At 34.8% G+C, this 119,990-nt stretch overlaps 7 protein-coding genes and 1 pseudogene across 16 annotated transcripts; 3 read left to right on the top strand and 5 right to left on the bottom strand.

Moving 5' to 3' along the window:
* Positions 1–1,298: 1,298 nt before the first annotated feature.
* LOC132283912 (putative disease resistance protein RGA3) lies at positions 1,299–7,176 on the bottom strand. Of its 4 annotated transcripts, none has more exons than XM_059785950.1 (3): positions 3,559–7,176; positions 2,486–2,548; positions 1,299–2,388 (listed from the first exon to the last, which is right to left on the bottom strand). In XM_059785950.1, exon 1 carries the CDS (start codon positions 7,113–7,115, stop codon positions 4,749–4,751), a length of 2,367 nt encoding a protein of 788 aa, XP_059641933.1. In that variant the 5' UTR covers positions 7,116–7,176; the 3' UTR covers positions 1,299–2,388; positions 2,486–2,548; positions 3,559–4,748. The 4 variants fall into 4 exon arrangements, with proteins under 4 accessions (XP_059641933.1, XP_059641934.1, XP_059641935.1 ...); XM_059785951.1 differs by having other exon boundaries at positions 1,299–2,405; XM_059785952.1 differs by lacking the exon at positions 2,486–2,548.
* LOC132281399 (disease resistance protein RGA2-like) lies at positions 3,546–4,667 on the bottom strand. Its single transcript, XM_059783108.1, has one exon. It carries the CDS (start codon positions 4,665–4,667, stop codon positions 3,546–3,548), a length of 1,122 nt encoding a protein of 373 aa, XP_059639091.1.
* A 2,171-nt stretch (positions 7,177–9,347) lies between the features above and the next one.
* Positions 9,348–12,702, bottom strand: LOC132286934 (protein FAR1-RELATED SEQUENCE 5-like). Of its 3 annotated transcripts, XR_009472893.1 has the most exons (4): positions 12,471–12,702; positions 10,584–11,966; positions 9,609–9,704; positions 9,348–9,498 (listed from the first exon to the last, which is right to left on the bottom strand). XR_009472893.1 is itself a non-coding variant. In XM_059789372.1 (2 exons), the coding sequence occupies exon 2, from the start codon at positions 11,701–11,703 to the stop codon at positions 10,714–10,716; it is 990 nt and encodes a 329-aa protein (XP_059645355.1). In that variant the 5' UTR covers positions 11,704–11,966; positions 12,471–12,702; the 3' UTR covers positions 9,722–10,713. The 3 variants fall into 3 exon arrangements, 1 of the variants encoding a protein (XP_059645355.1); XR_009472894.1 differs by having other exon boundaries at positions 10,584–12,702; XM_059789372.1 differs by lacking the exons at positions 9,348–9,498; positions 9,609–9,704 and having other exon boundaries at positions 9,722–11,966.
* A 4,837-nt stretch (positions 12,703–17,539) lies between these two features.
* LOC132284188 (uncharacterized) lies at positions 17,540–22,874 on the top strand. Its single transcript, XM_059786271.1, has 2 exons — positions 17,540–17,886; positions 21,989–22,874. The coding sequence occupies exons 1-2, from the start codon at positions 17,694–17,696 to the stop codon at positions 22,675–22,677; spliced, it is 882 nt and encodes a 293-aa protein (XP_059642254.1). The 5' UTR covers positions 17,540–17,693; the 3' UTR covers positions 22,678–22,874.
* Positions 22,875–24,971: 2,097 nt separating this feature from the next.
* LOC132282617 (putative pentatricopeptide repeat-containing protein At3g15130) lies at positions 24,972–29,369 on the top strand. 2 transcript variants are annotated; one of them, XM_059784354.1, is made up of 3 exons: positions 24,972–28,267; positions 28,477–28,565; positions 28,670–29,369. In XM_059784354.1, exon 1 carries the CDS (start codon positions 25,798–25,800, stop codon positions 27,877–27,879), a length of 2,082 nt encoding a protein of 693 aa, XP_059640337.1. In that variant the 5' UTR covers positions 24,972–25,797; the 3' UTR covers positions 27,880–28,267; positions 28,477–28,565; positions 28,670–29,369. The 2 variants fall into 2 exon arrangements, with proteins under 2 accessions (XP_059640337.1, XP_059640336.1); XM_059784353.1 differs by having other exon boundaries at positions 28,477–29,369.
* Positions 29,370–29,502: 133 nt separating this feature from the next.
* LOC132282619 (serine/threonine-protein kinase AFC3) lies at positions 29,503–38,064 on the bottom strand. Of its 3 annotated transcripts, XM_059784355.1 has the most exons (12): positions 37,681–38,063; positions 37,394–37,517; positions 33,196–33,222; positions 32,959–33,112; positions 32,816–32,864; positions 32,263–32,377; positions 31,994–32,085; positions 31,761–31,908; positions 30,633–30,697; positions 30,453–30,550; positions 30,153–30,258; positions 29,503–29,929 (listed from the first exon to the last, which is right to left on the bottom strand). In XM_059784355.1, exons 1-12 carry the CDS (start codon positions 37,774–37,776, stop codon positions 29,792–29,794), a joined length of 1,212 nt encoding a protein of 403 aa, XP_059640338.1. In that variant the 5' UTR covers positions 37,777–38,063; the 3' UTR covers positions 29,503–29,791. The 3 variants fall into 3 exon arrangements, with proteins under 3 accessions (XP_059640338.1, XP_059640339.1, XP_059640340.1); XM_059784356.1 differs by lacking the exons at positions 31,761–31,908; positions 31,994–32,085 and having other exon boundaries at positions 37,681–38,064; XM_059784357.1 differs by lacking the exon at positions 32,263–32,377 and having other exon boundaries at positions 32,959–33,222; positions 37,394–38,060.
* Positions 38,065–43,379: 5,315 nt separating this feature from the next.
* LOC132281400 (probable inactive leucine-rich repeat receptor-like protein kinase At1g66830) lies at positions 43,380–50,852 on the top strand (annotated as a pseudogene).
* A 125-nt stretch (positions 50,853–50,977) lies between these two features.
* LOC132282637 (protein ANTI-SILENCING 1-like) lies at positions 50,978–103,046 on the bottom strand. 2 transcript variants are annotated; one of them, XM_059784380.1, is made up of 15 exons: positions 102,840–103,046; positions 100,937–101,347; positions 99,134–99,302; positions 97,445–99,020; positions 95,551–95,961; positions 82,866–83,034; positions 81,762–82,747; positions 69,049–69,075; positions 63,203–63,295; positions 54,608–54,686; positions 54,375–54,465; positions 52,260–52,365; positions 51,954–52,070; positions 51,557–51,832; positions 50,978–51,147 (listed from the first exon to the last, which is right to left on the bottom strand). In XM_059784380.1, exons 5-14 carry the CDS (start codon positions 95,902–95,904, stop codon positions 51,782–51,784), a joined length of 2,073 nt encoding a protein of 690 aa, XP_059640363.1. In that variant the 5' UTR covers positions 95,905–95,961; positions 97,445–99,020; positions 99,134–99,302; positions 100,937–101,347; positions 102,840–103,046; the 3' UTR covers positions 50,978–51,147; positions 51,557–51,781. The 2 variants fall into 2 exon arrangements, with proteins under 2 accessions (XP_059640363.1, XP_059640364.1); XM_059784381.1 differs by lacking the exon at positions 97,445–99,020 and having other exon boundaries at positions 102,840–103,044.
* Between the last annotated feature and the right edge of the window lie 16,944 nt (positions 103,047–119,990).

Here is a 119,990-nt window from a genome sequence, read left to right on the forward strand (position 1 = left end):
AAAAAATTGCATTGTGAATGTATGCATAGAAATAATTGTGCTCACATCCTGGTAGGCTTGAACCCACTTTGATGACCCCTTTCCAACAAGAGAGAGACCTTTTGAGCAAAAACACTTTTCTCTATCAGTCCCTGATCCATTCCCTGATCAAGCATGCATGAGAGGTGAGTACCTTACAACAACAACAACAACTAAAAAATGCGTGCACACACTTGAAAAGTAAGTACAATAATTTAACAACTATGTATGTCAGATGACTCAGATGAAAGAAAGAGTTGGAGGATTATTGTACAATAATTTCGCAAAGTTGTTGAGCGCGTCGAGGCCAACGTTTTGATCGGAGCAAAGTGTCGTTTGGCTACCATTTGGGATTTCCAATTTTGGGTATTTTTTAGGTTTTTTCTTCAATTTGAGGTAGGAGTGTTTTAATCCATTATTTCTTTGATTTCTTATGAATTTTCCTCTTTAATTTGACCTTAAGCATGCTAAATTTCAATTATCTTGTCAATTATTATTGTGGTTGTATGTAGTCAAAAGGATGAATGTGTTTTACATGTTAATTGGGTTAGATACATAACTATTTACATTATTGTAAAGAATTAGGCTTAATATTGGCAAATTGTGTCTTGAGATTTCTCAATTACTATGGAAATTGATGTTGTGGTTGTGAAATAAATGTTTGGAATTCTCGATCAAAAATGTGATAATGATGTAGATGGAATGTGTGGAATTTTATTGTTGAATTGGTAATTAGGAGCATGAAGCATTCAAGCATTCATTGGAAATAAAAAAAGGGAAATGTTTTGAAAAATAAATGAAATTATTTTGGGAAAAGTTTTTCAAAAAATGTTTGCGAAAACCGGGTGCCAAGAAGTTGCCTAGTAGTCCGTGGCGTTAGTGTGGTCTAGAGGGGACTAAGGAGAAACCCTAGCGTGGTTGAGCTACCTAGGCCGGATACGACGCCTTGGAATTGCCTTGTGATCGTGGATAGTTAGCCAATCCTCCACTCGTGACGCCTTAGAGTTGCCTTGGGTCGGATTGTACTAACGATTTGAAGGTAAAACGATATTGTTTCTGAAATGGAGAGTGACATTACATGACATGGCATTTCATTGGCATACATTGCACACGTGTTGGTCGGATGACTTGTTTACTTTCTTATTGTTGTCATTGCTCTACTTGTTTCCCGATGCATTATCCCGTTCACTTGTATTCTATTCCTTATGTGGATTCATGGGGTCTTAAGAGGTATGTCTTAGACACTTCCTACTGAGCAGTTGGCTCATCCCATTATATTAAATTTTTTTTTTTTCAGGGCACGAGAAGGAAGTGGCGGATAACGCTCCTCCACAAGTTTTGATAGGTTAGTGGACTGTTTTGACATATTTTGTAGTTATGATCTCATTTTTTTTGTATAAACCTTGGGTTGATACGTATATTATGTATCGACCTTAGAATTGACCATAATGCCCTTAGACGACCTCGGGTTCGGTTAAGGACCCGGTTAGCGATTCGGACCCTGGGGTTCGGGTCATTACAATTTAAAATTTGAGACGGAGTGAGTAACAAATAATAAAGGAAGAGTTTTTTTGGTTAAAAAAAAAAAAAATACGATTCTTAAATTTTATTTTTGAGACTCACAAGAAGAAGAAGAAGAAGACATGGGTCTTTTCTAAATATTAAAAATTTTGTTAGAAAATGAGGTTTTTTTTTTTTTTTTTTTTTTGAATTTTCTTAAGAATTCAGTAGGGCACATTTATAAATATCAAAATTAGTGTATGAAAATACAAATAAAAGAAAATTGCGGTGACTGCAATTGCCCTCACTGGACCTAACTGCAAATATGAAAAAACATTTCTTAGGGAGAGCTATTGGCATTGAAACATTTCAAGCACTACTGCTAAAGATATGGTAGTAAGACAGTAATTTATTGTACAAATAACTCCTTGGATTGAATGAGAACACCTGAAGCAATTAGTTTAGAACATCACCTAAGGAAAAAGGCAAACAAAGAATTCATAGAGTGAAAGTCAATAGTTCAATATAACATACCAACATTTATTTTTCTAACAATTAAGCTTCTTCCTATATATGGACTCAAAGATATATACAAAAGCTACTATATATGTAGTTCATGACCTGGAAATGATCATCTTGAGTGAAAAGATTGAAATGAGAGGATCTTTGTCAATTTGCAATGTGTATGTAATTTGCATATATTTCCAATCCTTAGGCTCATAATTTGCATACTGAACCCCGAAATGGCCGGTGACTGTAGTTTCTCAAACAGCTTCATATCCAAATAATTGTGCTCACATCCTGCTAGGCTTGAACCCAATTTGTTGACCACTTTATAAGATGCTTCTGTTCCTACCAAGCTTCCACAACCTTCAAAAAGCAGGAACCTTTTTTCATTTTTAACGCATAATTAATGACTGAGAAATTACTAAGATTACTTTCCAACAAAAGTGAGAGATAGAGGGACCTCTTTTTAGCAAAGCACTGTTCTCTATAAGTCCCTGATCAAGCATGAAAGGCGAGTACCTTACTGGGAACCGAAAAAATAAATAAATAAATAAAATAATAAAATAATGAAAGGTGAGTACATTATTTTCATAGCTATGCATGTTAGATGAAAAAAAGAGTTGGAGATTTATTGTACTTTCTTCTCCACTTTAGTGTTTTTTAACCTTTTTTTATTAATTTTTTAGTTGTAGATCCTAATTACTTCCTGCGTGTCACAAAATTTATGTCAAATCAAACTGATATAAGAAAAATATTAAAGAATCATAAATGCACAATTATGTATTTGTATCAACAACATACAAAATCAACTGTCAAGTTGAACAAAGAGAAGAGGAAAAAACACGTACAAGAAGCAAGAACAAGATAAACTACTAGCTCGCCAAATATGGAGAAGTTTAACTGAATGATAAAAGGTGACTCCAATCTCTCCTGGCAGTGTTAAAAGGCTTTTGCTGAGGTTATATCATGATTTCAATACTTTTAGAGAATGAAATGAATAATCAGAGCTGATTTAATGAGTGCCTATACATCATTCTATTTACAAGATACACACAAATGAGTGCTGTGTATTAGAAGCCAATACTGTGACAGAATCCAATATTTCCTATCCACTCAAACATGTTGATGATGTCTAAAAGCAATGAAGAATATAGAGTTCCATAAAGCACATAACCCTTTTGGAACTTCATGTTATGGTAGAAAAAATTGTTAGGATACCAGTAAGAGATATCACAGTCAATAATTTTAAAAAGGTGGAGCTCAAAAATTCAATTTAAATTTCTGATTAAATTCAGTTAGAGATCCTAACTATACCATGTGTGTCGTAAACTTAATATCAAATTAAACTGAGATGAAATAAGTGTTGCGGAAACATAGATGTAAATTATATACTTGCATCAACGTTCACATCAAATATTCAGCTGAAATTTGAACAAATTAAGAGAGGAAGGAGGAACAAGATGAAGAGTTGCTTATCAAAAAAAAAAAAAGATGAAGATTTTATGGTGAAAATATAAATATTAAGAAGGATACCTTCTATTAGTTATTTGAACATCGGGGATGTGAGCAATCTTAGGCCAATCTTCACCGGTTTCCTTTTGGCATCTATCATTTAGCTCCTGTGAACAACTTCGGATTATGAGTCGTTGTAATGCGGTGAGCCGACGCATTCCTTCGGGCAGTGACTTCAAACTCGGGCAAGAATAAATATAGAGTTTTTGAAGTGATGTGAGGTTGCCTATCCACTCTGGTAAACTTTCCAAATTTTTAGGAATTTCAATGGATAGAGATTGGAGAGTGGTAACGTGTTGAAGCCCCGCAGGAATAGACTCCAACTTGGGGATTTTGGTGATTTCCAGAGAAGTTAGGTTGCCAAGGCCTTGAAAATGCATGCCATCATCTGACAAATCCAACTCTTGGCAGGACAGGATCTCCAGGGACATGAGGGCGGTGAGATGCCTCATCCCTCTGGACAGAGAGGTTAGTTTTGGACACCCTTCAATCTTTAGTTTTAGTAGAGAAGTGAGAAGTGGGAATGCCTCCTCCGGCAGAGTAACTAGATCCTCAATGTCCCATATATGCAGTTCCTCTAAGTTGGAAAGAGGAACGAGTGAAGAAGATGAGGTTGCAACAGTAGTTGGTGTTTCCTTTGCCATCGTCAGTAACTGCTCTTGTACTACCTTCCCGCCGACTCTCCCAAATTCTAGTTTTACAACAGTTGGTTGCAGAGGCATTGATGTTAGCTGAGGGCAGTCGTAGATCTTTGATTCAACAAGACAAGGAAATGTTGGGTGTGATAATAGCTGCTGCTCTTCTTGATTGTTTGCTGTTGATTGTTTTTCATCTTCTCCTAATTTACTCCTCCACCAACCCTTCAAATTTGGCATTTCCCTGATACAGAGATTTTCCAGTGATGGAAAGAACGTTGCTGTTGTTGTTGTTGGGTCTCTCGAAGAAGATGGAGAAAAAGAGGAGGACTCATCATTAACACCGCCACAACTGTTGTCATCTATGTACTCTACCGATTCTAAGCCAAAGAGAGAGAGGCTTTTGAGACAAGGAAGCTGCTCCAATTTTGGAAGATGTTTCCATCCGTCGCATTTCCATAAAGAAATTTGAACAAGATTCAGGAGGAAGGACATCCAGGTTGGTAATCCCACACCCCGATACCCATGTATTTCAAGCTTTTTCAAATTTGTGTGCGGCCGGAGAGCTTCCAACACCTACTCTAACTCACCATCATCATCATCATAGGCGCCAAAATCAAATATCAAAGACTGAAGGTGTTGTTTCTCTTTCAAGTTTGCTTCCTCTGCTTCTTTTAATCTTGGCCTCCTCTGTAGTTCAATTGATAGCTCCCCCCTTAAATTGTTTAGATCTTTCAATTCACTTAACCTGCTAGATGGACCCACGATGAACCGCTTGAAAGTTCGAAGACAAGTCAGCTCCCCCAGTCCACGCGGCATACTCAATCTATCGCAACCATCAAACTCGAGATGCCTAAGGCTCACCAATTTTCTAATATCTCTTGGCAATTCTTCAAGATCGTAACAACCATCAAGTTTTAGGGTTTGCAAATTTTGCAACTTGGTAATAGAATTTGGCAGAGCATTGATATCTTGATTACCAGATATATCAAGATACCTTAAATGCCGTAGTTTACCTATGCAACTCGGCAGTGTCTTCATTTCCAAACAATGCAGATCCAACACGCGTAACCTTTGAAAGTTGGAAACAATTGTTACATAAACTGAATTATCTTTCCTCCTATATGTGAACAAATTGGTATCAGAGTAAAAGCCTCTGCCTTGAGCCGGAAGAAAGAATGTTCTAATCTTGATATTTCCAAGCAACGGAGCTGGAATTTCCCATTCTGATGAACCATGTATTTTCGAATCAAATGACACGTGACAGGTTCTTGGAGAAACATCTTTTGAGTCCAAATTCATCCTCCAACTCTCACTCGCCGCAACTAAAACTGTCGAACTCTCACTTCCCGCAACTAAAACTGCAAGGTCGTGCATAAGATCATGCAATTTACAACTTATTATATTACCAAGTTTGTCTTTGCTCTCATCTTGAAAAAATGACCTCCTTAATAAATTTCGAAAATACAAATCTCCAACATCTTCCAGATCTTCATTTGCATTTGACAACAGGATAAATCCATGTGCACTCCACAATTGGATCAATTGTTGCTTATCAATTTCATGATCTTTAGGATATAAGCGACAAAATGCAAAGCATTGTTTTAGATACGAGGGAAGGTGATCATAGCTCAACTTTAACATTGGTAGAATAATATTTTCCTCTTGAGCTATTTTTGCCATATCTTTATTTTTAAAATTCAACCACTCATTTTCTGTGTCTTTCGAGTATAATAGGCTTCCTAAAACTCTAATGGCTAGAGGAACTCCTGCACACTTTTTCACAATTTCTTGTCCCATTTCCACTCGACGTGCATTCTGTAACTCGTTCTTTCCTTTAAAAGCCATTTGCTTAAAAAGGGACCAAGACTCTTCCTCGGACAAGCTTTCTAAAACATAAGGTGAATTCGCTCCTGAAGTAGTTGCAACTAATTTACTACGAGTGGTTATTAGAATCTTACTTCCTTTTGCACCACCCTTCAACAGATCTCTCAAGTTTAACCATCGGTCACGATTCTCATTCCAAACATCATCCAACACAAGAAAGTATTTCTTCCCATCAATTATTTCCCTAAGTTTCTTTTGCACCCCATCCATCTGAAGGCCTTCAGTTTTTTCGCCTGTTGCACTCTCTATTATATATTTTGCCACTTGTTCCACACCAAAGTCCTCAGAAACACACACCCACATATTAATTTCAAAATGTTTTTTGACATTTTCATCACTAGATACTAATTGTGCAAGTGCGGTTTTTCCCATCCCCCCGATCCCAACTATTGCAACGACTGACACATTCTCTTGAACCTCGGAGTGCATCAACAATTCTACAATTGCCTTTTTATCATTATCCCTCCCAATAACATTTTCAGCAACCACAAAAGAGTGACTATCCTCCCTCCTATCGATCCGAAGTTGCATATCTATAGGCGGTTCAACACTAAAGTGGAATTTGATCTTAGTTTCAGCAATGGCATCTAGTCTCTCACGAATGGCCTTAACTTTGTGACTCATCTTAAGACGGAAAAACAGCTGGTTTGAGCTTGAGAAGAAAATGAGTACCTTCTTGGCCTTTTTGTTGGAGGTCATCACCTTACGCTGCAAATCTTCTGTTGAGAAGTCATCCAGCAAGTCATCGGCATCATCAACCACTTCTTTGAGCTTTTTGAGCCAAACACTAGCCTGATTGTCTGGGTCGTGCTGCTGTTGCTGGGCATCAAGAAGTACTGCTTTCACCGTGGAAATGGTGTCCTCCAATCTGCGAGACTCTGTTTTGAGACCAAACAGCAATTGGGTCTCTTGGAAAGCAGCAGAGCTCAACTTCTTCACAATTTCAGTCACAATGTTAGAAAGAACTGCGTCCACCATTTTTTTGTGGTTACTGGAGTGATTGAAAAGCAATGCTATTCGAATGGTATGAGGTTGCAGTAAGTGGAAGACTGCCATGACCCATATATATATATATATATAATATGTTGCAGGTCTCTAAATATATGTATATTTTTTTCCCAAAAAACTGTCTCCAGCTGGATACTATTTGAATGGTATGAGTGGAAGACTGCCATGACCCATGTTTAAAAGTGAAAGGGAATTTTTTTTATTTTATTACTATTCCGTCCCTTTTGAATGGTTCATTCTTGATTTTATAACTTTTGAAGGGGACATGTAATTAATGCATTATTCCCTTTTAAAATTATCAAATTATTCTTTTTAATTTAAATATATACAGTTACAAAGTTTGAAATTTTTAAAAAAGATAAAAGACAATGATGAAAATATAAAGAAAAAATACTTTAATTTTTTAAAGAGAACAACTAATTTGGAACATGTAAAAAGAGAAAAATGGACTACTAATGAGGGACGGAGGGAATATTTTTTTTTTCTCCAAAAGTAAACTGAAAGGGAGGTATTTTTTTGTACTTTATTGGTTGTTTGCATGTAGATACGAACATAAAGATTTTGGGCGGGTCCTTTAAATATCTTCTTTATCATGCCAATTAATTTACACAAGAAAAAATGTTAGGAAATTTGTAAATTAATTGCTTCTTCCGTCTTAAAATAAATAATTTTTTTTAAAATAAATTACAAATTAATTATAATACACTAACACAATATATCCAATTTTTATTAAATATTATAAAATATAAAATAATATGTGTACAAAACAATAATTTTTAATTACTCAACATTTTAAAATTACACATTTTAACATGAACAACACGGAGAAGAAATATCATGTGCAATATAAGAATAATTATAGAAACTAACATGATAATTAACACAATAACAACAAATAATTTCATAGAATAATATAGAAAATAACAATAATAATAAAATAAGTAAGGAATAACTAGTTTGAATGATACTTAGAGATGTTAATTGTCTACTATGACTCCAAGATACAAGTCACATATATTCATGATTTTCTTCGAGAACTTCCATAAAAAATTAGATTGTACCGTTCTTGTGTCAAAGTTGTTCCAAATATAACACGTAAAATAAAATGTCAAAAAAGAAAGAGAGATAGAGAGATTTTTAAAAAAATAAGCTCACAACAATCTCACACCCATATCACCATGTATGGATGCATGACCCCTCTATTAAGTTAAACTTTCTCTAAGTTAATCTGAGTTGAATTCATTACAGATTGACACGTGACATTTACAATCATACTTTTTTTATAAACTCAACTTGCAACAATTTTGAGCCACTCCATTAAGATATAGGAATTAAAATAGCATAAAACTATCATAAAGGGTAATAAACTCACATTATATAAAATAATAATAAATTTTTATTAAAATATCATTAATAGTGCCTACATATTTTTAATAAAAATTAAATCACATAATTGAGCGAATTTTAATATTATGCAATAGGTGGAGGAGTTCTCGGGACTTAACAGAGCCACATAGTATATGTTTTTATTTAATTGAATGTAATTCTTAAAATTTTTAGAAAATGTTCTCCATTTTTAAAGCGGCCTCCCTATGCCCATATCGAATTTCATCACAAAACGACAAATGTTTTTTATTTATTTGTTAAACATTTTGTGGTTTTTCGATGTTACTTTGCATGATTTTATGGTATTCACATGACATGGGGCCCTCTTGCCCGCTAAGTCGAAATATGGTGAAAATTAAAGCAATCAGTCTCAAAAAAAGAAAAAAAAAAAAAAAAGAAAAAGAAAAAGAAAAAAAGAAGAAGAAGAAGAAGAAGATATGGGCAAAATAGTCATTTCATAATAGTACATATTTTTATTTTTTACAATAAATTAAAAAGTGAAGATAAATTAGTAATTATGTTCTTCAGTTGGTCGAAATTAACTTTTATGATATTTAAGGAGATATTTTTCTTATTTTTAATAGTTTAAAGGGACAACTTGTTTGCAAAAATAGTTCAGGAATATTATGCAATAATGGGAATTTGAGGGTTTTTTTTATGCTTTTTGGCCAGATAATTCAGATTAAAAATAAAATCACATATAAACCTATTATACTGTGTGTTTATGTAGCAAGTGGGAGACTGCCAGAGTGGACTTCTTTGACATTATTACGCGGGCTTGCTGCAGTTTCCACATTAGACGTGCAATGCCTTGGTCATTTCATTATGCTAGGCCCAGGACATCAGTTTGGGATTCATCTTCCATTACAAAAATAATATTGTACATCAGTTTGGGATTCATCTTCCATTACAAAAATCAAGAGCAAAATGTACTTTTTTTTCATCATAATAGAAAAAGGACAAAATTATCAAGACGAACAGAAAAAATGGTCATATAGCTCTCTTAGGAAGTCCCACAATTTCCATAGTCTCATTTCTCAGACATCTACAAAAATACCAAAGTAATTACAAAACATAAAAGTTAGGATATAAAGGATAATTTAAACATAATTTAAACATTTATTCATGTTTAAAATGAAAGTGAAATGTTCATACCTGATTAAAGTTATCAGAATTGTGACTTGCTTGATTTGGCAAAAAAGGTTGCATTTGTTGAAAGCTTACAAAAGGACTTTTATGATATCCAAAAACCTGTATGGAATATTATAACAAACCTTTTAAATAAATAACAATTATAAGATAACCTCTATATGAATGACTACACATACACCTTGTATTATATCTACCTGATTATGGGAGTTAGATACCATTTGTTGAGAGCAAGAAACCCTTAAATCTTCTCTTACAGATGTTGTTACCCTTTTTTTGGATTTTTCTTTCGCTTCTACAAGCTGCCCTTAATTCTACCATATGTTACCCCTTTTGGCCTCATACGGGGAGGATCTAACACCACATTTTCATCAATTGAGCCATTTACTTTATTTGCAACATCAACTCTATCAGAATTACAACCATCTATCACATTCCTTGATTTAATATTTCTAACTTCTTGTACAATTTGGTCTAGATGGCCATTTGCAACCATAAATATTTCATCATCATATGCACTTAAACTCATAACACTAAAAGCTTTGCACATGAGCTTGTTCAAGAAGATTGTCTTTGACGATGTTGCTGCATTCTGGGATATCTCACCATTTTCATCAATGATAATCACTTCCTTTACACCTTTTGTCCACCTTTTCAAAATATAATCACTTGGAATATTCTGGATGGCATTATGATTCAATATCTTTAAACCATGGCGTCACAACAAGCCCAAAGATTCAAACCTTTTACAATTACACTAAATAGTGAGATTAGAATAGTGAAATTCTATCATATGTTCTCTATTGCAACCCATACCTTTCAAAGTGTAAATGAGAAGTTCCCCAACAGTATCAACATGAATAATTTGTTCACTTAAAGCTTTTAAGAACTCTGCTTGAAACATTTTAAAAATCTTATGTGTATACACTTGAGCTGCATGGAGTAAAGTACAATTATTAGGTATTAGCAAGGGAGGCTTACCTCTAGCACATGTAAAATCATCTGCCACTTCAATTTCACACATTCGACTTTCACTTTCATCATAATGCTGCACAAATTCAGTAAGAGTCATGGACTTGCAAGCAATATGTTGAAAGATATTATTTGTTCTCTAACTTCTTTGTGTTGATAAAATATTGGCCGAGAATGTATCACGACTAAAAACTTGGCACCATTTCTCACAAATGTCATACAATTTACTCAACCATTTATTCCCTACAATGTCATGCTCTTCATTTATCTTTCCCCAAATGGACTCGAATTCTTCTTCTGTTTCACAACCATAAAAGAGCTTTGTCAACTTATCCTTGAACCTTGGATTTGCAAACAAAGTAGAAATAATTTGAGCTGCATTTTTCATGATATGCCATGTGCATAGGCGATGTCGCGTGTTAGGTAACACCTTACGTATAGCATTTGCCATTGCACTATCTTGGTCGGTGAAAATTGTACTAGGAGCCTTATTTCCCATCGCCTCCAGAAATGCTTCAAATAACCATACAAAAGAAGCTGTTGTTTCATTCAATAAAAAAGCGCAATCGAATAATACGTTCTTCCAGTGATGATTTACTCCAACAAAAGGAGCACAAATCATATTGTACTTATTTGTCCGGTAAGTGGTATCAAATATAACAACATCTCCAAAATATTGATAATTCAATTTAGAGGAACCATCTCTCCAAAAAAAACTAGTCATTCGATTTTGATCATCAACTTGAACTGTGTAAAAAAATATTGGATTTTCTGATTGCTTGCACTTGAAATAATTGATGACACTTTGAGCATCTCCTGCTTCTATTGATTTTGATTTTTCAGATTGTAAGAAGTTATGACAATCACGTTCTGTGAACCCAACATGTTGAACTCCACCAACCTCTTTAGACAAGTATGGGTATGCCTTAGTCACTCTTATACCAACTTTTGACATGGAACTCAAGATATTTGCATTAGTACTAGTAATCTTTCTCCCTGACCTCAACAAGTGTCTTTCTTCGGGCTTTGCAAATACATGGTTATGTTCTGAAATAAACTTAAACAATTCCCAAATACCATTTTCTGCATTAAATATAGCACGAGCTTTGCAACCGGTCCTAGTTAGCATTCTTTCATATTTTTTTTCTTCAAAAGGTGGACCATCTTCCTTAAAGCCTTCACATGAACACAAAAAGATACGTTACCGCAAACCACCAGTGCCTTCATACCTCCGAACTTTTCCTTTACGTACACTAAACCCTTTGTTTATAGCATAAGTGTTGTACAGATTGTAAGCTTCTTCCTCACTATATACCAACATTCCAACTTTTAGATCAGAATTATCTTCCCTCTCGTGTATAACATAAGGGTTTTTATCATTGTCAATATGGTCTACATTAAAATTGAACAAAAAAAATTAATATCATAACAATCAAGGAATTAATTATAAGAAATGGGTTTAAACATCATACTAATGTTAAAACACACCAACCTGGAGCCAATCCAACTAAAAAAAATGGCCCCAAAGTTGTGCAATACATCTTTCTAGATAAACAATAGAAACAACAAACAAGTATCTTAATGTGTTTTATGTATGATGATGCTAGTATTAGTGTAAATTTTCAATAATAATTTGTTTGCTTATAGAATGAAGGAATGTACCAAGAAGCTCATGGATGAGATAGGAAAAACAGAGCAGGGACTTATGATGGTTTAGAGAGAAAAAAAAGTTCAACTAGAAAAAATGGCCCCAAAATTGTGCAATACATATTTTCTTTTCTAGATAAACAATAAAAAAAACAAACAAGTATCTTAATGTATTTTATGTATGATGATGCTAGTATTAGTATAAACTTTTTATAATAATTTGTTTGTTTATAGAATAAAGGAATGTACCTGAGAAGCTCATGGATGAAAGAGGAAAAACAGAGCAGGGACTTATGATGGTTTAGAGAGAAAGAAGTTTTGTTTGAAGATGGATTGAAAGCTGATATTTTGATGAAGCAAAAAGCGGGAAAACGAAACCAATGAGAGAGAAAGGCGGGAAAACAAAATCAAGAAAGAGAAATCATTTGTCAAGTTTTTCTTTGCGTGCTGGATTCAAAATGTGGATTGAAAAAAGAGTTTGTTCCTGTTAATTGCTAACCTGACAACTTATTAAAAAAGATGACGTGTTGAATATAAAAATGATTTTATTACAGCTATCTAGAATTAGTCAGTGTAGTTCACCAACTCAACAAATGAGGTGTATGGACTTGGTCCATACAATAATTTCTCCAGGACAGCTGGGCATGGCCTGCATGTAACACTTGTGACCTATTGTAATATATATTCTTTGAATCTGAAAAATAAAAAACTTATAGTTCACCGTACCATTTTAAAATAATAAACAATTAATTATTTAAAAAATTGTAATCTATTTTTTAGTTTTCATATTAATCTAGTATCTTTTGGCGATTAAAGTGTATTATTTTTTAACCTAAAAAAATAATAATAATAAAGTGTATATATCTGTTTTATATATACATCACATTATATATTTGTAAAGACTCTTGAGAGACTTTAAATTATATCTCCCATGTATAATTAGATTGTATATACCTCGTTATATATAAAAGATTGTTTTTAATTCATTATTTTGATAGGCATTTGTTTATTGTTATAATGATTTATCAATTCTCAAAAACGAAAACGAGGAAAGAATTTAAAAAAAAAAAAATTGCAAAGCAATGAAAAAGTGTACAAATATTGCAATTTTTTTGTTCTAAATTTTGGACAAATCAAATTCTTATATTTGAGTACCATAAAATTTACTGTGAACAATAAAATTTATTTGAGTATCATATATATATATATGATACGGTTATGGAAAACTAAATAGATAAATAAATAAAAATTAACGTATTTTATTGAAACAAATAAAAATAGTAATGATGTCTATTTTTAAGTCCGAGTATTAAAATGATCAATAATATTATTTTCTATATTCTTTAGAACAATAAAATAATACTTCAATCTTGGCTACTACAGTAGTGTTCATATTTTTATTTTTACCTTTCTTAAAATAATTGTTCCAATTAAATTTAGTGTCTCTTTGAACTTATAAAGTCGGGGTGTGGGATGTGACCTAAAGTAAACTGAAAGGGAGGTGTTTTTTTTTTTTTTTTTTGTCCTTTATTGGTTGTTTGCTTGCCGATTCGAATAGAAAGATTTTGGCGTGATTGACGGGTCCTTTAAATATCTTCTTTATCATGCCAATAAATTTATCCAAGAATCTAATAAAGAAAATATTTAAAAATTTATAAATTAGTTGCTTCTTCCATTTCAATATAAATTACTTTTTTTAAAAAAAAGATTACAAATTAATTATAATGCACTAATATAATATATCCATTTTTATTAAATATTATAGAATAAAATAATATGTGTACAAAAAAATAATTTTTTAATTACTCAACATTTTAAAATTACACATTTTAACATGAACAACAACATGGAGAAGAAATATCATGTGCAATATAAGAATAATTAAAGAAACTAACATGATAATTAGCACAATGACAACAAATAATTTCATAGAATAATATAGAAAATAACAATAATAATAAAATAAGTGGGAAACAACTTGTTTAAATGATACTTGTAAATGTTAATGGTCCAAGATATAACTCATATATATTTATGATTTTTTTTTTCTAGAACTTCGAAAAAAATTAGATTGTACCATTTTTGTGTCAAGTTGTCCCAAACACAACTTGTAAAATAAAATTTCAAAGAAGAAAGAGAGATTTTTTAAAAAAAAAATAAGCTCACAACAATCTCACACCCATATCACCATGTATACAGTAAACCCTTTTTTATAAACTCAACTTGCAACAATTTTGAGCCATTCCATTAAGATATAGGAATTAAAATAACATAAAACTATCATAAAGTGTAATAAACTCACTTTAGTGGATGTAATTTTGTAAGATTGTCCCCCCCCCCCCCCCCCCCCCCCTAAAATTCTCCTTTTCTAAGAATATTTATCTCTAACTATTTTTATCTTTTATCTTTTCCTTTTTACTTTTTCAAGTGTTTTTGATCCCTTCAAAAAAATTATTTTCCCTTTGTTCAATCAAACCCTAATTTTCATCTTCAAAGTTCTTTCATTTTCATTTTCTTTTTATTTTATTATTCTTCTATTAATTTATTTTTCTACTGTTAATTTTTAAAAAATATATGATGCATGTGTAATAACCTTTATCTTTCTAATTATTTTTCCTCGCATTCTTTAAATTTTATTGCAATTCTATGAAATTCATGTTCATATATCATGTATTTGAAATCTTTTACTATACTTCAATTTTTTGGCTTGTTATTTGCTTGCACTATTTACCATGTTCATTGCACCCCTGAAATATATTACTGATTTCGTCCATGTCTGCACTTAATGTTAATCATCTTAATTTGTGAGACTAGGTCTTGAATATCTGGGACGCATACTAAGTTGTCATTGTTAGAATAATTGTTTAATAGTGATATAATATGCTACATGTCTCTGGATATTTTTTCCTGGATATTTTGTTTTGTTCAATAATGTGGCAATTGGGTCACTACATTAGGCCTCCCTTTTGATTTTTTTATTTTGATTTTTGAGATTACATTTTATTTTCTTACATATTTTATTTTATTTTCTTACATTTTTTTCCACTCACCAATTGAATCTCTTAAATGGCAAAGCCTAGAAGATCACAGCTTCTTCACAATTTCACCCACGATATTAACAAGAACTGCCTCTGCAACTTTTATTTTTTTATTTTTTATTTAAAAAAAAGTGGTTATAGAATGATTGAAAATCAATACCATTTAGAATGGGTATGAATGAGGTTGTAGTAAGTGGAAGACTGTTTTTTGACCAATAAGAAAGGACATATATATATATATATATATATATATATAGAAACATTGAATACAGCCACACTAGTTTTGAAAAACACAATATCTGATAAATGACATATATATATATATATATATTTAGAAACATTGAATAGCCACACTAGTTTTGAAAAACACAATCTCTGATAAATTATTTACCACACACGCAACTCTTATCCATCAACAACAACCACCACCTTCCCCACTCCGGAGAAAAGACTCCGAGAGTCTTTTTGAAAGTTACTTTTGTGACCCACTGGATGGGGAAATTATAGATCCGTGTTTTGATGAGAAGACTCGGTTACAACTTTTTCAAAGTCCTCCGGTCCCAAGAGCTCCAGCTTTGATAATTATAAATATTTATAAAATAAAAAAATTAGAAACATGTTGTAGATATGGGCTCCACTTAAATAAAAAAATTAGAAAAAAATTATAAATCTTATATTACACATATATGGTTGTTTGCGTTTAGAATTTAGATTTGATAGAAAATGTTTTGGCCAGCGCGATTGACTCACAAATCTTTTAAATATCTTCTTATCATGCCAATAAATTTATTCAAGAATCTAATATAAAAAATGTTCTGGAAAAATTGCAAATTAATTATTAGAGCATCTTATAAATTTGAATGGTTGCAATAAGTGGAATACTCCTATGACTTATGTCCTTGGTCATTTATCCAAGTGTGAGACATCTCTAAAGAAACCCTATGAATAAAATCGTAAGAATTTAGAAATCCAAAATTTATTCAGGTCAGTATTAGTTATTAAAACCGCTTTATTAACTTTCCAAAATTACCCTTTTTATCTCTTCAATATAACCGAAGGGATGTGTAAAAATGCCAACATAAAAATAATTATAAAAAGGATGTGTTACAATGGCAATATATAGGTCACATCATGTATGATTTTCTCTAACAATTTATACTAATACTTTCTATAAACTTGAGGCATGCATTCTTTGCGAATCCAAAGTTCCGTATAAATGTATTGGCCTGAAGTCCAATACACTAAGGTAAAGTGTCGCAAAATGGTTTCACAAAGTTATTGATTTTAAAATTAAATTCATTTTCCAAGCCTGAAGTTCGCAAAGCGATTGAAAATTAACACTGAAATATAAACACATTTTGTTAGGGATGTTACCACTGTTTGAGTAGATAGTGTGGGCTGCCATTTTCTGAACTTTATCACAAAAAAACCCATTCCACCAGTTTGCCCTGCCACCAACCTTTGCCTGTTTGGGCCTAGGCATAATTCTAACAGGTTAGGCCCAACCCACTGCCAAAAAAAATTTGGAAGTTAACCCATTTTTTCCTTTGATGTTTCCCTTTTTAAATGGGTTCGCAAAATTTTTGGGTTCAATAAATGGCTCTGGTCCACAAGGATAATGTCAGATATCTTAGGATACTCTAATTATTATTATTTATTTTTTTGGTCAACGGTAAGAAACTCACACTCAAATGTTCTAATTATTTATTTATTTTTTATTATTATTATTATTTTTTTACTTTTGTCTATGAAAAGAACAAAATAGTACTCAACGCCCTTGATTACTTTTTTGTACTTAGAATACTTTATAATTCAGGATACACGTGAAGTTTTTAAAGACGAATCCAAATGTAAAACCAACACTTATGAGTAGGAATTAAAATATACTACTATTTAATTTAATATGCCATCGATTTAGCTGGTAAATAACATTGCAGTGACCATAACCCAAAAAAACATAGGAGGACTATACTATTTCTATTTTGCCCATTTAAGTTAATGAACATATATAAAAGCAACCATTTTTGTTTCTCCAAATTCTAAAATAATCGCCCTCATTCAATATTTCCAAATGACAGCAATGCTTCTATTATTCTCACATTTGAATTCAAACACTCTTTTTAGTTTGAATTTCACTCATTTGTACAAAAATGCCTCAAAATTTCTTCACTAAATTCATATATATATTTCACCAACCATTTTTTTAAAAACAATAAAAAATTATAACAATTGGACACTATTTACATTTTACAATTATAAAAATTATAAATTTGAAGGGCAAAAGAGGAAGAATAAAACACAACGTGAGCGATCCAGAAGAGCGAGCTTGGATCCGTAATTCCATAATCTCCTTCTTCTCGCTCTCTGATGAAGTAATTGCAGAATCTCTCTCTCTCTCTACCTATATTCACTTGAATTATTATATACGGAAAGCATGGCAACGAGTAGCCGAGAGGCGCGACGACGTCGTATCGTGGACAGAGGATCGGACCGTTTAGCTCTTATCACCGGTCGAATCCAAACCCTACCTTCGTCGTCGTCATCATTAGAGCCATATGATTCGGAGACGGCCCCAGGTCCTCCGTTGATCTCTCACGAGCACCATGATCGTGAATCCCTTCTCTCAGGTTATATATCAATTGTTAATATACGCCAATGGATGAATTGTAAATCTTTTCTCTTATTTTGTCTATATATATGTGTGTATATATATTGTATACTTAATCATCAAATTAAGCTTACTATTGATAAATTAATATCTTGATGCTTTGTATGAATTTAGCGATTTAATGAGTTGACATAATGAATTACAAAAAAAAAATGGAGATAGTTGTTTTTCATAGATAAGATTCTTTTACACATGATAAAACATATTTCACTACGATTATTGTTATAATTGGGTTAAGGTACTATTAGAATTACACCGATGCAGAATTGCTTTTTACGAAAAAAAATAATAAATAATAAATAATAAAAATAAAGATTGACACTTTTGCTGAATTGGTTACTAGACGAACACAAGACTTACGTTGTTCGATTGCGTTTTCTTTACCCTTTGTGGATTGTGAAATGTTAATGTCACCAACTCACCAAAGCTATGAATGGATGAACTATCCAAAACTTGTGGAGTAGTTTTGTGTTACTAAGGACTTTGTTGTATCCCAGATATTATCCGTCATTGAAATCATCAACTGATGTTATTCAGGAGTAATCAAAGAACTAAGTATACTGCACTCTTTGAGTTTTAGAATAAACCAAACCCGTACATGTGGCGAGTTAGTCAGGCTTTGGAAGCAAACGTCTCAGGTTTTGAGGCCTAGTAGCTGCATGTGGTTTTCTGGTGATTTTGCATCCATAGGGATTAGCCTATGCTAAAAAATAGGTCAAGACAGCTTGCTGTAACCAATACAAGAATCAAAGTTGAGGGTAAAGAAAGCGTGACGTCAAAAATTATTCAGGATAATCGGCAAGTGTTGACCTTACTCTCCTTGTAAAAAGTTGCGAACTTCCCTTCCTATCCCCAAAGAAGAGAAATCTCTTCTTCCGTAATTTGGATTTTTCATTTAACATATCAGCTCTGAGCTTTAGATATATTTTATATAGGAACCGTTATCAGTCAGCTAGGGTAAGCAATAGCTTTAATTAAGCAAATTTCCCATCATAGCTTTTATTCTCTCAATTTTCTTAACTTGTGAGTAAATCCTTGAATTGCCTACAAATTTTTTTAAACCATTTTTGCAAATTAAAGGAAAAGGAAATAGATGTGTCATTTGGTTTTCAGTAAATTGTCATTATTGAATACCAAGTTAAGAAATTTTTAAATGGTTATTGAAAATTGTTCATGGGAACACAAGAGAGAGGAATGATTGGGCAAAAATCTGCTTTAGAAGACAGAAAACCTTTTATTCTTGAATGTATAATGGTTAAAATTTAAAATCTGACTCTGCTAAAGTGTAAATAGACAAATAATTAACTTTAAAGGAAAACCCCTATTGGTGGAATTCTACTTTGTTTACTGTAATAGCAACAATTAATTTCTTTCACTGAAGGACCATTCTCCCTTCCCATACTGATGAAAGAATATGAAATACGAAAAGGGATTAAAAGTGAAACCTTGTAGTAGTAGGGCTATAATTGGAGATTTAGTATGCCCCAGCAAGAATCCATGTTGTAAATAGGAGCACGGTGTCTTTCTTTTGCTAGACAAATTGTAACTGTTTCTCTGATATACTTGTATCTGGTAAGTCATCAATACTTAGAAGGGAAAGTCACCAATTATTTAGATCTATAAATTATGGTTCAAAAAGTAAATTAAAGCATGACACTGAACAGTTGCTGGGTGATTGCATGCATGTGATTCGCATCTGTGAACAATCAAGCAAACAAGGTGTCAAAGTCTCCATACCAAGATTTTTTATTTCATTCCCATCCAGAAGAGAGCATTACTCTATATGTCTGCTAGCACTTTATGTATTAAACTAGTACATGTTCTTCTCTTCTATGAGTCTTGTGTTGCATAGACTTTTAAAAAATGTCCTCACGTATGGTTGTACATGCATTTAACATGCATATTTAGTGGTTCAATTCTTTTTCCTGAACGGGGATGATTTTAATAAAATTCAAATTTATTATCTAATTTATATAAAGCTACCATATTATGTTCCTTTGGTTATATTACTGATTCAAAAGGAGTGAACATATTTTTTTTCAGAAAATAAAAGAAAATTTTCAAATAATACAAATACATGGCTGTGTCTTCATTTCAAATGATACAAATATAAATCCGATGTCTAAACACATACCCACACCCAACACTTTCACTTGTGTCCATATAACAAAAAACAACTAATATACACTGCTACTTGTTTATGAAGCATGGCATGGAATTATAGATTACAGATACATTACGATGCTAACTCATGAAGACCAAATTTTTTGAAAGAACGGGATACAAAAATCACAAGAATATGGCAATAATATATTTATTGGTATTATGGCATAAACTTGGACTTCTAAGCTTGAGGTCTCAAGCTTGAGTTGCAGAGCAACAACTTGATATAAAGTCATGCCAAAGGTTAGGTTTGTCTCTAGTTTTGTCCTCCTAGCACCTTGACTAGGCGGGGGATACACTGCGTAATGCTATGGCGAAGAATCATTCTCTTTGGATCTGTCATGGTTACTTGGGTTCTAATTGATTATATTAATATAACATTGCGAAAATGAGGCTAATGTTGCAGGGTATTAAGGCAAGGATGATGATGATTGCGAAAAATGAGGCTAATATTGCATTTGCATGAACTTGGGACCAAATGCGATACAACTGCCATCACTATATTTAATTTCTTCTTTTTTTGGATAATGGTCAAGTACTTTCAGCCCTTGTTTATTTTTCTTACAATCATACTCTAATGTTACTCAGTATATGCCGCGTCTCAATGTTCAAGGTGTGTTAAGCACACAACTAGGAGCATTCAACAAGAATCTATTAGAGGTTTGAAAGTCATAAACATTTTTTGACTTATGAACACACCTAGAAAGTAGCATATATGTATTTGGGTAAATCCAAGGAGTGACAGTTTTTTTATATGGATATGATACTAATATAACTCTCTTTTAGATGCATCATGCTACTTAGCTACTGACTACAGACAGACTACGTCTTCTAGAGTTGACTAGGATGGTAGTCTTTCTGAGTCTTTTGTTACTTTTACCATAGATGTCTACAGAGTCTAGCACATAGAGTATGCTTCTTGATCTTCTAGTAGATAAGTTAGATTCTTTCCGAGGATGGCACTCCAAATATCATGTCAAAGAGGTGTATTTTTAGTGTATTTTCTGGTAGTCTAGTAGCGGAAGTTCCTAGTTCTATGTGTGGGCAGTGTTTGTCCATTCTGAAGCATTATAGGACTTTCCTTTTCTAGTCAATCCCTCTCAAACCTTTATCTCTTTCTTACAATTTTACAGACCCTAGAACACCGTATTTTCTTGAGCCTTCAAGCCACGAATTGTTGCAATAATCTGCCCTGAAAACCTCTTGGACTGTCCTACATCAATTTCAACATCACAGATCATAGGAGACTGTTTTCACTTTTCAGGCACCACTATATCAACTTATTTTGGTGCCTAAACTCTTACCATTGAGAACAGAATGGCTTTTTGGCAGATGTTTTTGACTTCTTGGGATCGGGTTACATCTCACTATGGCACAGATATATATTTTTATTTGTTATAATTGTCAAAGCCCGGAGCTGAGATGTTAGGAGTCTACTTCCTAATTTTATTTTTATTTTTTCGTAAACTGCATCGTATATTCTGGATTATTCAGACCATTATATTGCCTCGATTTCACTTCACACGTCATATTGTGGTGGCTAAGTAGTAATTTATGCTCCTACAGGGGTTTTATATTTTGGATATGGAACTTCTCCAAGCTTTAACTGTGCTTCCAACGGTTAAGAACACACCATGTATTCACTTCTGCTGGGATATAACTGTGCATGAAACCATAACATTGTGAGTAGTTAAACAAGTGATGATGTGGCATTTTTTCGAACGTTGGATTTATGCATGTAGATGTTTGGAGAGAAAAAAAGCTTGTATAGAATTTATTTCTTTATCTTTCTTATCTGCTGTCAATTTCAGCTACCGTGCAATGGTTTTCATACTTTTTTATCCATAGTTTTACATTCTAGTTGTCTTTTGTGCTCATGGATGTTGTTGGTGTTTCAGTTTCTCCTCGCGGTGAGGATCAACCCTTTAGTTCTTTGTTGCCAAAGCATGAAACTGGCAGAGAGTCTGCCCAGTTTAAAGCCTCTCACGGTGAAATCAGAGGAGAACAGCTTTTGCGAAAACATGACACAATCAGTGAATCCTCGAGATCTCCAGCTGGGGAAGTTGATGACAGAGTACAACCATCTTTAGTTTCATCAGCAGTACAAATTTCTTCAGTTTCTGCTTCAGACACGGAGCATCGTTTTCAACCGCACATCCATCACCGCAAATTGTTCACCCCGAACCAAATACGTTCTGCCGTCTCAGCTTCAGAGAGTACTCGCATTTATTGTTCACTAGCGGCAGCGATTTTAGTAGTTCTGTCGTACGTTGGATTTCCTGTCCTAGGCAGCTACATGATAAAGAACATCGTACTTCGGAGGCCACTATATCTACTTTTGCTTACCAATATATCAATTGTGCTTGCACGGCTTCTTTTAGAAAATCAAAGAGGGTTTGCAAGGAGTGAGCAAGGAGGAAATAATATTCCTTCGATAGGGGGAAATGGTTTGGCTGAACAGGTAGGCAACGCTTTGGAGTCGGGGTTGGTGTTGCAGAACATCATGGGTGCAGTGTTCATGGATTGCAGTGTCTATGCGATAGTTGTCATATGTGGCCTGTCCCTGGCACAGAAAGTCGGCTGGTAAATTATTCATTTAATTTTTATATATGGTATTAGTTCATAAAGTTGTACGAGTTGGTTGCCCATATTTGGCCAAATCTGCATCTAATGAGACTTTTCTTTAGTTGAGGTATCGACAATTTAAGTATGGTTTAATTTTGTGTACTTTCCTTCACATTTTATACGTTGAATTCAAGTCGGAAGGGATTGGTTCCTGATTCATACTTTTGCACTATGCGCTTCTTTTATGAACCAATTTGGCTTTACGGTTCTATTGGGGATGTAGAAAGAGAAATAATGTTCAAACTCAACTAAAGTTCTCTAGCACTCCATTATTTTTTTTTTTTTTTTTTTTTAAGAAAATGATACAAGTGCTCCTCAAAAGCATTTTTCACACACTACAATTGTTGCAATTATGTTACTTTTTCTTAATTAAAAATCAAGTGAAATGAGAGTAAATTTTGGGGAGTGTATCACTTTCCATTTGTTGGGTAGCAGTTTAAGATATTACCCAAATCTCAACCTGCATTGTGGTTTGATGATGTTTTCAGTTTTCATATTTGGTTTCCCAGAATTTGGAGGTTGAAATTTATATGTTGTCATGTGGATTTATTTGCCCAACTTAGCTATAAATTACGTAGTTCAATTCGGTCCATGTGACCTAAGGTTGTTCCACTGGGTTCGTAATTGGAAAAAATCTCTCCATACTGATATAAGATTGTATACATCTGACCATTTTCAGGCGATTGCGTGAACCTCGTGTACTGAGTTAGCTGGATGGGATGTTTTAAGTTCAACAATATATGAATAAAAAATAAAAAGTGAAACGACATGCAAGAAAGCAACTGTAACATGCATTTCAAGTTAAATTACAACTGAAGAGGGTTGTGGTAAAAATGTCTTCATTTGAATCTTCAAGGTTTGATTAGGTGTTTAAAGTTCATCATCTCTTATAGAGTCAAAGCACCAGGGTTCCTCGTCCGAAAAACTGGGGTTTGGTAAAAGTGATACCACGTCCCTATGGAGGGGACTTGAATCACAAATGAGAAGGTAAATTTGTCACAGGGGACTTGAATCACAAATGAGAAGTAAATTTGTCATGAAAATGGCATCTTTGGCTTGCGGGCGTTTAAAAATTTGATGTTCATGAAAATGGCATCTTTGGCTTGCGGGTGTTTAAAAATTTGATGTTACACATTGGCTATTAAATTAATATTTGTGGTTATGTTTATAAGATCCAATAATTGCATTGTACAAAATAGAACAGAGAAACATAATAGGGTAAAATGGTAAAGTAAAGGTAGGAAAATGATTACAAAATTTAATGAAAAATTTTAAAATATCAATTTTACTCATATTTTTTGAATTTAACCATTTCTTTGATAATCTTATTCAAGTTGATTTTCGAACATATTTGGCTTCCTCCAACATCCTATTAGTCTATAAGTGTATTACTCCAGGAAAATAAATTTAAAATTCAAGCAAATTTAAAATTCAATCAAATTGTTCAAACGAATATCAAAATTATAATTTTAACAGTATAAAAGCAAAAACGGAATCTCATTACAAATTTTAAAATGTCACCAAGGTTAGTAACTTAAGCACATATAATGAAAAACTTCATGATAGTTTTTCATCATATTCATAGTTTCTTCGTGACCAACATAACAATCAGTTATGCAACCTTTCATTGTTAATGAATGCAATATTCGACAACAATTTCTGAACCAAATTGAATATCGTGATGGTCAAAATTTGACAATCTGGAGTCTTAGGTAAAAGTTTCGAAGCAGAGGCTGATAGAAAGAGAAAGGGCAAAAAGAAAAATAATAAATTATGATTGGGTGATGTGACAATAATTAAATTAAGGAGTATAAAATGTAAGAAGCTCTAACTTATTTTTTATTTTTATTTTAAAACAGCTCTAACTTATGGATTACTTGGTACTTGGTAAGAAGTCATTACTCGTAATATAAAAAAATAATGAAAATATATAAATAAATAAAAAGTCATATTCATGTTTTTTATTATTATTTTTTTAAATCTTGGCAATTGGTCATAGGTTAGATTAGATGTTAGTGGGATGGGGAAGAGGAGGGTAGGCGGTTCGAACATCAATTCGTGGAGCATGACATAAAGCACGCCTAAAAGTCATATTCAAATGCATACCGTTTTTGGCAAATTCCATAACAAGGGTACAAATATTTTTTCCAACTAGGCCTAAATTGAATTTTGATCCGAATCTGATTTGATAATTCTGATTAAAATTTTAATTTGATAACCAATGATCGAATCTAATAATCGGTAAGTTAAACAAATCGGATATAAATTTTGATCAATTCGACCCAATAATAAATAATATTTTATATAATATATTAAATATATATTTTCATATTATAAAAATATTTTTATCATTTCTTAAATATCATTAAAAAAGAATAAATGATCTATTTTTTTTTTCTTTTTCTTTTTCTTCATATTTTATTTATCGTGTGTCTTTTATCATTGTTTTTAATTATTATTTTTTATTTTATTTTTGACGTAATTTTTTTTTTTTTTTTTTTTTAAAATACTACACCCTTAGATCAAATCGGATTATCGAATTAATTATTGGATCAAATATTCATTTAAAAACAAATTAAATATAAATTCATTCACAAAAGATCCATTGAATATCCGTCTACTTCCAACCTCTCAGTGTCAAGAAACTTTCATGAGTGAGAGAAATCGTCAATCCATTATAGCAATTTATGGTATGACCATCAATGCCTACAAAGATTGCCAGTTTTGGAGCAATATTTAAGTTAGTCGAACGGAATTGGAGTTATGGGACTTTGAATATCAAAATTATTGTTGCCTTTAAATCCAATGAAAAATGGTCGAATTTCATGACATTTGAAGTTTAATCAATTAAGGTTAAAAAACAAAAATTAAAATTAAAGGTTTAATCAAATAGAATTTGCAGAAAACCCACACTATTTTAGTATCTTTCCAGTCCCACAAGAATTTGATTCCAAAGAGGTTAGAATACTGAGCTTTTGAGGTCATGTTGTTCAGAATAAAGGAAGCCCAAATGATTATTGTGATCAACCCCAAAAGTGGTCACAAGGGTTGAAGGCTGATATTGTGATTTTGATGATATTAAATGCATCAACTCTCAGCTTTATTGATGAGTAAGCGGCAAAGATTCGCGGAGCTCTTGAGGAGTTGCTCGAAGAAATTGTTACTTGATCACGGACTGCAACTACATTCAGCTGTAATGAAAATGGGATTTGGGTCTGACATGATGATAAACAATGATCTTATAGTGATGTATGGAAAATGTGGTAGGATGAGCATGGCTTGTGGTGTGTTTGATAGAATGCTTGAAAGAAATGTTGTTTCTTGGACAGCTTTGATGTGTGGGCACTTACAGCACGGTGATGCCAAGTCGTCGTTATGGCTTCTATACCGGATGGGACATTCAGACGTTAAGCCCAACGAGTACACTTTCTCGACAAATTTTAAAGCATGTGGGTTTTTGGGTGTTCCGGAGAATGGAAGACAGATTCATGGAATGTGTGTTAAAGCTGGATTTGAATGGTTTCCTGTGGTGGGCAATGCTGCCATTGATATGTACTCGAGATGTGGAAGATTAAGTGAGGCGGCTCAGATGTTTGATATAATGCCAGTTAGAAGTCTCATAACTTGGAATGTTATGATAGCAGGATACGCCCTTGAAGGAATGGGTGATAAATCATTATTCTTGTTCAGGAAAATGCAAGAACGAGGAGAAATTCCTGATGAATTTACATTTACTAGCACGTTAAAAGCCTGTAGTGGTCTTGGAGCAATTCGGGAAGGAAATCAAATTCATGCTTTTATGATCACAAGAGGATTTCCATTGTCGGACCGGACAATCCTTGCAGGTGCCCTTGTTGATCTGTATGTGAAATGTGGGAACTCACTTGAAGCGTGGAAAGTGTTTAATCAAGTTGAACATAAGAGTGTCATTTCTTGGACTGCCCTAATTCTTGGTTATGCTCAAGAAGGAATGGTATCTGAGGCCATGGACTTGTTTAGGCAGCTCAGAGAGAGTAGCATTCAAGTTGACGGGTTTGTCCTCTCAAGCATGATTGGTGTATTAGCTGATTTAGCTCTCGCAGAGCAAGGGAAGCAAATGCATTCTTACGCCATTAAAGTTCCATCTGGCTTTGACGTATCTTTAGCCAATTCAATTGTTGATATGTATCTCAAATGTGGGTTAATAGAGGAAGCAGAAAGACTTTTTAGTGAAATGCCAGAGAAAAATGTAGTTTCTTGGACGATTATGATTACCGGGTATGGAAAACATGGTCTTGGCAGAGAAGCAACTCATCTGTTCAAGAAAATGCATTTGGATAATATTGAGCCCGATGGAGTGACTTACCTGGCTGTGCTCTCAGCTTGTAGTCATTCTGGACTCGTCGAAGAAAGTCAAGAATACTTCTCAAGATTGTGCGAGGACCCTCGAATCATTCCTAGAGTTGAGCACTATGCTTGCATGGTCGATCTCCTTGGTCGAGCTGGACGCTTAAAAGAAGCTTGGAATCTTATAAAGAGCATGCCATTAAAACCAAATATAGGGATATGGCAGACATTGCTTAGTGCTTGTAGAGTACATGGAGACTTGGAAATGGGGAGAGAAGTAGGAGAAATACTTTTGAGATTAGATGGTAACAATCCTGTCAATTATGTCATGATGTCGAATATTTATGCAGACGCCGGCTATTGGAAAGACTGTGAAAGACTCAGACATTTGGTGAAGGTAAAGGGGTTAAAGAAAGAAGCAGGACGTAGCTGGGTTGAGATTGACAAGGAGGTCCACTTTTTCTACAATGCCGATAAGGCACACCCACTTACAGATAGAATACATGAAGTTTTGAAGGAAATGGAAAGGAGGATAAAAGAAGAGATGGGATATGCATACGAAGCGAGGTTTGCATTGCACGACGTGGAGGAGGAGTCAAAGGAGGAGAGCTTGAGAGTGCACAGTGAGAAGTTGGCAATCGGGTTAGCATTAGTTTGTGGTGGCCTGGAAAAGGGGGGAAGGCCGATTCGGGTTTTCAAGAACTTGAGAGTTTGTGGGGATTGCCATGAGTTCATCAAGAGTTTGTCCAAGGTTTTGGAGAAAGTTTTTGTGGTAAGGGATGCAAATAGGTTCCACAAGTTTGAGGATGGACTGTGCTCTTGTGGAGATTTTTGGTGATATCGTTTAGGATGGTGGCCTGGCAATTTTGCTGTGCAAGTTTCTTGAATAGAAGACTGAGGCATGCTTTTTGTTCGCGAACTTCAGTTCTCTTTTTTGGCCTCTGTAAAAGAAAATCAGAGGCCGAAATGAAAATTCAGGGGTGCTGCAGCTTTGCTGATGGAGTAGGCTACCTGAAAGAATAAGATATGCAAATATCTAAACTATCTTGCCATACATATTGATCGTAGTAGTTCTGTGGTATATGGCTGGCTTGTCAAGAAGTTTTGCATATTAGCCACTTGCACCATTGTGAGAACAGAAGTTGAACTTCTAATTCTTGTTGGTATATGCTCGATAGATAGTTCAAGATACGAGATATGTACCCGTTAAATTTTACAAAACCCATGTAAGCATTTTCTATGAATACAGCTCATGCCTATAATATATGCAAATATCTAAACCATCTAGCCATACATATTTATCACTCATCTCCATCTTAGTAGTTCTGTGGTATATGGCTGGCACGTCAAGAAGGTTTGCATATTAGTCCCACTTGCGACATTGTGAGAACAGAAGTTGAAATTCTAATTTTTGTCCTTTTTCATTGTTGGTTAGGTTTTTGTTACCATTGGAGAAGGAACCGGGTTCCCCAGAAAAGAGGTCCTGCCTGCTAGAGCAACGAAAATTGCAGCCATCATTGCCCGGTGCAGAAATCTATGTCTCTTTAGTAGCACTTTGCTTTTTTTCTTTTCTTTTCTTTTCTTTTAATTTCTTTTTTAAAAGCTTATGTTATATTATATATTTTCAGATACAAAATTTGCAGAGAAACCAAGTTGAAATTTTCAAGAACAAGCTCCAAAAGGATTGCGAGATTGAAAGCAAAAGTTTGGTACTGCTTATGCACAAGAAAGAGCACAGGATAAGTGAACCAAAAAGGTAGAGAAGATTGGCAGTAATAAGTTGGAGAAGGCCAAAGCTAGAGCGTGTAGAGGAAAAGAGAGAAGAGGGTGCATTGAAGAGAGCCGAAGCTAAGATGGTTTATAGCAATGGAGGAATTAAAATTCCCAGAGTATTGGTTCATTCAAATAATTAATGTCTGATGTTAGGTTTGTATCCACGCTACCCCTCCTAGCCACGTAACGTGTCTTTGGAGGACCATATTCTTGCGAAGCTGGTATGGACACATCCTCTTCCTTGTCTGGTTTGAAGTGGGATTTAGCTTCTCCCCTTGGGAAGAGTTGATAGATGTTGCCTGTTACCTAATGAGTAGCTGGTATGTGCTCTCTTTTATATTGCCTTTGCTAAAACTGCTATGCTTATATGGAAGCTGACTTGGGTAACTACGTTCAAATGATGAAACCGTGTGTGTGAGTGTGTGTGTGTGAGAGAGAGAGAGAGAGGGGTCAGCCTCTATATATATATATATATATATTTTTTTTTGGTCAGCCTCTATATTGTTTACCTAAAATCATTGAAAAATGTTGATTTGGGCAAATACAATAAAGCAATGTAAGCTCTCATTCATATTTTCACACTTGTTCATCAGAGTTCTACCATAAGTAATATTGCCCAACTTTCTAAACCAACTAAAACCAATAGAATGGTTGTGATTTAATAGTTTAGAAAGTCAAATCTATAACATCGTCCAAAATATATTTTTTCTCCTAATTAATTAAATGAATACAACTTAATTGTTTCCAAGCGCTGTAAATCCTATCAGAGCATTATGCAGCCGCTCCATCGAATAATGGTCAATTTAGAATTTCAGAAGCAAAAAAGCAAGACTTGACAACAGGTATGGACATTTCATTAAAGCTCATGTTGTGTGATACATGTGGAAGACCCAAACCCAGTTTGAGCCAGCTATTCAAAAAGCCTAGAGACATTACCAGCAACACGGTAATAAACATATTTTACATGGTGCCTCTCCTCAAGTTGGGTTCTTAAAAAAGGGATGTTCAAGAGCTTGACGGGCAGTTAGACGTTCAGATGGATCAAACTTCAATAAACCATGCAACAAATCTACGAGAGAAGATCTTGAATAATCTACATGTTGCAATACCAAATCCTGCATTACACACATATAGTATTGTTACTCTCAAAATAACAGTGTAAAAATAGAGAAGGGACGTGTGAACGCATATTCTACGACTAGGACGTGTGAACGCATATTCTACGACTAGGACGTGTGAACACATATTCTACGACTAAATCCCATACTAAAAAATAAATGTAAAAGCATAAATTGCAATATCACATAAAGACAGAACAAAGGTTGGAGAAACTAGAACCTTCAGACGGTCTAGCTTCCTCACTGCTCTGATACTCTCCCTGGAAACTGCTCCCTCAGGCCAGTTTAACCGTGACCCTCGCCTGAAATACTTTTCAGCACCCCGACTGCAGATAAGCCAGTAAGGATGGAAACACACAATTACATTTTATGGGAAATATTTAAATTAAATTTCTCAGTTCATTAGTAAATATGATAATTACTTATAGCGAAATCTAACATGAGGCAGCATCTTGTATTTTACAACAATCTACATAGAACAACTAATCAGGCTCCAATTATTTTCAACAAATTCACTTACTTAGCCCCACAAGTCATATGATCTGGCAGAGGGCCTAATACCCTCTCCATCATTGCCAAATGCTCCAAGTTCTCGTGTGTCTGAAATAGTGCATCTCCCTGAAACAAAAATTGGCTTCAAAATGACTAATTGATGTTTCCATAATCTTCCTGGGGGACGAGAGAGACAAGCAGGACTGACCGAGCAAAGTTCAACAAGTATGCAACCAACACTCCATAAATCACATGGAAAACTCCATCCTAGACCTGCAATGAATGTTGTTTGAAGAAAATGAGAACTAGTAGTTGGTACGTAGGACATCAAAGTTCTATCTTCAGACCAACCAATCCATTGATCAAAATAATTTACACTAACATGGAGACAATAGGAGCAGCCAACTGCATCCTAGTAAAACATGAGTATCCTATGTAAATTATAATGAAGGAACTACAAAAATGCAAAAGGAGAGTTCGCCGTCTACTTTACATAGCAGAGGCAGCTTGAAAATGCTAATATCTTTTGAATCTAGTGTCCATATTAACCATATATATATATATATTAAATTTTAAGGCTTAATCGCACTAAAACCCCTTGACTATTGCTTTGTGGCACATAACCCTCTCAATTACTTTTTTGATAGATCACTCCTCATCTATCAAAAGATTTGCATCTGACCCCCTTGCCGCTACATTAGCTGTTAATAAGAAGTTAAATTGACAATAATGACCATATGTAAAAGAAATTTATTTATATTTCAATAATATATCGATTATAAAAGTACACATTGCCCAAATAGTTATGTTGTCATTTAGGATCATCAAGCCGAAGAGCTGTTGCAAAACGACACCATAACGATTTGTACATTTTTGTACTTTAATAAATGATATACAATCATAATGTAAATATATTTATTTTACATGCAGATTATTGTCATTTTAGCTTCTTATTAACGGCAAGGGGGTAAGACCGAAACTATTTTGATAGATGAGGGTTTATATGCCAAAAACACAGTCGAGGGAGGGAGAAAGAAGGGGGAGGGGGGTTATTATTGTTATAGAATTCAGTACTGCAGTTCAGTATTTTTGTTGATTCCATTGCCTCTTCTGTCTTTTCCATTTTTTTTTTTTTTGTCCTTAACATTCTCCCCCAATTAGTTCTCTTATATCAATAACTGGGGCAAAAACAGTAAAGAAGACTAAATGATATGTCTAACAGCCAATTTGGAATTTCTGTAACTACCTAATGTTTGTGGCTAACCTTAGGACACAACTCGCATAGATAAAATGAACAGAATCAATTTGTTTCTGTTTGCCAACAGTAACCAGTTACCTAGAATAACCTCGGGTGCTCTGTAATGCCTTGTGGAAACAATGGCGCTATGATTCTGATTATCAAATGCAGTACTACCAAAATCAATCAGCTTAATGGCACTTGACTTTGGCAAGCACCTGAAATGCGTTTCATCTGTAGAAATCCTCTGTACCATTCCAAAAGTTAATGAATATTATAATTGAGTCTACACCCAATTATAAAATGGTTTCCCAATTTTAAAGGCCAAATACCTTGCAGCCAGGAAGCTTTATAAACTCAGAAGACACAAGAAGTATATTTTCTGGCTTCAGGTCAGTGTGGATTAAGCGTAAATCATGCATATCTGTAAGATATTATGAAGCATAACAATATGTTAAACAAAAATAGACATAATTTCCGAACCACTGCTATACCCCCTGGACAAACAAAACAGGCCAAGAAACAGAACTGGGTGACACGTTAGAAATGGAAAAGAATATTGAATAAGAGAGATAAAAAAGGTCAAGAACAATCCACACACATGCTACAGATTCCAAAAGCTGACGTCCAAATTCCCGAACAAGATCCACAGGAAATGGGTGGTATTTATTTCTCTTTAGAAAATCAAATAAACTTGGTCCAAGCTTCTCAAACACCTGACAACACCATTAAAATGCATGCAAAGGAAGGTTTCCATTAAGTTTCCAGTGTTATGAATGAAGCTCATATGAACAAATTAATTTAAACACCAGAAATGAATCATAGTACTATAAATGTTTACTAAGGTCAAGCTCTTTTAGGTGTTAAAAAACTTCAACATGGAGAGAGTTCAGGTAGTCACTAATAAGGAAAAATATTGGAGAAGAGTACAGTATTTCCAGAAACAATTCTGCTTTATTCCTAGAGGGAGCTGAAATTAAGAGAATCATCAGTCCCGTCTATTATAAATGTCATTAAATAGAAGCACCTACTTTCTATATAATTCAAAATCTAAACGAAATGGTATCATGATTTTCCGATAAGGTAAGCGATAAAAAGAAATTAAATGAAATGACAAGGCAATAAAGTAAAAGAAATTTCATTGGGATACTTACTATACATATATGGTTGCGGTAATCAAACCAATTCCGAATCTGCACACAACTGCACAAAGGTAAAATGAGAAGAGTTAGAAAACATCATATGAATATAAAATAGACCAGAAACGTTCTTTCTTTGTAAACTAATAACGACATACTGAGATTCAATTTTGTCATTCTTAGAAAGATGTTGAAGTACATCAACTTCAATCATTGCTGCATCACGGTATTTGCGAATGCTTCGAACTACTTTGATTGCCACATATTCTCTTGTTTGACGGTCCCAACATTCCAAGACACGGCCAAATGTGCCTACAGTACTAGCAATTTGCTGAGGCAACACAAGAATCACAAAAATACAAAATTTTGTACAAAGCGGGCACTTGACAGCTAACCTTCACCCATCTTGCCGAGTATTTTATCTGCATATTCAAAAGACAAAAAGAGGTTCAACCATAAGGTTTGTAAAATTACCAACAAAACACATCACATAAAAACGTATGGAGAATGATACACTAGCCCTAACAGGCAAGTGTAACAAAAAATTTACAACCAAATTTTTTTTTTCCCAATGAGGTACTAGACATACATTCATGTGCATTGCAGTTCGCCATAGATACCAGTCAAGCGAATAGCTAGTGGTCTATGAATACAAATATAAAGATGCCTATATGCAAGTGTGTGCATATTTTGTGAGTGGTTCTCCCAAGTAGAGATTCTAGGAAGCCGATAACATGCCAAAGAAATAATCATGGCTGATAAACGAATGTATAGAGATCACTGAATAAGATATGAATACCCCAATAATAAACCAAAAGCAAAGCCAATTGATGATAAATGAAGGAAATCAGGCTTGATCTAATAGAAATATGCCAATAGTCGCACTTGTCGAGATGTGTGATTTATGCTAAGTTGGAAACATTACAATTTACACGAGTAAAAGAAAAGACATAAGGTAACATGGGTTGAGAATGTCAAAGAACACAAAATTTCCGAGTCACAAGAAATAATATTCTTCAACCATGTAGAAGGATTTAATACAAATTAGATCTCATCCAAATCAATTCATTAACCCACTAAAAAATTACAAATTCACTTGATAAGTTAACTAGCTATGGAGCAAAATAATATCTTTAAACGAGCCATGTCTTGACTCTTAAAACAGCACTTCAATGCTTTTAGAAACTTGTGGACATGCCCGAATGTGCCCAAAATTCAATAACAATAGTAACAATAATAGCTTATATTGACATACTAAATATGACCAACACATGCATGTGGCCTGCACTTCTAATATAGAGTAAAAAACATATCAAATATTAGATGTTACAATATTTATTAAAAATACATATCAGAGGTTACAATAGGAAAGTAATAGTGGCGATGGCCGATGTAGCAAAAGGTACACGGTTATCCAAATCACAATATGGATCATAGAATTACACGATCCTACAATCCAAACTTACCAAATCGATCTCAATCGTAGGAGAAAACGTAGAAAGGTAGAATCACCATAAGAACGTAATAGGATTGTGTCATAAGATCGTTTAGGATGGTCTTCTTTTCTTTCTTTCTTTTTTTTGATAAGTTAGACGAGGAGTGCGAGCCATAGACAAAAGAACAGCCAAATAGGGCCCCTAAACTCTCAGAATGTCCAAAAAAATCAACTATCTTCTCCAAGGATTTACAATTCCTCCTAAAAACCCAACAAACAAGAGAACTGTGAATAGAAAATTTCAGCAACCCAAAAGGAGCCTCCTTACCGTCAAGGGATCGCCTATTGCATTCTCTCCATAAGCACCACCAAAGACACAAGGGTGCCACCCTCCAATAATCATGGGCTTGGGAACCCACTATACAACATCTCCAAGCCTCAACCAAACCAATCGAGGTCGGAGGCATAACTTAGAGGACCCCGAATAAAGACAAAAGCAGGCCCCAAAGTCCCTAGCAACTGGGCAATGCAGCAAAAGATGATCAACTCTCTCTTCATCCCTCTTACAAATGCAGCACCAGTTGAGAAAATTCGAGAATCTATTTATTTTTATCATCGCTGAATATTTTAAGAAGTGGACTAATTTTAAACATTTCATCAAAAGTTTTGGTGGTTATGACAAATGTAATTGATATTTTATAAATTCTATTTCTTGGTTTGTTCCATTAAAAAATTATGTGCCGCTAAGGTTCTACCGGTAGAGCTACAATAAAAGAATTACTTGTGTGAGCTTGTATATAAATGCATGTTCCATATGTTTGTAATCGATGTGGGACTCACTCAACAGGACCTAAAATAGCAAACCTAAGCCAAACCCCTGGAATATAGTAAAAATGACACAACAGGTTTGGTAGGTTAGATCGTGCTTATGGTTTGTCTTTTTAAAGCAATAAAATCAACCAAGCTAGTGAAACTCAATGTGCGATCGAGCTACTCACTCAATTCGCAAACAACTCAAACTAAAGAATCCGACAAGATTATTAATCAAGCTTAAACATATTTTAAGCACCCATTGATTTTCTGAACCACGCTTAAGTAGCACACTGCTCAACTTATTTTGTTTACAGTCATACTCTATTTTTAATAGGTAATGGAACTTCAATATTGTTTGTATTACAGTCTTATTAAATGATGTATTGGGAAATATTTCAGTACCAAGCATAAGAATTTAGGTTCAAGCTAGAGGGTATTGGCTTTCTGCAAATAACATCAAAGGCTAGGTAGGTATCCGTGTTCAACACTGTGTTGGGCATTGACACTTCATGGACACTCTTAAACAAACACGTGTCATGGCCGTGTCCAAAATTTAAAATTAATTTTTATTATTTCGGACACTTCGCTGGCACATTCCGGACACTCCACCAACACATCCTACACTCTTCGTCTTATATAAGCAAACACATGAAAGTCCTAGAAACATTATTATGAGCATACACCAAAGTGTCCAACCTCTTTTGCTTTAAAAATAAACACATCACGGTACGTAATGAACAAAAACACAATTATAGTGACAATATTGGAGAGTAATCTCATATATAACACTATGTTCTTCTTGATATTCAAATAGCTTCATCATATAACTTATAAACTTTACTATAATTGTCTTAATCAATAGATATATAAATAAAGTTTTATATTTATATAAGTAGTGTCACAGTGTCCGTGTCCTACTTCTTGAGAATCTGACGTGTTGGTGTATTCGTGTCGTATCATATATGTATCTATGTTTCATAGGCCACCCATAAGTAGTACACTATATTTACCTATAAAAGATTTGTGGATTTTCAACTTCCAAGTTGTGCAGTTGTTATTGTAATTGTTTAGATGAATTAATCACTACCTATTGTCCTATATAATACAATTGCATATACAAAAGAGACATCCAAACTGTCATTTACTTGCCTGCCATTTGTAATTAACTAAAACATCTATTATGAACACAAATCAATCTAAACCAGAGTGGCCACATTCAGAAGTATAATAGCATAAAATTCTATACAATCAATCAATCAATTAATATTAATTAATAGATATCTAAATGGGGATAAAGAGTTGGGGAACAAAAGGTACAAACCAGTTGCAGCTCAATTCCTTGCCACTTCCCCTGCACCGGAATTTTGTGGTCTATGACATTCAAGTCTTCAAGCTTAAAGACAATTGGATACTGGATATATCAAATCAATTGATTCGAAAGATCCCAAAGGTTTTAATGAAATTCACATAAAGAACAACTCCATCTCTGGAATTGCTTAGTCTCTTCTTGAACATACATATTTGTAGTTCTTGGGTCTTGGATTTTCAGAATTAGAAATTTGTTTTGAAACTAATTTTTTCCTTCTCATATTATTTTATGAAAATTCAACTATAACTTTTTTAGATGTATCTTTAAAACACCTATTCTTACATATCAACATTACCAAATCATTGAATAATCAGGGATATCGTACTTCAGCAAATCATTGTACAAGATCTCGATAGTTCACAACTCAAACTTGAACTCGTGTCATACTGATCCTTCAGAATCATATTGGATCAAATTGGTCTTTCCCCTTAATATATCAGTGACCTCTAACTAGTCCAATTCAACCCATTTACAGAACTATAACTGATCCCTCCAACTCGTTCAGTTCAACCCATTTACAACCACAAGGTGCAACTCACCAGTAGTAGTGATTAATTAACGTTCTGTTGAGTTAAATTTAGTTATACATGAATGGCTTCCAGATTTCACATTTACATATAATATGAATGTAGGTATATGTTTACAGCTTTAAAATATAATACCAACAATGGATGTTGCAAAAGTACAAATAAAGATTTAAAACAAATATATATATATATATAGATATATATATAAAGGGTGTTACAAAATCAATATGATAATACAATAACCCAAACTTCAAGCATTTTACAGTAATTAATAGGAATTTCGATGAAAAACACGGACATCTTCGACTCAGTAATATTAATGAAACATGCAGGTAATATGCATTACAAAGTGATAAAAAAACAGTGAGAATTCAAATAAGGGACGTAAACAGAAATTAAGCAAATAGATAAAATAAAAAAAATAAAATAAAAAAAGAACTATAACTTACATCTTGGAGTGAGATTCTCTCCGATATTGAACACATAATGGCCCTCTCGATCGTCCTCCCTCTTCGGCGGAGATGCATGCCGACACAACACTGCATTAGCGGCCTCCAGAGGTCGAACACCAGCCTACAAAGACGCACCGAAGGATTCCCAGCTATGTCAGATTATAGAAAAACCTCTCAAACAAGACCCATAAAAAACCCTATCTTCTTGTCGTCCAAAACGGTCCTCTCCGTTATGCCTGAAAAAACCATAGCCTAACCCTAATTCCAACAGAGGGACCACCAACCTCTGGTTGTTCAGAAGGCGCGACGTCCCACGTAAGACGACGTCGTTTCCTCGTGTGTTCCTTCTCCACCATCTCCCCAGTTTCTACGGCCACCATCAAAAGACGTTCCTTTTCTCTATCTCTCTCTCTCTCTCTATATATATATATATATATATCTGTCTCTCTGCAACCAAAAAAGCTAACAAAATCTGAATAACATTAGAGACTGTAACGTCCTGAGATTGATATACGTGAATTTCTATCGACTCAGATACGAATACGATTGATCGAAAATCGTGAGAATGGGGATAATTTGCCAAGAAAAGAGGATTAGGGTTTTCTTTTTATTTCGCCCAGTGGTTTGTTATTATTGTGTGCTGCGCGCTTCATGACAGATCCCGTCTCATCGCGCGTATACCATTAGGCTCATCACGGTTGGTAATTTCGAACTGGATCCCGTAATTATAAGAGAAAGGAAAGTAAAAAAATGATAGGTATAATTTATATTTATATTTAAATAAATAAGAGAGAAAATAAAGAAATTGATAATATTGTTGTTTGGATAAGAGAAAATAATGGAAAAGATAATAATGAAATTATCATCTTACGCTTTTTGGTAGAGTTAGTAGGGCAAAATCATTTCAGCCTCCCTATTCTCGTTCACCGTTTTCTCTCTCTAGAATTACCAATCGCCTCCATCTCTCTATTCTCATTCTCACAGATCATCTCTCTCTCCAACTGCAAACTACAAAATCTACAAGAATCAAAACCCATATCGGCATATTATTCCAGATTGTTCCAAAAATCAAAACCCATATCTTTCAAGCTTGCCCCCCTCTCTGCAACTGCTAACTTGTATGTATGGGTTTTGATAGGGAAAAATAAATCTACCTTGATCTAACAATAGAGGCAGCTAAGTGTTGACCAGCCGTCAGACCTCTTCTACTTTCGAACGATAATATTTCGTTATCAAAGATAAAGATTTTCATTGGATAAGAATAATGACATTTCTTATCCAGAATAATAAAAGACGACGTGGTTCAACAGGGTAAGGATAACCTTGGCACAATTTGAGGAAGTCAAATGAGTAAAGTATATCCCCGACAAATCTGGCAACAAACAAATCTCCTTTGATCTCGCACAAGCGGAAGATAAGATCAACCAACGGCATGGGCGGAACCAATTTGATTCCAATCAAAAGCCATAAATAAAGCACCAAGCCATTAAAGAAGGTACGAGAAAAAACCCCTAAAGAGGATATACATAATTATTATGTGATACGATTACAAGTGCTAACTTAATCGTCGGAGGGCCCTCGGCTGGTATCCTACCGGTGCCATTCGAGGTGACGTCCCTTGGTTTTGCAGGTAAATGCCGTCGTTCCGAGTCGCAACGATTTTTGCATCAACAACTGGCGCCGTTTGTGGGAACGATTAGTTCTCTGAAGAAATAATAATCTTGACGCAACTTGGCTCAGACGGCAAGATGAAAGTTTCCGTTCATGGAAACCATCCCAAAGTTATCAGTTGACAATGGGTTTCCATGTTCTTATATAAGGACGGGTCTCTACATTATGATTACCCGCCCATCATATTGGGGGCAAAACGATGGGTTGCGTGATGTCACCCAGTGTACGATGACAATGATCAAAATTTGGCACGTTGACCCAGGCAGTCCAAGGTGGTGTTTTCTATCTAGCGATGCTTGATCCCCTTACTACTGAGGTTTAGTCGTCTAAGACCAAACTCTATCTTATATCTGGCAGCAGCCAGCTACCAAGGCCTGATTGTTGATGACTAAGGTCTGGTCCTTCTGCGCCTACATAAATAAGTAGGTCTCCACCCATCAAGAAGATCACTACCAACAAGGGGGTCTCTAGTTACGTAAAGCCTTTACCATTGAGGATGTCTCTAGCAACGGAGTTTCATTACTCCGTCCGTTCGTGTAATCAGGGTGGCCTTCTACACCCAAGAATGTATCGAGGCCTTCAGGTCCAAGGAGGTCCAATATCCCTCAAGATCCCATATCCAATGAGGTCTGTATTCCCAAGTGGGTTCCTAACTTAAGGGCAATCATTGGACCCAACGAGGTACTGGCCACCAAACCATCATCTGTCAGCCGTTAGGTACCACGTTCCCATCCACCAGGCATCAAGCCAATCACTGGACACCAAGCTCCACCTACCAGACGACAGTCGTCACCTCTCTTCCCTTGCAGGAGTTGCCTATCGACTTCAGATTATGCAGAATTTTGGATTGATAATTCATTGCAGGTTAATTTTTATTAATCATTTCTAACACAATCTAATAATTTTAGACAACTATAAATTGTTACAGCACCAGGCACTTCGTCCGTTGTATAAACATCTTTAGAATGCGTCATCACCCAAGATCCCACCATCGGGGGCAGAATAGTGGATCACATTATATGAATCGTCGATCTACATATGATGATAAGGTTTAGAAGATTGACGTACCAACCTTAGTACATCGAGCTAGTCGGGTTTCTAGTCTCTCTACTTTAGTAACCCCTCAGGGGCACTAGTCATCTAAGACCGGTGCCCGATCCTTCGAAATCATAACCTGGTAAGTCTCTACACACCGGGAAGGACTCTAAGTCCAGTGAAGTTTCTACAATCAATGAGTCCACCGTGTCCAAGGTGGTCCCATGAGGTTTTTAACCATCAAGCACCAATGATGGTCTTTTCAACCTGGAACCAAGCTTAGTCACATGCACTTCAAATTTGAAAGGTCACTACCACCATAGCCACAAAGTAAGGCAAGCATATAAAGCTTAGGCAAAACATCCCCTTATTAAAAAAAGGCAAGCTGGGCAAGCATATAAAGCTTGGGCAAAAGTTAGATCATAAGGGTACAACCCTTGGTTATCATAAATCAAGGCTTGGTTATCCGAAACCAAGGCCTAGTCAACCAAGATTGATAATTGATTGCCCAAAGTCTACAAAGGCTCGGTCATCCAAGATCAATGCCTGGTCACCCCAAGTCTGGTCATCAGAGACCAAGACCAGGGCCTAACTGATAAAAGTATGGTCATAAAAGATCGGGACTTAACCTACAAAGGTCAGGTCAAAAAACGATCATCCTCACAAGTTCCTGAGAAGTTCATCTTTAAAGGGACGTTGCTTATTGATTGATAATTTAATCATTTTAAATGGATGGTAGCTCCCTCATGTGTTATTTTGTTTTCGATAAACCTTGAGGCAATGATGGTCTTTAATAAAATTCATTTCAGTTGTATTAACTCTTGGTCAGTTATCTTTATACTTATAATATCCCCGTATTACAAGGGATGATAATGAGTGTCCTGTATTATAAGAACCAGTGCTGAATGAATCCCGTAATCGATATTCCCTTTACTATAAGAGATAGTAAATAAATGTCATGTACTAAAAGGATCTGCGCTAAATGAATCTCGTAATCAATATCCCCGTATACTATAAGGGATGATAAATAAAAGTCCTGTACTAAAAGGACCCAGGCTAAATGAATCCCGTAATCAATATCTCCGTACTATAAAGGATAGTAAATAAAAGTCCTGTACTAAAAGGACCCAGGCGAAATGAATCCATTAATATTCCCTTATCATAAGGGATAATAAATAAATATCCTATACTAAAGGGACGAGCTGAGTGAAGCTCATAAAAATTATTCCCTTGCCAAAGGGATGGGCTGACTGAAACCAATATATCGGATTTTCAAAAAAATTCAGTTTTACATCACTAAGAGTCATTGACCATGGGTTTGAATCCACGCCCTTCCAAAACATAACCTTGATTTGGCATCTGTATTAATGTCACCCAATGGAAGAATACCCAAGGAAAGAGTTCCAAAGGGTAAATAAAAAAATAAAATAAAAAAATAAAAAAGAAGTTAAAGTTACTGTTCATGTGAATAGTACCCGCGGGAACTGATCCTAGGAAGAAAAAAAAAAAAATTACATTCTCAAAGCTAAACGAGCAAGCTTGGGAATGGGGGGTAACTGATAGGGAAAAATAAACCTACCTTGTCCTAATGATAGAGGCAGCTAAGTGTTGACCAGCCGCCAAACCTCACAGTTGATTCTTTAACTACTTAAATTCTATGATCTGCAGGACATGGCCCCACTATTGTTTGATAATGTATTGACCTGTGTTGGCACATGATCTAAGATGTATGGATTAATCTCCTAAACATATCATATTCTGTCTCTTTTAAAATTTAGATTTAAAATTAAAATCCAAATCAAGATTTAATAAAATTAATTTTACCTAATTTAGGTTCGAGCCCGCAATACTTGATCTCTGTTTTTGATCGGATTCCATGGAACAGCTCAGCATAAAAAGTTTTACATTCACCATCATCACGATCCTTATCCTCAGCCTCAAAAGTAATGTATAAGAATACACCAGCCATAACCACACTGATTTGCCCCATTAAGCTTCACAAACTTGTAATTTGTCCCCTACAAGGAATTTTTACTTAGTGTAATGCGAATTTAACATACCAATCAATAAAAGAATAAATAACTAAAAAATTACCTACATTATTGTGATTGTAAAGCTGAATTGCTTTCCGTGAGTACCAAGAGACATTCCTTTTATTCTTGGGATTGTTCTCGAGTTTTACTGGATCACCAAAACTGTAGGATGGTGGGTTTCGATCTAGAAAAGATATCTACAAAATGCATCAAATTAACTAGTCTAGTTTAATACATACATACACAGTCTCTGTCAAAATATATTTAGGGCGTTGGAGAAGAGACACCTACTAGGGCTTCTTTGAATATTTCTTTTTCAAAATCTGCCCACCTGGTTTCAAAATCTGGGTCATCAAGTCCCTATAAAATGCACCAAATTATTTAGCCACGTATATAAATAACATATATGGATTAATCCATATATATATTACACAAAATCTTGTTTAATATATATATATATATATCTATATATATATATATATATATATATATAGAATAACATATAATATAAATAATGATATAATATTATTTTATAGTATTTATAATATAAAATATAATATAATACAAAATTTTGATTATATAGAAATAAATTATTACGTAATAATATATTATAAATATATATTATAAAACCAATATATTAAGTGTTTATATTATTTTTATATTACCAAAACATATATATTATAAAACCAGTATATTAAGTGTTTATATTATTTTTATATTACCAACACATAAATAATATTAGGGATAATTTCACTTACCTCCCCTGAGGTTAGGCCTAATTATAGGCTGTACCCCTAACGTTTCAAAAATTACACTGACCTCCCTCCAAACTGCATTTTATTCCGACCATTGACCATGTTAAATGACTAAAACACCCTCTAGTATGTTATTAATATCATATAAAGAATATATATTTTTTGAAATTACCATATTGTCCCTAATATTTTATTAATATCACATTAAATTATTTTATTATTATTATTATTATTTTTTTTTTTTTATTTTTTTTTTTTCCAAAAGTAAAGTATATTAAATTACTTTTTCTAAATCACAATCAAGGTCAAATATATATATATATATATATAATTTTAGAGCAAATCATTTCAGCGTCCCCAGTCGCCTCCATCTCTATTCTGGTTCTCAACTCTGAACTTGCCCCCCCTCTCTCTGTGCAACTGCAATCTTGATTTTGTGTAGGGTTTCAAAACTCATTAGTTTAAGAATGAGGCTCGCTGCTCAAAGAGATGGGGGGTCATCGCTTTAAAACTTTCTTCTCCACATGGGATTTCACGGCGGAGCCCTGCGACTTCGCCGGCGTGTATTGCGACGGAAACAGGGTCATCGCTTTGAATCTCGGTGACCCGAGGGCCGGTTCGCCTGGTCTGACCAGACGCCTCGATCCTACAATCGAAAAACTCTCCGCTCTCGCCGAGTTCACCTTTGTCCCAGGTCGGATCATTGGCGCTCTGCCTGAAACTTTATCTCAGTTGAACAACCTACTGTTTCTCGCCGTCAGTAGGAATTTCATCTCCAGTGGGATTCCGGCAACTCTAGATCAGCTTCGTGCTCTACGAACCCTCGATCTCAGTTACAATCAAATCAATGGAAGTATTCCTTAGTCGGTCGCAGGTCTACTGGCGTTGTCAAACGTCATTCTCGGTCACAATCGTCTCTCCGGTTCGGTCCCGACGATCGCGTCACAAACCCTAACCCGCCTCGACCTCAAGCACAACGCACTCTCCGGTTCTCTCTCACCCATTTCACTCCCTCCTTCACTACAGTACATTTCATTGTCTTGGAACCAATTAATTGGACCCGTGGATCGACTCTTAACCTGGCTTAACCAGTTGAAGTATCTCTACCTGAGCCTGAACCTGGTAACATTCCCTTTCATTGTCTTGGAAGAGATGAAGATGAGTTCACGGGTATTTGTTTTTATTTTTTTCCCGTGGGTATATAGGTTATTTTAATACAAAACTAAGGGTTAAAATGTCTTGCAAATATAATAAGGGCAAATGTGGTATTATATGGTAAAAAATAGTTGATGTCATAAAAAAAAAATGTAAGTGAAATTATCCCATAATATTATTACCGTAAATTAGGATTTATATTAGGGATTTTTACATATAAATGGAGTTAGGGAGGTATATTTACTCATAGATGAAGTCAAAGTCTTATATTTTCACAAAAATGAGTTTGACCTAAATGATGACATGGCACATGAAGTTTTACTGTTTAAAATTTTTGTTGCCTAAAATGCCCTTCTTCCTATTCCAATGCATTTACCTTATTACCCTTGTTTAGAAAACATGGTACCTGGAGGCCAAAAAGTGGTACCTTCAGTTCAAAAATGTGGTACCTTTAGAACAAAAATGGTACCTTCGTAAAAGGGACTTATTTTTGCAATTGAAAATGGCATTAAACCCCACACCGCTAATTAAGTTGCACATTACATCCATAAACAGCTCCATTAGCGCCTTGAATAATACAAAATATTCTCCAAGCTAGCTAAGCAAGTATTTAAAAAACATGGTACCTGGAGGCCAAAAAGTAGTACCTTCAGTTCAAAAACGTGGTACCTTTAGAGCAAAAGTGGTATCTTCGTAAAAGGAACTTATTTTTGCAATTGAAAATGGTATTAAACCCCACACCGCTAATTAAGTTGCACATTAGATCCATAAACAGCTTCATTAGCGCCATAAATAACACAAATATTTCTTAATTATCATATACTACATCTAAATAGTTGGTATGGTAGATTTTTTTTTTTCGCACCATTTTAATCGGCAAGGCTATTTAGGACTTTTGAATAACTATTTCAATAATGCAATTGTTAAAAAAATTATGGTATCCAAAGATCATGTTTGATATGGATTTGGGTCATAATTAAATCTTTAGAATTTTTTTAATGATAATAGGGAGATAATTTGGTCTCTAGACCTCCTATACATGAAGACCATTTAGAATTTTGATATAGATCTGGGTCCTAATTAATTGTAGGATGCTACTTATATATATATATATATATATATATATATATATATATATATATTAATTGTATGATAAGAATAGAATGATTATCATGAATTCAAACATACATCTTATACATTATAACTTAAAGAGATTAATGTGTTATTGAGATTCTAGAATGCCCCAGTCTAGAATTATATTTTTCTTGGCATACAATTATAATTATACTGATGTGTTATTGAAATTTTGGAATGCCCCAGTTTAGAAATTCTAGAATGCCTCATCTTATGCATTTAATTATATTTTTTCATTTTGTTTAAGAGTTTGAAAATTTGTCCACGTTTTCAGTTCCTCTCCTTCACTTTTTCCGTTTCGCTTACTTCTTTAAGGTTGGTTAATTTTTTCGTTAATGTGATACAATTAAATGTAGTAACCTTCTTTTTTTTTTTTTTTTTTTTGACAGTGTGATTGGAGGATCGATTCTTGCCATCAAGATTTTGTATGGATGAGTGGGGGCTAATATTGCAATCAAGACTTTGTATGGATGAGTAGGGGCTAATAAATGTTCAAAACCCCGATATTTTAAAGGATTTATTAATTGGAATTAATTACTTTTATTTTATTTTTAAATGATATATTTGATTTAATTTGAATTAATTGCGTTTATTTTAATTTTTAATTGATTTGTTTTATTGAGTGCTTAGATTAATTATTTTATTTTATTTATATTTCGTGAATTATTGATATGATGATTGTTGTGTGTGTGCTTAATTATTGATTGAATTGTTGGGGTGCTAATTTTATTGGTATGGTGTAATTTGGTTGTAATTTATTGTTTTGTTTATGTGCTTAGTATAATTAGTTTTTAGTTTTTATTATTTAAGTGTCTATTTAATTATTTGATTTATTTAAATTAATTGTCTTATTTTGCAAAATATGATTGCTTTCTTTAAATTTAGTGATTTAGTTTTTTATTTTTTGTTGACTTTATTAGATTGGATGGATCATAACTTTTTTCACATTCGTGGCGACTTAAAGTATTTTGTAGACATGGTACTTCACTTGATGGTTTTGATTTAATGAAAAGTAATGGATTTTGGTTATTCTATTTAATAAATAGATGCATAGATGCATGTTAGGCTCTTATATTTAATAAGGAGGTTTATAAATTTTTCAACAGCAGTTTATGGATCTAATGTGCAACTTAATTAACGGTGTGGGGTTTAATACCATTTTCAATTGCAAAAATAAGTTTCTTTTACGAAGGTATCACTTTTGTTCTAAAGGTACCACGTTTTTGAATTGAAGATACCACTTTTTGGCCTTCAGGTACCATATTTTTTAAACACTCGCTTAGCTAGCTTGAAGAAGAATAATTTAATGGAGCTGTTTATGGATGTAATATGCAACTTAATTAGTGGTGTGGGGTTCAATGTCATTTTCAATTGCAAAAACAATTCCCTTTTACGAATATACCACTTTTGGTTTAAAGGTACCACATTTTTGAAGTGTTTTCTGAACAAGGGTGATAAGGTAAATGCATTGGAATAGGGAGAATGGCATTTTAGGTAACAAAAATTTCAAACAGTAAAACTTCATATGCCATGTCATCATTTAGGTCAAACTCATTTTTGTGAAAATATAAGACTTTGACTCCATCCATGAGTAAATATGGCTCCATAATTCCATTTATATGTAAAAATTCATTTATATTATATTATAAAAACATGTTAATATATAAATAATTATATTATATTATAAAAATTAAATGGTGTGGAATCAAATAAAATATATTCTGGAATAACTATACCAGTATATGCTACCAAATTAACAAATTAATTAGCCATATACATATACATATAGAGAGAGAGAGAGAGTACGTGACGGACAAATTGGAATAGCCTGATAAAGCCCTTTCCTGGTGAGACGTTGAGTTGAGAATCCATACTCCGATATCAGAATTGCAAAACAGAAGAAACCCTTTCCTTGGTTCGGCCTCCTTGGCTTCACTCTCAAGCCGTCACGCAGACCCTTTCTTTTCTCCTTCTTCACGGTTTCCTCTCTCTGTATGCGGGTTTTCTAAAACCTCTACAGACTATATATATATATATATACTAAGTATGTAACCCTAATCCGATCCCAAGTCAGATTAGGCAGAACTTATAAAGGAAAGTTGAAGAATTGGTGAGTTTTTTTATTTTATTTTTTTTTATCTCATATATATATATATACCGAAAAACATACCAAATCGAATCGAATCATCTATTCTATTATTGAGTCGCTTTCAAGCCCAACCCCTTCAAGGGTTGGATCCTCACAACGTTGAAGGGTAGAAAGGTCTGGCAAACAGTTTTAGCGATGGACCGAGTCAACTTGACAAGAAAGAGTTGGGGATCAATCATCTGTGCGCATAGATGATAACCCTCTGAGCTCAGAGCAAGAAGAGCTGCGGCTCGCTCTGAGCCGGTCGCCGCCTATTGGGCCACCTCGGGCACAGATCAACCGTGGTGGTGGTGATAGGATAGATGGGGATATTGTGTAATCACCAGTGGGCGAAGAGAGATGGTGGCAGTGGCCGTGGTTAAACCGAACATAGATGTGGACAAATTTAACTTATTTTGATATATATTTTTTATTTTTATTATTAAAATGAATTAAATATTTAATGGTAATTTCTGTCTTTTTCTATCTTTTAAGGGCTTGTTTGTGTGAAATTTTTGGCAGGGGGTGTTTGTGTTCAAAAAAGGGTTAAGTTTCATCCGGCTATTAATATAGCAAACATGCCCTTAAGAGTATAAAAAGTTTCAATGTCTTTAGTATTTAGTAATTTTTTATTAATATAAAAAAATATTTATTAACAAATATAAAATAAAAGAGGTAATTATTTAATAAAATAATTTATCAATTAAAATTAAATAGGTAATTGTTTAATTAAAATTTAATTTAATAAAATAATTTATCAAATAATAAAATAAATTACCAATTCAAATTAAATAGGTAATTTTTTAATTAATATTCAATCAAGATGTTTCAAATCATTATTAAAATAAGTTACCTATTAAAATAAAATAAGTAATTATTTAATAAAATAAATTACTAATTAAAATTAAATAGGTAATTGTATAATTTAAATTCAATTAAGATGTTAATTTTAAATCATTAAATAAATTACCAATTAAAATTAAATAAGTAATTATTTAATTGAAATTCAATCAAGATGTTTCAAATTATTTATAGATAAAATAATAAAATAATTTACCAAAAAATAAAATATGTTACCACTTAAAATGAACAATTTACAAGTTTTGTATTAAAATAAAATAGGTAAATATTTAATAAAATAATTTACCAAATAATAAAATAATTATTAATTAAAATTAAATAGGTAACTGTTTAATTGAAATTTAATCAAGATGTTAATTTCAAATCATTACATAAATTACTAATTAAAATTAAACAGATAATTGTTTAATTGAAATTCATTGAAGATGTTTCAAATCATTTATAGATAAAATAATATAATAATTTACCAAATAATAAAATTAGTTACCAATTAAAATAAATCCTATAAGTTACCAAATAAAATAAACAAGTTACCTATTAAAATAAAATAGGTAATTATTTAGTAAAATAATTTACCAAATAATAAAATAACATACTAACTAAAATTAAATAGGAAATTTCTTAATTGAAATTCAAGATGTTTGGAATCATTTATAGATAAAATAATAAAATAATTTACCAAATAATAAAATAAGTTACTAATTAAAATAAATCCTATAAGTTATCAATTAAAATAAATCATATTATACTAAGAATTCTTAAAAGAGAGAAGGAAATAAAAAATTTTAATTATTTTTACCATTATATCCAATAATATTTATAATATTGTAATTTATAGAGGATATTACTGTAATTTAAAACTTGTATAATTTAGGATAGCAGTTTAATTGTCCCACATCGGTTTTGAGTTATAAATTACCCAACATTTTTCTAATGTGCAAAGACTGAAATATAAAACTCTAACACGAAATATATTTCAAATTATTACCCAATAAAATTTAAATAAAATATTTATTAAAACTGTAACACAAAATATATTTCAAATTATAAAAACTCTAAAAATTATTACCTAATAAAATATTTATTAAAACTCTAACACGAAATATATTTCAAATTGAAGAAAATATAAAAATTATTACCTAATAAAATTCAAATAAAATATTCATTAAAATTCTAACATGAAATACACTTCAATTTATAGAAACTCTAAAAATTATTACCTAATAAAATTTAAATAAAATATTTATTAAAACTCTAACACATGGAAATATATTTCAAATTATAGTTTACCTAATAAAATTCAAATAGGTAAATAGGTAATTTGTGTAACAGTTTTATAGAAACTCTTTTTATATCAATTAATAAATATTTTAAATTCAAATAAAATATTTATTAAAACTCTAACACATGGAAATATATTTCAACTTATAGAAACTCTAAAAATTATTACCTAATAAAATTCAAATAGGTAAATAGATAATTTGTGTTAGAGTTTTATAGAAACTTTTTTTTATCTCAATTAATAAATATTTTTGGTAATTATTTGATAAAATAATTTACCAAACATTTTTCTTGTCCCACATTGGTTTTAAAGAGTTTAATTGTCCCACATGGTCGGTTTTGAGTTATAAAGGATAACATGGAAGCCTCTTATAAAAATATAGACCTAGAAAAATATAATCATACTTTTCTCGGTCTTTTTGTTTTGAAGCTTATTAAAAGTTACATATTAAAATAAAATAGGTAATTATTTAATAAATTAATTTTCCAAACATTTAAAATATTTATTAAATAAGTTTAATTGTCCTACATCAGTTTTGAGTTATAAATTACCAAACATTTTTTATTTTTCTAATGTGCAAAGACTGAAATATAAAACTCTAACGCGAAATATATTTCAAATTATAGAAACTTTAAATATTATCATCTAATAAAATTCAAATAAAATATTTATTAAAACTCTAACACGAAATATATTTCATATTACCTAATAAAATTCAAATATAATATTTATTAAAACTCACCTCTAAAAATTATTACCTAATAAAATTCAAATAGGTATACACTATTTGTATAAAGAGAACATGTTTTTTTGTTTTATTTATTTAATTATTTTCAAAAATAATTTATAGGTGGACAGGTCCAAAGAGAATATTAATAAGAATGATATAAAAAGTTTAATTTTCAGTACAAAAGAAGTTTAATTTTCAGTACAAAAGATCAAAAATTCAATGGTGTTGAAAAAGTCAAACTTCCAAATATAATAGAAAAATTTACAATATCCTTTGAAGTATTAAATTTCATCATATCTTCCTTAATTGTATATCACATTTTTATATTCAATTTATTTATTGAGAAATTATATTTTGTTGCACAACTTGCGAAAAACCTTGAAAAATGCAGCACAACATGCCCAAAATGCTTTCAACAGTATTATTATATCTTAAAATCTTATTATTGTATTTATTTCAATGATTTAATAATATTATATTACAACTCTAACAGTGTTCAATGATCGCCAAACATTAATAAATTATTCTAAATGATTTACTCAATTTGTAATTGAGGTAATTTTTCATCTTTACTCATCAAATTTTAATTAAATTAAAAAAAAAAATACTTACTTGAATTACTCAAGCTCTAAAGTATATTTGTTCTTTTTGCAGTACATGGAGTTAAAATGAAAGATTAGGCATTTCCATCACTTTTTTTTTCTTTTTCTTTTTTTTCCTTCCCGGTAAAACACATGAATTATGGTACTGAAAAAAGGATATATATATACTAGAAAATAGTAGCCTGCTATATCATATCATCCAAAACATCAAGAAATTATAGACCAAAAAGAAAAAGATTTACATAAGATCCACGACGGAACATCAAACATGCATAATGTAACACACTACATATGAACAACAAAACTTTTGCTTTCTTCCCACATGATGGGGGGACTTTGCCTCCATTTTTGTTTTACGTTTCCATCTGCAAAACAGACACCAATATGAAGAACAATTAAGCGTTGTTATTAGCCTAGTAAAGCACTCTAAATCAACCACATGAAGGCACTTAAATTAATTATCAACGTTATTGGCTAAAACTATTGCGTAATATTAACTTTGGGCAACTCTTATTTATGTGAAAGTCAACGTAGCATTATGTATCGATCTTCTTTCAGAAAGAAGCAACTGGAAGATAATTGAAATGATTGAAAACTAAGGCAGTAATATTATTGTCAACTTTGAATGGAACCGATTTTAGATATTTCAATATTCAAAAAAAAAAAAAAAATTTAAGGAGGTAGCAAAGTGAAATAAAAACTCTCTGCAATGTGTTTGTAGTAACTTGCATAGAACAATCATAGAAAAGCAGAAAAATAGTTTGAGACCTTTACCGATGTATATATAATCAAAAAGGAGAGCTCTCATTTACTTTCTCGAGATAACTATGAACAAAAAGCATCCATAATTTTGGGTGTGACGCAGGAGGAAGAAGGCCATCGCTTCAAAGGAAAAACATAGAGATCCTGTACAGAAGTATGGCAACCAAAAGTTCAAAAACATGGTACGGTTCTTAGCAAGATGCTGGCAAGTGAAGAGTGGAATGTACATCCTGGCACTTATTTCGACTTGAGATTGGCCTTGAGCTTTCTCAATTCCTCCCCTTGTTGCTAAAGGAACACAATATCGTCAGTTCAACAATTTTAGGCAGCCAAGTTAACATAAGAATCCATATATATTATACATAATATTATATTATAAAACTCCGAAACAATCTCAAACTAATCAGACCTTGTACAATCTCTTCCACGAGCTCTCTGACCTTTCTTGTAGGAGGCACCATTCCATGGCCATCTCATATTCAATCGTGTTAGGCTGGGAACAATGTGAAGTAGAAACAGCTTGTTTCTGGCAAATAAAAACCCAGAGATTACATTAATACAAACAGAAAAGAATTAAAATGCTCAGAAACGAAGACGGTGAGTGCATACACTTGCACATCTATGTGATATACATATACATGTATGTGTGTGCGTGTGGGTTGGGGGGGGGGGGGGGGGGGGGGGGGGGTTTGAGAGAGAGTAGAACAGAACATACCATCTCACTTTGCATTTGGAATTTAATCTTATCAATAAACAAATGGCCAAAAAATGTTGACTGCTTTCCCGGAAAGCTAGGAGTTGCAACGCTTCCAACAAGAGGCCTACAAATAAAAGAACGTCATATAGTCCGTCTCTCCGCATGTCGAGAGTTGGCAAATCGCATGGTTTCTAATAATAGTTAACATCAGAACGAGGAGACTTCCATCCCAAGCTGCGCAGAATATGTAGTTGCAGATCAAGAAGGCAAAGCTAACATCGTGTTATATATTTTAAGACATCAAGCTTCAGTTGCCTAATCATTTGAAAAATTACTTTCCACAAAAAACTCATTTGATAAGTGAGCTATCCCTAGGAAATCTTCAAATTCAAGAATATGCAAACTGGCGTACATTCTACACACTACCAACAGAAAGTCAAGGCATCTTTCTTGGTTCAAAAAAATAGGCCAAAGAAGAAAATGAAAGCAGTTATGTGTACATTGAGAAGCAAATTGAGACTCCAGGTAATAAAAACAAGAAAATGCTGCCAAGGAACAACTATAAGAGGTGTGTATGGACAGCTTTAGCAAGATCAGTTGACAATTGAACAGTCCCCTAAAACCTAATAATAGACCAGTAGTTTAATATGCAAAAATGAAAGCAGATTCAATATTGACGCAGTTTGAAGCGTGATTCATGAAATAATAATTAAATCCATGTCAAAGCCAGAGTTCCTTAGAGGGAAACAATGGAAACCGAATAATAGACCAGCAGTTCAATATGCAAAAATGAAAGCAGATTCAATATTGACGCTGTTTAAAGCGTGATTCATGAAATAATAATTAAATCCATGTCAAAGCCTGAGTTCCTTAGAGGGAAACAATGGAAACCGAATAATAGACCAGAAGTTTAATTGAAAAACTAAAAGCATATTCAAGATTGACGCAGTTCAATCATATTGATCAATCTCAAAGCCTAAGTTTCTAAGAGGGAACAATGGAAAACCTCTAAACGAGGGCGCTAATATGAAGCACACACCTGACACTCTCAAATAAAATATTAGCCAAAGGCGGATTTGTTTAAAAATCAACAGTCTCTAATAATTCTGCCATACGTTTAATTTGTAAGAAAAGAAGAATGTATGACCTGAATAAAATTAATTCCAGCTAAAAAAATTTTTGTTCTCAGCCATACAGCTTAATTTAAATATAAGGAAGAAAAAGGCACAAAAGAGCCCTAAGTAAAGCTGATACTGTCACATAAACAAAGAATAGGCCTTTCCCTGTGACTCGAGATCAGGAACCCAACAACAATCATGAACTAGAACAGACGATAATATAGGAATGGCCTTAGTTATTATCTAGTTATTTTATTTGTGGTTGAAATTGAACAGTTGGCATGCCTACTACTGTTGTAGATTTTGTAAAGAGTGTGTTTACATGTAAAATGTACACCCATTAAATATATTTATAATTCAAATACATTTATTCTAGATATATAAATACATACATATATATATGTTATTTATTGTTTGAAAGGTGTGTTTGTGTTAATATTGATTTTTTTCATCTGAAGATTTATTACATATAGGAAGCCGGGGGAAAGGCTTGGTGATGGTGGTTATATATTACCTATAGGGGTATTTCAGATAAATTAATTAAATTCATTCAATTCTAACTTTTATTTTGGTTTAACCAAACATTAAAATGAGAATGACCATTCCATTCCTGCGTCATTTTAAGATTGCAACCAAACAATGGAATGAGAATGACCACATTCATTCCATTCCTGCGTCATTTTATGATTGCAACCAAACAATGGAAAGAGAATGACCATTCCATTACTATATCATTCTCATTCCATTTCCTACTTCATTCCATTTCATTCCCACATACCAAATGTATAGCATAAAAGGGACCAGACCATAATAAAAGCCAGCAGTACGTGGGAGTAACGAAAGTTGGAAAGAGAATAAGGTTTTTACGTCACAACACATACTATCATGCAACAAGTGACAGGTCCTTTAAAAACAAAATGCAAAGCCTGCCTCCCTGCCTCTTATTTTACTGAAAAGTTGCTGAACCCTGCTAAATGATATAAGGCATTGCTTTTCGGTGGACTTGTCTACGTACCTCCCATCTGATAGCATTAGGCATCCCTTGTCCAATTTTCTAGTGGCCCTCTCTGCTGCTTCCCTCGTTTTGAAAATAACAAGAGCTTGCCCTACAAAATAAGAAATCTACCAGGTTAGGTTTGACTAATCACAGGCAGTCAAGAATATCTAAATTGAGCTTTATATTTACATATAACACTGGATACATAAAAATGAACTATTCAAGATATTGCTTTTCACTTGTTTCCATACCAGAATGTGGGCTAGAAAGTGTTGCGTGCTGGATCATCTTTGCTGTGCAATTTTCCTTAAAGCCATGCCAAATAATATCCTGAAATATACACACTTCATCATTAACTGCAAATATGGATTAATATAAAACAGATTTTTTTTTTTTTTTTGCAAATTAAGGAAAAAAACAAACAATTTTATGCAATTCCATAATGCTGAGACACGTGTAGTCTGCATCAATAGCTATTATTGCACTTTACATGTCATTCTGACACAAAACACAATTCTGGGAGAAGAGACTAAATTTAAAGAGGAATATGACGAAGAAACAAGACAAAAATCATTATATATTTGCCTGCTGCAGTGGTAAAAGCTTGTGCTGCCATGTGTCAGACAAAGGTTCAGATTTGAGGCACACTTTCTGCAAATGATGCCAAAAGCTAAGTCTGTTCCTCATTGACCTCTCCACCCAGTAATACCTAGCATCCTCAATTAAATGGAACCGCACTAGATAGGGCCATTTTAGTTACAAAAAAATGGCAACATAAAATCAGTAATTTTTCTTCACTTGACCATGAGAGAGAAACAAAAAAATTTCATCCTAAACAGTGTCTTGGGCTTTGACCTGGACTCAAAAATCAGGTTTGTAAAAATGAAATTATTTGGAAACCATAATCATCTGTAAATATTTTGTCACAACACAACTCAGTCCAAATTCTATTACAATTTTAGAAGTACAAGAAATCAGTTAAAATAAAGGGTTAGGGTTAGTTCACTGAAGTATGTTGTCATACCAGGCCCAATCATGAGATGGATCTAAGAAATTCTTATGAACAAGACCCAATTAGTTTCTCTATTTTTCTTTTTCCCCACGGTGATTGCCTTACTTGTTAAAACTTACAACTAAATGGTCCTCCCTAAACAACTAGAGTAATATGGAAACATAACAAGACTACCAAGACGTTTATCTCCTTCGTGGATATTGCTACAGAGAATCATAGCACGCAAGGCCTAAAGACCCGGCCGAGTTGATAACGGATCCAGCAGGCCCCACATCAGAAGCACATTTAAATGTCAGCAGGAATTCAAGAAACTCACACCATAAGGGAAGAGGATGTGGTAATGGATTGTTATAAAGCCAGTTGTTATGGTCCATCCAATCGGATTCCTGGGTTTAAAAACCACCTCTTTTTTCCACTTTATTTCACTTCCACCCAACTAAAAACCACATCCAATCAGTTCTTTAAAATGTAGATGAGTAGATCTAGCCACTAATATCCAAAAGAGACAAGACTTCAGCCTCATTCTTGAATCAAAGCTTTCGATACTTCAAATAATTCTAAATTTTCATTTTTTTTGAATGTTTTTCTGTTTCTACACTTAGATCTAACTTATTCTTCTTCTTTTCTTTTCTTTTTCCCTTTTTTTTTTTTTTTTTTCATAGTAGACCTGTAAGCCTAGTTCGTGAGTCTTGCTCCTGAGTATATGATTTCTCAAATTTTCAGTTATTGCAGAAATTTCAGTAATTCACATTCATACAATTGTTAAACTTTATCAAAATGTTATGGAAGTTATTTTCAATTTTTTGAATTTATAATTTTTACTGAATTATTTTTATATTTATAACTCCCTTGTTCAGATATATTTTTATTTTTCTTTGTATCATAAATATATTTAATCAGCTCTGACACAAACTGAGAAAAGAATTTCCTTCATTGATGATGAATAATACACAAAATGTTAGCTATATATATCAACCCCTAGCAGCAGAAAAAGGAAAACTAACTAGGTTATATCAGATCCCATGACTTATGGGATATTCTAACAGAATAGAAAACTAACTAAATCAGCCTAATTCTAGGAATACAGCTGTTCCAGAATCGGCCTAATTCTAGGAATACAGGTTGTTACAGAATTTCCTAAATAGCTAACTATACACGTATAGAATACAAGTCATTAAACACGTTTTCCCACAAGCTCAATAAAATTCACTTATTCAGATTATTTTTATTATTTCATTTTTCTTTTTATCATAAATATATTTGATCAGCTCAATGATACATTTTATTGATATATAACATAATTTATATAGTACAGCAAGATATTGACATTTAAGTGTTTGAAATATATACCATAATCTATTATCAATATATGAGCGATATAGATCGTATATGTGATATTGTGGCCTGAATTTGGTGCCGCGACCCGCTTATAACCTGACGGAAAATTTTGACCCCTTTTTTGCTCATGGGTCGTGGACTCTAATTGGTCTCTTGTAGCCCGATATATAAGGGCGCTTAAGGTTTGGAGTGGTGGAGAAGAGAGAGACTGATATTCGTACAGAAACAGAGTGAGGGACTGAAAATTTGTAATCTCTGATTTTGAAAACTTTCCCCGGATCCCAACCGTGGGCGTAGGCTGTTGCCGAACCACGTATAAATCTTTGTGTTCATTGTGTGGCGTGTTTAATTCCTGTCGTGATTCTTGTTTCAATTTGAGTTCGTTGCGTTTGTCATAACCAATTGGTATCAGAGCTTTTCGATTCAAAGCAGGGATGTCGTCTAAGTTTCTGGAAATCAAGAAGTTTAATGGCAAAAACGATTTCAACCTGTGGCGGGTTAGGATGGAGGCTTTGTTGGTTCAACAAAGGTTATCCAAGGCGTTGAAGGGTAAGGATGCACTGCCAGAAAAGATCCGAGGATAAAGATGAGGTTATGGAGAAGGCAAACAGTACAATCTTGTTGTGCTTGAGTAACGAGGTTTTCCTGGAGAGACTACGGCGGATGGGCTGTGGCAGAAGTTGGAGTCTCGATACATGACGAAGTCTCTTGCGAATCGCTTATATCTAAAGAAGCGGTTGTTCACTCTTCAGATGCACGAAGGTTCGTCTCTGAAAGACCATCTTGACGAGGTAAACAGTATAATCATGGATGAAGATCAGGCAATTATTCTTGATGTCAAGATATAGTATAACCATCTTGATGTCAAGATAGAGGATGAAGATCAGGCTATTATTCTGTTGTATTCTCTACCACCCTCATATGAGAACTTTGTCGATACAATGATGTATGGAAGAACTGCTTTGTCCATGGAAGACGTGAAAGCAACTCTGAATTATAAGGAGTTGCAAAAAAGGGCGTTTGAGGGCAATACAGAAAGTTCGGCTGAGGGGTCATTTGTTAGAAGGAGAACGAATCAGAAGGGAGGGTCTGGCAGCAAAGGTCGTTCTAAGTCTAAGAACAAACCGAAGGTGTTGAGATGTTTCATCTGTCACAAGGAAAGGCACTTCAAAAAGGATTGTCCGGAGCATAAGAAGGGAAAGATAAAATCCTCTGAAGTTGAAAGTGTGGCTATTGCAGAGAATAATGATTCAGATAGTGGTAATGTTCTCACAATTTCAGTCGGCAGCTCTTGCGATTAATGGATTCTTAATTCGGGTTGCTCATTTCATGCTTGTCCAAACAGGGATTGGTTTACCTCTTATTGATCTATTGATGGAAAGGAAGTTCTGATGGGGAATGATGCAGTGTGCAATGTTGAAGGTACCGGTACAGTTCGAATCAAGATGAATGATGGCATAGTGAGGACACTAACTGATGTCAGGCATGTACCAGAACTGAAAAAGAACTTGATTTCCCTGGGTATGTTGGATTCCATCGAGTGCACTTATAAGGCTGGAGGTGGAGCTATTCGGGTTTCCAAGGGTGCTCTTGTGGTGATGAAGGGACTGAAGAAGCATGGTTTATATGCTCTACAGGGTAGCACAATCACGGGTTCAGTTGCTGTATCGTCCTCGGATCCGGATTCAGATACTACCAGAATGTGGCATATGCGGCTTCGGCATAAGAGTGGAGGGGGATGGGTATTCTGAGTACGCAGAGTTTGCTTGGTGGTCAGAAAACTGGGAAGCTGGATATCTGTGAGCATTACGTCTTCGGGAAGCAGTGCAGAGTGAAGTTTAGTACAGGAATTCACAGCACCAAGGGTACGGTGGATTATATTCATTCTGATCTTTGGGGTCCCTCTCAAATTACTTCACATGGTGGTGATAGATATATGATGACGTTGATTGATGACTTTTCTCAGAAAGTTTGGGTTTATATTCTGAAACACAAGAATGAGACTTTTGTTATATTCAAGCAATGGAAGACTTTGATTGAGAAGCAGACAAGCACTTGAGGACGGACAATGGCTCGGAATTTTGTGATGGAGAATATAATGAGTTTTGCAAGACTCACGAGATTGTGAGTCACCACACAGTGAGGAAGACTCCGCAACAGAATGGAGTTGCAGAACGGATGAAAAGAACGCTATTAGAGAGGGCACGGTGTATGTTGCCCAATACAGGGTTAGATAAAGTGTTTTGGGCTACAACTGTGTATACAGCTAGTTACTTGGTAAACCAGTCTCCATTGACTGCTATCGACTGTAAGACTTTAGAGGTATGGTCTGGTTCTCCTGCTAGTTACAGTAATCTGAGAATATTTGCGTGTCTAGCGTATGCTCATGTGAATGAGGGGAAGCTTGAATCGAGGGTTAAGAAATGCATATTTCTTGGTTATCAGCCAAGGGTCAAAGGATACAGATTATGGTGCCCAGTGGCGAAGATACTTGTTAGCAGGGATGTGACCTTTCATGAGTCTACGATGCTTACTCCACAAGAGGTATTTGATTCAGGGATAGTCCTATACGGTTGACTCATAAGCAGTTGCAGTTTCGGGCTGAGGGAGATGCACAGTTGCAGCAGTATAGTGTGGCTAGAGACAGGCCTGGGAGGGATATTAGGCCACCTAAGAAGTATGGGTTTCAAATGCTGATTCAGTTGCTTATGCACTTAGTGTGGCAGAGGATATTGATGAGCCGTGTACTTATCATGAGGCCATCACAGGTGGAGAGTCAGCACAGTGGTCATTTGCCATGAGTGAAGAGCTTGAGTCTTTTAATAAGAACCAGACTTGGAAGCTAGTTAAAAAGCGTAAGGGCCAGAAAATTGTGAGCTGTAAACGGGTCTTCAAGAAGAAGGAAGGAATTCCAGGGGTGGAAGATGCGAGGCACAAGGCACGCTTGGTGGCGAAGGACTATACACAGAGGGAAGGGGTGGACTTCAATGAAGTGTTTTCTCTTGTGGTGAAACATAGCTCAATCCGGGTGTTACTTGCTATGGTTGCTCTGTATGACTTGGAGCTTGAGCAGCTTGATGTCAAGACTGTTTTCTTGCATGGTGAGTTGGAAGAGCAGATTTATATGCATCAGCCTAAGGGGTTTGAGATTCCAGGAAAGGAAGATCATGTTTACCTACTAAAGAAGTCCTTGTATGGGCTGAAGCAGTCTCCTAGACAGTGGTACAAGCGATTTGACACCTTTATGGTTGGGAATGGCTACTGTAGGAGTAAGTCTGACAATTGTGTGTATCACAAGAAGCTCTCAGATGGTTCGTATTTGTACTTGTTACTGTATGTTAATGACATGTTGATAGCTTGCAAGAACATGTCTGAAATCAACATGTTGAAGGCTCAGCTTAGTAGGATCTTGGTGCTGCAAAGAGGATATTGGGAATGGAAATTCACAGGGACAGAGGAGCAGGCAGATTGTATTTGTCACAGGAGAAAGACATTGAGAAGGTGCTGGAACGCTTTGGTATGCAGGCATCAAAACCTGTGAGTACTCCTTTAGACTTTCAGCACGATTGTCACCACAGACCGAGGAGGATGTGGAGCATATGTCTCGTGTTCCTTATGCTAGTGCAGTTGGTAGCCTTATGTATGCTATGGTGTGCACTAGGCCAGACATTTCACATGCAGTTAGTGTAATGAGAAGATACATGGATAAACCTAGGAAGGTCCATTGGCAGGCTGTGAAGTGGATATTACGATACTTGCGAGGCACTGCAGATGTTAGGTTAGTTTATGATAGAGGGGTTAGTCTATGACAGAGGCAGCGACACATGTTGCTGGATATGTTGATTCGGATTATGCTAGAGATCTTGTTACGAGGAGGTCTTGACAGGGTATGTCTTCATTCTTTGTGGGAGTGTGATCAGTTGGAAGTCGACTTTGCAGCCCATAGTTGCATTGTCTACTACTGAGGCTGAGTACATGGTAGCTACAGAGGCAGTGAAGGAAGTTATATGGTTAAGAGGCTTAGTTGGTGATTTGGGCTTGCAGTAGGATGATTTGAGTTTGTTTTGCGACAACCAGAGTGCCATACATTTGATTAAAAATCATTTGTTCCAAGAGAGGACCAAGCACATTGATGTCAGGTTTTGCTTCATCAAAGATGTGGTTGCACAGGGTGCTATTGTAGTGAGGAAGATTGGGACAGCAGAGAATCCAGCAGATATGATGACTAAGGTCATTCCTACACTCAAGTTCAGACATTGTCTAGTCTTGATTGGTACTTGCAGTTGCTAACGCCCTTAGGGGCATGTGGAGGCGGCGAAAGGAGTAGTTGGAGATTGTGGAGCTTGGCATAATTCAAGCCAAGGTGGAGATTTGTGATATTGTGGCCCGAATTTGGTGCAACCAGCTTATAACCCGACGACCCGTTGGATGAGGGTCGGGGACTTGCCCCAAAGGAAAAATTTTGACCCTTTTTTTGGTCATGGGTCGTGCACCCAAATTAGTCTCTTGTAGCCCGATATATAAGGGCGCTTAGGGTTTGAAGTGGTGAAGAAGAGAGACACTGATATTCGTACAGAAACAGAGTGAAGGGCTGAAAACTTGTAATCTCCGATTTTATACAATGAAAACTTTCTCCGGGTCCCAACCGTGGACGGAGACTGTTGCCAAACCACGTATAAATCTTTGTGTGGCGTGTTTAATTTCTGTCATGATTCTTGGTTCAAGTTGAGTTCGTTGCGTTTGTCATAATAGTATATTATATTAAATATTTTTTTTTTGCTAATTTACTATATTAGACATATTAATTAAATTATATTTATAACTTTGGAAATTATAATTACTGGTTTGCATTAAAACATGATGTCATACTAGACATTTGGACAGTCAGCGTAACGTAACAGTAACTATTTAAAAAGTTAAAAGCTAAATGTAAAACATAAATAATCCAACAAACTAACAGCAACTATTAGAATATATTAATAGTAAACTACTTTCACTAAATTTTCAACCTACAAAATTCACTAAATTATTGATACTAACAATTTAATATACAACAGCGTGCTATATATGCTGAGAGGACAATACAACTTTTTAAGAATAGTTTGGACTTTGTAGTTGAAAGAATTCCTTTATTCTCATAGCGAGGGTAGGCAAAATTTGAAGGGATTTCTTTATATTCATAGCCAGGATTGGCAAAAATTGATACAACTGTCAACACGACATGAATCCAAAATTAGCAGGATTGTGCTAAACTTGATCTTTGTTTGAGCAATAATCGTGTCTACCCAATTAACAATTTTATAAGGAAAAAAGAAAAGGGAAAAAAGGGCTCAGGTTTGGGGACTAAACATGTTTAACCTGAATTGATGCATTTAATTAATTATATGACCCATAACATGTTTCAACCTATGCAATAGGTAATATATATATTTGTTTCCTAAATAGTGGGTAATATATTTATATTTGCATAATATAGTGAAAACCTACGTTGATGTTTGTGTGATTTAATGAGATAAAATGAAACATTTAGTTATTTCAAAAAATTTAATTCAAGATTTTAATATTTTTGTTACATTCAGGAAATAGATTGTTAAATGGAGCGTGGTGCTACTACCCATTTACTAAATGAGTTACATGAGTAGCTTCGTGCTAACTGTTTGTTAAACATGTCATGTTCAATTAACTCGTACACTGGACTACCCTTATCTGAATATGACACAAACACAACCTATTGACACAAATTGCCATCCATACGGACAGTACTCGTAGCAACCTAGAATATATGGGTTAACCCATATATGTTTTTGCAAACAATTCCCCACCATTTTCATGTGGGGTTAAAAGAAGGCCCTCTAACAACTAAAAAACATGCAGAAAGTAAATTCTTCTAAAAAAAACATAATGAAAACTTCTGTTTAGTGTTGTATCACATATTTAAAAGTAATAAATAACCACCTTTCATGCATTCATCAGACAAGAACATACAAAACCAATAATTTTACATCTCAACACTGCTAGCTATCACAGTTTTGTGAATTGCAAGTTTGGAACCTCTTGGAATTGACCATGACCTCTCAACAACATAGCCAAGAGCTTTGATATTACCACTTGGATCTACAACATAAATGCTAATGCTCATGCCAATAAGTGCATGTCCGCAAGACTCCAAACTTACTTCACACGCACCATAAGGAATACAATTACAAATCTGTACAAACTGTCTAAACAGTAAGTATTTGACACAATTCTCAACAGCATTTTCTTGGGGTCAAACAACATTTTATAATTGTCACAATATTACATAGGGGTATTCAATCGAAAATACAAAGGATTTTTACGTAGGTATGCAATCAAAAATACAAAGGAATAATTACAATGTAATAATAAGATCATAATTACATTTGTTTACTAGAATTTTCCATAAGCACTAAACAGCAAACAGTAAGAAACAAAATACAATATATATAGAGAATACTTGCAACGGAACAATTGTTACCTCAACTTCTGCAGAGGTATATTCTGGATCCACATTTCGAAGCAATACAAGTGTACCTTGCTCATGAGCATTCTTCATTCTTTCCTCAAAAGGCTGAAATGAGTTTAACAAAAACAAATATTAAACGAAAAAGCTAATAGATGAATACTTGCACCAGAGATGTCAGCAATGTCAATATATATATATATATACACACACACTAGTAAAAGGCATGTGCGATGCACGTGATGAATGTTTTGTAACTTATCGAATTTTTCTTTGCATATATTTTTTAATTATTTTATAAAAATTATTTTATTTTATTTATATATATCCTTATCTAATTAGATTTTATAAATAGATAAATACAAAGGTTATATGTGATAGAGTTTTATTTTAAAATTAATTAATAAATTTTTTTATATTAAAAAATAAATATTGAAATGCTAAAATTCTTTACACTTTTATATTTTATTTATATGTATTATTATATTATTATATATTTTCTTTAAATATATCATTGTCTAATGTGATAGAGTTTTATAAAAAATAAAATAGATAATTTGTGGTAGAGTTTTATAAAATAATTTGTCATTTGTGACAAAGTTTTATAAAAATTATTTTATTTTCTTTAAATATATCATTGTCTAATTAGATTTCCTTTTATTAAAAAACTCATAATAAATAGATAAATACAATAAAAAAATGATACTTTTGAAAAATAAAAAGTAAAGAAAAATAAATGAAAATAATGACTCAAAATAATAATAAATTATGAATGAACCAAAAATAAAAAATAATAAAATAAAAGAAAAAAAATCACAATTCAAAGTAAACTTCAAAAATCAACTACTTCTAAACATCAATTAGAAAGAGAAAAATTAAATAAAACAAACGAACTACTTCTAAACATCAATTAGAAAGAGAAAAATAAAAATAAAACAAGAGAAAAAAATACTAATAATGCTTCTAAAAAGGAAAAGTAAAAAAAAAAAAAAAACAATCCAACCTTCTCAATACAACAAATTAAGAATAACAAATTTTGAACCATCCAAAGCAAACTTACAAAGAGTAAAATAAAAATAAAAACTAAAGAAAAAAGAAAAAAGACGAATGATACTTCTTAAAAAAGAAAAAAAAAAAAAATACCAATAATGACTCAAAATAATAATAAATTAAGAATGAACCAAAAATAATAAAATAAAAAAATGAAGAAAAAAAATCAACTACTTCTAAACATTTATAGAAACATCAATTAGAAAGAGAAAATAAAAATAAAACAAATCAACGACTTCTAAACATCAATTAGAAAGAAAAAAATAAAAACAAAACAAAAGTAAAATAACATAATAATAATGCTTATAAAAAGAAAAAGTAAAGAAAAAACTTACGAGACCAATTATAAAGAGAAAAGAAAAAATAAGCACACCACAAGCCTGATCTAATATATATATATAGGTTATATATGATAGAGTTTTATAGAAAATAAAATAGGTAATTTGTGGTAAAGTTTTATACAAAATAAAATAGGTAATTTGTGGTAGAGTTTTATAGAAATTATTTTATTTTCTTTGAATATATCCTTCTCTAATAGAAACCCTTTTTATCAATTAATAAATATTTGTTTATATTAATAAATAAATACTGAAATACTGAAACTCTCTGCACATTTAATAATAGTATAGATAAGACCAAAAATATCTTTGCTGCTTCCATTGCAAACTGATTTTTACAAACAAAAGAAATGGTATATACAGTATATTTCATATAGGCATGCTGCAAGTATCTAACAAGCCAACAATAGGAAAGTCATTCTAAGAGCTAGCCTAAATACATATAAAAGAATTCGTTTGTTATTAAGCTAGTAAAGAGTTAAGAATATAAAAAAGACAAAATCTCTTACATGCTAAGAACATTTATTATAATTAGACAGCGGAGAAGAACCATTCACGAAAATAACAAGATGAAAATTAGGAAGATGAAAGAATTCAAAGCATGCTGACACAAATATACGAGCATAAAAAGTAATATACAACCATAAAAAGTAAGTGTTCATCAATGATCTTGCTGGCATACAGTGACTAATAGAAATCATTCACAGATACAATTGTCAAACCTCTCATGAAATTTCAATAAAATGGCAAATAAGATGAGAATAAAGATAATAAGAAATGAATAGCAACAATAGGAATGACACAACAACCAGTTTGGGAACTACAATAGCAGATCATACAAAACCCCGGACACACCCATAACCAGTTCACACTAACCATTTGTTCATATTTAAACTCAAGGTCAAAAGACTCAAAACAAGTAATCAGATGCAGAATAAAGGAAAATAGCAGAAGGGGTGCACTAAATTCTCAAATTCCTTCACACATTCTTAGTCTGAGACTCACTGAGTGATTTGGCTGCACATTCCACTATCTCAGTTGACAGATGTCGCAATGTCCTTTAAAAATAAGGCTGGACTTTTTTTTTTGATAAATAAAAAAATAAGGTTGGACTTTGCTCCACTGGTTTAAAAAGAACAAAACTAACAAACTGTATTCTGCCTACAGATCTAACCCTGCTCACTATCACCATGAAACGCAGATATCCTCAAAGGATTGAAAGCCAAATCAGAACCAACCAGTCAATTTGAATAGCATTTTCTTCCAACGATTTTAATTACCCAATATGAACTATCACCGAGCTTTCAAACCTTGTTTCTAAATCAGCTGAATTAGCAGTAATAGTGGTCAAATGTTCCAAAAATTATTCTTTTCCAACCATATTTATAAACAACAGCAAATATTGCAAAAAGAAAATAAAAGTTCAACCTCAACTCAATTCAGATATCCAAACCACATTGAGAATTGGCCAGCTTTGTGCAACTAATTACCAACTCTAAATAGTAAGTAATTCATGATTCACTGGACTCTTAACTAAAATTATATACCAAAAATTAAACAATAATTATGTCGGAATCATATACATGTCCTGTAACTGCCATCAGATGGAAAATATGGTTGTCTTTCTTACATAAAAATGTGTTACGATATAGAATAACTATGTTCGCAATTTCAGCATTCTAATTGATCAAATGGTTTTAGTTTTTGCTTGAGATAGATGTGATTAAGAACTTCAATAAGCAACTACACAAAAGTTTCATGGCGATTGCAAGGTGAAATGAAATCAATGTTCAACTTGATCACAAGCATTAGGACAAGCATGACCGAGTCAACCATAGTACTGTAGACTTAGTTGATCGGTGAAATTGGATAACATTAAAATCTGTTGTCGAGTATTTATAATTGTTAAAATGGGTTTTATACGGTCTACAGTACCTTTGAGCAAGTTATGAGTGCACTTGGAATTGATACCCTCATCAGGGATCAAATGCTCTCAGAATTTGACCTATTGTTTTTTAGAGGCATAAAAACTTGGAATCTAATGTTGATCTTCATATGTCTCAAAAGCACACATGATAAATTTTCCAACAATATCTGATTCACAGAGTTTTGGATTTATTTGGCTCATAAACTAAAACCCGAAAGTCAAACCGTCTGTAAAATTGTGAACAGTGAAAAACACTCCAGAGAGATGACCACTGGTACTCGAACTTGGACTACAAGTAATCAATAAGGCTAGAGCAAAAAGTAATAGTTCTTACGTCCAATAATGTTTCTAAATCACAAAAGAACAATTTAAAAGTTTCCCAATTATTCAATGAAAAAGGGGGTGTTTCTAAACCCTATACAAAGGATCTTCGGAATACAAGTTTTAAACATATAGAAGATACCAATATATTTTAACTTTTTCTGACACATACACATAATTAAACATAGAGATTTGTGAGAAAATCCAATTTCTTTTACACACATAGTTTGTCAGAATAATTAATAGAATCTAAGGACTTTTAAGTGCACACCGTCATGTTGTTTTTGGAGCATTAATAATCATATTTGAAAAGCAACTACCTGCAGACAAATATTAATTTGGTCTTCGTCTTAAAAATATTTCTCCACACATTGATATAATTGAATTTTCTACCCTCGTTAGGTTGTCTGGCATATTCGAACTTAGTTTTATGACATAATTGCCAAAGAGGATCATTGCTAGGACCTAGATTCATTATGTTGGCAATTTCCCATTGATACACAAGTTGTAATTGGAATTCTTTTAAAATGGTTTGGGTCTATTTGAGTTTATGAGTGTGTGTGTGTGTGTGTGTGTGTGTATATATATTTGGATAAGTATAGTATAGAAAGCGTTCAAAAGGGGAACGCATCCCAAGAATACACAGAGGCCTAAGCCAAAGCCAAAAGAGGGATCCTTAGGACCTAAAGAGGCCAGAAAGTCAACAATCTCCTCTATAGATGTACAATATCTGCCCATACCCCAACAAAAAATGAAACTAATAATACGAAATTTCAAAATTCCTATGGGAAACTCCTCTCCATCAAAAGATCTGTTATTTCTCTCCTTCCAAATGCACCACCAAACACATAGGGGGGCGTGTGAACTCACCACACACCCTCTCCAAGGGTCCATTAAACCTCTCACCATCCGGGGCATAACCCACTGCATGCCAAACAAGCAAAGATCATACTCCAGCAATCGTGAGCCACGGGGCAATGCAACAACAAGTGATCCACCGGCTTGCCATCCTTTTTCCGCATGCAGCACCAATTAACTGTAATCTGCCTTCTCGTTCCAAGGTTGAATCTTGCCCCAAGCTGCAATCCAAACAAAAAATGCCACTTTTTGGGGAGCCTTCGAACGCCACACTATCCTCCTAGGAAAATCAACCCCTGAGAAACCCGAAAGGCAACAAAAAAAGGACCGAACCTCGAATCTCCCCCGAGTAAAAGGCACCCAATAAAGGCAATCCGGAATTGGACGATGTTCATGAGCATGTTGATTTGCTTAATAGAGGCTTAATTGAAAACTTTACTCAACGATCACATGTAGATAACAAACCACCACAAAATTAACGGTTTTGATCAACTTGGATCGCATACATTATGACAAGGTAAGTGGTTGAATAGCCTGAATAAATCTTAGTATTAAAGTTCTCGACACCAAAGGACTTGGATAACTTTTGGATGTGTTATAAAGTGTTTTCAAATGTAAAATTGTGCTTTATTTATACCAAACCCCCTTTAAGACCGTTGCGACGGGGCTTGGAATCAAAACCCAGATTGGTGATTGAAAATACTATCAGAATTAGACCCATTTGCCTTTCTAAATCACCAAAACTTGGAATATTGTGTGGATTTTTATCTGTCATGAAAGACGACTCAATACAATGATATATTAATATGCTCAATTTTGAGTTCCTTTGGCTCATCAACAAAAATCTAACTACCCCGTGTTGAAGTCTAATTTTTTCTTGCACATCCTGACATCAGAAGTTCTGAAATTGGTTCCGCTGCTCCTAGCCCAGAGGGGGAGGGAATCATTACAGTAGAATGTGTGTGTGTGTGTGTGTGTGATACATAAATGTAAATTTAAGGCACTCATTTAACCACACTATAGGAAAAATAGGTACCTGATGAAAAATTAAGTAATCAAGTACCACTAATTAGTTAACTAATCTGCATGTTCCTACAATATATAACTATTTATCCCTTTTTACAACTTAAAATATACAAACCAACCTATAAATAAATAAAGAATCAGATCATAAAAGTAGAACATTATAGCCAAACTAAAGATTCAGATGCTTTGAGCCAACGTGAAACCAAATTGTCAATTATCACAAGATGTAAAAAACCATAAAAATCATCATCCATATTGATACTTATTGCGTATGGAAGCAAATACTGATGCCAAAAGGAAAAGCATAATTAATATAATGTGGTCGGGGAACAAATACTTACAAGAGCCCTAAACCATTTGCTTTTATCCTGCAAGCACAACGAAAAATATAGATATGTTAGAATCATCATTTATCTAGATAACTTTTGACAACAAAGCAAAAAAGCAAATATTTACACATTATCAATGCGCATAATATCATTAACATAATACACAAGCATTTGCCTGATGCATATAAGGATTCGGCAAGATCAAAAACTAGCAGAATTAAAATGCCCAAGACACTACTATTGTGAGGGTCGGTGGGGAAGAGTGAAGTACTATATGTAGGTTCATCACCATTCTATCACATGACGCGTTTTAAAGCCGTGATGGCTGTGAACCTATAAGAACTTCGGTGCTAAGCATTCTTAACCTAGAGTAGTAGTACCAGGATGGGTGACCTCCTGGGAATTCCTGGTTTGGGGGAGCCAAAAGCGAACAATATTGTGTCGGTTAGGGTGAGGGCCGTTACAAATGGTATAAGAGCTTGACCAACCAGAAGTGTGCCGACGGGGACATTGGGATCCCCATGGGGGTGGAATTGTGAAGCTCGATGGGTAGGAGCAGGACTATGAGAAAAAAGGCTCTAGTGCTAGCTACGTGTGTGAGCAATTCCCCCATATATGTAGGTTCATCACCCTTCTATAACACAACACATTTTAAAGCTGTAATGGCCGTAAACCTATTAGAACGCCAGAGTTAAGCGTGTTTAACCTGAAGTAGTACCAAAATGGGTGACCTCCTCGGAATTCTCTGGATTGGGGGAGCCAAAAGCGAACAATATTGTGTCGGCTAAGGTGAGGACCGTTACAACTATGCTTTACTGCAGATTAAATGATGGTCCAACAATCAAGCAAACATACAGCTAGCAAGGAGGCACATACAATCCATTTCATTGAAATGCAATTTTTGCTATGATTCATTGCCATTAAGCCTATCATGGAATTATTCTTACTACGGTACCACCATCAACACCACTTTCTTTGAGGCCTTTGTTGCAGAACTACAGGAATCCACATAACACAATTTATAAACATCATCACTCTCTGAGAATGTGTTGGCACCCAGGAGGAAACCATAGTAGTAACGGCCCTCACCCAAGCCGACAGTATGATTCATTGCCATTTAGCCTATCATGGAATTTTCTTAGCATACACGAGCCCTATGCCTAAGGTATTCACTTCATCCATGAAGTTCTCCACTGTCATGACATTGATGCAAGGACTACCCTTCCTCTTCTAGTAAGGGTATCATCCAACTTGACATCATGCTCTCCTTTTCCATTTCTTCTTGGATAAGTACAATGACATCATACTATCATTGGCACTAGTATCCCCCGTTAGATATTCTTCTTGTATATCCCAACTTTGACACTACTAGGCTCATCTCAATAATAATTTTCATCCTTATCATTACTAAAGTCACCTCTACCACTTTGATACAATGTGCCTCACTCTCAACCTTGGTTTGATAATCACCAATTATGTCATTTCCTTTGCGTTAATAGTAATATCAAGTCATTTCCACATGGTCTCCTAACTTGTGTTTGCCCTCACACTAGAGGCCTTAATGTAGAACGAGAAGAGAGAGAAGTAGAAGAGGTAAAAGAATAGTTTGGGAGAGAATTATTGATATGCAAAAATCAATAATCAATCATCAAAAAGTGAAACCATATCACAACGAAAAAACCGAATTTAGAGCATATTGTTCCAGATTTATTTATCCTTCAATTGCTTAGCCCTACCATTATTGTACATCTCAACCTCTCTCATCTCTGCCACAGCAGCCCTAAAACCCAATCACAACCGAACAAAACCTAACTCCAAACATTTTTACCAACACCCAGTGACCCTGATCTCTGCTAACATCCCCTCATTAGCAAAATTGTTCAACTCTCTTCATCATCGGAGACACCATCACAACCACTGGTTCACACAAACCATCATCACATAAAGAATGAATTCCAAACAGGGCTAAGTCGAATAAGCTCGTGTTTCCTTAGGATTTGCTCTGCCTATAAATAAGGCATACGTTTCAGTATTTTTTTTTCATAGACTTCATTATTGAATATTGAGAATTCAAGTTCTTCCTCCCAAATTTATTTCTTCACACCCAATTCTTATTCTTCTTAACCTCTCAGTCTATCTGGCCTCACATTCGTCTGTCATCTCATCCCCTTCATGTAGTACCATTCCATCTTCACTATTTCTATATTTCCAATCTTGTATCAAGTGTTATCAGTGTATCATTTGGAACCAGAGCAAAAAGCCCCATCACAACCAAAGATAAATACAAAAACATGTTGTCAGGGGCTTATTTGTTATTACTTATATAATGTTGGGGCTTATGTGTAATTTCATAAACTTATTATTATAAATAGAATGTGGTGAAAGGATGAAAGTATTCTTTCATTCTTTCTCTCTTTCCCCATCTCTTTCTCTTTCTCTCATCTGCTTTCTTCTTCTTCTTTATCACTTACTTTTGATTTGATTATATCATAAAGTCAACATGGTATCAGAGCATGGTTTGTAAAGCTCCAGGTTCGTCGTTCACAATTCTGGTATGGTCTACTTTGTTGCTTTCTAGGGTTTGTGTGGTGACTGTGTGGTCGTTTTTTTATGCATCTCAAAAGACGGTAATCTTTTTAGTTGAAGTTTGTGTTAGAGAGAGGTGGTTCTCTACGTATTTTGTTGCTGTTTTTGTTTATGAGGATTGTATACCCATAAATTGTTTGATAAAATGTTTAGCTTAGAGGTGACTTCAAAAGAAGCTGGGTCTTCTCCTAGTCTGACACCAGTATTGGAAGGTAGTAATGATTACCATCCAGGCCTTTGCATTACAACTGTTAGGCTGGATGAGTCGAACTATATGGAGGAGGCTCAAACTGCTCGTGTGCATATCACTAGTCGTAGGATGACCGACCATATCGAAGGGACTGTCGCGTATCCCTCCAAGAGCGATCCTGCATTCAAAGAGTGGAGTGCAAATAATGCACTAGTTATGACGTGGTTGTTGCAGCCCATCCAGCCACAGATCAGCAAAGGGTTTCTGTTTGTGAAAACAGCTAAAGAGCTATGGACGGTTGTGGAAGAGACGTATTCCTTGGTTGGTAATTTTGCAAAACTGTATGAACTCCAACAACAAATTTCAAGATTCAAGCAGGAAGACCACTCTTGCTACATATTACCACACGCTACATGGTAAATGGGAATAGTTAGATCACTACTAAGACTACATACCTGTGTGTGTAGGTGATGTTAAAGCATTTCATGCTAGTAGAAAAGAATCGAATCTATGAGTTCTTAGGTGGTCTGCATCCGAGATACGAGCATGCCAGGGTACAAGTGTTAAGCAGATATCCAACCAATACATCTGTTAGAGATGTGTTTTCGTATATCCAGGCTGAGGAGAGTAGAATGAGGCCATGTCTGCACCCGTATCTACTAGACCTGAGCTAGAAGTACCATTATCTAAGAGGTCTGCTCTTGCCACACAACAATGGAACAAGCCCAATCCTTAAAAGGAGGAAACAGGTTGACAAAAGCAAGTTGAGGTGTGATCACTGTGGGCCACCCTAGGGAAACATGTTAGAACCTACACGGTCGCCCTATTCCAGCTCCTGCTAATGCGAATGCTAGGCTTTAGGGGGTTATCTACGGCACATACTGCAGAGCGTGAGACTGCTTCTAGTCATGCCTCTTTATTATGACTCCTCAGGGCCACTGAGTTCTTTGTCCGAGGCTGAACTTGATGTTGTCCGACATCTACTAGCACAATATTCCTCCGTTTCAACCTCGAACTTCGCTCAGACAGGTACCTCTCATTCAGTACATCAAGTTTCCACATTATCTGGTGGACCACCCTGGATCATTGATTCAGGAGCCACTGATCACATGACTGGTATGGCATCTGATTTTTCTTCGTACAGCTTATATTCTGGTAAGGATAAGGTTAGAGTGGCTGATGGCACCTTCACCTCCATTGCGGGGAAGGGCACTGTTTCTACCTCTCCTAATCTTACCTTATCCTCTGTCCTTCATGTCCCAAAGTTTACCAATAACCTCCTTTCTGTCAATCACATTACAAAATTTTGAATCGTAGTGTAACCTTTTTTCCATCTCACTATGTGTTTCAGGACTTGGACACAGGGAAGACGATTGAAAGTGGACGTGAGGACAATGACTTGTATTTGCTGAACGCGAAGCGAACTTCATATTATGTTGCAAATCAATCTAGTGTTAGGAATAGTAATGTCAATAAAAATCTGTTAATGCGATGGCATAATAGACTAGGTCATTTAGCTCTTCCTGTTTTGAACCATGTGCTTCCCCAGTTTGCTTTTGTTGAATCTTTTGAGTTAAATTGTGAAACAAGTGTTCTTGCCAAACAATGTTGTGTTTCTTATCCTACTAGTATTAATAAAAATACAACTCCTTTGCAGCTTGTTCATTCTGATGTGTGGGGTCCTGAATCTACTACTTCGTTACTTGGTTTTCGTTACTTTGTTGTGTTTGTTGATGACTTTAGTCGATATACTTGGCTTTATCTAATGAAAACCAAAGATGAAGTTCATTCCATTTTTAAAACCTTTCATAGTATGGTATGTACTCAGTTTGGTTGTCCCCTCAAAATCCTTCGATCTGATAATGGAGGAGAGTTTATGTATGGTGGTCTTGCCTCTTTTTTTGCTGATAACGAGATTGTCCATCAAAACTCTTGTGTCGATACACCACAACAGAACGGTGTAACTGAAAGAAAACATCGTCATATTACAGAGGTGACCCGTTCTCTTCTAATTGGGATGGGAGTGCCTACAAGTTATTGGGCTGATGCAACCTTAACAATTACATACCTTATCAATCGCATGCCTTCTAAGGTTCTTGGGTATCAATCCCCTTTCTCTGTCTTACACCGTGACACTGCCTAGTTTACTGTCCCTTCGAAAGTGTTTAGTTGTGTTTGTTATGTTCACATTCATCATCACTTTGTCTCCATAGATGTTACATTCTTTAAGTCTGTTCCTTTTTTTTCCCACTAACCGAGATTCTTTACAGGGGGAGACTACTATACAGGTAGAGAATCCGTTGTCCATTCAGAGGGAACGCCCCCTTCCTTTGCCTGTTCCCATTCAGGGGGAGCTTCTTATTGAGGTGCCTATGTCTAGTCCTCCTAACACTAATGATTTGCAGCAGGGAAAACAGCCAATTGTCTACACTAGGAGAGTAAAACAAGTTATTGACTCACCCCAGACCAAGAAGTCTCCCTCGATCCAGGTAATTCCTCAGTTGACATTGATACTCTTGATTCTTTTCCCAATAGCATTCCTGTTGATCTTGATGTCCCTATTGCCTATCGTAAGGGTGTTCGTAGTTGTACAAAGCATACCATATCTCAGTTTGTATCCTAAGATGCCTTATCTCCAACATATTGTGCTTTCACTTCGTGTATCTCCTCTGTATCTATTCCTTCTAGTGTTTCACTCAGACCTATGGAATTGATTATCTGGAAACATTTGCTCCAGTTGCCAAGATGAACTCTATACGTGTTCTTCTTTCTTTAGTAGCTAATTTGAATTGGTCCTTCATCAGCTGGATGTAAAGAATGCTTTCCTTCATAGTGACATGGAGGAAGAAGTGTACATGACTATGCCACCAGGGTTTAAGCTTGCTAATGGTCAGAATTTAGTGTGCAAGCTAAATAAAGCTTTATATGGGTTAAAGCAGTCACCGCATACTTGGTTTGAGAGGTTCAACAGTGCTATGAAAAGAGTAGGGTACACATAGAGTTAGGCAGATCATACTCTTATTGTATATGTTGATGATATTGTTATCACTGTAAATGATCCAGAAGAGATTCGTCAAATGAAGTCATTCTTGGGGACAAAGTTCGAGGTTAAAGACCTCGGATCATTGAGATACTTTCTTGGCATTGAGGTGCGTAGATCGAAGAAAGGGGTGTTCATTTCTCAATGGAAGTATGTGTTAGATTTGTTGGCTGAAACAGGCAGGCTTGGAGCTAGACTGATTGATATTCCCATTGAGCAGAACCATAAGCTTAATGATGTAGATGGATACCCATTAGATGATGTGGGAAGATTTCAACGATTGGTTGGGAGACTGATTTACTTATCTCTCGCGCGCCCGGATATTGCCTACGCTGTTAGTGTGATTAGTCAGTTTATGAATGCTCCACGTACACCTCACCTTGAGGCAGCTCATCATGTTCTTCGCTACCTCAAGGGTTCACCTAGTAAGGATAAATTTTGTTTCCCTTATAAACCAGATTTGACCAAACTCAAATTTAAATTTGTTAGATCCAGCCCATTTCAGGAAGCAGCAGATTGAGTATTCAACCCAAGCTTAGCCCGGTTCAAAAGATCAGACCAAATTTCAGAGCCACAACAAAGTAGTTCAGCCTGTTCAGCAGTAGACTAACCAAAAAAAAAAAAAAAAAAAAGAAACTTCGGAAAAATATTTGGAGCAGGATTTATCTCTCATACACCTCGCAGAGCCACTTCCACGCATCTATGGACACTCAAATCAGACTCGGTAAAGGTACACATGCTTCATTGAGAATTGTTCCAAGTACTTTTATCCATTTGTTGAGCCAATGAATTTGCAACAGGTTCATACTAGAACATGCATCACTCTCTTATTTTTCACTTAATCTATTTGCATCAAATTAATTGGTTCACACACAATACTGCCTTCGCATCACTTACCTTACATGAATCTCTATTCTTGTGTGAGTATTGAAATAATTTGCAATTTGAATTTATTCGATCTAATTTGGGGTCATATATCGGCATTCAGACTTGACAAATGAGAGAAACCAAATTTAAGGAATGCCGAACCAATGATCTTATAAAAACTCCAATTGTTCAATTGAATCGAGTCTTAGAATGTAGGTATTCTCCACCTAAGTACTTAGATGTTGAGAATAAAATTGGACCATTCCTTGACTAAATAAGAAATCGGACATACAATACTCACGACAATGCTTTGACGTGCATTCCATCTCTTCTCCAAGGAAAAAATGATTGGAAGCATACCAACTTGTTTTGTACATTTCTCAAATGTATGGAGAAAGTTTGTCAAATCATCATTGACAAAGGAAGTTCGATAAATGCAATGTCTGAACCAGGTGTTCTCAGAATAAGGCTTCAACCCGAGCCTCATCCTCAACCATATAAGATAGTTCGGATAAATAGGACTTCCTTGCCAATCATAGAGAGATGTTTAGTTCCTATCCAAATGGGCGATCATTTTGACGGAATTTGGTGTGATGTCCTGCAAATGAATGTAGCTATGGATCTGTGACTTATGTGTAACTCATTGTTGTAGAGAGAACACCTATAGCTTTAAGTATCATGGTCGAAATATCAAGTTAAATCCTGTAAAGCCATTAGGAAGGGACTAGCTTTAAGTATCGTGGTCGAAATATCAAGTTAAATCCTTCAAAGCCATTAGAAAGGGACTCCAAGGTACAATATATATCCTCTCCTCAGCTTTGTGATAACAAAAACAACTTGGCAAAAGAAGAAAAAGTAGTGTCTAAGGAAGTTTTTCATGTCCAATCTAATGCATTTGAACTAAAACCACAAGTGAGAGAGTCATTACCTAGTGAGTTAAATCAAGATAGTGATGCAGAGATTATAACTCTTTATGAGTTACCAACTTCCATCATGTCCAATAAGGATGTTAAGTACAAAAGTAATTTTTGGAAAACACTTTGGATTTTTTTGGGCACCAATTTGAAATTTTCCTTCGCATTTTGTCCTCAAAATGAAAGAAAATTTGAAATTGTTGTGTGAAATATGGGAAAGTTGATTCAATGTCTTATGGGAGCACAGGTACATATTGGAAACTCCTTGTTGCATAATATGGAGTATGTATATCATGGTTTAGTTAATTGGTCTTCTATATGATTTTCTGCCTCGTCAGCCCATTGACCTAACACCTATGCCTCCACATACTTGTTCATTTAAAATCTCTGATTCCTTTGTCAAGTATGTCCATGAGCTTCATGCTGATATATGACAACAAATTATTTTGAGTAATAAAAATTATAATTTTTTTGCATATGCTCATCATAGGAATCATAAATTCTTGGAAGGAGATTATCTTATAATTTGTTTACCACAACCACATTATCCCTATAACTCCTTCAATTCATTAGAAGCCCAACGTATTCAACATTTCCACATCACCAATAAGTTTGGACCTAATGCATGTTTATTTGACTTGTCAACAGATAATAGTATTAGTCCAATTTTTCATATGGAGTATTTGATGCCTAACCGAGGTATCTTTGAGCCTCTTGTGTTTTTAGCTTGTGCTTTTATAGGTGGAATTACATTTTCTTCAACAGCAACACTTGTCCTCCCATCATGTCAGCATTTGAATTGGATTAAGGATATTATTAATTGTCAGAATGATTCACAATTGATGTATTATCTAACTTCAAATGAGTCCTACCACTTTGATCCGAGATATTTAGAGCCGTTTTACTCTTCGGAGAAGAGTTCTTCTCAGCCAAGGAGAATTGATGGGGGAATGGGGTATGATTCGAATACATGAGTTGCACATGCTTCAACATTACTTTTGGAGAAGAGGGAAAGAGAAATAAAATTGGGAATTTTAGTGATTTAGGGTTTTATTTATGCTTATTGTTATTTTGATAATGTTAAAATTTTATGATTTAGGGTTTGCTTAATAATTTGCCTATTTAAAGGCTCCTTTGTAATTAGAGAACTCAGTTTTGAGAAATTGAATATTATCGTTGAGTTTGTGAACTCCCTTTAGGTCTCTTCTCCCTCTTGTTCTTCTTGTTCTTAATCCCTCCGTCTATCTATCCTACCTCCTTCTATCTGATTCTCATCCCTATTCTTCTATCTTCTCACGTCCTTCGTCTAGCCTCATCTTATCTTCTCATTCTCATCCCCTTCTTTCTTTCTAGTTACTATAAGTTACCACTTGTCCTGCATCAGCTTCATTTGCAAGGGACCACACGACAAGGGACTATCCTAAGAGGGAGAAACTCAATACCATGGTTGCTGAAGAGCCTCAAGGGAAAGGTTCAGACTCGGATAAGAGTTCTGTTCGAGTCAATCCGCTTGTCATGGTGGATGGAAGTTAGGCTGGGGGCCTGTATTTGAGGAACTGATGCTAATGCATGCAGGTAAGCGTGTGGCTGTGAGGAAGGCTATGCACAGATGCTTACAGTCCATTACCAAAGGTTGGTGATGTAAATTCCCTCTTTGTTATTTTGTTTGGGTGGTTAGCTGTTAGAACATAATCCAAGGGCGTGTACTTAGGTGCTGTTTGATAAAACTAAAAATTAAGCACTGAAAATTTCAAATACTGAATTTTAAGCGCTGAAATTTTAAGTGTTGAATATATTAATATGTAAACTTGTTTGATATGTATTAATTTTAAGCGCTGAATTCATTAAGATTGTTTGCTGAATGCAAAAGCTGAAATCTGAATGTTGTATATATTACATTTTTGCCTTGAATATCTTATACACATAATATTATTATAAAAGATACTATATTAAAACATAAACATATATATATATAATAATGAATTTCACCAAAGAAATATATCAATTTAACAACGGATATTAATGTCAAAACTTATCATAAAAAATTTAAAAATCAACATATAAAATGAATAACTTATGAAAATGAAATATTTATGAGAAGGAGATTAGAATTCAAGCACAAATCATTTGATTTTTATTTATATAGTATATTTGCATCACAACAATGGTGTGAGAGTTTCATTGCATGATTGTTGATTATAAAATTAAGTAAACCACGCAGTATATATATATATATATATATTCATTTATTTATTTATTTATATTTTGTTGAATATTATTTATATTTACATTATTTGAGAAGAAAAGTACAATGAAACATTTGAGAAATTGGAGTAAACTAAAAGTAAAAATCCGGCGGAAGGAAATAGAAATGCAAAGTGGAAATAGAAAGTCCATTAATACGTTTAATTTCAAGAGTAATATCAATACATTTAATTTCAATAGTAGAACAAGTGATGGAGAACCTAAAAATTTAATATTTGAGGGTAACATTGTCATTAACAAGATATTTTAAAACCTAAAATCATTTACAGTCTTCTGCGATAAGCGTTAACCAAGGTCCGTATCACTTAAAATTTTGCCCTATTTTAAGCTATTGCGTAATATTTTAAGTGGTAACCTAAATGTAATCAAACACGCTAATTTTAAAAAAATTAAAAATTCGCTTACCGTGTTCTGTGTTAAGTGTTGAATAGCAATATCAAACACGCCCTTATGCTTCGTTTGGTTGGACGGATGGAAAAATGGATGGAAGAGATAGAGGGATGGATGGATGAGGAATCCCTAGGGAACGGAAGGTGTCTCCTCCATTTTTTGTTTGGTTGAATGGAATGGATAGTTGAAAGGATGAATGGGGTGATGCTTTTTTTTGTTTGGTTAGAAGGAAGGGAAAGAGATTTTTTATATTTTTTTACCAATATATCCTCACTGTATAAAATAATAAAAAGTAAATATCCATTTGAATTTTTTTGAAAAGGTTAAAATTAGAAATTGCATATTGTTGGTAGTTATTCATTTTCTCTCTCCTCCCTTCCCCCCAAAATTGGGCGGATAGAAAAACATGAAGAAAGGAGGGATGAAGCATCCCTCCTTGCTTCCTCCCTCTCTTCCCTTCCCTCCAACCAAACACGAAAAGCCTCATCCATCCCTCCTCTCATCCATCCCTCCAACCAAACATAGCATTAGTCATGAATCAATTCAAAGGTTGGGATTTGTGATAGATTTCAAGTGTAACAGGGATTGTTGCAGAACTTTTGTTCAAGTTAGACAGTAAGTATGTTTGATTGTAGAAGAAATGAAGGAGCATTTCATAATTGAGGTTAATGTCCTACAACATTTGGGTTTGCCGCACCAAAATGCTGAGTTGCAAGCAACGGTCCTCATGGCACTTGGTGATGCTTCAACAAGGATGTTGAATTTCTTTAGCGAGGGAGGTTAGTTAGTCCCTTGATAATTTGTCCAAGACAAGCATAGGCATTAGGGGGCATGCCATGCCTTATGATATTTTGGCATTCATTAAAAAGGGAGTGTTTTGCCAAAATGAGGTTAGTAGAGCCTTTGACAGCCATAAGGGTGCTCAGGTGGGCTCTCAACATGCCATAAGGGTGCTCAGGGGCATTTTTGTAATTTTGGCAAAAATAAAGCTTTGAGGAAAATTATGGGAAAATTATGTGAGCTTTCTTAAGGCCTTAAAAGACTGTTGGTGAAGACAAAATTCAATTTGGAGGTCCGAATGTATTTATTTTGCCATTATGATCCTCAGATATGTGGTGTCTTATCGCTAGTGAATTTTATTTTTGCATATATAGGGCATGGCACCCATGCCACTTAGAAAGGCCTTGGCACGCCTTGAACGAGGCATGCATTGGGAGCACGCCAACATGCTTAGGCATGGTTTTACACCACCCTTAGGTGGTGGCACAAGGGAAGGGCATTCGATGTTGCGTCGAGAAACCCATAGGCAGACCAGACGCGCGTGTTGTGTGCACACATGCCCTAAGCCGCATGCATAGCGTGGTATACCATGCACATATGAGCCCTTGGGTGTGCTAACTTGCCCTTAGGCAAGGTTGTGGCTCCAGACATGGGTGGTGGCATTGAGGACTAAGGTGTGGGCATGGCTTAACGCTACCATAAGACTAAAGTGTGGGCTAGGCTTAGTCAAGGTAGTGGGCAAGGAGGACCACACGTGGGCATTCGGAGTTATAGGCATGCCTTGGTGGGTGCATAACTTTTGGGCATGGCAAAGGCCATGGCACCCACAAGAGACTAGTTGGGAAACAGCTAGTGAGCATCAGTGGATGAGACCCAAGCTAGTGAGCATCAGTGTGTGAGACCCAATCAAATGTGGGCACATGTGGGTGGTTATGACCAATTGCAAGACTTTGTCCCCAATAAAGGCATGTGGCATTTCTGTTGGCTAGCCAAGATACACATGAGGGCAGTTGTGTTGTTGGCTTAAGCCTATTAGATGATATCCTAGGTGGGGATGTCAACTACACATGATTAAAAGGTTGGTGCTCATTGGTCAACAATCCTAGCAGTTGGGGATGTTAACTGCATTGATGTGCCTTATTCAGACACAAAAGGGAAGTTGAGGGAGGAAACTTCCATTGAGGGTTGTAGGCAATTGATTGGCTCAGGTAGCTATTTGGTTGGGCTTATCAACCAACTCTGTTGTGTCTTGATGCAAACACATGCAGGACAGTTGTGGACAGTTTTGTTGAGATGCCTATTTAACTACATGGCTAGGGGCTTGTTTGGGGTAGGGAAGTGAATGGTTGATGCATGCAGTGAGTGCGTTAGTTCCTAGTACGAATTTGGTGTCCTTTGCATCCATTATTGTGAATAAGATCAAAGGATGGGATTGTTGTCCTGTAAATCATTGTGCCTTTACTTTGTGTGCACTGTGTGTGTGTGCGCGTGTTTGGCTGAGACTTGGGGGCCCCAAGTGCCATCATAGGGTGAAAATGTTTGTGATAAAATTGACCCTTGTGACAGATAGCATGTGGTTTGGCTGAAGTTATGACCCTATATAGCTTGAAATGATGATTCTTGTAGCTAACTCAAATAGTTTGGGAAAACTTTGTTAAGATGAGTTCTCAAATGAAAAATTGATATAACTTACAACATCTGGTCTACGGTTGACTTCAAATCCCTCGCCTTCAGTTTTCTCCTCATCTAGAAAGACTCTAGCAGATGCCGTTAGAAACTTGCTGTTAGAAAGCTTCGATATCCTCTCATCAAGCTGCTTCTCAGGGAGACCCTTGTCGAACGCAATAAAATCCTTAACAATTCTAGATTTTGCTTTTTCTTTATAATTAGTGACAGTTGACACTTTATCCTTCAAAGTTCCCTTAAAATTGTTGCTCGAACTTTGAACATTATTTCTGTTTTTGTCCGTGGATAATTTAGCAGAAATATCAACCTTCACTTTCTTAGGCGGCCTATCTTCCAAATCACCAAAATCCCTTGCAGATTTTACTTCTTTGCCCAGCCCAAAAGTATCCTTACCAAGTCCAGATCTTGCTTTTCTATCAGCAGAAGTAACAGTGGGCGCCAAAGACTTCACGGCATTCCCATGGATAGTTAACTTCTTATCACTATTCATATTCTTGTCCTCAGATAATTTAACAGAACTATTAACCCTTGCTTTCTTAGAAGGCTTATTGTCCAAAGTATCAGAGTCCTTGTAAGACTGTACACTCTCTTTGATAGCAACCTGATTGACAGGAATGACAATCACTTTTTTGACATCTTCCTTATCATCATCAACCATGCACCTTGTTTTGGTTTTGTCATCTAATGCACTAGACCCCTCACCGCTGTTGATAGCCAGATCATTGGAACCCAAACCAGCACCAGAAGCGAGCTTTTCTCCCGCCAAAAATTCCCGAACCGATGAATGTTTCAGAACTTCATCTTCTTTTGCTTCCAAATGATTAGAATTTCCCTCTGTTTTACCTGCTCTAAAGTCTTCAGACAGATTTTTCTTGCAAAGCTGCAGTCGTTTATTATATGCTACAGTATCCATATTATCCCCTTTCTCATCAGACTCGAGTTTGGGAACACTGCTGACCCTTTCACACTCTTTTCTGTTAAATATAAACTTAACTGTAAAATTTGAGAAACAATAGACGTGTAAGAGTTTAAACGATCCAAACAAAGGACACTTGTTTAAAAACCAAAGTAGAAGTTGAAAACACGGTATGCAAAAATATAATAATAATACCTTCCATCCCAGCAACTTTGTCACCCATCTTATCCGATATTGTATAGTGACCAACATCAAAGGTACGATAGAATATGTAGTCAGCCATCTGAAGTTCCTCGACCAAGGGTTGGAGATTTCTACTGTCCTTTGAAGTGCAGACAACATTGCATTTGCCAGCAATAGCTTCCTGGTAAGGCATATGAAAATTAAAAAGGCAAAAAGTCAATTCAATTGGAAACTTGGGTGAGTCACCACCAGAGGCATTCAACATGTTTTATCATGTTCTTGGTTGATTTTCTCTAACTACATCAAAAGAATGTAAACCAACTCTGACTGTTTTAGTCACGAAAATTGTATCCCTCTCTAGCGGTCCATTGCCCGACCTTCACGGCCGAACTCAAAGTCTCCATCTCTTCCGACGATCCATTACTCTGTGATTCCATCTTGAGCTCTATACACACCTTCGACATCCCATAGACGACCTCTGTGAGTAGGTTCGAGACACTGAGCGAGCTACCACACTGGCAGGCTACAGGTATTATGATCCTACATCGCCCGGGGAAGGTGAAGGAGTTGGTTCAACACCTTCTATGACACAACGCGTTCTAGTGGCCCAGTGGTTGGTTAGCTAGGAACAAAGCCTTGAGGGTAGGCACCAAGGTCGGGCTTTCAACTCTTAATATGCGCTCAAAGAAGACAATATTGTCTGGGGGGTGGGCCAATGTGGGCCACGGTTCGGCTGTGCATCTATTTTCTATTTATTTTTTGATAAGTATTCGGTTGTGCATCTTTGACACCAGACAACACCTTTTAAAGCCGTGATGGTCGTGAGCCCATCAGAACTCCATAATGCATTAGTACCAGAATGGGTGACCTCTTGCGAAGTCAGATCCAGGGGAACCAAAAGCGGACAATATTGTGTCGGGTAGGGTGAGGGCTGTTCCAAATGGTATTAGAGCCGAAACCCAGCTGCAAGTGTGGCCAACGAGGGCGTTGGCCCCATTGGGGGGTGATTGTAACGACCTTTGTGGGCGAGTGTGATATGGACAAATGCGAGACACTGGAAGAGTAACCACACTTGCAAGTTACAGGTGTCATGATCCCAGATCGCCTAAGGGAAGGTAAAAGTGAAAGTGTTATATGTAGGTTCAACACCCTTCTATGACACAACATGTTCTAGTGGCCCATAGCTAGGAACAAAGCTTTGAGGGTAAGCACCAAGGTCGGGGATTCAACTCTTGGCAGGCACTCAAAGAGGACTGTGCATGGCCGTGAACAAATAAGAACTCCACATTTAAGTGTGCGTATACAAGAGTAGTACCAGGATGGGTGATTTCCTAGGAAGTCTCATCCCGGGGAGCCAAAAGCGGACAATATTGTGTCGGGTTGGGTAAGGATGGTTACACGTACAAACTGCAATTAACCTCTACGTCGGACAAGCAGCCATTTTCTCCGCATCCGTTAATCTTCAACTGACAATACTCCTTTGATTTAAAGAGTTCAGAGCCAGACTTATCGTGTGATGTTGTGGCCTAAATTTTGTTCCAGCTCATGTCGCGTTCCAGCCCAGTTTTGACCTGAATCACATTTCCTCTTGTGGGTCATGGACCTTGTTTAGTACTCTCTTATACCTTGATATATAAAGGCGTTTGGAGTTTGGAGTGGGATAACGAGAACACTGAAAATCGAACAAAAGAGAGTGAGTGAAAGCTAGGGTTTGGAGTCTGAAACTTGTAATCTCCTAATTTTCGCATAGTGAAATCTTTTGCTAGATCAAACCATGGATGTAAGCTTCACTGAACCAAATAAATCTGTTTTCTTTTTGTGCGGCGTGTTTACTTTTTTGTCGAGATTTTGTTCTTGATTCGTTGCAGCGTTTGTTGTAACATATCTGTTGGGAGTTAAATCCCCTTCATTCGGCATAGTGAAAGCTAACACATCAAAAACATGGACATCGAATTACAAAACAAACCAACAACATGCAACACACAAAAACACAATATTTTACGTGGTTCGGCCGATCGAACTCAACCTACGTCCACAAAAAGGAGATTTCCACTATTCGTTGATGAAGAGAAATAGGGATGGCAACGGGGTGGAGGCCCTCATCCCCGTCCAAATCGTTTAGCAAACAACCCCACGTCCCCGCCCCATTTAAATACCGACTCAATTTTTTTCACAAAATTTCCCAATCAGATTTTATAAACTTAAATTTAAGTATTTAAACCAAATAGATTTTGTTCCAAAATTTAATATCATAAGCCCTTCAGACATTATTTTTATGAAGTAAAATAACCTAAAGCAAATAATAACATTAGTTTTATTAATTAATCATCGAACATAATTGGATATATGGTATTAAGTAATCATCCAACCAGACATTCTACTTATCAAGATGTATCTAATAATGGATGGGTAACAGATTTGGCATTACCTACACAATAAAGTGACTTTAATTCACCAAAAGAGGGCGCATACAAGAATGATTGATGAAACTCAGAATGGATATTGAAAACTAAGAGAGAGAGAGATGGTACAAACAAGCAGAGAAAAGCCCTAACCAGAGAGACGGTCAAGCTAACGAACGGACACAATGGTGGCCGGTGACAGTGAGGCTGACACAGAGATGCACTGGTTAAAGCTCTCTCAAGTCTCAAGAAACGGTTGTTGAACCACATAAGAGAGATTAGGGTTTCTAAAGGCATATACACACACTAGGGGTAATTTTGTATATAAAATAAGGTATAAAAGTAAAATAGTATTTTTGCATTATTACACAAGTTTTCACTATAAAACCCATCCGGGCCCATAACCAACAAACGGCCCCCATAACCATTTCAAACGGGACAGGGAGATTACTTGATGGGATGGGCTATCTTGCCATCCTTAAATGCAAAGGTTATTCCCGGCAAAAGCCTCATAAAAGCTACTAATATTAACTTATTAAATAAAGGAGTTAAATATTAAAAAGCTAGAAAAGGTCATCAAAATATAAGATTAAAAGAACTGAAAGGTAGCAAAAATGCAACATTTAGAAAACAAATAATAGAAGAAAAACAATGGAATTGGAATGACAACAAAAATAACTTGTGGTTAGAAATGGTAAATTATATTCAAAGTATGGTGAAGGAAAGTTTATGAAACCATAAGGGACAAAATTTATCAAAAAAGAAACATAGAGGTGGGACGATGAAATACAACAAACATTACCAAAGAAAAAAGTTTCAAAGAATGGTAAAAAAAGTAAGCCACGAGAAGATTTAGAAAAATATAAGAAATTAAATATGAAGCTAAGAAAGTTAAAATACTATAGGAGAGATAATTTGTTAAAAAAAAAAAAAGAATTCATGTGGCCGAGCCCATTCATATGAGATTAAGGCAAGGATAATGATGATGACATCCACAGTGTCATCCAAATGGCATTACACAATATAGACACTTGCCCAATGTCATCTGAAATGGCACTACACAATATAGACACTTGCTCTAATTTTTTTTATATAAATTTGGATTTTAAGTTCAGTTCAAACTTCCAAGACAATCAATGAATACGTAATAATCTTTCCCATACATACAAGATATACAAATTTATATATGTAAATTTACAAATGTGTGTTTAATCATAATTTTATTTATTAAAACTACTCTACAGAATCATAATTGCTTCAACTTGTTATTCAAGTATCAGTTCCAAAGAGAATCTCCTGAATAACATTAATTATTGTAAAAGAAAAAACTCTCTTTCTAAAACCAAACTTTCAAGCTTAGAAAAAGGAACCTTTTTTTTTTAATAAGTAAGATTACATTAAAAGCGCTCAAGAGGGGAGTGCTCCCAAAGGAATACAAAGAAGCCTAAAACAGCACTATAATTTCAAGCCATCCACAAAACCCAGAAGATGTCCCAAATGATTTACAATTTGCCCCAGCGACCCAAAAAAATAGAGTAGCAAGAATATTTGAGAGACAAATTAGGGGACTCCTCTCCATCAAAGGATCTCCTATTTCTCTCACGCCACAAACCCACCATCAAAGGATCAACCGTGGACGCAGGAAACACCCAAGCCATGCCAAAAGCAACCAAGAACAAAGACCACGCATCCCTTGCCACTGGACAATGAAGGAGAAGGTGGTTCACTGATTCCTTTGTCAAGGAGGCTTTCGTCATCCTAATAGCCTTCCAAGTGAAGTGAAGAGTGGCCTTGGATCACCGTCGGGCTCAGTAGAAGGACCTAACCTCAAAAACCCCTCTAGGTTGGCCCACAAACACCACCTCGTCCATACCCTCACCCTCCACCACCTGGCTATGAAGCAGTGCAAAGATATCAAAAACCTCAGCAGTTTCGTGAACCTCTCAACAACACAACACATACCAAGTCAACTGCCCATTATCAAGCCAATAACAGTCAGCCCCCCATTGAGATTCTAAACAGCCAGGAAAACCTTTGAGCCAGAACAAAATCCCCACACCAATGATCCTCCCAAAACCTGACGTGTCTCCCACTCCTAACTCTGAACCGAATACGTTTGGAGAACTCATCCCAACCCTTCTGGATAAGCTTCCAAGTCCCCACAATCCACACCCACTGGATGCCGCACCTTACGATGGCCACCACTCTTATTTTCGATTTCCAATCACTCAAATGAAGAGTCCATATAGCTACAAAGGTCTTTCTGGTTTATACAAAAATATATTGTAATCACTTCACAATGGAACCATGTTATGCTATATCAAACAAAAAATTCCCTTATTTTTACAACAGTCGTAGTTTACTGATTTTGCCTTCCAGTCTTCTTCAATTGGAAGTTCAAACTCAAATTCAAACACCACTTTTTGCATTTAGTTGTTCTGGTGACTACAATATAAGAAACCATGTTAATTTGAATTCTAGAATATAAAACTACAAAAAATCAATATACAATACTGAAGACAAGTATATATTTCTAGCACAAAATTACGACAATAATTTTCAAAAAGTTCATTCCAATGCCCACTTATATAAGTTCCAACTATTAAGGTAGTGATAAAATTTCCAAGGAAATTAGTAAGGGAATTAGTACTTAACAAGTACTAACTAGAAAATTTTAACTTTCAGCCACAAAAACAAAAATTGATATTGCAATAATATCAATTTTTTAAACAACAGTGACATGGATAGAGATTATTAATGGAGATATCAAACATAAAGTTGTAAGAATATATGGTGGAAACTAGTCGTGAATTATAGAAAATTTTAGTGGAACCTTTGGATAGTATTTAAATATAATGTAAGTAGGTTTGAGTGACAATAATGCAATAAAGAAGCAATTTATAGAGTGCAATAAGAGAATGTCATGTATAGATAAACCATTCAAATGAAGTGTTATCAAAAAATTAATTTTTTTGACTTTTTTCTTATAAACCACTATCCCTTATCCAAATCTCTTCTTTAGTTCTATATATATATTATGAGTAATATTGTATTATATAGCATTTTAAATAAAATATAATATAAGGTAAAATAAATCATAATAGCTTACAAAATTATACAACATAATGTAGATTGTATGTCTAAATATTAAGCTTTACATAATATAGCATATTAAATCATTAATGCCTTTGTTAAAATGGAAAAAGAATAAAAAATATCAGTATTTTTTTTTTCCATGGTTACAACAGAGAATACCAACATATTTTGAGTCAAGACATACCCCTACTTATGCATACCATTAAAAGTAAACTCTTTTCAACAGGGACTCGTACATATCTCACTGGTGAAGGGTGTGATGAACACTGAAGACTCGTACAACCTTCTCCTTACTTCAAATTACTTTGTAAAAAGTGAAGACCCAGGCCAAGTGAATTATAATTAAGGTTAAGTGCAGTAAACCCCCCTCAACTATGAGCCAATTGCAAGAAACCCCCCTGAATTAAAAAATACCCCCTGAACTATAAAAGTGTTGCAGTTAACCCCCACAATGCCCAACAACCGTTAACTAAAAAATGAAATTACTGATTTGCCAATTAAAAAATATTGTTCTCTCCCATGCAAGCTCTTGACAGATTGCGATCATCCCTTACTCCACTCTCTTTCTCTCTCTTCTCATCGTTTGGGTAATCACTTTCTTATGTGTTATGGCCTTCATAAATTGAATCACATAACTCTGAATTAATTTGAGGTAAATTAATTAATCCCAATTCTACTCATGATATATCATAGCTCATTGTTCATATCAATTGGACCCAGTAATAGGGATGCAGCAATAGAAATCATATTCCACTGTATGATCTTACAATAAAAACCCAAATAAATAGAGAAGGCTGAATGGCCAAAAGCCCAGAGTCCCCTAACCCATCCAAGCGAAGCGCAGATGAACAACGCAAAGGGAAATCGCAAGCTTAGTTCTCGGTAACATTAGTGGCCGGAGTTTTGTTGATTTCTCAATTTGCCGGTATCCTTTTCGATCTACTGTTACAAGTATCAGACGACTATAAGTTGATCGAAGTAGAGAAGCCATGAACACTGGGAGGATGGCAGATCTACGATGGAAGAGTTAACAACAGGGAGTGGTCACAGCTCCATACATTGATGGGTCTTTAGGCTTTCTGGAAGGAGTCTTTTGGCAAGGATTCTAGTCGGCGGTGAGCAAAGATTATGACGACGGCTGGTGATGCACGATCTGTGACGATTGTAAGAGGTCGCAATTCCGGCAAGCACGAAGCAATGATGAATGGCGCAACAAGAAGCCGCAGTTCCGTCGAGCAATGTGTGAAACGGCGAGGAAGCGGCAAGCTGAACCAGTGAGGACGCGGCTCAAGAGTAAGCCGGCGAGAAGTGGGTTTGATCGGCAGTGAAGAGGACAGCGAGCACTGTTTGAACAGTGCTTGCTGGCGAGGACAAACCGTAGGCATGTAGGACTTACTGGCGGGCATGGAACGGAGGTGTGCTTGGTGATGACAGAGGACTGAAACGGCGGCGACTCAGCCACCGCAAAGGACGGCGTGATGGGCTTTTCGATTTCTTGCTTGTACTAGGTTTTTGTTAAGGAAGATGACTAAGGTAAAGACCGTAAAGGATGAAGTTGATTATAGCTGGTGGTGATGTGGTCAGTGAAGGAGATAGATTGCACAATCAGGCAGTTGTATACTGAAGCTATGGGCGATGGAGGTTCTGGCGAAGGGAAGGAGAGAGGAGGCGTCGGGGTGGTTTGGAGGAATCTAGAGAGAGAAGGGGTAAGAAGGAGGTAGGGTTATTATTGTCTTTTTAAATTTTTGCCTAGTCACGCCGTTAGATTTGGGATGGCCAATTAATGTTTTGCAACTAATGAAATAGTTTAGGGGGTTAAGTGTTGTTTCAATAGTTCAGAGAGGTTTTTTGAGAAAGAGAAGATAGTTGAGGGGGGTTTAATGCACTTAACCCTTATAATTATTACAATATTGCCAACATAAGTTGCAACATTTTCAAAATACCACCACCAACTTCGCAAAAGGAACATGCATATGACATAAGAACTCCATGAAATATGATGTATAGCGACAATGTCATTGCTATGATGATAAATCATGTGACACATTCCTAGAATGATAACCAAGATACATATATACATCAAGCTCAACCAATACATGCAATGTGAATTGATACCGACATCTCATCTATATTAATGAAATTACAAGTTTTCATTAATAAAAGATGAGGAAAGAAAAAGAAGAGGGTAACCCAACCAATTCAAATAAACAAAGAGATTATTGAACAAACAATGCGAAATCTCATGTATTGTAAATAATAAAATATGAGTGAAGAGAGAAATAAAACAAGAAGAACACATGTATATTATGTGGTTCACAGGGCCTACATCCACAGCACACAAAGCCCAAAAAGGTACATATCTTTCATTATAATCTCTTTTAATCTTTGTATACAATCATCACCTCTATTTATAGGTGAAGAATACAAACATGTTATAAATATGTTATAACATCTTCCAACACTCCTCAAGCTGGAGTGTGTATAGAAATAACGCCCAACTTGCATATCAAATCATGAAACGGATCTTTTCCAACGATTTGGAAAAAGACAATAAAACTGCCTGATGCACAACGGAGGCGAAGAACAATGCTACCGAACTCACCAGCAGCTAGGGCTACAAAAGAGCCAAGCTTTCGACGATCAACTCGAGCTCGGCTCGACAAAAGCTCGGTTCATGTTTGTTTGATTACTAAATGAGCCAATCCCAAACAAAATTCTTAAGCTCGTTTATTAAACGAGCCAACTCAAACACCTCTCCATTCAGCTCGTTTTGTTCGTGAACAGGCTCGATTCAAGGCTCATTTTGAGTTCGTGAACACTACATGTGTGTGTGTGTGTGTGTGTGTGTGTAGTATATTTCATATTTTTATAAGTTCTAACAGTTGATTTAAATATTTTAATATTTTATAAGCCTAACCCAATAACCTAACCCAACCATTCTGTTATTATTCATTTTTTTGAAAAATAAAATTAACCCAAGCTTATTCCTCAATTTCCAAGCCCAGCCCATTTACCCTTTTAATCTATATGCATACGGCATATTTGTTATCTTTACTCAGGACCCTAGCCGCAAAACTACTCCATCCCCAAGTGCATGACAATTGTAACAGCGGCAATAGTGTTCGAAAAATCGAAACCACTGATCGGCAACACTGCATATGCTACTCCTAGGTTATTGCGCTCTCTCTCTCAGCTAGTCTCACCTCTCTTCTAACTTCTCTTCATATTTTCATGATGATCGAGATCGGCTCTCTCCCATCTGGTCTCACTTCTCTATTCTCTCTTCTCTTCATATTGGCCTGAGTGATCGAAATTGGGAGTGAACTGTGAGGACATTGGAAATTAAACACAGAGGAAAGATTTACACAGATTCATATATGGCAGGTTGTATATAATTTATATATTCCTATGAATATACGAGCCGCCGAGCCGAGCTCGAGCTCGTTCGAGCATCACCGAGCCGAGTTTGATCATGGGCAATCAAGGCTCGATCGAGCTTAAGCTACTGTGACGAGTCGAGCCCGAACACTTTACAGCTCAAATTGGCTTGGCTTGGCTTGTTTGCAGCCTTACTGGCAAATGGCAACCCAAACAACTCAATAAAAACTATCGGAGACACGGCAAAGGCGAACAACAATGCTACCGAACACAGGGGCAGCCCAAACAAGTCACAAATAGCACCGAGAAACCCTTAGCAACATTTCAGACATTAAGGGAATACTCCAAAATAAGGGTCCGAACCTAGGAAGAGAAATTAGGTTCTAATACCATGTTGTAAATAATAAAATATGAGTGAAGATAGAAATGAAACATGAACACAAAGATATTATGTGGTTTAGCCACTAGGGCCTACATCCACGGCACACAAAGCCCAGAGGGCTACATATCTTTCACTATAATCTCTCTTATCTTTGTATACAATGATCACACCTATTTATAGGTGAAAAAATACAAACATGTGATAAATATCACGTCGTCGTCGTCGTCATCAACCTTAACCTGATCCCGTATGAATAAAGTTGACCACATGAAATCCCATTTTCCAAGCCATCTCCATTGTAATGTTTTACCTTTAACATCGTTTCTAATGATTGCATCCCATGTTAACTTCTCTTTGCTTCCATGCAAATTAGTCTTCTTTATTTGTTATCCTTTTATCCCATAAAATGTCACACGTCTATCCCCATTTTATATCACCATCTATCTCACTATCCTTATGTATTGTTGATTTTTAAATGGTCACTTTAGATAATCCTTTGGCATTGAAAGGTGATCATTATACAACAACAATAACAACCAGGCCTTTTCCCAATTACTTGGAGTCGGCTACATGAATCTCATGTTTCCATTCTGCTCTGTTTAAGGCCGTAGCCTCAATCGATCCACATGCTAGCATATCTTTCCTTACTGTCTTCCTCTTCCCCTATTATTACCGTCAATGTGAACTATGTTAGTTTTCCTAACCGCCGCACTTAAAGGTCTTCTTTGCACATGTCCAAACCATCTTAACCAATTTTCTTTCATTTCAAGTCCAATTGGTGCTACTCCAACCAGCTCCAGAATGTGATCTTTTCTAATTCTATCCTTTCTAGTCTTACTACATGTCCATCTCAACATTCGCATTTCTACCACACACATTTTATGCAAATGTTGTTTCTTAGCTGCTCAACATTCAGTATCATAAAGTATGACTAGTCTGATAGTTGTTCGATAGAACTCCCCTTTCAATCGTAAGGGTATATGCCTATCACAGAATATAATTAAGGGTGATCATTATATTATCAATATTTAACTCCTACTAAATTTACATTCCATATATAGTTTTATTCTACTAATTTTTTAAGCTTTTGATTCTAACATGTTTCTCCAATTCCCTAATTTCATTCCAAAATTTTCTTTAAAAGTGGCCAATAGCATCATGTCATCGATAAACAACATGCACCATGTGTCTCCTTGTAAGTCTTTTGTGAATAAGTGTGGGCTTAGTGCAAACTATTACTGCAATCCTACATTGTAGAAAAATCACAAGTCTCACCACATATATTCAGTTTAGTTTCCCTATTTACATGCATATCCTGAATAATCTTCAATCATTTTTATAGGATTTTGTTTTCTTTGTAGAACCCACCAAAATATATCTCTCGGCACTCTATCATAAGCTTTTTCTAAATTTATAAAGACAGTATTTAGATCTTTTTGCTTACTCTCACACATTTCAACTACATGGTCTATCATATGAAAGCCTCCAACATGGATTTCCCTAGCATAAATTCAAATTTGATTTTTACACAATGTGAATTCCTTCCTTAATCTCTATTCTATCATTCTTTCCCCTAGTTTCATTGTATGACCCGTTAATTAAGTTCCTCAGTAATTGTTATAATTTTGTGTATCTCCTTTGTTTATGTAAGAAGGTCCTATCTTGTTTCTCCTCCACTTGGCATCTTTTGTTCTTTTAAAATTTTGTTAAATATTAGTTATTCAATTCCTACCATTCCTAATGTTCTCCGTATTTACCCAACCCAACCACTTCATTTTTTTTCAATCTTTTAAGCGTGTCTTCTACTCATTTATTTTATTTACCATTCTACACTGTATTCATTGTTTTCCACTTCTTCTCTAGGGCATACCGTGGTGGGATGAATTTTCCATACATGCTCGGTTCAGAGTGAAGAGTGGGAAGCATATTAGGCTGAGTAGATGAGTGGGGTATGGAGAGAGGCCGCTATTAGAGGCCTTCTCGAGCTCAGTTTTTAGGCATCTTCAGGTTTGAGAGGTGGAGGACGTTACATAATTTCTTGGCTTTATATTGTATAGTCTGCAGAAAAGGAGTATGAGTGGATTTGGGCGGCAGCCACTTATAGGTTATTTGAGGTCAGCTCCTTCTACCGGAATTTGGTGGATGTGCAGGGCCTTTCCTTCCTTGAAAGGCCATTTGGCATACAGAAGTCCCATTAAAGGTGGTTTTCTTCGAATGGACCCAGCCTTGGAGAAAATTCTAAAGATTGATAACCGGTGGAAGAGGAGGCAGATTATTGTAAATTTGGTGCTTCAAGTGTAAGAGGGATGAGGAGTTAGTGAATCATCATATCTTGCATTGATCGGTGGCTAGGGAGGGATAGGATATTCTTATTGCCCTATTTGGAGTAAGTTGGGTAATGCCATTTTCCACGAGGAGCATGCTTGAAGCTTGGAGAGGGTGTATAATGGGGAAGCAAGCTTGAGATGCTTAGCAGATTGCTCTCATTTCCTTATGGTGGGGTTTATAGGGGGAGAGGAATAGGATATCCTTTGAAGGGGTGGATACTCGTATTTCGACCTTCAAAATTCAACACACTTGGGTCCTTATTTTTTGGATTCATGTCTCGTATAGTAAATCTGCGGAGGATCTCATGTAGTTTTTGGATAGCTTGAGCCTATAGTGAATATTTTGGTTTTGTGTCCAATTGTCTCTGAGATACGTTACCCTTATGAGCACCTTTACAAAATCTTTAATTGTTGAAAAGAAAAAATCCATCTAGCTAATATGTTCTTATCTTTACTAATATCTATTGAATAGATACTTAATACATCTACTTTGATCGAAGTATCTAGTTGATTTATCTCTACCCTTTATCAATTTATAAATAGCTTTCTCACCCTTATTTGTGTCTAATTTTGTATACAAATTATTTGGCGTGTTTTGTTTAGCATTGCTCAAATAAAGTAACCTCCAAAACTTTACTAATATCTATTGAATAGATACTTAATACATCTACTTTGATCCAAGTATCTAGTCGATTTATCTCTACCCTTTATCAATTTATAAATAGCTTTCTCACCCTTATTTGTGTCTAATTTTGTATACAAATTATTTGGCGTGTTTAGCTTTGGTCAAATAAAGTAACCTCCAAAACAATTTATTTGGCGTGTTTTGTTTAGCTTATCTTTACTAATATCTATTGAATAGATACTTACTACATCTACTTTGATCCAAGTATCTAGTCAATTTATCTCTACCCTTTATCAATTTATAAATAGCTTTCTCACCCTGATTTGTGTCTAATTTTGTATACAAATTATTTGGCGTGTTTTGTTTAGCTTTGGTCAAATAAAGTAACCTCCAAAACTTGGAAAAGAGAAAAGGCATAAGGCGCTTGAACATCGAACTGCAGCATAAGAGTGATAGAATGCTAAAACAATTATCATAATAAAATTACCAGGTGAGTGACACTTGCTACACAAACTCCTTCACCAGATGCCAAAAATATTTCATTCTCAAGTGTCTTGTTATCTCGAAGCCAATGCAAAATCTCTAATGGGCGGAAAAACCAATGAACTTTTACTTTCTTTGTCTTGTCCGGATTCTCCCATATCCTTATAAGCTTACCAATATAAGGCAAAGCTCGCCCTTCCTTGTGAACAAATACACAATCAAGCAGAGTGTACTCCATGCCATCATAGGTAAATGATTCATAAAACTGGACCCCTTTCTTGTTCCCGCCAACTCCTCTCTTTTTACCCCATTTAAATTCCAGGTTCTTGACATTATTCACTTCACCTAAATCAGACATAGTTGCAAGCTTCTCTGTTGGCCACGTGGTTAATAATCAGTGCCAAAGTGCTTGAACCTGAAAAATAATAATATCATTTATTAAGGAGATAAACACCAAAAGGATTGAAATTAATTCAAATGATGACTGCAAAGACACACTCACAGCTATTGCTTGTACCTGTACAGGCTGTACAAGCTTAAACTAATTATTATTAACAACAGAAAGATATGCTAGTGTCCTAATCTTGAAAACCAGTCCTCCCATTCAAATATGCACCCAAAAGTTTCAAATTACTACTACTTATTTTTTAAGTAAATTGAGTCTGGTACTACTATCAGTGAAATTCAATAGCTAGTGTTGGTAGTGTTTTCCTATTAAGTCGACTACAGAGATGTGTTATGAATATTTTAATAAATCTGGTACTACTATCAGTGAAATTCAATAGCTAGTGCTGGAAGTGTTTTCCTATTAAGTTGACTAAGAGATGTGTTATGAATATTTTAATAAAAATATAATTAAATTATATTAATGATGGTTTAATGTGAATATTATTTTACTAGTTAAATCATATTTATACTAATATTATTTTATTCATAATTATCATATCTTTTAACTGTTACATTACAAATCTATATATAATTATGTGAAGTATCCACAATCTCTTCTTGTTGTTTGGGATTGTTGTAACTTCATAAAGAGATATACTGCCACCATATTCTTCCACTACATCTGTACATGCTTATAGATGTGTATGTGTTTATCTACTTTATGTGTTTATGGGCAACGAGATTGGGTTGTATCTTGGATTTGATTAGTGCCATCTATACCTGCACGAAGGGGAGGACTATCAACTTTGGAACAGTGTGTTTACACATGACTCTCTATCAGGCTAGCTCTTTCTTAAACTCTATTTCACTTATTGTTAATTTTATATAAGTATTGCACCGCTTGTGTTTAATTTATTCTTACTTTATAATTTACTATTACTACTAGTGTTATTCATGCTCTAAATTTGTCCTAAAGATGTATTTTTCCTCAATTATAAACTTTGTATCGTCCATATTGGGTAAATCATCTATTGTTTTACATAATTAAGTGTACTAAATAAATAAAACAAATTTTCCCCAACAATTTGAAACAATTTCATACCTCTCCACACAACTCTATGAAAACAAACAGAACCTCTGAAAATATATACCGTGCATTATTCAATTCACTTCGGATTAGACACATTCTGTGTAGGGAAAATTTTAAGTTTAAAAGTGGTTCTTTCCCGACAAACAGAGTCTGTCTAAACCCTAAATTCACAAGAAAAATTCCGGAAAATATATATACTTAGAGAGAAAAAAAAAGGTATATATATATATATAATACTGGCATACGAGTTTTACGTTATTCAAAAATGAAGTTGGTAAAGGAAAAATTATCTCGTTATTTTTCTAGGGAATCAAACAGAGGCATGAAGTAATGGAAACAAGCAAAAACGACAAAAAAAAAAAAAAAAAAAAAAAAGGAAGAGAGAGAGAAAGAGAGATTTAAACTAAACAGTAGACTTTACAGTTTCCCCTTGATTCTTCTGCCACGAATCCGTGAAGCAAATAGGGCACAGTAACATGTCACTTCGGTGATGGTTGATTTGTTCGGTGATTTCCGCCGGAGATTGCGTCGGCCTTCCTGCACCGATGATTTCGCCGTGGAAGTCGCCAGCGGCAGTGTGTATAGGCGCCTTGCAGGGTATGGATGAGAGCGGGAGACTCGAGACAAAATTAAAAGTGTACAATTTGTGTTGTTTGTTATAAATGCTGTGGAAGAAATGTGGACATTAAACTATGAATAGAGGAAGATGGACATGGGCCAGTAGAGAAATAACCGCTTTACGTACCAATCAGATATAACCGCCTCACGCACCGCCTTTTAGCGTTTCGGCGCCTGGTATTGTTTTTATATCGCATTCACCGCACTAGTCAAATGTTTGTCATTTTCATCACATGTTCACGCAAGATCCTTGTCACAACTACGTGAGATAATTAAATATGTGTGAATTGTACTTTCTTTTTCTTTTTTCTTTTTTTTTTTGTTAATAAAAAGACACAATTTGTTGAGACGTGTGAATCAAATACTGTAGATCATTTAACATTTTTTAATTTAACAATTAAATATGGAGAGCTACTCTTATTGCAAGAAGAAAAGGTTATTCATGAAAATATAGAATAAATATTGGGTGTGTATTAAAATATAGAATAAATATTAAGTGCATATTTATACTCATTCAATAACAATGAACTATTTTTAAAAAATATTGGCCCACCTACTTATAAAAGTATTAATAACTAAATAATATGTTATATATTTAATTGTATGAATCTACTAATAAAATTGTTAATAACGACCTACATAATAGTAAATAATATGTTATAGTATTTGATTACCTGGTATATTAATGACATGACCGCACCTGTTGTGGGGCCCCTTATTTATTTATTTTTTTTCTCTAGTGATTGAGCGAGCTCTTTTGGGAAAATTTATATATTGGTTAGATGCTAGATGCTAGCTTATTATCGTTTATCCACAATTACAATGGAATGGTAAATTTGCACAACAAAATGCTAAATTGATTGGGATAGAAGGTTCAATTAATTCGAGAAACGTACAGGGTGACAATGAGAGTTGTGTAACACAAGCATAACAAGTTGGAATGCATTCTGAATAACAAATAAGAATTAATTCATTAGTTGAAAAAAAAAAAAAAAAAAAAGACCTTTAGTACGTCGGGTCGAATTATCGGTTTAGAAGTCATTAAATTCAACCAACAGAACCATGTTTTTTTTTCGCAAAGTAATGTGTTTCAAGAAGTCGCATTCTTACTCTGCATACAAAGTCCACATGTACTCAAAGAAACAACTAAATATGTTCATTGGTTAATTAAAAAAAATAAAAATAAAAATAAAAAAAACACTCATTTTAAATGATCAGAATTTCACTGTTCTAAAGACTTCTTCAGATGGATTTTTCATGGGAAGCTGCAGTCTATTATTATATGCTACAGAATCCATATTATCCTCTTTCTCTATCCGAATCGAGTTTGGTAACACAGACCCTTTCACACACTCTTCTTTTGTTGAACACAAACCTAACTGTAAAATTTGAGAAACAATAGACGTGTAAGGGTTTGGACGATCAGAACAAAGGACGACTATTTAAAAACCAAATTAGAAGTTGGAAATGAGGGATACAAAAATAATAATACCTTCAATCCCAGCAACTTTGTTACCCATCTCATCCGATATTGTACAGTGACCGACATCAAAGGTACGGTAGAAAATGTAGTCAGCCATCTGAAGGTCTTCCAACGAGGGTTGTGGATTTCTGTTGTCCTTCGAAGTGCAGACAACATTGCATTTGCCAGCAATAGCTTCCTGGTTTGGCACATGAAAATTAAAAAGACAAAAAATAAAAAAAAGACAATACAATTGGGGTAAAAAAAACTTGGGCGAGTCACCAACAGAGGCAATAAACATATTTTTTCATGTTCTTAGCTGATTTTCTCTTAACTACAGCCAAAGAATGTAAACCAACTCTGATTGTTTTAGTCACAAAAATTGTATCTCTCCGGCGGTCCATTGGCCGACATTCGCAATTGAACTCGGCGACTCCATCTCTTCTGACGATCCATTACTCTGTGGTTCTGTCCTGAGCTCCGTACACACCTTCAACTCCAATTAACCTCTCCATTGGATAATTTCTTCGCAGTCATATTCTCCACATCCATTGAATCTTCAACCGACGAAAACTCCTTGGATTTGAGGAAATCAGAGCCAGACTTATCCTAATCTCCCAATTGTTTCAGTCATTTCGACTACAACATCAAACGATCTTGGACAAATCAATACAAGATCAAGTCGAGACACTTCAAATATGATCCTGCGCAGATTTTTTTTGGCAATTTAATCCAATAAGATCTCCAATCATCTTCATATCTTCAACAATCTCATCAACCACTTCTGAATCATTACTCAAAGAATAATATATGATAAAACAGAAGTGATTCAGTCTACTGTTATTGTTTTTTGCCCTAAATTGGCCGAAGTACCTCTTGATATTAGCATAAAACAATTCATTTTTTTCCTTTTTCTCTCTTTATATATACACGATACATACAGCGTATGTTGGTAAATGATACATACAGCAGTACATAAGAAACGGCGCTCAATTCAAACTTCACGTCTCTGTCCCAGTCCCCCAGCGGGATTTCCCCTCAAACCATTAAACGGGCCCCATAACCGTTTTTAACGGGACGAGGCGGTACCCCAATGGTGCGGGCTATTTTTGCTATCCCTAATTGCAAGGATAATCCTGGCAAAAGCCTTACAAATCAACATCGGCTACTAATCTTAGACTTATTGCTCAAAGGAGTTCAACATAAAAAAGTGAGAAAAGGTCCCCAAAATATTAAATTGAAAGAACTAAAAGGTAGCAATGAGGCAGCATTCAGAGAACGAATATTAGAAGAAAAACAATGGAAATAGAATGACAACATAAATAACTTGTGGTTAGAATTGACAAAATCATATTCAGAGTACCGCAAAGAAAAGTTTCAGATAGAGCAAAAGGACGAAATTTATTTAAAAAGAAATATGGTGGAGGGATGATAAAATACAAAAAAAAATAAAGAAAAAGTTTCAAAGATGCTTTACTTCAACCAAAAAGCACAATCAAAAAATAAGAAATGATATTTCCCATACATAAAAGATAACAACTACAACTAGCACAAAAGTACTAGAATTAGCGTCTAATGTGCACCTAGATTGAACAGAATAAGAATTCTCGAAATATCACTAATTTAACAAACATTCCAGGTCTTGATCCTACGTGAATAGCCAACAAATATGTCAAGTGAGATCAAGCAACCATAATTCCTACCAGAAAATTATCACTAAATTACATACAAATCTAATTTGGGCAGTAAAAAGTAAGCATAAGGCACTTAAACATCAAACTGCAGCATTAGTTAGAAAATAGAATGCTATAACAATTATCATAATTAAATTACCAGTTGATTGACACTTGATAGACCAACTCCTTCACCAGATGCCAAAAATATTTCATTCTCTATTGTCTCCATATCTTGAATCCAATGCGAAATCTCTGAAGGTTGGAAAAACCAATGAACTTTTACTTTCTTTGTCTTGTCTGGATTCTCCCATATCTTTATAAGCTTGCCAATATAAGGCAAAGGTTTTCCTTCCTCGTGCAAATATACAGAGTCATACAGAGCATAATCCATACCATCATAGGTAAAAGATTCATAAAACTGGACCTCTTTCTTTTTCCCACCAGTGCCTCTCTTTTTACCCCATTTAAATTCCAGGTTCTTGACATCATTCACTTCACCTAAATCGGACATAGTTGCTAGCTTCTCTCTTAGACGTGTGGTTAATAATCAATGCCAAAGTACTTGAACCTGAAAAACAAAATATTATATAAATATATATATATATATTAGAAAAAACAATAACATTTATTAAGGAAATAAACACCAAAAGGGTTGAAATTAATTCAAATGATAGCCGCAAAGAGAGACTCACAATTATTGCTTGTACCTATCCAAGGTAAAGAAAATTTATTAACACCACAAAAATATGCTCGAATAACACTGTACTAAATCTCAAGGTAAAATGTGAATAGTAATACATAAAAATAACAGGATACTGCCTCAATTCCAATTTCTAAACTTGCAGTACACATGTCCTCCTTTAGACATCCCAAAATTATTTCCCCCAGCCAAAAGATGAGTTGTTCCTGGCATACAATTATACCAACATGCTAAGTGTATATTTGCCATACCAACAAGCTTGCCTATCACTCATTTTCCATTTTCCTCAATGGTAATGATAGTTCAAAAGTGACCAAACCAACTAATAAAAGAAAATCAATAATAAAAATTTAAAAATAAAAAATAAAAAAAAATTTGATAAGTGATAAAAATAAAAAAAAATATGGTCAAGTTCTTTCTTTTTCTTTTTCATTTTGGTGTTTAATATAAAATAGGATCATGTTTACATATGTCCACAGGAGTTATCAACAGAAGTTCTAAATCTATAACAGTCCTGTCATCCTGATCTACTAAATAGAAATCTACTAGATAATCATCACACGAACCATGTTCAAAACACTTTTGAAAACTAGTGTCCTAATCTTGAAAACCAGTCTTCCCACCCAAATATGCACCCAAAAGTTTCAGAATTAGTAAAGTGCATCTGGTACTACTATCAGGGACATTCGATAGCTCGTGTAGGTAGTGTTTTCCTGTAAGTAGACTACAGAGATGATACGATTTCATACCTCTCCATAAGATTCTATGAAAAGAAAAAAAACCTCTGAAAATATATATCGTGCATATTTCAATTTTGGATAGACGCATTCTCTGAACTACATCTGATTTCTCGAAAAATTGAAGTTAAAAGTGGTTCCTTCCAGACAAACAGATTCTGTCTAAACCCTAAATTCACGAAAAATATGATATAGACCAGCAAAATACTCAGAAAAAATGGCTAAATACAGCAGTGCATTTATTGAAACATAAAAAATAGAGAGAAAAAAAATACAGTGAAGTAAAATTGGTACTTTCCAGACAAACAGAGTCTATCAAAACCCTAATTTCACAGGCAAAATTCCGGAAAAAATATATAATATGATGTAGACGAGCAAAATATTTTGACAAAATGGCGAAATACAGCAGAGCATGTATTGAAACACAGAAAATAATAACAATAAATAAAATAAAAAATACGGTGGAGTGGTTCAGGAAAAATTATCTCATTGTTTTTCTAGGGAAACAAACAGAGCTTAGTAAACCCTAGAATCATGCAAGAAGTAACGGAGTCAAGCACGAATGACAAAAATAATTAAAGAAATCATTAAACTCGACAATAAATAATTCTTCTGCTACAAACCATGGAAGCAGAATAGACCACGGTCTCTGATCTCGTTTTGATGAATGTTGATTTTCGTCGGCCTTCCCTCCACCGATGATTTCGCCAGCGGCAGTATGTATATGGAAAGAAATTTGTGTTGTATTTTATGAGTATTTGTGTGAGATACAATTACAGCGTCCATTTGTTTAGAGAGATTAAGAAGCAGCTTAAGTCTCCTAAGCCAACTTGAGTTCGATTTACTACTTACTAACCTCCCTTCTAAATTAGGAAACTTAAGCACGGTTTTCCTGGGTTTTGAAAAATTACATGTTTATACTGTTGATTATTTGTCAATGTGTGAAAATGTTGATGTCAACAAAAATATTAAATTTATTTTTTTACTACCACAAAACCCTATGTTGTTTACAAAAACTATTTACTAATCAATTTGATATTTTTAATATTCTATCATATCATCCCTTTCCATCACAGACTAGCAAAACAAATCACATGACGATCACTTGCTTGTTTTTATTGACAAAAATATCCTTGTAATTATGTAATAACCAAACTATCCTTTCCAATACTTACACATGCCCTCAGTCTTACTCTTCTTCTCCACTGTCGCGTTTAACTCATCGGAGAGGCTTCGTGGATTTCGGTTACCATAGCGTCTATTGATTCTAAGGCGACTTACCATGTGTTTGTGTTATTGTTGTTGAATTTGGTCTAATTTTTTATTTCGAAATCTCTTGTTTGAAGCTCATCCTGGTAAACAGTAATTCTTATAACCCTCTATACATTGAGAACTTAGATGCTGTCATAAAACTAATTAGTCCATCGTGAAAGATTCAATCCAGCCTCGCTTGAAACTAGAAATCGAACCAATTCGATGTTGCCATTAATTGTTGTGATGTGAAGAGGTGTTTGACCAATCGAATGGATTGAATTCACGTCAATTTCTTTCAAACCCATCACAGAACTTTCATTAAATCCAATCACTCTATTTCTGCTGCTTCGTGGAAGAAGATGTTGAGATTTGATCAAAGCCTGAACAAAATCGACGTGTTTTCAGAGATTTGATCAATTGTATTATTTGTTTAACACCCATTTTCAATTGTGCAACCAGACTCAATCAGAGCCCGAACCAAATCTACGCTACCACATTTAATGGCGAGGAATATCACTGACCGTCTGTCCAAGTCCCTACTGTTCGGATATGCTCAGGCGTCGATCAAAACCGAGATGTGAGGGTTGACGACGATGAGGTGAGGGCGTCCCTGCTATGGTTTTCTAGGGTTTTGGGGGAAGAGAAGAGGGGGGATTTGAAGATGTGTGAGTTATTAAAGAAGATGTGTGAGTTATTAAAGAAGATGTGTGAGTCATTAATAGTTTCAACTAATGCCCCAAGTTCAACTTCTACGGCAAAATCTCCAATGCTTGGATACTTTTCGTTGGAGATTTACGATAAGCAAGAGCTTCAGTTAATCAGTTCATGCTCTGCTAATCCTCAAATACCTTCTTCCAAACAATGAAGATTAGGGCTTCGAATCTTTTGATTAGCGTTTACAGTCTCCTATGATTATATAATTACTGTTAATTACTATAATTATATATAATTATAATTATAAATATATATATATATAATTAATATAATTATATTTAAATAAATATTACTATACTATCAAAGGCATTCTTGTCATTTTGTAGGCACTTAACAGTTCTGTGGCGAAATAGGGACAATGTGATAGTTTATGTTATATCAAGGGGTTTTTTAATAATAAAGGGAGTTAGTTGATAGTTTTTGTAAACAATAGGGGGGTTTTGTGATTTTAGCCTTACTTTTTTTGGTTATAGAACTTGTCATACATTATATATAATTTAAAAAACTGACAATATAATAATTTCTTAGTAAGTTACGACACTCACTCTTATATTTTTATTATGTAAATCTATTTCAGAAAAGTTATTAAAGAATAATGAAAAGTACTTATTGTCATTTTCAAATGTGTATCTTAATCAACTTACGAAAATTTATTCTTTTTATCATTTTTCAATGTGTATGTTAGTCAAGGTATGAAAATGTTGACATCAACAAAAATATTAAATCTAATTTTTTTTACTTTTATTTACCCTTCAAATTTGTAAAAATACTTTTATGCCTTCAAACCTCCATTACTCTTCACTCCTTAGATAGCAATATTACTCTTGTCGTGCATTATAGGTTACAACATTTACAATATAGTTATTTTTTACTAAGTTGTGGAACTTACCCCTATATTGTCATTATTTAGATTTGTTCCGGGTAATGATGCTGATAAAGAGAAATGGAAAGTACTTGTTATCTAGGGTTTTTTAATGTGTCTATATAATTTACATGATAAATAAATATGTTATTTACAATAATTTGCATATTATGGATTCGTTGAACTTTAGATTTAAATATGGAAATGTATGTTTCTGTTTTTTGCCATTTTTCCATTTTCTATAATTTTCTGTTTTTGCAAGGGCATTTTTGTATTTTCTCGTTTTGTGTGCAGGACACCGTGGGATGGGTCGGGTGTGTCCGAGAGTTGGTTGGGGCAGTTCTTTGAGCTCAGGACTCTTAGAAATGCAATGGTCGCTATTTCGTCATTTTTCTATTTTTCGGGTTGAACTGTCCCGGGTCGGACCTGCTACCGGAATCGTTGTGTACAGGAATTATGTCACGAGTCTGCTACATTTCATGCATAATTATTTCGTGCCTATTTAAATGGTTGTGTGTTATTTTATGTGGATGTGATTTAATTGGGATATATATATATATATACAGAATTGTTCTCAAGCTCCCTGGTGTGCAAGAAATTGCATACACATAAGTAGTAGCCGTCAGAGTCTATTTGGCAGTTAAAAATGTAGTTTATGTTTTTATATCCAATAGTGATGATATAATTCGTGTATAAATTTCTTGCATACCAGTGAGCAGGTGAACAGTCCTCTATATATGTGTGTGTGTGTGTGTGTGTGTGTGTGTGTTTTTAAGGTTATATTTTTTTGTGATGGGACCCACCATTACAACTTTTAGTGGCCAAGAGGCCATTTTGGCCTCACTTTTTCTTTCTCCCCGGCACTCTCTTTCTCTCCCTCTTCTTTCTCATTTTTTTTTTTTTTTTTCCACAAAATTCAAGCTTTGATTACTCTCTCAATTTTGAGAATTTGTTGGAACCGTTTAAGGCAAATCGGAGAACTCGTTGAGATCTACACTTTGATAGAAGCAAATCACCATTTGGCCAACCTAGGGATTTAGAAAATTTGGGCAATTTTTGGAGGTTTTTGTATCTAAGTGGAGGTAGGGGTTTCCAAGGCCTAATCTCTTTGGTTCTTTGTGAATTATTTCTCAATACTTGCTATACAGCATGCTTAATTAGTGACAATTTATTGAAAGCATGATTTCTATATCTGTATGAAAATGTGTAAAGCTTTGTGTTACTTGTATGTTGTGATGATATATGATTCTATGTTATTAATCCACACTTTACTTGTTTAAATGACATAAATGATATGTTAAATATTTGAAAAGTTGTTATGTTGATCATTATTCAAAGTATGCTATATAATTGAGGATTAAAATGTGTGAATTCCATAGCATTGGACATGAAGAGTCATTCATGCATGACATTTGACAATAAAATGGGAAATATGATTTGAAAATGAAAGAAAATGGGTTTTTGGGGAAAAATGTTTTGAAAGAGATTTGTGAAAACCCAGTCGCCTAGAAGTTGCATAGGGTCCGTGGCATTAATGTGACCTAGAGGGAACTAGGGAGACCGCCTTAGCGTGGTTGAGTTACCTGGGCCCTAAATGATGCCGTGGATTTGCCATGTGTCAGGGACAGTAGCCAATCATTCTCTCGTGCCGCTATGGAGTTGCCATAGGACGAGTTATGTTAACGGTTTGAAGAATGATGAATGAAAAGGATTTTGAAAATGGAGAGTGACATTGCATGACATTGCACGACATAGTTCATCTATGACTTGGACTGTTGATTTCGTTGCAAAGTTTTTCCCCAGCATGGCATAATCCCGTTTCTCTTATTCCTATTCATTGTTTGGATTCACGGGGTCACAAGAAGTGTGTCTTAGGCACCACCTACTGAGCAAATTTGTGACGTTTATGATTTTCAGCATTTTTCATTTTTTCAGAATTTTGTCATCGCAAGGGCATTTTCGTCTTTTCACATTTTTCTTGCCGGACATTGTGGAGTGTGCCGGTTGTGTCCTAGAATTTGTTTGGGGTATTTCATTGAGTCCAAGATTCTTTGAAATGTAGGGGTGACCATTTTTACACTTTTCAGCTTTTCGAGCCGGACGGTCCCGTGTAGAACCCGCTACCGGAATTGCCAAGCATAGGGATTTTAATTGGATTCACTTGCATCATATTTATTTTATTTAATGCGTTGTGTATGGTTATGATTTAATATGTGTACATATAGGTGCGTGGTGAGAATTAAAGGGCAAAAGAAAAAGGAAAATTATAAAAGAAATAGGTGAGACCCACTACCACCATCTAAATGACTTAGAGACCACATTTTTGGTCTCAAAATCTCACTTCTCCCTAAGTCTCTCTCTCATCTCATTTCCTTGCATTTTTCTTTCAATTTCACAATCAAACTTCAAGCTATGATTCCATCTTCATTACTTGCCGGATTTAAGTGCCGTTTGAGGCAAAACGGAGAGCACGACGAGCTCTACGCATTGATACCAACAATTTCATATTTGGATCTCCCTAACAACTTCGAAAATCTAGGCCATTTTGAGGGCTTTACGCAATTAAGAGGTAGGGGCTCTTAATCCACAATTTTCTTGCTCCTAGTGAATTACATCTTCTAAATTGTTGCAAGACATGCTTATTTATGCTAGTTGTATTTTAAAGTAGTTAGAACATGTGTATGTGGTTATGTGAGAACTTATATTAAATGTTTTATGTAGAAAACTTGCCTATGTGATGATTTAAATATGTTCGTTATGCTAGATGTATTGTTGTATAAGAACATGTTGATATTTCTTGAGAAATTCTTGTAAAATTATTCCTTGCTTACTTAAATTGAGTTGGTTGTGAAATGATGAATATATTCATGGTATTGATGCACTCGTGCACTTACATTGGGTATGAAATGGGAGAATTTGTTTTGAAACAAAAAGGGGGAATTTGGGAAAGTGATTTGATGAAATGGCTTTGTGAAAACCCAGTCGCCGCGGGGGTACCAAAGGACCAGAGTGTTAATATAGCCTAGAGGGGATTAGGGAGTCGCCCTAGCGTGGTTGAGCTAGCTAGGCCCCATAATGACGTCGCGGGGGTACCAAAGGTCAGGGACACTAGCCAATCCTCCTCTCGTGTCGCTGCGGGGTCACCAAAGGACGGGTTATATTAACGGTTTGAAAGTGATGGTTTTGAAAATGGGGAGCGACATCGGCATGCATTGCATCCCAAAGCATTCTATTGTTTATAATGAGACCCGTTGTTATGTTGTGTTATTCCGACAATGTATGATCCTTATTCCTATTGTCCTATTCTTTGGTTGGATTCACGGGGATACAAGAGACGTGTCTTAAGTGTCACCTACTGAGCATATTGCTCACCCCATCATATTCTACATTTTTCAGGTCATGGAAAAGAAGTAACTGACGATAATCCAATTTAGCCTTAGCTTGGAGTAGAGTAATGGCTCTTTTCCTATCTTTTGTAAATGAACCTAATTTTGTAAAGTACTAACTCAAGGTGTATTATTTTTGCAATGTGTGTTGTATTGAGGTTCATTGTGTATATGGTTATTTGAGAGAATATAATTAAGTTTTACTCACTCAAAATCAGTTTGTGTATTTTAAGTATACGTTAAGAATGTGGTGGTTGATATTGCAATTTAGTGTTGAAATGTATTTAAATTTGTACGTGAACGTAGTGACGTGGGTGGTTAATTACCAAATGTTAGTGTATTTGGGTTATCACTGTACAGTGGGAAATGGAAGTGAAAATTTCCCAGTACGTATGGCTTCCTAAACGTTGACTTGTCAGGGTCATTTTTGGCATACTTGCCAAACCAGTCGACGTATGGCTTCCCACACGTCGACCGAGTGGGTATTACCACTGTTTATAACCCAAACCAATCAACGTATGATGCATATACGTCGACTGGTTTACGTCACATATGTAATTACTATTTAAGTTCTTAAATTACACTTTGGCACCCAAGTGAGGTTACACGTAATTATTTTATGATCTACCAAAGTGCATTAATTATGTTTTGACCACCGAAACGACTATATTGCCCCGAACCTCATTTTAATTGTTACGTGATGCGAATAAATGACTGTTATACCCTTTGAGTCCCAATTTATTGAATTATGACAAATTACCATCTTACCCTTTTTGGACCTTGATATTTAAATTTAACGTGAAATGACCGTATTACCCTCGGATGGTTTTGGGTCGGGTGAGAACCCGTTTAATGATCCGGATCCATGAGGATCTGGGTTGTTACAAAATTGCTCACCCCTTTATTATTAATATTTTCAAGGCTCGGAAAGGAAGTGGCGGACGACAATCCACCACAAGTTTAGTCATGTTGACGGACTTGGACTCTTTTGTGCTTGATGTGTATATCGCCCCTTTTTTGTTGTAAATTGCATCACGGGTCATTTTGTATCAATTACATGATTGGAAATGGTCTTGAGACCATCCTCTTGTAAATTGTGGTCTCATTACGATTTCAGTATCCATGTAAGGCCTTGAGGCCATATTCTGATATATGACGGACTTGTTTAATTTTAATGGTGTAACAGACTCATGTATAGCTTTATTTGAATGTATACTACCTGGTTGTATTAATTTCATCATTAAATGAAAGATCTGGGACAGGTTTGGGCTTTGAGTAAGGTCACCAAGTGACCAAATAAGTGCCTATGTGCACAAGTTCATAATTTTAAGCTTTCTGGGGCATTTTTAGGGTTTTGGGCATCTTGAACCGGTTCAATAGGGGCTGAACCGGTTCAGGGGGGTGCATTTGCTTCTCAAGTGGGTACACTACCCATCTTGAACTGGTTCAGCCCCACTGAACCGGTTCAAGTCCCCCAGTACACTAATTTGGCTTCCTCAGTTGACAGCTTTGATCACTTGACTTCGGGTGGTCATGACTTCTTCATTCCGAACCCAAATTAGGTCATTCTCGAGTCCATTTTCAAGGATTTTGAGTTAGATTTCCAATGAAGCCAACCTCATCTTCAAATTCCATTCATGTTGATAGTTATGGTAATTTTAGTGGAACAGTGTCAGAATTTTCCTTGAACCGAGTAAGGGTACTTTTGGGAATTTATATCCGATGACCGTAGAACCTCACCGAGTATCATGGAATGACTAGAATGATTGTTTTAAACTTCATTGACTAGTTTAAGGATAGATTATCCTCTTATATTGTAAAATGACCATTTTACCGCTAGTGTGTCCTCCGGTTTGGTTAAGGAACCAATTAGTGATTCGGACCCCCGGTTCGGGTCGTTATAGGAAAGGAGGCAAAGTTTTGGTGGCTTTGCACATTAAAAAAATAATAAAAACATGTTTTTCAATTTTTGTTATAATTTTAGGGGCATGTTGATTGAAAAATTTAAGAATAATTTGGCCCACCATAAAAATATGGGCTAATGGGTCAAATTAAATTATCCAACAAACACAAACCTACTTTTATAATGGATAATTATGTATACTTAACATAAATAAAGTGGATAATTATCAAAGTTAAAGTTTTTATAGGCTAATGGGTCGAATTAAATTACCCAACAAACACAAACCTATTTCTAGAATGAGTAAATTATGTATACTTAACATAAATAAAGTGGATAATTATCAAAGTTGAAGCATGTTACAATTTTACCTCTCCATGAAGACTATAAATAGGGGTAGAGAGGAAGGGGAGGGAAGATAAAAAGAACTCAAATGAACATCAAGACTTAAAGAGAATACAAAACCTTTACCAAACTCGACATTCTCTCAACACTAGAGCCTTGGAGAAGAAGAATAACAAGCACATCCAAAGTCATTCTTCCTCAAATTTAACAAATTTTCTGAAAACGAAAAACAACAATCACATCCAAAATTGTGTTGTTCTTCCTCAAATTCAACAAATTTGAAGACTTTGAAGGTCCTATCGTTCTTCCTCGTGATTCAACGAGTTTGAAGAATCACTGAACAACATTATTCAAGATCAAGTTTCGTCAGCCCTAGATCATAAATCTTTGAAGGTCTTCCTCAGTTACAAGTGTTTGAAGAAAGCTACCAATAACTCGATTCAAGATCAAGCTCCAACAGCCCTTAAATCTAACCAACAAAAGATATTGAATCATATGACAACTTATTTCTTTTGTAAAGATATACAGAGGACTGTACTCATCAATTTTTATAAATTAATAAAATTGTTATTTGCTCCTATTTCATTCTTTAATTTGCAGATACAAAATTTGTGTGTACAATTTGAAAATATGTTCTCAATTTCTTCAAAAGACTAAAAATTTATGCAAGCATGTTGCTGGATTTACAATTCACTAAACTTTATGAATTGGAAAAAGTTTATTAATATTGAAAAAGTGATACTTTAATAAAATTGTTTCAACTTTAAATATTTTTAATTTTTTTAGGAAATTCAAACTCATTTAAAAATGTTAAGTTGAGAATTTCGCAAATGAATTTATTGGAATGGTGTTGTTTCAAAAAATAGAGTTATTTTAATCTTTACTTGAACCTTACACCTCACATTTTGGGTTTAAAAATTTACGGGGTGTGACTGCATTTCACTCGCTCGTTAATCAAGCATAAACGACACAATGTGATTTTTTCATGATTTGATATGTACAAAGGTGATCAAATAGTCCAACCCTACCCCTAAAAAATTACAATTGAGTTAAATGTTAAGTGTTGTATTTCAAATTTTAACCTAATTAGGAATTATAATCCTTGTCTAATAAGAAATTGGGTTATGAGATATATATATATATATATATATATATATATATATATATATATATATAAGTCATGGATTATAACTTTTGAGATTGAGAGAGATGTAGCCATAATTCTATAGTGGAAGGTGGTAATCTTGTGAGGAAGTCGATGATAAAGTGGTTTACAATCATCGTATGTAATTATGACAAATCTCAAAGAGTGCGAGTGTAATTTAAATTTTGTAAAAGGTTTGTCATTTTTGGATTTAGATAGGTCAAATTATATATTAAATTCACAAATAAGGCCAAGTAATTCCATTTACCTCATCCCTCATAAAGTCACATTATAAATAATAATTATAATATGACTTTTCTATATGAAAAATATTTGCCTTGTACCTTATAAGAAGGAGTTTTCTTTTCCTAGATGAGGTGGTCCCATAAAAAAATGACATGTGTACTAAAAAACTTATATAATCTTTAAAATAAAAAATAGACCTATTTTTAACAGGTTAAACACAATTGAAATTTTTTATCTTCCAAGCAAATCTCTATAGTCAACCTTAATTCCTATATTCGCCGCCACTTCTCACCTTCTGCCGCCACCACCGCTATTGTCCATCCTCTCTCCATCTTTCTCCCCACCTTCCCTTATTTTCAATTCTTAGTTTATTGCAATCTAAATTACGTGTGTGTGTGTGTGTATTCAGTTTTCACGCAACGGTGGCGGACATGTCAACACTGTTTATGTAGTGGACGTTTGTACCGACCCACTCCACCACATGGTATGATATTGTTCGCTTTAGGCTTGAGCCCGCACGATTTTGCTCTTGGGCTTTACCTCAAAAGGCTTCATACCAACTGGAGATAACACACTTACATATAAGCACTTCACCTTTCCTCTACCAAGGCGATGTGGGACTTTTACACCCGTAACTTGCCAGTGTGGTAGCCTAACAGTGTCTTTCGCACCCACCCACTACACACCTGCACACAGGGTCATCATAATCCACCCCCCTTGGAGGCCCGACGTCTTCGTCGGCACACTTCCAGCTAGGTCAGGCTCTGATACCATTTGTAACGACCCACTCCACCACATGATATGATATTGTCCGCTTTGGGCTTGAGCCCGCACGGTTTTGCTCTAAACCTTTACCCCAAAAGGTCTCATATCAATTGGAGATGACACACTTACATACAAGCACTTCACAATTTCCTTTACCAAGGCGATGTGGGACTTGTACACCCGTAACTCGCCAGTGTGGTAACCTGACAGTGTCTCTCGCACCCGCCCACTACACACCAGCACACAGTGTTATCACAACGTTTGCGCTAATTCACACATAATCGTGGTGGTGGTGGTGGTGATGGTGTGTTCAATTGTTTATGGTTTTTAGCGGTGTTGTATTAAGGTTTCGGTTGGGTATTTATTGTAGAGAGAATCATGTAAAGAAATGGATTAAGAAATACTTGGATAAAGTTAGGTCTTATCCATATTTAGGTAAAAGTGCAAAAAACAATTCTCAAATATTTCACCAAATGAGCACAATACCCTCCGTGGTATAAAAGTGAACAAGTCAGTCCCTATAGTTTCAAAAGTGAGCAACTTACACCCCTGCATTTCACCTCCGACCACTTTTTGTTCGATGTCATTGTGCATTTACCAAACTACCTAGTATAATTAACTTTTTTTAAAAAAGTAAAACGAAAATAATAGGCAAAAAATACCTTAAAAGACCTCTGTGGTAAACTTATCCATTATATGGCCCCTAAATTGGCTAAATTGCATTACATGCCCTAAGTGTGTAACTCCTCATCTAGTTCATAAATGCAGAATGACACATCTCGGCACAATCACCCCTATGGGTCCAACATCCTCGTTGGGCACACTTACGGCTGGGCTTCAGTTCTGATACTATATTGTCCATTTTTTGCCCCTCCGGACCAGAGACTTCCCATGGATCACCCATCCTGGAATTATTATAGAGTAAGCATGCTTTAACTTTGAAGTTCTGATGGGTTTACGACCATCACGACTTTAAAATACGTTGTGTCATAAAAGGGTGCTAAACCTTACATATAACACTTCACTTTCCTTAGGCGATGTGGGATAATGACACCCTGTAACTTGCTAGTGTGGTAGCTCGTCCAATGTCTTGCACTCTCAACAGAGTATACAACTTTCTTTTTTGTTATTTTATTTTATGCTTTAACTTTTTCTGAAGATATATTCCCTTGCAAATTATATGTTATAATACAAGGATAAATCAAAATATCAGTTGATAATATATCAGACATATTATAAACCTATGCCATCAAGTACTCTGCAAATAATCATTTTCTATGAGATTTATTTTTCTTTTGTAGAATGACATTTTTCAGTGAATTATATGTATTTAATTCGACAACTATCATAGAAAAATAAACCTATTTCTGTATAATTTCACTTTATCACTCTGTAGGCACATTAATTTAACAGATTGGGTGAAAGTGGTAATGTTTTTTTTTTTGTTTTTTCCTTATTCTTTTTTAAACTTATTTTTAATTAATTATTTCATTTTAGTTTTGTTTTACCTCTTTTTGTTAGCTTTCATGATAATTGACTTTGCCTTTTACTTTATTTTGTCTTTATAATTTCCTTAAAAAAAATAATAATAAACAAATAAATTGAATGTGCATTGAGCTATCTATAGGTTAAAAGTCGTAATAAAAGTTAACAAACATAAGATGTGAAATAATGAGTTAACATCATGGCATAGGGAATAGTTTGGAAAAATAAAAAATAAAAAATTAGCACAAACGTTGAAGGAGGACTACTGCATGTTCAAATTAGTCTAAACATAACTCCAATAGAAAAGAAGATGTGTCATAGGAGATGGAATAAATCATATTATGTAACGACCAAAATTCACAGGATACGAGTCATGAGCGGAAATAAATACTAACCGGATTCTTACCCAAGCCTTTAAACCAACCCAAGGGTCAAACGGTTATTTCAAGGTAAAGAATGAAAGTGATTTGAATCTATACAAGATCAACGAGGTTTATCTAAGTCATATTATATTCAAGGACATTGCATAGGGTTCTAGGAGCTAAAATTAGAATTTCCCTCATAGTCCTGGTGTAGGAGTCTTCAAGAACAGATCTTGCTAAAATGGGCCTAAATATTTGTGGGTTTGGAATTTAGGAATTAGGTTGATATCTCTGCAAAGCTGGTTTCAAGCCGGTCATTTTGGACACAAAATTGACCCTACTTGGAATTGAAATAAGGGAGATATGATTAAATGAAGTTTGAGTAACAAAATAGGCGAATGAATAATATTATGCTCGAACTCAACCCTTGTGTGCTTGAGTTTTTATAGCAACAAGAAAAACGTCTCTCGAGATCTTTAATCCTGTAAGATGTGCTCGAGCCCAGCTTTGGTGTGCTCGAGCACAGGCCTGGGAGTGGTATTTTGATTTTTTTTTTAAAAAGGCCATGGTTTGTTTCCTTTAACCCAAATGAGGTCCTGAAATGGATTCAAAACTTATCCCAATCATAACAATGGATAAAAGGTGTCATTTTACAATCATACACATCTAAAATAGACAAAATGGACATTTGCATTCATGGAATTTTTTCCAACCCCATCCCTTCCATTATAAATACAAAATAATGACAAGGTCATTAATTACATGCCAAGTTACACTTGGTCATTCAACGGAGTAGATAATAACGTTGAGACCACTATAACATCATGGCAATACGATTACATTAAAATATAAAGTAAATGACATTCGTGAAGTGGTCTTCTTCCTATACTCGTATTGACACAAAAGTAGAACCAAAGGTCCTTATGTCCATGGCTAAGCTTGTATGGGAACGTCCTCCACTATTTCCTTTCACATGCCCTGAAAATGTTTACATAGGGGTGAGCGACACTCGCTTAGTAGAGAATGCCTAAATAACATCTTCTCAAGTTGAGTAAGTAAAAACATATAACAATCCAAAAAAAGTGAAGCAAGGAAATGGGTCATACACGGGGACATTTTAATTCTTTCACAAGATACCATAGTTCTCAAAGTGATAAATGCATGCATCGAGAATTTTTCATACCACGCACACACCTCTAACCTCACACACACACTGAAACCATGCTAACTAGCCGAACTTTGGGTACCTTTCTCCATCCCTTAGGGGAATTTGCTATTGTCCTTGGCACGGGGTACCCTCCACTGATAAGCGATGAATATTGTATATTCAAACCCTTAAACGTGTGTATGATAAGGCCTTAATGATACTTTTATCTTAGTTCTTATGTTTATTTTCATTCATTTACTATTTGTAGGTTTTTACTGAAAGATACGGTCAATTCCATGTATTTAGAGCTTATTTCGATGTTCCCGATGCATAGAGATATGTTCGGGGACTTCTAGATCAATTCGGGACTTAAACGGGGAAGATTTAATGAAATTCAGCATATAGGTCTCGAACACCATGAGATAGGGCTCGTGCACCCTCGAGCACCATGAAGGAAAAAGTTGGAAAAATGGTTAAGTATGGAGAAAAAGACGCTTCGGAATTTTTTGGGTCAAAATTTGGCTAAGTGTAAAAATAGGGCTCGAGCATTAACACCCTAAAAGTTATAAAAACATGCTGAAAAGTTGTAAAATCACTCTCATTTGTTTCCTTATAGGCCCAGTTGTCCCCAAAAGCTGTAAAGTCTATCAAAAGGGTATTAAGACTTGTTCTCCACTATAAAATAAGATAAAAAGACACATTAAAGATCTCTCTGTTTGTTATCTTACCTTGTGGCGGCTTTTAGGGTTTTGAAGATTGAAGATTCTAATTAGCGGTCCATGAAGATGGCTTCTACATCAATAACGATGACATTCTTCATCTCTATGAGTAGCTAAAACATTATTTAGGGAATTGATGTAACCCTAGTCCGAGTAGTATGGTTTAATTTTTATTAACTTTGGGGATTTTTCTATGTATATCGATTGCATGATTATGAGCAATTGACTTGGTTTTACTAAGTAATTGGGTTTTAATGATTATACTTAGTTTTAATGAAATTAATCTATTATCTTAGAATTAATCTTATTTTAATTGAATTTAACCATTTTATTGTTAGAAATTGGCGGCTAAGGGCTTCTCTTAACGGTAGAAGTAGTTATTATGCAATGGTGCATAACTGAACATGTGAATGAATGTTTTGATAATTTATGCCTAAAGAAGATGAGTTGAATTGCATGGTAGATTATAGTACTTATGCAGACAATTTGTGCTAACCGAAGATGAGTTGTGGCTTAGTATTTATTCATATATGCCTTCTTAATTGAATTAAAGTATGCTTGTAGCCACTTGATTCCCGAATATACATAAGTTTGAATTTCCCGATATTTGAAGCAATTGACCATATTATGAGACTAACAGTGAAATCGATCCATAAGTTATTCTCACTTTGATCTCATTCTTTGCTAAATTAGTTTAATTTTAGTTTTATTACAATTTAGACATAGCTAAACATAAAATCATCTTTCTTCCTGAATTAAATTATGATTAATTTTATACTTCATAGTCTACCACAATCCTTGAGGTTTGAGGCCCTCAATATAGCCCTATTCTACAAGGATTTGTTTTATTGCGATAGTCATTTTATTATTGACACACATCACCCACTACCGTTTGAGGCATGAGTCGCTAAATTACACGGGGTACCTCCCCATGCCTGTATTAACTAGCTTGCATCTTTGAATATGATACGCGTTCCTCAATACCGGGTTTTGAAAATCCTTTCTTTAAACTTTAATATTCAATTCAACGTTCCCTCACACATCACCACATAATCACATAATAAAATGAAGAATGAAAAAAATATGGATGAAATGGTGCTTCAGTGTGACATTTAACTTCATTTCATTAAGTCCACATACTCATAGTCGCATAATTGAACACAATCAATCAAAGGAGTCCCATGTAAGCATAAAATAAAACAAGTGGCATGCTAGACATGTTATAGTTCCAAATTTAGGGAAAATGACAACAATAGACTACATAAAGCATTGAATATTCCAAGTAACATAAAAGAGAATGTAACCATCATATCTTGACCATAAAATTAGTATGAAATTTAATTTTAACCAATATTGGAGTAAGAATTAACCACATAAGAATTAACTAATTCATGTTGTACAACAAATATGACAACAATTGACTACATAAAGCATTGAATATTCCAAGTAACATAAAAGAGAATGTAACCATCATACCTTGACCATAAAATTAGTATGAAATTTAATTTTAATCAATATTGGAGTAAGAATTAACCACATAAGAATTAACTAATTCATGTTGTACAACAAATACCTTCCTAATTATGTTTAGACAAGTAAAAACAATAAAATACTTGCAAATTAAAGGCCTAAGAAATCATTAGTTAGACAATCCATACCTCAAAATCAAGGTCAAATCCAAGCTTCCTCCAAAACAAACTTGCTCTAATGGCTTCAATTTTAAAATCAAATTAAAGCTCTTGGTGAGTAGATCAATTTCTCTAACTCAAAACTCAATTCTTACTAGAAATATATCAAATCTAGAGATTTATGATGTGGGTTTGGTGTACTGAATGGAAAAGAAGAAAAAAAAAGAGGGGGGAGAGAGAGAATGAATTTGTGGCCAATTTTAATATTCTAGCCATTTTTATATATCACATGGTCAAATGGTGGTCCCACATGCACACAAAAGTTACAAAATACGCGCGCGCGCGCACACACACATAAATGAAACACACACACACAATAATAATAAAATCAAATGATATAAATGAAACACACACACACACACACGGGACCTCCCGAGCTCGAAAATCTAAAATTAATGAAATAACTCGTAATGCATATCTAACAGTTCTAAACTCGAAGAAACTCTTAGAAATGCCCGAAATGACCCCCGAAACTCACGTGGCACGCAATCCCATGTACAAAAATAATAAATACCATAAAGAATAAAATTGCCAAAAAATTGAGGAAAAAATCCATGACATTACGTATTACATCTTCACCAACTCTCTTTTTCTATAAATATAATATTGAGTTTGGTCTATAATAATAAATATTATGCTTGACGCAAAGTAAAGAAAATGCAACTAGCAATGGAATATTGGAATATGTATAACTGAATGAATTATGCTTGGTTAGCGGATTTAGTTAAGAAAAGAAAAAAATAATGAAAGGGAAAAATAATTTTTTTAAAGAAATGCAAAAGCCTTTTTATAGGAAAATGGGGTATAACACTTATATTGGAGGGTATTTTCGGAATTAATTAAAAAATATCAATATTGTGCATAGCAATACTGACAGAAAGTGGTCGGAGGTGAAATGTAATGGGACAAGTTGCTTACTTTTGAAACTACAAGAACTGACTTGCTTACTTTTACACCACAGTATTGTGCACATTTGGTGAAATCTCAAGAGTTTTTTTTTGCACTTTTGCCCCATATTTATATACTTTTTATTTTTTAGATATATGTCAAAATATAATTGAGCCACCTTAGTTGCAGAAAAAAAGATTATACCGATGCTCTCTTTTAAATTAACGTACTTTGGACAATAAAAATAATGCATGTATTATATTATCACATTGTCAATATTAAAGTAATTTAACTAAAAAATCAAAATACAAGACGGTCAAAGTTAATAGTGTAATTTGGTAAAAGAAAGAGTATGTAAAACTTTAATTGATTAACTAGGAAAAAAAAAACTTTGATTAATTCGTGTGATTTCTTATAAATGAATTTTAGTATGAAATTTTAACTATGCAATTCACAACACCTCAAATATAAAGGCAGATAGCTCATGACAAGTGTAATGAGATAGACCTCGTGGCATCATTATTCTTTTTTAAAACCAGTTATTGAAGAACTAAGAAAATATAAATTTGTTTTAAACAAATGATCAAATTCTAAAAACAAATTTATTTTTATTTTATTTTTTTACTGATCTAGAGAGATTGTCAACAAAACAAATTTTTTTACTAATTTTTAGTTATCACTAAATAAAAAGTTGTTTTTTAAAAAGTGAGCAAAACATGCTCATGCACACCACTTTTTTACTAATTTTTAATTATCAATAAATAAAAAATTATTTTTAGAACTAAACATACCCTACCCACCACTTTTTTACTTGGATTAGAAACAAGGCAATAAAAGTAGGGGTGCACAAAAAAAAAACCGAATTGGTT

Source organism: Cornus florida, unplaced genomic scaffold, assembly GCF_030987335.1.
Source record: "Cornus florida cultivar Cherokee Brave unplaced genomic scaffold, ASM3098733v1 CherokeeBrave_3.0.0_Hap2_Chr11, whole genome shotgun sequence".
Lineage (NCBI taxonomy): Eukaryota > Viridiplantae > Streptophyta > Magnoliopsida > Cornales > Cornaceae > Cornus > Cornus florida.

Coding starts and splice junctions, on each gene's coding strand:
- LOC132281399 (XM_059783108.1), bottom strand. CDS start 4,667: ATGTCCTTCCTCCTGAATCTTGTTCAAATTTCTTTATGGAAATGCGAC.
- LOC132283912 (XM_059785952.1), bottom strand. CDS start 7,115: ATGGCAGTCTTCCACTTACTGCAACCTCATACCATTCGAATAGCATTG.
- LOC132286934 (XM_059789372.1), bottom strand. CDS start 11,703: ATGCTAACTAGGACCGGTTGCAAAGCTCGTGCTATATTTAATGCAGAA.
- LOC132284188 (XM_059786271.1), top strand. CDS start 17,694: ATGGCAACGAGTAGCCGAGAGGCGCGACGACGTCGTATCGTGGACAGA. Junction 17,887..21,988: donor TCGTGAATCCCTTCTCTCAG/GTTATATATCAA, acceptor TTGGTGTTTCAG/TTTCTCCTCGCGGTGAGGAT.
- LOC132282617 (XM_059784353.1), top strand. CDS start 25,798: ATGCATCAACTCTCAGCTTTATTGATGAGTAAGCGGCAAAGATTCGCG.
- LOC132282619 (XM_059784355.1), bottom strand. CDS start 37,776: ATGGTGGCCGTAGAAACTGGGGAGATGGTGGAGAAGGAACACACGAGG. Junction 33,223..37,393: donor AGAGAATCTCACTCCAAGAT/GTAAGTTATAGT, acceptor TTGAATATGCAG/ATAAAATACTCGGCAAGATG. Junction 32,378..32,815: donor ACCGCAACCATATATGTATA/GTAAGTATCCCA, acceptor TGGTGTTGTCAG/GTGTTTGAGAAGCTTGGACC.
- LOC132282637 (XM_059784380.1), bottom strand. CDS start 95,904: ATGTCTGATTTAGGTGAAGTGAATAATGTCAAGAACCTGGAATTTAAA. Junction 82,748..82,865: donor CAAAGTTGCTGGGATGGAAG/GTATTATTATTA, acceptor CAAATTTTACAG/TTAAGTTTATATTTAACAGA. Junction 54,687..63,202: donor ATACCTCTGCAGAAGTTGAG/GTAACAATTGTT, acceptor TGTATATTTCAG/GATATTATTTGGCATGGCTT.